General features: G+C 46.6%; 6 protein-coding genes across 16 annotated transcripts in view; 5 read left to right on the top strand and 1 right to left on the bottom strand.

Annotated features, from left to right (window-relative positions):
* Window positions 1–11,766: 11,766 nt before the first annotated feature.
* Window positions 11,767–56,776, top strand: Bean1 (brain expressed associated with NEDD4 1). 3 transcript variants are annotated; one of them, XM_085682075.2, is made up of 6 exons: window positions 11,973–12,093; window positions 22,545–22,651; window positions 48,817–49,080; window positions 51,610–51,759; window positions 52,598–52,748; window positions 54,631–56,776. In XM_085682075.2, exons 2-6 carry the CDS (start codon window positions 22,627–22,629, stop codon window positions 54,962–54,964), a joined length of 924 nt encoding a protein of 307 aa, XP_085538201.2. In that variant the 5' UTR covers window positions 11,973–12,093; window positions 22,545–22,626; the 3' UTR covers window positions 54,965–56,776. The 3 variants fall into 3 exon arrangements, with proteins under 3 accessions (XP_085538203.2, XP_085538201.2, XP_085538202.2); XM_085682077.2 differs by lacking the exon at window positions 22,545–22,651 and having other exon boundaries at window positions 11,767–12,093; XM_085682076.2 differs by lacking the exon at window positions 51,610–51,759.
* A 7,581-nt stretch (window positions 56,777–64,357) lies between these two features.
* Tk2 (thymidine kinase 2) lies at window positions 64,358–79,912 on the bottom strand. 8 transcript variants are annotated; one of them, XM_048431396.3, is made up of 10 exons: window positions 79,761–79,912; window positions 79,043–79,080; window positions 78,258–78,332; window positions 76,030–76,083; window positions 74,363–74,452; window positions 72,529–72,602; window positions 69,122–69,210; window positions 68,510–68,589; window positions 66,899–66,979; window positions 64,358–66,052 (listed from the first exon to the last, which is right to left on the bottom strand). In XM_048431396.3, exons 1-10 carry the CDS (start codon window positions 79,882–79,884, stop codon window positions 65,954–65,956), a joined length of 804 nt encoding a protein of 267 aa, XP_048287353.1. In that variant the 5' UTR covers window positions 79,885–79,912; the 3' UTR covers window positions 64,358–65,953. The 8 variants fall into 8 exon arrangements, 7 of the variants coding, with proteins under 7 accessions (XP_048287353.1, XP_048287378.1, XP_048287387.1 ...); XM_048431421.3 differs by lacking the exon at window positions 79,761–79,912 and adding an exon at window positions 79,345–79,609; XM_048431430.3 differs by lacking the exon at window positions 79,761–79,912 and adding an exon at window positions 79,194–79,313.
* Window positions 79,913–82,118: 2,206 nt separating this feature from the next.
* Window positions 82,119–96,935, top strand: LOC125398524 (chemokine-like factor). Of its 2 annotated transcripts, XM_048431379.3 has the most exons (4): window positions 82,126–82,361; window positions 88,050–88,208; window positions 94,747–94,842; window positions 96,754–96,935. In XM_048431379.3, the coding sequence occupies exons 1-4, from the start codon at window positions 82,287–82,289 to the stop codon at window positions 96,880–96,882; spliced, it is 459 nt and encodes a 152-aa protein (XP_048287336.2). In that variant the 5' UTR covers window positions 82,126–82,286; the 3' UTR covers window positions 96,883–96,935. The 2 variants fall into 2 exon arrangements, with proteins under 2 accessions (XP_085538208.2, XP_048287336.2); XM_085682082.2 differs by lacking the exon at window positions 88,050–88,208 and having other exon boundaries at window positions 82,119–82,361.
* A 680-nt stretch (window positions 96,936–97,615) lies between these two features.
* Window positions 97,616–111,844, top strand: LOC125399185 (chemokine-like factor). The gene is made up of 4 exons (XM_087900187.1): window positions 97,616–98,075; window positions 100,710–100,868; window positions 108,195–108,293; window positions 111,444–111,844. Exons 1-4 carry the CDS (start codon window positions 97,692–97,694, stop codon window positions 111,543–111,545), a joined length of 744 nt encoding a protein of 247 aa, XP_087756313.1. The 5' UTR covers window positions 97,616–97,691; the 3' UTR covers window positions 111,546–111,844.
* Window positions 111,845–111,999: 155 nt separating this feature from the next.
* Window positions 112,000–121,277, top strand: LOC146890306 (CKLF-like MARVEL transmembrane domain-containing protein 2B). The gene is made up of 4 exons (XM_087900188.1): window positions 112,000–112,285; window positions 112,387–112,545; window positions 120,177–120,278; window positions 120,857–121,277. Exons 1-4 carry the CDS (start codon window positions 112,115–112,117, stop codon window positions 121,151–121,153), a joined length of 729 nt encoding a protein of 242 aa, XP_087756314.1. The 5' UTR covers window positions 112,000–112,114; the 3' UTR covers window positions 121,154–121,277.
* A 15,442-nt stretch (window positions 121,278–136,719) lies between these two features.
* LOC125399252 (CKLF-like MARVEL transmembrane domain-containing protein 2A) overlaps window positions 136,720–142,063 on the top strand; it is a 10,476-nt gene continuing 5,132 nt past the window's right edge. The window contains exons 1-2 of the mRNA XM_087900380.1: window positions 136,720–137,048; window positions 137,148–137,306. Coding sequence (XP_087756506.1) covers window positions 136,878–137,048; window positions 137,148–137,306 — 330 coding nt within the window. The 5' untranslated portion in view covers window positions 136,720–136,877. The remainder of the gene's footprint in view (window positions 137,049–137,147; window positions 137,307–142,063) is intronic.

Raw genomic sequence — 142,063 nt, forward strand, 5'->3', positions numbered from 1 at the left:
AACTTGAGAGAGCCTAAACAACAAAGAAGACCCTGAGAGAGATATACATGGATCTGTAAAAAAAAAAAGGGGGGGATAAAAACAATATCTCCTGAGTAAATTGGGAGCTTGGGGGTCACAAGAAAGAGTAGATGAGGGGAAGGGAAGAAGGGAGGAGAGTAGAGAAAATGTATAGCTCAATAAAAACATGTTTTTTTAAAAAAAGAATATGCATTGCAGAGCTGGCTCAACAGGAAAGGCACTTGTGGCCAAGCCTGACCACCTGAGTTGGATCCCTAAAGCCTACAAGGTGGAAGGAGCGAACTGACTCTTACAGCTGTCCTTTGACTGCCACACATGAGCTGTGGCAAAGAGTTCACCCACACCCCAAACACACACAATAAAGAAATAAATGTGGGGGGGGAACTAAAGTTAAAATGATTTGGGAGCCAAAAAAGAAAAGAAGAAGAAGAAGAAGAAGAGGAGGAAGAGGAAGAGGAAGAGGAACAGGAAGAGGAACAGGAAGAGGAACAGGAACAGGAACAGGAACAGGAAGAGGAAGAGGAACAGGAAGAAGAGGGAAACAACACCCTTCACAATAGCCTCAGATAATATAAAATATCTTGACTCATCTCTAAGTAGCAAAAAGACTTACATGATAAAAATTTCAAGTCATTGAAGAAAGAAATTGAAGAAGATATCAGAAGATGGAAAGATTTCAATGCTCATGGATTGGCGGGATTAACATAGTAAAAATGGCTATCCTATCAAAAGCAACCTACAAATTCAATGCAATCCCCATCAAAATTCCAATACAATTCTTCACCGATCTTGAAAGGAAAATTTTCAACTTCATGTGGAAACACACACACACACACACACACACACACACACACACACACACACGCACACACACTAGGATGCTAAAACAATCCTGAATAATAAAAGAATTGCTGGAGGTATCACCATCTCTGATTTTAAGCTAACCTCCAAATTATAGTAATAAAAAATAGTGTGTTATTGGCACAAACCCAGAAACATTAATCAATGGAATAGAAGTAAAGACACAGACATAAATCCTCATACCTATGGACATCTGATTTTTGATAAAGAAGCCAGAAAAATACACTGGAAAAAAGAAATCTTCTTCAACAAATGGTGCTGGTCAAACTGAATGGCAGATAGATCCATACTAATCAATCACCCTGCACAACACTCAGCTCTAAAAGGATCAAAGATTTCAATATAAAACCCAATACACTGAGCCTGATAGAAGAAAAAGTGGACAATAAATAGTTTTGAACTCATTGGCACAGTAAAAGACTTTTTGAAGAGAACACTGCTATCCCAGGTACTAAGATAACAATAAATAGAACCTATTGAAACTGAAAAATTCTGTAAGTCAAAGGACACTGTCATTCAAAGTGACAATCTATATAATAAGAAAAGATGTTTTACCAACTAGACATCCAATTGAGAGCTAATGCCCAAAATATAAAAAGAATTCAAGAAACTAGATATCAAGAAAACAAACAACCCAAATAGAATATGAGGTATAGATCTAAACAGAGAATTCACAATAGAGGAAACTCAAGTGTTGAGAAACACTTAAAGAAATGTTCAACGTTCAGCCTCCTTAGCCATCAGGGAAATGTAAATCAAAACCACTTTGAGATTTTTATCTCATACCTGTTAAAATGGCTAAAATCAACAGAACAAGTGATAGTTTATGCTGGTGAGGATGTAGAGTAAAAAGAATACTTGCCCATTGCTGGTAGGAGTGGAAACTTGTACAGCCACTATGGAAATCAATATGGCGGCTCCTCAAAAAAATTGAGAATTTATCTACCTTAAGATCCAGCTATACCCCTCTTGGGCATATACCTAAAGGATGACTCAACCTACCACAAACACACTTGCTCAACTATGTTTATATAGCAGCTTTATTCAGAATTGGAAACAACCTAGATGTCCCCAACAGAGAATGGATAAACAAAATGTGGCACATTTACACAATGGAGTATTACTCAGCCATTAAAAATAATGAATGAAACTAGAAAAAAATCATCTTGAGTGAGGTGTCCCAGACCCAGAAAGACAAATTAGTATGTGTTTGCTTATATGTGGATATTGGTTGTTAAGTCAATAACAACCAAGCTCCAATCCATAGAACCACAGAGGGTAGGTATAGAGTAAGGGACTGGAGGGAATGCAGATCTTGTTAGGAAAGGGAAATAGTGCCAAAGAAGAAAAAAAATGGCGCAAATTAACATCACCAACAATGAAAATGCGTGCTTTTATTTAGTTACAATTTGGTGTGGTTTTGTTTGTCTTAGCTTTAGGGGTTTTTGCTGTTGTATTGTTTGTTTAAGACAGAATTTAAAGGGAGGGTAGAAGATCTAGAAGAACTTGGAGGAGGGAAAGAATGTGATCAAAATATTCTTAAATTTAAAAATTGTTTTAAATAATAAAAGGGGGAAGAGCTAGCGCATGGAGACTAGAGAGATGGCTCATTAGTCAAGAACATCCCTTCTCCCTGCTCTCACAAATCCTCCACCAGCACCTGTGTCACATGGCATTCGACTCTTTGATGGGCTGCCTCCCTACATGAACACACTAAGGACAAGGCCTTCATCAGATTCATCCCATCACTGAGTTAACAATAAGAACAGCAATAACAAACAGCTAGGGTTTGCTTGGGTCAAATGAATGGGAATATGTTCTAGCATCTTTTCCCATCTTCCCTCAGAAAAACCCAGGTGTATCATGGGAAGGTGAATTTCTGAATTCAATGAGCGAGGCTGTTTTGATTGGCATTTTGTCACCGAGGGTGAACCCCATCCCAGATGACACTGCGAGCCACATGACCCCACCAGGGAGGATCTCAGGGCAATATGACTCAGCATACAGGGCTCCTGCTTTCCAATCCAGCACCCACCTCCACAGCAGGCCTGGCAAGTGTCTTAGTGCAGGACCCCTGGGAAGCGTGTGCCCCTCGCCTGCCAGTCTGGACCCACTCCCTCCAGTCTGTTACCAAGGGGAACAAGGAAAATAATGGAGAAAGATGGGCATGACAAGGGGTGGGAAAGAAGTCATCCAAGTCCATCACAAGGTCATTGTGCGTGGCTAATTGTGTAATAACCGCAGATGTGGCGAGAGTCTGCCGGACCAGGAACAAATGGCCAAGGTGAAGAAATACTAATCACCTCCTTCTGATGTGCTTCTCTCTGACTCTTGTCCTAGAAAATCCCAAGGGAAGCAAGGGGAAGGAGAGGAGAAAAGAAAAAGGAGCTCTTATCCGGAGCTTGCCTTAACGGCAAACTTCCGGAAATTTCAGTCATCTGGAAGCCAACCAGGAACTGGGAAATAAATAGATAAAAAGCCTCTGTAAAAGTGAGTAACACTTACCAGAGGAGTCCAGGCCATGATAGCAAGGGACAAGGGAGCAGCTGTCGGAAAGTGGAGCAGCTGTCGGAAAGTGGAGCAGCCTGAGGGAACCCAACAGCTGTGAGGGACTTGTGACTCTGGAACAGGAAAAGGGCATTCTAGAAAAACTGGCGAGAGTCACACACAAGACCCTGCTAGCTTCCAGGTTTTATATGTTGTTGACATTGGAGGAAGCTGCGTGAAGGGTATGCCTGAACTCTTTGTACTGATCTGGTTGGAGGCTTTTCTCTAAGTCTGAGAATATTAAAATGAGAAAGGTATTCTGGATACAGCCAGCAGCCAAGCCTGGTGAGGAAGATGATGACATTCCACCCAAACCTGGCTTTGCTGGTTGACCATGAACTGTAACTTGTCCATTTAGTTATTAGTTAATTTTAATTAGTTAGTGATTTTGCAAAGGGTCTCACTTTGTAGACCAGGCTGCCCTCAGACTCACAGAGATCCTCCTGCCTCTGCCTCCCAAGGGCTGGGATCAGAGGCACTGTGCATGGTCCTTACTTCCCAATTTTATTTCCCATTCTCTCAAGAAACCCACAGTTCTTTGTGAAAGACCCAATTGAGACCTTGGTCTTGAACTAGACTCAGCTCCTGCCCTGGAGAAGCAAGCCTGGGAGACAGCTGCACCTACAAGCAAACCTCACTTGCTAGACAGAAGATCTACTTGTTCAGCCCAAGGGAAAATGGGCCAGAGAAGTCTCCAAAGGGGCTGTTCGGATGCCTACGGTGGGCAAGACACAGAGTGAAGATGGACAGTGGCTAGGAAAGGACCTGGACAGAGAAGCAGTGTCCTTGTCAGAAGGGACCTGGACCCTGCTGCCAGGGCCCTAAGCAGTGACACTCCCAATGGGCTTTGACAAACGCAAGGCTGGATGGAAGGAAGCTCCTGAGTGTGCGGTTGGGCAAGCATTCCTTCGAGAGTCTGAGTTATGGGAAATTTATGTGGAGACCAGTTTGTACCTTCCTCCAACCCCACTCATAGTTCTGGGGCCCAAACCTAAAGTTGTAGGTAAACATTAGGCAAACATTCTGTCGCTGAACTGCATCCCCAGGACATCTTTTTAAATCTTGTTAAATTTTTGAGATAGGGTCTCACTAATCCACCTAAACTATCCTCGAACTCTTTGGGTAGCCCATGCAGGCCTCAGACTTGTGATCCTCTGGCATCAGCATCCTGGGTAGCTGGACTGCAGGCATGCACTACCAGTCCTAGTTTGTGTCTGACTTTGAAATTGCACACACAGCGCTATAAAGGACCAAGCTGACAGTTCACACAGAGACACAGAAAAACAGCTCCTTAAAGCTTGACTGAACTCATGAGCTTCCTCTGCCCGCCAGATAGCCTTCCACCTCCCCACCCAAAGACAGTCAACTGCTCCAGCCAGGACAGAAACTGTTCCTGCAAAATGTGACATCCAGGGTACATGTTCCAGGAAACAGCTTCTTACAGCAGCGTTTTAAGTTCATCACGGACAGCTTAAAATGACTAGTAATCAAAACAGCCCATAGCATCCCACAAGTACATAGAGTTATCCTATTGTAATTAAAGAAACGGGAATGACTGCCAGGTAGACTGGGACAATTCTTCTAGGGCCTGGCGAATAGGAAGTGCCCCCAACTCCCTTGGTGCTGGGTTCTGACATTCCCTTTTCTGAGTGCCATAGATGAAAACATGTGGCTAAAGACTTTCTGGAATTCCCAGGAATTGCCAGAAGCTCTGGGAGGGAAGGCCAGGGCACAAAAGAGAGGCAGGGCAAGGATTGTCCTTCCCATTGGCCACTCCAGCAGAGGTGTCACAGGCTACAGATGCTGCAGGGGATACCCAAGACCCAAATGATGCTGCACGAGACCCCTGCTGGACCATGATTCTGAAAACACAAGTAATTTGTCCCAAGGTACACAAGCAAATGGACGAGGAGGGGTTTGAACTCAGGTCTCCTGATATCAGCTCTCTAGAGTCAGAGGCTGAGAGAACCCCTCAGTGCTTTCTGTGACATAGATCCTTGCTAGCCAGTGTCACTAGGTCCCTTCTGTGTGTCAGGCCAGCCTTTCCTCCCTCAATATTTTCTCATTCCTCCCTTTCTCATTTTCTTATCAATCCTCTGAGATATCATTGGATATGGCACACACACACACACACACACACAGAGAGAGAGAGAGAGAGAGAGAGAGAGAGAGAGAGAGAGAGAGAGAATAGTTTCTCTATAGAAAAAATAACTTTCTCTGTACACGTACATTTCTCTGTTTATTCATATTCCATCTCCTTCAGAAGCATACACATTGTATGCCTTCAAACCCACTTCAAAGCATACACATTGTGTGTTTTCACTAACAAGTGGGCAGCTTCTGGTCCCAGGAAACATAACACACATCTATCTTCTTATATGAGGGGATAAGTAAGGACAATAGAAAACATTTTATTTTTTTTAAGTGAGCAAATTGGGGGAAAAGGAAAATACAGACAGGAAACAAAAATCCCAGAATGACACAGAAATGCACAATGCCCTTACTTGCCTGAGATTAAATTCTCCACCCCAAGTCTCACCAGGATGAGCTAAGTAGCTGCAGTTGCCCAGGGAAGCATTCTACAGCAAGATCTGCAATATTCAAGAGGTGTCCTCAAATAAATGAGAAGATGAGGGGAATTGCTGTTGAGAAGAAAGGAAACTAAGTTCGTAGTCTGGAAATTCTTGTACAGATGGAATAAATGTTACTTCCTTTCCCTCTGCCTCTTGGGTTTGGAATTCCATGCCAATTCCCCACTCCCCCACTTCCCCTCACCCCCTCTGTCTTCAAGCTGGGAGCCCAACTATCTTGCTGAAGCTGGGCCTGTGCGTGAAGACCAGCTATATTATTATTCAGTATCAGTGTTGGTATTGCTGTTGCTGTTGTTGCTGTTATTATTATGGTTCAGTATTAAATGCCCATTGCCCTGCTGCTCAGAGAATCTGCACAAAGACGAGGACACAGCGGCCCAGCCCCCAGGACAGGGAACAGCACAGCCCGGCTACCTGATTTGCTTGTCCAGTCACATTGCCCAGACAGAAATTCTGCCCGACCCTCAGCCCTGCAGAGCTCCTTCTCGCTTTGGGTTGTTATATAAGAGCCACACAGTGTCTGGCCACTTTCACTAACCACTGTGTGTCCGTTGTCCCTTCTGCAGTCCGTGGCTATCCCACACTCACGCTTGTGGCTGGATGCTGTCATGTGACTTTACTACAAATTAATCTCCCTTGGGTGGGCAGGAAGAGGAAGATGGTCGTGGGTTGCACACTGTACCCTGAGTTAGCCCTTAATAGATCCTTAATGCCTGCGTTCATAAGGGTCAACAGTATTTTTCTAAACTTTTCATCTAGAGCCAAATGCCGTCTCTGAAAACTGTGTCTGGCAGCTGATATTATTTTAAACACTGAAATCTTTTTTTTTTTTGATTTTTCAAGACAGGGTTTCTCTGTGTAGCCCTGGCTGTCTTAGAATTCGCCATGTAGACCAGGCTGTCCACAAACTCACAGAGATCTGCCTCCCTCTGCACCCCGAAGGCTGGAATTAAAAGCATGCGCCACTTCTGTCCAGCTTGAACTCTATTTTTGTAACTGAAGATACTTCAGTCCTATAGACCAGCGAACCAAAAGGACAACAATAAAAACAAACAGAAAAGCTGTAAGAAACATGCTTTCCTTCGCTCTTTTGTGCAAGTAAACACTCAACATTTGAGCACAGAATTTATTGAGGCTTCACTGTGCATCCGGAACTGTCCTCCACATGTCGTGGGTTTTTATCAGCAGGTGTTATGCCCTGGAAAATTACTTTGTTTTCAGTCAGTTTCCACGCATTGTCTGTGTTTGTCCTTCATACTTAGGTTTCATTTATAAACCCTTTGCCGCCATTAATGCCCCCTCTTCCCAAAAGCATGCCAAGGTTAATCCAAACCACACTACTCTCCCTCCCTTCTCTGGACCCAAGACCTAAGTATGTACAATAAATGAGGCATAAGACTGACCAATCTGGATAGAATACCAAGCTCACTACTGCGAATGGATAAAGGATTAAAGGATAAAAGCCACAGATGTCATACAAATATAAAGTGGATACATGTCTAAAATTTCTATTGAACTGACTAGTGAAACAATCATTAAAGATGAATATATTATTCTTTCTTATATGCAGAACTTAGATTGAAATAGATATGAAGCCAGCTAGGGTAGCACACACCTGCAACTTCAGCCCTTGGGAGGTGGAGGTAGGAGGAGCAGAAGTTCAAGGTCGGGGGCTGGAGAGGTGGCTCAGCAGTTGACAGCCTGGATTCAATTCCCAGAACCCACGTGAAGGCGCATGACCATCTCTAACTTCAGTCCTAGAGGATCTAATGCCTACACACACAGACATGCATGCAAGCAAAACATTCACATGCATACATTTTTTAATTGATTAATTTAAGAAAGAAGTTCAAGGTCATCCTTGAATACATACCAAGTTCCAGGCTAGAATAGGCTACATGAAATAGTATCAAAAAGAAAGAAAGAGGGAGTGGACAGACAGCTCAGGGGTTGAGTGCTTGCTGCTCCTCCAGAGACCCCAAGTTTGGTTTTTAGCACCTAGGTCAAGAAGCTCACAACTGCTTGTAACTTCAGGTCCAGGGAAGCCAGTTCCTCGGCTGGCCTCCTATAGCACCGCCACACAGGTGGAATACACAAATAAAAAATTTAAAAATAAAATCATTTCTCTTCAATGGAAGGAAGAAAGGGAGGAAGGGTGAGAGGAAGGGAGGGAGGGGAGGGAGGGAGGGAGGGAGGGAGGGAGGGAGGGAGGGAGGGAGGGAGGGAGGAAGAAAGACTATTTAGGGTTGCTGGGAGAGAAGGGAGCTAGAGAAGGCAAGGAGGGTAGATAAGAACAGTGTATAACGACATGTGTGAAAATGTCACACAGAAACTAATTGTTTCGGATTATTACTCTAACTTTTTTATTTTCAAAAGATGTCATGCCCTAGTCTTATGGAGACTCCAAAGACTGTGTGGTCAGGGACAACTTTAGCCCAGCCCCCACAGACTTCACAGACAACTCATTTGAAAAGTTGACATCATTGCCCATTCCTAGAACTTACCCATAACACAATAGCTCAGAAGCCATGGCAGGAACCAAGCCCTAGAGAAACAACTGACAACGTCCAATTTAGAGGACTCCTGACCTTCCTGTCTATTTGTAAAATTCTCTTATTCTTTCCTGGGGCTGCCTATCCAGCAGCACATCACTGGAGAGTCACTAACTGTGGGGGGACTTGATCTCGCCATCTGTGGAGCTGCCCCAGGTCTCAGCACACAGGGCGCCATCCCCCAAGGAATCTGGATGTTTCTGTATTGCCTGAGCTTACTCATTCTGTGTCAGCTGTCACCTCTGTGCTTGTGATTCTAGGAAAGACTGCCCCCTCTCCCCACCGCTTCCTGCCAGTCATGAGGCAAGGTATGTTGCTTCACCAGCCCCTAATGCCACCAGAACAAGTTCCAGAACACTGACAAAATCATTTATACAGAAAGAGGAAAATTCTTCACCAAACTGGCATACGTTTTCTGGTTTCTCTGCCCCTACCCTCAAAGTCAAGGCCATGGTGAGATTCTGGTCCCTTATATCATTCAAGGCTGGGAAAGCATTGCACCATACATCTGTAAAAGAGATCTTTAGAAGGAACCTGTTCTTTACAAAATGAAATTACTTTGTGGAAGGGGACAGCTCCCTGCTAGTGATTAGGGTAGCATGAATATACTGTCACTCTAGGGTAAGTCTTGACAGCCAGTCTTTGGGGTCTGTCCTGAGAAGTCATTGAACTGAAGTTAGTTCATTGAATAATGGAATACAACAGACTGACAATTTATAATGGCCAGAAATACATTTCACCGATGGCTCTGAAGTTCAAGATCAAGGGCCACACTTCAAGAGGGCCCTTTGTGTTGCATCATAGTATGTCTCAAAAGCATCCCATGGGGAAGAGAATGAGGGAGAACATCTAAGAAATTCACTCTAAAGATGGACCACTCCCTCGATATCAACACGCATCCCTCAACAACAGCTAGATTATCCCTTGTTACCCACTTTCCAATCCGGTTGCACTGGGAGTTCTAACGCATGGACTCTGGGCATATGTTCACACCTTGCCATTACCACATGAATTCCTGAAGGGCTGACTCCCTCTCAGCAACCTCCCTACCTGATTCTTCACGGAGCAGGTGCCAGATATCACTGTTCATCCCTGAGGTCCATGAAGGACATAGACACACCCACTGACATAAAGGATGTTTATTCGCAGGCATGCACGAGCTTACCTGTCAGGATGTCCACTGCAGCGCCGTCTACAGGCAGAAAGGGAGACAAACTAGCTGTCCAGCAATAAAGAAACAAGAAAATACAGTACAACCCTCCCATACAGGGCTAGGCAGCTCTTCAAACTGACACAGGGGAGGAAAGAGGCCACACTCAGCAAGCTCATTCTATTTAAGGATATATGCAGAGTTATACAACTTTTTCTAAAGGAGAAAGAAAATACAGTATTAAAGTGGGTGGTTTTACTTTCTTCTGTCTCTTTTTGGTGTTTCCCTTGTGCCCAACTCTAACATGTATTTGTGGATGCGTACAGAGATTGCAGGCACGCGGTCACAATCCAGCTCCTTTTAGCTAGACCCAGTCTCATCAACCCGACTTGAAACGGCTTTGGGGTTTGAGGCACAAATCTGTCAGACTGGAGATACTCAAATGATAGGCTGGGGAGTATAAAGAAATGAATTCTTTAGGGCTGTGCCCCTTCCCTCAAAGTAAGCCACACCCACATCTCATACCCCTAAAACACATAGGCCTACCCAAGAGTGACCATTCAACAACTAGAATATCCATTGGCTTGTGGACCAACTGATGTCTGCTGAGAGGGCCATGGTCCGTCTTCGGTGCAGTGCACCACAATGTGGCCCAGGAGTCAGCCTCTAGTCCTGGCTCCCTGGTTCGGTTCACCCTCCTCTTCCTGGCCTTTCATTTGTTCTCCCACAAAATAAATAGATGTTTGGATTTGGACAAAGGGCCCACCCAGGGCTTTTCTTAGAATCCTTCATTTTAACCTCATTGTTCATATTTTACAGCTCCCCCTCCACATACCCTGCTTGCCCCCATGATAGCCCCAATGAGCTTAGACGAACCCCTGTAGGTATGGGAAGGGACCGAGGACCCAGGCAAGGAGGCAGAGTCTCAAATGGAATCAGGAGCCATGGTGCCTAATGGAGCTGAGGTACAAAGTCAGCTGTTTTCTTCTGAAGGCCCGCTCTGAACACACCTCCCAGTGGGGCCTGCAGCTGGCTCACTTCTCTTGCACAAGGTCCCCAGGGCTCCTCTGCTTCCCCAAGGTTTTATCATCAACATGTTCAGTTCTTTGTCATCATGTTTTATTTTTGAAAACCGCTTTCCAGCCAGTGGCAGGCGTCCGGGTTTCGGATGTCCTTGCTTCTTTAAACCTCAGCTCCCTCATCAATAAAATGAGCCTTTTGAGAGGGTTGGCAACGGCTCAGGTCATGATTTACCAAGTGTCATCTTATGCAGACCCCTGGAGTCCCACCCAGACACAGCAGCCCTTGCGGGACTCTCCCGGGCGAATAAATATTCAAAATTCCGTAACTGTAGAGCACACCAATATATTTAAGTGTGCAATAAACAGGGATCTTGTGGTAATGATGAAAAAGAAAGGCCTGGGGAGAGGATGGGATGGGGCATGCCTGAGGCCCCCAGTGGTGAATGCAGAGGAGGAGCTGGAACCCAGATTCCTCCCCTGAGCCAGGGATTTTCCAAGGGGCAGGCTTGCATCTGCCAAGACAGAGGACACCGGGTGGGCAAGGGGGTGAAGAAAATAGGCCTGCTGGTAGCTCATATTGGAAGCCTTGACCAAGACTACGTGAAGAGAATTCTAGCAGCTGGGAACTGGCGGCCCTGACAAGCTCCTCTGCCCATCCCAAAGGCCAGCAGGCTGTGTCCCTCCAGCCACCCCCACCCTCTGTTCTTCCCTTTGCTCTTGTCTCTGTCCAACCTGTCTGGCTGTCCTTCTCTGACATGTGGTTGGTTCACCCTTCTCTACACGTGTCTGTCTGTCCACCCTTCACACATCTGCCCGGCTCATCAGCCTCCCTGCATCCCTGGGCCTCCTCGCCGCCCTGCCCCCGCCCCCCACCGCTGTGTGGGTGTCGGGCTGGCTGTGCGCAGAGGGGCGCGGCTCAGCGCTCCCACCTCCCCCGCGTCCCCATCTCAGCATGACCCGGGCCGCGCCGCCGCCGTCGCCGAGCTGAGACCTGGAAGCCGCGCCGCCGCCAAGAAGGACCCAAGAGGGTGACGGTGGCGCGAGCGGCGGCGCGGAGACGGCGACGGGCGGCGAGGCGGGGCTGCGGCAGGGCAGGGCAGGGCAGGGCCCCGGAGACCGCCGCCAGCGGCTCGTTCGGGTAACGCGGGTGCGGGTCCGTTCGACCCGGCCCCGCCGGTGCGCCCCGCCCCTGCACGCACAGCAGGCCCAGGCGGAGCGGCGCGACGCCCCAGCCCATCCCGAGCGCCACGGCATCCGAGCGGGAGCCGGAGCCCGAGCGGGACCGGAGCTGGAGCCGAAGCTGGAGCCGGCACTGCGGCGCACGGAGCGGAGCGCGGCAGCCAAGCCGAGTAAGGGGCTCGGGGCACGGGGAGGGCCTCGGAGGGGGGTCCCGGCGGCTTAGGCACGCGACCGGGGACGCGCTGGGCGGCGGGAGACGTGGTTCCAAGCGGAACCTCAGCGCGCGCGGAACTGAGCGTCTTCCCGGGACTCCTGCGGTTCCTGCTCCCGCATCCCCCTGAGAGGGTCACAGGGACCCGCGTACCCCTTGGGAAATGCAAGGAACCCGAGGTCTCCCGCCTGCCTGAGTATCAAGCGAGTATCCTCCGCTGGTGGAAGCCCAAGACAGGGTCCCCAGCCCCCGCGCCCTCAGCTTGGAGGGTCGCGGACCAGCCCACTCAGCAAAAGATACACTAGGATGCACTCTTTCTTGGGTGGGAGAGGAGATGGACTGAGGTTCTACGGAGTTTGACCCTGAACGCTCTCCCACCACCTTAAACCAGGAAGTTTGACGTTCCAACCGGCTGCTCGCCTGGATCGTACCTCTGGTACTGTAGCATCTAAGACAGAAGGCGCTTTCTCGTTCCCCCTCATCCCCCACCCCCGGTAAGGCAGACTTTCCCAAGTGCGTCTCTTGGGAAGAACCCGAAACTGAATCGGAGGTGGCGGTTCTGCTGACTGCGCAGCGCTGAGTGGCAAGGCCACCCCCCTCTCCAGATTCCTTCCCAAGCCGGGCAATACCCACTCTGTCCCAGCTAACTCCCGCAGCCCTTCCTGGTTGTTCCTCGGGCTCTGCAGTCCAGGAAAAGGCGGGTAGTGTCGACCCTGGGCTACCTTCCTCAGCAACTCCGTTGCCAGCATGGGCAGCCAAACCCGGGCTAGGAAGGGGAGCGCACAAGCGACATGCCAGAGAAGCAGGGGGCTGCCAGACTCCACGTGCACCTGAGTGCCAACCGAGGGCCCCCTAGGTTCTCCTCAATTTTATGGGCTGCTAAGTGGAACTTCATCGCCAAGTGCCTCAGTTTCCCTCTTTGAAAAGTAAGCACGATTCTGTTAGTGGACTGTGCAGAAACTTTGGGGCCATAAAACACCCTTGACTGATTCCCTAGCTGTGTGTGTGATCTTAGGCAAGACCCTTGACTTCTCTGAGCTTCAGTTTCCCTCATCTGAAACGTATGGAAGGAAGATGAATCCAGATCGTGAGATGATTCTTCTGAGACGCCTGACAGTTTATCTAGTACTTGATTGCTTTGGGTCACAGGTGTCATTTTCTGAGGCAATGTGGGTTTCCCTGATGTGAGGGAACATGACGCTGCCCTCCTTCCTGCCCTCTAAGAAAGCCTTTGGCTCCCCGGGGGCCTGCTGAAGTCTTACTTAGCCCTGTTTCTCAGGCGCTTGCTGGCATCCTCTGCCTGCCCAGACCCTCTTTCTATGCCTCTGTCCAGGCTGTAAACGGCTCACTGACTACAACGGGTGTTCTGCCCTTTTTCCTTTGGCTGGTACTTGCTGCCCCAGGCTGAGACACCCCCACATGATTGTTCATACCCTGTATAAAGGAATCTGCACACACCTTGGTCCACTCTGGTTTGGGTGAAGGGAGGATTGTCTTCCATGGGGTGGCTTAGGTGAGTACGGTGATGGTTCCAACAGGTAACAAGAAGCCAAATCAGTGGACAGTGAGGTTACCATGAGTCAGAAGGGTCCCCTCTGTGATGATTTCTCATTGACTATGATGTGCCTATTCCGGCCAGGAGGGCCATGATTGCCCTAAGAAAGGAATTGGAGCTGGTGACCGACATCATGGTTTGATCTTGAGAGCTGTGCTGTTATCTGAATAGGATCTCCCTGAGTCTGGGGAGCTGGGGCCTTCGGCCCAGAGCAGGGCAATCAGATGCCCATGGCTTAGGGAAAATATGAGCATCCATGCCGGGGGACAGGCATGGAGGGTGTAGGTGGGCAGGAGCATTGGTGAAAAGAAAGCAGAGGACACCCAAGTCCCTGCCACCTGGAACTGGAATGAAATCAGGAAATGTGCCCACCTGTTGCTGGACAGAATGGCTGCCGCCTTGGGGTTCCTCTCTCCAGAAGTCCCTCTCTCCTTCCCTTGTAGCCGCCTCCATCCCGCCCCCACTCGCTCACTGGGGTGCCCCATGCCTTGCGTCTTCTATCACCCTCTCCCCTCCTCTTCCCACAGGAGCTCATCAGAAGCTAATTAGGTTTGTTCTGCCGCTCCACTCAGTATTTGGTGCACAGCGGATAGGGAACGTGATGGGGATGTGGGGTGATCGTGGGTCTTTGGCGGTAATCAGCTGGACACCCTCAGAGGACATCACTGTCACTCGAAACCCTAGTCACAAGAGCGTGCCAAGCATGGGCTAGCACACAGGAAGGCCCTAATCAACTCACAACTTCCCCCAAAGAGAAACTGAGGCCAAGGAGCCATGCCCCTTGGCAAGTGAGCACAAGACAGAGTTGTGGCCGTGAGCACCACTCTTGGAGCGAGAGACGGAGTTTACAGCATTTGGTTCTGGGCAGGTGGCCTCCCGTTCACAGCCTCAGTGTTGTGAACATGGAGTGAGTATTGATTGCACACCTGTCTTGCCCGTTGTGAAAACGAAAGAAGTAATGTATGGGAGGCCCATGACTGCATCAGGTGGCCCCGGTCCAGGGACCCTGTCGTGACTGTGTTGGGAACATCCTTCATGCTTGGTTTTGTAAGCACAAGCACATATCCTCTTTGATTTCAGACACCAGCATTCTGGTTGAGTGGAGGCAGAGAGGGCACATCCTGTAATCATCCCGCTGTGTCAGTAGAGAAGCCTGAGGCTCTGGAAGGGTAAGGACCAGAGCTAGGTATAGAATCCTTACCATCACTGTGACTCATCCTAATTTTCCACGAGTTCGTGAAATTGATAATTAGCACATTTTAACTCCGGCGGCATGCAATTAGTTATCAAGATGATCCTTCTATGGAGATCTTCAATCGTTTCGTGTCTGAGAGCTGAAAAGGAAGGTGCTTACACTAAGTCCATGGCTATCACATTTTTAGACACTCCTTTTTTTTCTATTCAAACAGTTATCAAACTCATTTAGTCAAATTGACATAAAAGAGCAGTCTCTCACTCATTATCTCCACCTCTTCAGTTTTCCCTGCAGCGTTTTTCGCCTCCAGCACCCAGAGCCCTTACTTGTCTACTGCCTTCCCCCAGCAATATCACTCCCTGTGATATCTCCTGAGACTAGACCGGCACTCAACGTTGAGTCTGCTTTGCAAAATCATAAGGTGTCTTGCAAAACAGAGGTCTGCTATTTTTATTATTCTTGTCAAGTGTTCAGACTGATTACAAACAAAATGTTACAGTATGGGAGACACCGTTCACTCAAATATTCAGCAAACATGACTTGCTTCGGGAGCTGGAAAGGATGGCTCAGTGGTTAGGGTCGCTTGCTGCTGTTCTGGCAGAAGACCAGAATTTGGTTCCCAGCACCCACACAGAGTGGCCCACAGGCACCCATAACTCCAGGTTGATGAGATCTTATGCCTTCTTCTGACCTCCAAGGCATACACATGTGCACACATGAGCGTACGTGCACACACAGGCACACAGGAAAGAAGAAATCCTTTTAAAAAAGACTTGCTTAAGTATCAGGGATAATTTGATGGCTGTTAAAAGGAATGAAGATCACAGGGCCTGGTGATGTGAACTGAAATCCCGACCTCTCTGGAGGCCAACAGAAGGGAATCATGGGCTCCTGGTAACTCTGGGCTACAGAGTGAGTTCAGTGCCAACCTGGGTGACGTAGTGATAAAAATAAAAAGTGTTTAAATTCTCTGAGGGTTTTGATGATGTAGCTCTGGAGTAGAGTACTTGCGTCACATACACAAGACCCTGAGATCAAGCCCCCATGCCACAAGAAAAGATTATTTTTCAAACATCTTAATGAACCCTCTTACCCATAAATTAGATGGTGAACTGACTTAAAAAAGAAAAATCAGTCATAAAGGAAAAGTTCAAAGGCAAATTAGTTTTAGCCATTTTCAATGGACTGGCATTGACTTTTTCGTCCAGTTATTTTCTACCACAAAAGGTTCTTTGCTGAACCTTCGTTTTGATGATTCTTCAGATTATAAAATCAATATGTTTCACTGTAGAAAATTTCAGATACCATAAAAAATATAAAATACATGAAAAACCCTCCTTAATCCCTCCAGTGTATTCTATTTCCATCCTAATCTTTTGCTGTGTGCGGGCATTTTCACTAGAATTTTCTTCTACAAAATAAGGATCATGCACAGTTCTATAACCTGGTGGGGTTTTCCTAGAATAATCGGGATTCTTTTTACATCTAACATCATACTCAGAATCTATGTTATTAAATTTTTAAACATTATTTTATAGCTACATAATATTCCACTGTAACTGTGTACTATCATTTGCTCAGTCTATCTCTTCTTATTGGTGGCCACGTTGGGATTATGTCATATTCCATTTTTAAAATTAACATCTGCCTGGGTCTCTTCTGATGTCACCAAGCCCTGAATCGGGCTTCAGTAGATTCTTGGGCAGGACGAGACCAGCTCGCAGGTAGCCATGTTCATGAAGCTGCATAGAACATCAGACCTCTATGGTTTGGCCACAAGTGTGGAATTTGACCCTGTAGAGCAGTGGTTCTCAACCTATGGATCATGACTTGGTATAACATGAGGTGTATTAAAGGGTCTCAGCATGAAGTATTTGAGAACCTATTGCTATGGAGGAACAATTCTGGTAAATTAGGGCAAGTAAAGATCAGAAAACCTCCAGACAGATCTTGACCAATCCAGTACAGCCTGTGTGTGACCAGATGTTGTCTGGAGAAGCAGAGGTGCTCCCACACCAGATGTCTAATAACATCGGAACTCAGGCACCTGCCAGCAAGCTTCAAGGCCATTGTTTTCTCCCACTCTTCCTCGCCCCACTCCCGAGTTCATTCTCCTGCCTTTAACCCCAGGATAAATAGTGTGTGACTTCGCGGTACTCACTGAGGCGTGCACGTCCTCATTGAGGAAGTCCCCAACTGGGTCCCTTCCCGTGACAGGACTAAGTTCTGTTGCTGATGTTAGCCCTGCTGGGGTAAGGTGGATAATGCTTTTGCAAGAGCAGTGCATCTAACCAAGTCCAGGAAGATTTCTCACTGCCTTCCTGCTCTGAGCGTTCACACACCCACCCACAGATCCAGGAAACAAAGCCCCGTGAGATGACATCATTCATTCACTCCATAGTCACCATGCACTTCCTGCGGCTCGGGCTGGGTGCTAGGTTATCTATGACACTGACACCTACGGTCTGCAGTTGTCCCCTCTACACCTGAGCAAACGCAGAGCCGTTGAGCACCTCCTCCCCTTTCTCACCATCTTATCTCAGATCCACACGTCTGTCAAACTCACCTGCACATTCCCACTCAGAGTATTTGAATGCTCTGCCCCATGCAACTGGAATCTCCTCCCCGAGGGATCCACCCAGCTGACTGATTTCTCTCTCTGTTCACCTGCCACCCCCTACCGAAGCCCACTATCGCCACTGTATCTGAATGCACAGCGCCCCACCTGACAGCTGTCTGTGCTCTGTCTCCCCATCATCTGGCATACGTGCCCATTGTAACTCCGCCGTTAGCAGGAGAGGTGTGTTATGGACACAGACCGTCAAAGAATGGCTCCATCCGCAACTCCCAAGACCTGGTACACATGGAAGAAGCCTCTCACCCATCACCTGGTGTTCAGGGTCACCGTAAGCCCAGAGAGATCTTCCAGAAACAACAAAAACTGAGCCTGTGGCTGCCCGGCTATGACTCTTCCTAGGAGTCTACTTTGGGCAAGGTGGCTCCCCCCTTACCTGGCCCCTGCCCCTTTCTGCTTCTGTATCTCAGAACTCATCTGTAAAGTTGAGGTTCATATTGAGGACCTGATAGGCCGACAGCATGGGACAGCAGTGGTTAGTGTGTCACATGACCTCTGTAATGTGGCTAGAGCCCCCAGATCATCCCCAAACCCTTCCCTGTCTGCTGTCCTCTTACGTCTGGCAGCTGGCTCCTGGATCCAGCTCCAGCCTTGGTACTGAGTCTCCCCTGGAACTATTTCCCAGTAGATCCTACACCCTCCTTCCTCCAAGTCTGAGTGTCCCACAAGCCCAGAGTGGAGGTATGCCGGGGCAGGAACGTAAAGAGATACACAAATGGCGTGGTCTAGCCACACACCATTCTGCCACGTCAAAGCCTGGAGTGCCGCCTGCCCACCCTCTCTTGCATCCGCAGCCAAACAATCCAGTCAGAGACTGAATCACAGCAGAAAAAAGCTCAGTCTCTGATGCTGGGCCCAGAAAGAGGCAGGCAGGATAACTGTGACCTCGAATGGGCCCACGCTTGCCAGGACAGGTGGGGTGCACTCCGCACAGACCGAAACCCATGGTCTCAGCCCACCCGAGCCTGACTTGGTCAGCTGCCCTCGTCACTGTGTCTGGCTGTGTTCACATGCAGGGACCTGGGTGGGCACTTGTTCACACAGACACCACGCATCCAGCCCTTTTCTTCTGGGGACAACAACAGAGTTTTGCCCAAACAGAGTGTCTGATGTGCCAGGCAGTGGTTTTCCCGTGGGTCACTTGGAGGTCCTCTAGTGGGTAAAGGGAAGAGAAAATAGATTGGGGGGTTGAGCATTCTGCTGCTTCTTTAGAGTCCAAAGAATCCCTCTTGAAAGCCAGGGATCTATAGATCAGGAATACAACGCTTGCCTGTCATGCATGGGGCCGTAGGAGTGGTCGCACACATCCGTAACTCAGTGTTCAAAAGGCTGAAGCAGGAGGGTCTTGAGTTCAAGGCCAGCATGGGCTACGTATGAGACCTGGACTTAAAAAAGAAAAATTGAAAAAAAAGTAAATTTCAAATGATTTGCGGGGGACCCCTTGCGATCCCAGATGGGGTAGATGCTGGGAAAGGGTAGTCAGCGGCTCTGTGTAAAGTGTTGGCTGTGATCCACAGTGCAGGGCATGGTGTCCCGGGCTGTGACAAGCATCAGTGTCAATCCAGGCAACAGGATACGTGGAGATGATCGGCTCTGCACCGCGAAGGCCTGCCTCTTGGCATGTGAAGCATTACTTGAAAACTGTCTCTACATAGTAGCATATGCTAGTGTCAGGCTAAGGCCGGCGTGCCCCAACAGTACAGGTACTTTTGAAAATGTCCTCTCTAAACTGGGCCCCAAGCTAGGGTGCAGAGACCCTGCTGCCCTTCCATGCTCCCCAGATGCTGTGTCTAGGATCATTTAGAACTGGATTCGAGGATGTACGCACGCTGGGGCAGTGCCTCCCATTGTTACTGATCTGTCACCAGCAGTCATAGAAGCTTCAGGAAGAGATCCTGAAAGCTGGCATGGGATGGCACCTTGGGAGTTCTCCTAGTAGGCGGGGCCAGGAATGGTACACTAGCGAGAGAAAACAGTCCCACTATAGCCTGATAGAACCAGAGTACCAAGGCAGCAGATCTGCAGGGGTGCCACAGGCAGTCGCTGAGGGATACCAAGTATGGTAGGGTCCCTGCGTGCACAGCTCTCCTGGATCTCTTTTCTGTGGCCTTGAGCAAGCAACCACCTCAAGCCTCTGTTTTCTCATCTGCAAAACTGAAATGATTTTCCTCATCCCGAAGGTCCTGTCCCAATAGGGCACGGGACTCTAAGTGGCATTTAACAAGTGTTTGACTAATGTGAACTTACTGTCCCCAAAGTCTCCTGCATAGTATTGTCTACTTGAGCCACTGACCACGTGTAATACAGGACTTGTTAGGCCCTGGACTGTAAGACACCCACTCTGCCCACACCCCGAGACTCACCAGTCTGCACCTCAGTCTCCAGGTTCAGTGAGAGGAAATGGTGGCCCCAGAGAATCCTCCCAGAGAGGCAGCACCCTAAGGGGAGCCCCTCAAGAGAAGGTGACTGCACCTCTCCATGGCATCTGGTGTCCCCAAAACCAGCACCACAGGAAGCACCGTCAGTGTGCACTTATGAAACCCCTGCATATGTCAGTGCACTAGAGAGTCAGGAAGACCCCAGGGCTGTGGGTGCTAGAGAGAAGACCTGGACATTTTCCTAAAGGTGTCGGGAAGCTGTGGAAGGGGCTCGGGTGAGGGATTGATGTGTCCATTCCTTCTTTTGAAGAGATTTCTCAAGGACTGGAGAAATGGCCCAGTGGATAAGAGGCTTTCTCTGTAAGCATGAGGAGCTGAATTAGGCTCCCAGCACCCACATTTAATAAGAAAAAAAAAAGCCAGGAGTGGCCATGTATGCCTATGACCCCAAAGCTGGGGGTGGGGATGGAGATAGGATCTCTAGAGCCTGTTGGCTCCAGGTTCAGTAAGAGACCGTGTTTAAAGGGAATGAGGTCGAGGATGTACAGCAGGACACCTGATGTCTTCCTCTGGCTTTCACACATACAGGCATGCACAAGGGTGCATGTGTGCACATGTGTACGTGCATGCACACACAGAGATCTCTCTGAAGCAATAGGATGAGCTGTCAGCTCATTCGCATGCCCTCTTTTACATGCGTGTGTGAGTTGCCAGATCACTTTACATATACATGTGTGAGTTGTCAGGTCACATGTTATTGGCTCATTCACATGCCCTCAACACACACAGACATAGTACCCCCTGCACATTCACAAATATGAATGCAGACATCAGTTCTCACACGTAATCTGCAAACACAAAGGTCACAGGCCTGAAAGTTCTTCTTTAATCTCCTAGTGTGTAACTGGTGCTCTTTGCAGCCTGGGAGCTCAAACTCCTACCCTCCCTCCCCGGGTCAAAACTTTCCCTTGGTTTCTATGGAGACCAAGAGTGGATGTCAGGCCAGCCTAGGGCTCACACTGGGGAAGCTGAACAATGTTGAGGGGTGAGTGGCAAGTCACTGCTTACAGAGGTGTCCCCAGGTCGCCTGCATTCCTCCTGCCCCCACAGAGAACAGAGAGAGCACCGTGAGGCCTGTCACACACACGGCTGCTCCTGAGGCATGGCCAAGCTTGTCCCTGCTTTCCCAGGAAGGATGTGAGGTTCAGGAAGGTGAAGCGCTTTGGCCAGAGTCAATGCCAGGAAGTACTGCATTGACCTTAGTCTTAAGGGATCGGGGAGAAGAACGAGGCAGCGCGGAGGCAGTTCCTTGTTCGCTTACTAAACAGAAAGGCCAGTGTTTCCACACGGTATGCGTAAACGCCTGTGGAAGGGGCTCCTAGCTGAGACAAGACTGAGAACCTCTGGGTCTGACTCTCACAGGTAAATTCTGGTCACATGATGCAACCCCCAGTGTCCCCGAGGAAAGGTTAGGATGTTTCCCCTGAACTCAACACCTATGGCCCTTATCACTCCCAAAAGTGCATTTTGGCTGAGAAGTTAATAGCACTGACTGCTCTTCCAGAGATCCCGGGTTCGGTTCTCAGTATGTGTATGCCGACAGCTGTCTGTAACCCCTAGTTCAGGGGATTCAAAGTTCTCTTCTGGCCTCTAAGAGCGGCAGGCACACAAGTGGGCACAGACGTATGGGCAGGCAAAATGTCCTTCCACAGAAAATAATAATAAAATTCTTAAAGTGCATTTTAGTTTCCGAAATCAAGTGTGCCTCTTGATAAGTAAAACACTATGCCCTTTGGGGACACACAGGGAGGGATTGAATGGGTTCAAACCTTCAGTGGCCTGAGAGGACATTGCTCTGAAAACGGTTCCCCTTGTAAAGGAGTGTTAAAGTGGCCTGGCATGACCGAGCTGCCCTGAAAATCCAGGTGTCACACAGAGTTCACGTGGAGCTAGGTTGGGGTAGGGAAAGGAAATGAATTTTCCTTTCATTTGTTTTTCTAATTGGTGATCTAATGTATTAGGTGCCTTCCAAAAGGATGTGCTGGCTGACTGGGGGGCATGAGCCAAAAACAGACCTGGAGTCTCACCCCAGCCTGTAATTGGCAGCTGTGTGATCTCAGCCAAGCTACAAGACCTCTCTGAGCCTCGATTTTCCTTATGGACAAAATGAGGAGGAAAAGAGCAGTCTGGCTCTTAGGGCAAAATCACAATACAGTTTGAGCTAGGAGGCAGGGAACACCCTCCCAGTGCCAGCCAGGAAGCCTCGAGCAGGCTTCTCTCTCCTCTGCGTTTTCCCCTATGAAATGAGGACTTTGGACCAGTCTTTAAGGATCCTGACAGCCCTAAGGCACTCAGGATGCTATAGTCTATGGAGGATGTGGAAACAGCGTGTCTTCACAGTAGAACTCTATGGCATCACTCTCCCACTCCAGGGCTCCCCAAAAGAGAGATCCAGCCTTTACACATCACCATGACCCCAACACCCACTCATCCTACCCCTGCACCCACACCCCACACCTTGTAGCCCAGGAATCCCAGACTAGGAGCATGTTCATAAGTCCCACCCCACCTAGCGATGTAAGTACACAGCCTGTAGACATGGGGGTGCTATAGGCACCCTATCACCTGCCTGTTTGTGTCTCCACAGGTGAGTGGAGGGGCTGTCCCCTCAAGAAGTCTGAACTGTGCTCGAGGGCAGGCTGGCTCCGCTGTTCTGCTCCAAGGATTACATGTCCTTCAAACGCCCTTGCCCCTGTAAGTCTCTTCCTTGTCTGTCACTGTTGGGGTCTAAGCTGCTGCAGAACTAGAGGGTGGATCTGTAAGGTTGGCATGGGGATGGTTGACCGAGGCGCTGAGGGGAGTCTGACCGGGGCTAGTGTAAGAGTCTTGGCCATCCCAACAGCCACAGTGGGCTCCCTGGAAACTGAAAGTCACACTTTGTCCTGTTCCCAAAATGTGGTTCAGGGTCCGTCTGAAGCATAGTGGCACGTTCTCCCCCATCCACAAGGTCATGGCCAAGTAGCTGTGGGCAGTGTTGGCTGAGACATGCTAGAAACACCCTCTTGGGGCCTTCGTTGTGATGGTGTGATATGGTGATGGTGGTTTCCGGCAAGCAAAGGCCTTAATCTTCCTACACTTAAATACCCACAAACAATGCTTCATGGATTTGGGTCCTACAGAACAGTTCCTTGGGGCTGACTGCCCTAAGGAAATTCACCCCATAGCTCTCACCAGAAAGTTCCCATTGACTGAAGAAAATGCATGACTTTGCCTTTAAGAGTCTTCTTGTAACTCCCCAATGTGAGGAGTCCATTGGTAGACCAGCCAGGTGTCCTCTCGAAACTCAAGACAACAGCCTCCGTAGACTCTCCAGCTTGGCCTTCACCCTCTCAGGCAACCTTCATGGCTCCACAGCAGAACCTGCTTTCTCTAATACACACCTGAGCTCCCCAAACCGGCATCTCTTGTACTTTGGGGAGCACGCCTAACTGCCTATCCCTTGTTGAGAAGTCGTGGCTGTGTGTTGAGGTGACATCAGAAGTTTCTCATCTGACACCTTGGTGTCCACACTCACCCAATGACTCGCACCTCACCTCTCTCTAAGGCCTGCTTAAGTTTCTACCACTAGTCTGGGCTGTCCTGGGCTGAGCGCATCTCTCTCACATAGTCACAGCACCAGAGGCTAACTCCTGAAATATTGAGGGAATGCCAGCGAAGGAGACGGCAAGAGCCTGCCTGTCCCATGCAGGTGGGATCCAGTCTGAATCCGGGTAGGATCCTCACCACTTAGGTTGCAGGGTAGAGGCTGACTGCGGGCACATCTGCCAATATATCTAGATGTGGTGAAGCTCAGCCAGGTGCTGGCCACTGAGGGGAAGAGAAAGGAAGGGTCAGCGTGACTCTTTCTGGTGGACACACAAACAGAATCTCCAGAGCACTGTTGTCATCGCTGCTGGGCACAGAATCAAGAAACGAAAGCTCCTGTCCCAGGCCAGCTGCTGTCCAAGGCCTGGGATACCTGCCCTGGTTGTGTTCTTCCCCACCTCCCTGCTGGTGAGACCAGGGAACTGGGAAAGGAGGAGGCTAGGAACACTAAGTGTAGCAGGCTTTCTGGAACTTGAGAGCCTGGGCTTTTCAGCTAATAGAAGCCATGGCCTCCAAACAGCACTGAGGACTCAAAGTGATAGTCACAGATTCTGCAGGCCATGAGAAAGCAATGTCTACATGTTTCTGGTCCACTCCTCCCACTTCCCACCTGTCTGATGCCAGGCAGACAGTAGGTGCCTGATAAGTACATGCTGTGTGGCTGATTCCGTGATCTCTAGGTGAGGAGGTTATGGGGCGTGGGAGGTCTCAAAGCTCCCCCAGCCTGCTTGGGTCACACAGCCCTGCCTCTGAGATGAAGAGGTGTCTGAGCCCCTAGGTCTCCAAACGCTTGGGATACCATGGGGCTCTGGAAGCCTCTTTGCCTTGCATTATCCAGGCAACTTATTTCTTTTCTTCAAAGTCACCCGAGGCTTGCCCCACACTCAGTTGACTTCACAGCAGCCTCTGTTGACTCACCTAGACCTATACCCACCTGTTTGCATTCTCTGAGTCCTGCCTTTGGTTTCCAAAGCTCACCTGTATCTGATTTTGTTGTAACTTCCACCTTCTTGACTCCTGACCCCTCCTAGGTTGCTCCAGCCACTCTGTTTGCCCAGCCTGTCTGTCATGGCCCCTTTGGAAGTGGAGAAGGGGAAACAGTGCCAGGGTCCAGCCCAGCGCCTCCCCTTGTTCAGCACAGCCAGATTCATCCTTGCTCTGCTGCTGGCTGCAGCCTCTGGGCCAGCATTCTCCAGGCTGGCTGTCTAGCTTCTTCCTGGGTCTTGGGAGGTATGGGGGTCGGGGGAGGAAAAACCAGGAGCCAGGCATGTGGAGCAAGCACACCGGTAACTCTAGTACTTGGGAGGATCATCACTAGCTCAAAGACAGCTTGGGCTACAGAGTGAGTTCGAGGCCAGCCTGGGCTACAGAATGAGACGCTGTCTCAAATTTTTAAAACTTAAAAATAATAAAGAAAATAAATACTTAGAAGGAACCCGGGAAGGACCATATGGGGTCACATGCCCTCTCTTTTTAACACCTCTTCTCCAGTCTGGAACTGCTCTGTGTGGTGAGAAACCTGGCAGATGCCTTTCTTAGCTCACGTAATGATCCTGCCAGGTTGTGCAGAACACCTAGCAAACTCAGAGTTGGAGACAGTGTGTTCCTGTTCACATCTCCACACCCTGACCCCTGTGGTATAGAAACGCAACCCATGGAAGGAAAACGAAGCCCGAAAGTTTCCCGAAGAAAGACCTCCTCCATCAGGGAATCAGAGCTTATGAGGTCTGCAGATGGTGGACAGCTCGTGACTGCCTGGGGCAGAGGGCAAGGTGGCAGCTAAAATGGCCCTAAACCAGCCCTGAAATCAGATCTGCCAGCACCTGTGGACACTGGGGTCGTGGCATGCTTCTCTGGCCTTCTGGGAGTGAGGCAGACATCAGCCATAAAGGGCTGAGCTATAGACCTGTTGCCTCCCAACCCTGTGTCACCTTCGGATACCTGGGCTGGTCTCTGCCCCTTGTGGGCATCCCCAGCAGCTCTCAGCAGTAGCCCCATTGGGAAGCTGAGAAGTCTGAGGCAGAGAGGCGTCAAGAACAAGACAGAAGAGGACAGAACAAGACAGGGGAGACCAGCCAGGGAAGCTCGCAAGCTCTCTGGCCGCATGGCTAGAAGAGGAAAGGGAGTTCCTCTGCTTGGAGTCATGTCTGTGAGCTTTCCCAGCCCCAGAGGCCTTGCCTGGAGCTTTGAATGTGGAGAAGGAAGACTGGGGGTGGGGGAATCGGTTCCATCTGGCCCCTGCTGGGCAGAACAGCCCAGGACTCCCTGGGGACCCAGGCTCTAAGCACAGATGCCACACAGCCTCTTCATTGTCAACTAGCAGATGGCATCGTCGTGGAGCTCCCTGTGTGGTGGGGGCAGCCTGCTTTCCTGTGGCCTCTGGGGACAAATCTGAAAGAGCTGGTTTGGCGGGGGGCGGGGGGAGTCTGGAGAATAAACATGTAGCAAAGCAAAAAGAAGAAGGGGTAGACGTGCCCCACAATCTATGCAGAAGTCATGTAGGCACACCCCTGTCAAGTTCATAATGGCTATCCAACGCCTGGCCAGAATCACAGCCTTGCAAGGCCCCCGCCCTATGCTTAGGGTCACCCTTGGAGTGAGGACAGTATTGGGCTAGAGTATGCGAGCATCCTGGTGCTGTTGTTTGCCAGCTGTGTGAGCCAGGGCAAACGTCTAATCTCCCCAAACCCTCAGTTCGCTCATCTATGAAATGGACACAGTGAAGTCTTACAGTTTGCTGCTCGAATTTGAGGGGCCACAGGGAGGGCTGAACTTGGTATCAGACTCTGAGAAGATACTCAAGAAACCATCCCTCTGCCTGCCTCAATATTATTGGTCCTGTCTTTAACAATGGAGATGGGGAAACAGAAGGTGGGACTCTAGGGGCAAATCTGGGATTCAGACCATGTGTTAGCTGTCTGTTGCTGTTACAAAATACCTGAGATCATTAATTTAGGAGGAGGGCAAGGTTATTTGGCTCATGATTTGGAGGTTTCAGTCCATGGTCAGTTGGAAATGATGCTTTGGGGCCTGTGATGAGGACGAAGGTCATAGCAAAAAAGCATATGAGAGAGGAAGCCTACTTGCCTCACAACAGCAAGGAAACACTGGATTATATCCTCTTCAAGGGCATATCCAGGGTGGCCTAACTTCCTCCTGCAAGGCTCCGCCTCTTAAGGGTTTTACCACTTTGCATCAACACTTGGGCCTTTGGGAGACACTCACAGTGCAGTGGTTCTTTGGTTGTCATAGTTACCTCTGCCACTGTCAAGATAAGGAAGGATTTGAGGGCAAGAAGGGAAAATAATGTAGCACATTCAACAGTCCACCATTGCTGTGTCCAGAGCAGACAGCACTAATCAATCATGGCACTCTTTCCCAGTGAGCCTGAATGCAAACTCAGTCACCCTAAATGCATGTTGGTGCCACCCAAAGATCATTAGTCTTTGTCCATCACTTGATCATGCAAGGAACCAGGGGAAAGGGACTTTAGCCAGTTGTTTTTCTTTGGGCCTCAGTTTTCTCACCTATAAAATGGGAGTTCATAAAAGTATGCCTGTCACCTGGGTGGTGGTGGCATATGCCTTTAATCCCAGCACTTGGGAGGCAGAGGCAGTCAGAGCTCTGTGAGTTTGAGGCCAATCTGATCTACAAAAGCTAGTTCCAGGACAGGCTCCAAAGCTACAGAGAACCCCTGTCTTGAAACACCAAAATAAATAAATAGATAGATAGATGGATGGGTAGATAGATAGATAGATAGATAGATAGATAGATAGATAGATAGATAATAAATAAAGTATGCATGTCAGAGGCTGCCATGAGAGCCCAAAGAAGTAACTTGGAAAACCCTTATAAGGCCTTAGGATCCATATTTCCTGTGGCCTCCTCACTTCCTTGAAGAAGTTGTACAAAGAAGGGTTAATGTGCCCACTCCACACACAAGGAAACTGAGGCTTAATGAGGTAAAATAATTTGTCAAGGTGCTACAGCTAGGTGGGATCAGACCTGAGTGAGCATAGTCAGGTCTCAGTTTTAGCTAAACCATGGTTGGATCGACATACAAGGTTGAACCCGTTTTCCCACATAAAGCTAGGTGTGGTGGCTTGTGCTTGTAATCCTACCACTGGGGAGGTGGAGACAAGAAAACCCCTGGAGTTTGCTGGCCAATCAATGAATGGGCTCCAAATTGAGTGAGACACCTTACCTCAAAAAATTAAGAAGGGACAGAAGAGACACCCAGGGTTCACCTCTGGCATCTGCACGCATGTACACACACTCACGTGGGCATAAGCATTGTGTACATTTACTTATAATGTGTCACAGGTGGTGGGGAGGAAACACAGCCAGATGAGGTGGCGGCTGAAGAATGAGTTAAGAAGACCGTGCTGGGGCTGGAGAGGTGGCTTAGCAGTTTCGAGCACTTATTGCCTTTAGAGAGGGCCGGAGTTCATTTCCCTTCACCCACACGGTGACCACCAACTGAAAGTCCAACTCCAAGGAATGCCATGGCACACTCTGGTCTCCACAGGCATGCAAGCATGTGGTGCGCGTATACATGCAGGCAAACCTCTCATGCACATGAAACTGTCGACAAATATAAACATCGCTAGAGGCGATTCGGGGAGACTGAGGCATGCAGGTGTCTTGCGGAAGAGTGCACTGAGTGGGAGAATTCAGAAGTGGAAGCAGGTATGGTCTGTTCCAGCATAGAAAAGACCGTGGGCCTGAAGAAAAGGCTCATTAGTGGCAGTGCTTGGGGCTGAGCGTGTGGAAGGACGGGTCTGCCATTTACTGAGCTGAGGGAATTCCTGGAACAGATGCTGAACTGGTGGAGGCAGACTCGAAGGCCCCTTGTGTCTGAGATGTTACGTAGACACCAGGGTGAAGGTGTGGGCAGACAGCTGGATATATGAGCCTGGAGTTCAGGGGTGAGGTTGGAGCTGGGGCTGTAAATTGGGGAGCTGTCTGTGTATGGGTGCTGCTCGGTGCTGAGAAGCTGAGTGAGGTCACTGGCAGGACAGGCGTGGGGCGGTGGGGAAGAGAAGGAACTCAAGAGTGAGACTCGCATCGCTGGAGGGCACCGTGGTGTCCACATCTCGCGGTCTTGCCAGGAGAAGTATGATTCCTGGTGTCGTCACCGGGAGCCGTGTTCGTGGAGAGGATGGTATGCTCTCCAGCCAGGGGATGAGTAAGCACACTGCTGTTCCTCTGCCAAGGGCTCCCATGTGTTAGCCACCCTGACGCTCAGCTCTGCCTCCACTGGAACTGTGCCCAGGGCTCGGGAGAGGCTGGTCGTCCTCTGGGAAACCACCACAGAAATGAGCAGCCTGTCTGCTTCAGAAACAAGACAGCCGGTCCTGGTGGGGAAAACCACCTGCCCAGAGACCCTGGGTCCCTTCTGAATCCCCAAACCATCAGCTTCGAGTGGCTGCCCTCTAAACCCAGCCTCTTGAAACTTGAAACTTGAGGGCACCTCTCTCTGCAGGGTTGAAACTTGAGGGCACCTCTCTCTGCAGGGTTCACGAAGCTTATCCTGCTCAGTGCCCTGTACACCTCTCACCCCTCACCTCTCACCCCCTACCTGTCACCCCTCACCCCTCACCCTTCACCTCTTACCCCTCACCCCTCAGCCCTCACCTAGCCTCCTGGACCTGCATCCCTGGATGGCAGGAAAGGGTCTTCATCATGAAAAGGTCAAAGGGTAGAAGTGTGGAAGTAGGTGTGTCCTAACGTCATGGCTACACCAAGGTTTGAAGGAGCCAGGCTCAGCCAACACTAGAGCAAATCTGGTTAACTCATCTGAACTTCTGCTTAGCCCCTTGTGAAATGGGATCATTGGGCCCAGTTTCCAATGTGACCTGAGGGTTTGGTGAACACACAGAGTGTGCTCAATACGATTGATTCTTCCCCTTAATCCCACAGTCATAGCCTGAGTGTAGTGTAGGACCCCTACAGGGTCCTCCTGAGACTGTTCCTCCCTTCCCAGCAGTCCCGGCTTAACACAGTGACTGTCCTTCAGTTTTGACAAATTGTCAGCAGGCACTCCCCCCACCCCCAACACACACACACACACACACACACACACACACACACACACACACACTGCCCCATCAGACGTAAACCAGATCCCCTAGACCTGTATTGTAGGCTGGATAAAAACCCTCCACAGGACCTGTTCCTTCCAGGGCTCTGCCCCAACCCCCTCTCACCCCTGCTGGATCAGGTCACAAGCATGTGAGCAGCTGCCACTTTAATATCCTGCCTGCACTGCCCTAAAGTGCAGCTGCCACACAAAGTGAGAAAGTGCCCCAGGAGAGTCTCCAACTCTGAGTGCAGGATAAGAAGACCAGACTCCTTTGAAAGAGAGACCATGACAGAGCTGCTTCAAGGGACAAAGGTTGTCAGAGCAAGATCCCTGCCCTCACCCCTGTCTCTCTCTCTCTCTCTCTCTCTCTCTCTCTCTCTCTCTCACACACACACACACACACACACACACACACACACACACACACACACACACCATCCTCACTTAAGAGGCTGGGAACAGTCAGAGAAGCCGACCTTCAGCTCCTGGCTGGTGCAGCCCTCATCCCACCTCAAGTTTCAGGTACCGGAGTATCTGGAGGGCACCACCACATCCAGAGGGAGCATTGAGCCTCTCCTACCCTGGTCAGTCTCTAGTGATCTTCCTTCCTTCCTTCCTTTCATTCTTTCTTTCTTCTCTCTCTTTTTCTCTCTCTCTTCCTTCCTTCCTTTCTTCCCTTTTCTTTCTTTTAGCAGAAATGTCAGCCAACAAGAGCCAATAATGAAAAACATTTAAGGATTTCATAAGCAAATGGTTAAACTATTGGTAGCTTAAAAGTCACCATGGTGGAAGCATTTACATCATGAAAATTGGCAAACTACAGCTGTGAGACCCTTCTTTCCTTCCGTCTTCCCTCATCCCTCCTTTTCTCCTTCCTTTCTCTCCCCCTTCCCTTCTTCCTTCCCTTCCCTCCCTCATCCCTCCTTTTCTCCTTCCTTTCTCTCCCCCTTCCCTTCTTCCTTCCCTTCCCTCCCTCTTCTCTCTCACCTTCTCGCTTTCCTTGCTTTTCTTTTATAAAAGCTGGTTTGCCAGCACTCCACTGCCTTGAATGTGCCTACAGAAAGGTGCACCACCACCAGGTTACAGCTCAAAGAATTCCCACGAACTGAGCATGCTCCTGCTGGAGAACACAGTCTTACCTGCACGCAGAACTCCTTTATATCCTTCTCCGCTCAGTCTCCTCGGCCAATGGCGACCACAGATTAGTGTTGGCTAAACGTCAAACTTTATTGGGCTTGTACAGTATGTTCTTTGTTCACGATTGTGTTGTACGCTTTGCCTACCTTACTGGGTATAATTGTAGATCGTGTATTCTCACCACCCTATAGTATTCCGTTGTGTAAATATACCACAAGCAACTTCTCTGTTCTCCTCTACTGGGCATCTGTGTTTTCTTCCATTTGAGGTGAATGCATAGCCATGCTGGGGTGATCCTAGTACAGTTATGTCCAAGAGAACGTGCTTCAGGAGTGGAAATGGTCCCTATCTTCGTTGTCCAGGACAAACGGTCCAAGCCACAGGTAGCTCCTAGCATTCAGAATGTGACCAGTACAGCTAAGAGCTGGATTCTAATCTTAATTGGTTTTTATTTAGTAGCTGCCCATGACCATCACACTATACTGCCCAGTTCCAGTGAACATATAGAAAAGGTCTCCCACATAGGAGTGGGAGCTTGGACACTAAGATATAACTATGTTTAGCTTTCATAGGTAAAAGCCAAACACTTCCAATGTGGCTATTCCAACCTGGCCTGTCACTGGCAAATCTGAGGTTTCTGACCACTGTGCTCCCAATAACAGTGAGTGGAGTCTAAGTTTTTCATCTTAGCCATTCGAGTGGGAAACACATCCAGCGCATGGTGGTTTTAGTTTGAATTTCTAGTGACTTAGTATAGGATCTTGAATACTCTTTTGTTAAATAACCTCTCAAATCTTTAGCCATTTTTCTATGGTGTGCTTTCATTATTGATTTATAGGCACTCTTTATATAGTATGAATGACTCCTCGGCTGGATATAATATTGCAAAAATCTTCCTGCCTAAGGATTGCCTCTGTTTTTCATGATATCTTTGAGTTAATAGCATATGCCTACCTTTTTATTCATAAAATATGGGTTAATTTTTATATACATAATTATTTCGTTTATGCATATTTAACTAAGTATGAGATTGTGAAATACCTTCTTGTACTCCTTAGGAGCAGAGGATTTCATCACTGCCATTCCAAGAATAAAACTGTACAAATTGGAAAACCCATGTTGAACACGTTCAGTCTCGTAGCTGTGTCATGAAAGAGGTTTATCTGGTGTTGCTGACATTTCAGATTTCAGTCAGCACGTGTATAATAACATTTAAGAGAGCCCTCACCAAATAATTTAAGCGTTTTCAGAAATTTCCCACTTTTCAAGGTAAAGAGGGTTCCCCAATACTTTAAAATATCTGCAGCGACGCTGACATTTTAAGGACATTGGAGGACATGTGGCCATTACACATGCATCGTATTTCAGCAGCAATGCTGTCGACCATGGGGACCGTGGTGCTGTGGAGGAGAGAGAAGACCGATTACACCTGCAGTCGTGATGCGCTGGCCTGTCTGCCAAGCGTAAAATCCAATTATCTACAACAACATGACTATCGGGGACCCAGACAGTGCGTAATTTACAACTGAATTCGAAGCTTCGGGAACCTGGCAGGCGTTCTTTAAATATAAATTCGACTGAGTGTTAAGTGAAAACCCCAGACTTCAGTAGAAGGGGAGACTAATGCTCTGGAGCCTGGCACCGGAAATGTTTAGCTGTCATTCCCATGCCAGGTTTTATTCTATCTTTGCTCCTGAACTGGGATTTAAGAAATGAAAGGCCCAGCTGTACACAATGTCTTCTCACAAATGCCACGGGTGCCGCAAGTTGGTAAAGCACATTCAGAACAAAGGGACATACATACAGCGCCTTCCCTTGTTCCTGCTGTGCAAAGACCGAAAAACCAAACAAGGGTCTGTCGGTTCGGTTAAGTTATTAACCGGGAGCGTGCCTTTGCGCTGCAGGTGTCGAGTCTGAAGGCAACGCGGTCAACCCTGGGACAGGTAGTGGGAGGTGCCAGAGGCACCGAGGGTGTGAGCTGTCATCCAGAGACTCTCTGGGTAAACAGCACACACTTCCTGTCAGCAGCGGCTAAGGACTGCATGTTTCCGTCTGAAAGGGATTCCTGTGGGATTTTGTGCTTATCATCTGGAGAAAGGCTGTCTTGGGTTGTCTCCGCGAAAGGGAGGCCTAAGTTTTCAAATTGGTTTTCCCCGTATGCTCGCAGATGTGTTCGCTGTTAGTGCTGTTTGACATTGAGCCGCTGTCACCGGCGGCGTGACTAATCGCTTGTGTATCCAGCGAAGAACAAGCCTGTTAGGGTGGAAGGCTAATCATGGAGGAAGGGCGACTCTGGGAAGAGGAGGAGAAGGATTGTTTCGTGTCCCGAGATCTATTCACCAGTAGATAGACAGCTCTGAGAACTAGTCTCCAGGGTCCTGGGGGCACACTGTGAATGATGGGGTGCATTAGAGAAGTCTTTCTTCAGCATCCCTGTCCATTTTAGATGTGCCCCGGCAATCCTTCAACCCCCTCACCATCCCGCCCCTCCCACTGTGCAGCCCAAACGCCCATCAGAGTTCTTTATCTCAATACAGACCCATTGTTGTGCGTTTTAATGTTTAGAACCTTTTGTGTCCTACTTAAAGGGTCTAGAGCCATGAAGCTGTTCATGGATCTCTCCATCTTCAACTGTTAGGGTTCACATTTATCTTTGTTTGGTTTTGCTGCCGTTGGTGGTGTTGCTTCGAGACAGGGTTTTTCTGTGCAGCCCTGACTGTTCTGGAACTCGCTCTTGCAGACCAGGCAGGCCTCGAACTCAGAGATCCACCTGCCTCTGTCTCCAGAGAGCTGGGATTAAAGGTGTGTGCCACTGTGCCTGACAACCATTCACATTTAGAGCTGCATCTAAGAAATATCTTTAGGGTTTTAAGGTTTAATTCCATATTTGGGGCACCTGTTGTGAGCCAGGCATCCTGTCAGTCAATGTGCTTTGATTAGCTTACATCAGAGGGCACTGCTCCAATTTTACAGATGAGGCAAGAGGTTCAAAGAGCTTAGTGGTCACCATTGGCCAGAAGCAGAGGCAGGATTTGAACTAATGACTTTTGATCCTGCTCTGTTACTTGGGCTGGCCTAGTTCTCTTCCTACTAATGATAAAATACCTTAAGGTGTGTGTGTGTGTGTGTGTGTGTGTGTGTGTGTGTGTATATATATATATATATATATATATATATATATATATATATATATATATATATATATATATATAAAACACTGCTAGCCTGTGTGTAGTTCCTGGGGGAACTTCTATGGATACAGAGACAAAATTCTACCCCCTTTAATGTGTTCCAGACTTGGGACAGCAGGGGCAGCAGCAGTGGGAGCTGTAATCCTCACCCCACCCCAGCCCCGTGTAACGATGTACAGGGGCTGTAAGAGATAGTGGGACATTTTTCATGTATCTTTCTAATGTGGGTGTCCACTTAAATTACACTATTGTCAAATAACACATTTGTACATTTCAAATTTTCTGAATTCATTGCTGCTTGTGCTGTGGATAGTGCCCCCAAAGAGTGCCCCCACATGTGCGTGGCTAGAGCTGCAATCTTCCGTTGATAAAGGTGTTCTTTAAGTATCAGTTATGTCAGGCTGGCTGCTAGATCAGCCTTCCGATCCTTGCTGAGTTTCTAGACGGCTGTTGTATTACTTATTGAGGCTGGGACACTGAATTTCCATGACTTCAGTTCTGATAGTATTGTATTCTCTTTCATGGTTTGGGGGTGCCCATTGTTTGGTACATGCACCCAACAATTATATCTTCCTGATGATCTGATTTGGCACGAGGAAATGTCCTTGACTCCAATAATATTTCTTGCCTTAAGTTAAATTTTGTCTGAAACTGGTATAATCATGCCAACTAAAGCCCCTGAGATGGCTTCGAGAGTGGAAGTTCTTGCCACCATGCCTGACAATCTGAGTCCCATTCCTGGGACCCACGTGGTGGAGTGAGGAAATCTGTTCCCGCAGGTCATCCTCTGACCTCCACATGTGTGCTGTGGCATGTGCATGTGTACCCACACAGAGAGAATAGATTAATTAAATAAGAAAATAAGATTTTTTTTAAAAAAAATCATGCCACCTGGGTGTGGGGTGCACGCCTTCAATCCCAGCACTCAGGAGGCAGAGGCAGGCAAATCTCTTCTGAGTCTAAGGCCATCCTGGTCGACAGAGTGAGTTCCAGGGCAGCCAGGGCTACACAGAGAAACCCTGTCTTGAAAAACAAAACCAAAAAAAAAAAAAGATGCCAACGGCTTGCTTGGTATTTCTTCTCCCATTCTTCTATTTTCTTTCACCTGTTTGCCTTTTAAATCTAACAAAAATGCATTTCTTGTCAGTGTATAGTTGGCCTTGCCCTTTTATTTACTCTGGTGCTCTCTGTCGCTTAAGTAATTGATTCATCCATGTTTTTACAAATACAAACTAATAAAAACACAGATGACGGAGTAGCACAAAGGCCATTTTAACGTGTGCTTTCCTTTTGTCTCGTGTCTCTTTTGTCCTTGTGTTCCTCCGGTACCTCCCTGCCGTGAAGTAAACATATTTAATTTACTGGTTGTAGTCTTCTGGGATTTAAAAAAAAATCTGTTAGCAATTGCTCTGAGGGTTGTACATGCGTCTCTGTCTCACAGTCTATTTCAGAGTAGTAGTAACTCAATCCAGCATAATAGGGAAACTTTGACCTAATGCCTCTTCCCCCATTTTTGTGCTTTTATTAGCATATTTGTTGCATCTGTATGTGATGTGAATATATCAAAATGACATTATAATTTAATAATTGTACAACCTTATGTCTTTTAAAGAAGCTAGAGGGAGGCGTGAGGGGCCTGAAGGGATGGTTCAGCAGTTTAGGGCACTTGCCAAGGTCCGGTTCAGTTCCCAGCACTCACAACAGGTGGTTCACAAGTATCTGTGAGCTGCAGGGGACCCAGTGCCCTCTTCTGGCTTCCATGGGCACCCACATCTGCAGAAACATACATACATATCAATAAATTATTTCAAAAAGAATAAATGAGAAAGAATATACTTCTGAACCCTAACTTTGCATTTCCTGCTTCCTGTGGAATCAAGCTGGCTCTTATTGTCCCCTTTCCTCAGCTTTAGTGTTTCTTGTACACCAAGTCTGCCGGCAGCAAAACCTCTTGCTTTTGCTTGTCTGGAAGTTCTTTTATTTGTTTCAGTTTTGAGGGAGTTTTGCTAATACAGCAGTCTTATTTAGCGGTTAGCTTGACTGTGCCATCCGCTGCCTCGGGTGCTCCATGGTTTCTTAATAGCCGTTAACCACTAACAGGTCTCCCCCGTATGTGCTTTCATGTTTTCTCTGTCCTTGGCCTTCAGTAGTGTGTCTGATGTGTTGAGGTGGGGATCTCTCTTTGTGTTTATTCTACTTGGGATTTGCTGAGTTTCTTGGCTATGTAGAGTAGGTTGCCAAATTGGGGGAAATTTGATATAAGTTTCTGAGGCTCTGTTCATTCATTCTCTCTCTCTCTCTCTCTCTCTCTCTCTCTCTCTCCCTCTCTCCCTCCCTCCCTCCCTCCCTCTCTTCCTCCCTTCCTCTCTCCCTCCCTCCCTCTCTCTCCCTCCCCCTCCCTTCCCCTCCCTCTCTTCCTCCCTCACCCTCACCCTCTATTCACATTGGGTGACATTCTGTGATTTGTTTTCAGGTTTACCAGTTCTTTGGCAATTAAAATCTGCTGTTGAGTTTCTCTAGTGGTTTCTTAGCGTTGTCTTTTCAGCTCTATCTGTTTAAAAAACAAAAAAAAAACAAAACAAAAAGGTTTCATGTATCCCCAGCAGGCGCTGAACTAGCTGAGAGTCCTAGTTAGCTTTCCCTGTCAACTTGACACAACCGCAAACCATCTGAGAAAGGAGTCCTAACTGAGGGAGATACTCCGATCAGATTGGCCTATGGATTTATCTGTGTGTGGGGGGGGGTTGTATTGTTAATTGATGTAGGAGGACCCAGCCCACTGTAGTCCTGGGCTGTATGAGAAAACAAGCCAAGCGTGAGCTTGTAAATAAGCGAAGAGCATTCCTCTGGGCTCTGCTTCAGGTTCTTTCTTGAGTTCCTACCCTGACCTCCCTCAATAAACTGTCACCTTTAACCTGAAGTGAACCACTTCCTCCCTACTGTTTTCCTTTGTAAGAATTGATGTGGTCATGGTGTCTCTTCACAGCAAGAGAAATCCTAAGACATGGGCCATTGAAGCTTACTCCCCGTTCAGTTACCAGCTAGCCCACTAACCCATTTTTGTCGCCCTCAGGGCCACAACTTGAGGCTCGTGTCGCAGCGAACCCTGTCTATTCACCGCTGTGACCACTGCTTAACTAATAGAATATAAGTAAATTATACTCTCTTTTATTCGCAGTAACAGGGAAGCTGCCAGTGTTCACAGCCTGTGCCATTCAGGCTGACAGAGATAGTGAGGAACTGTGGAACGCAATCCCAGGCAAGCACTCCACAGAATCTCACTGTTCTTTGTTCAGATAGGACTGAAATGGTGTCCTTAGAGTTGTGGCCAGCCTTTGCGGCTGCATTTATGGGGTGTTTGTTCAATCTACTTACATGGTCTTGTGCAATTCACAGAAACACCTTCAAACATAATTACCCTATCTGAGAGATGAGGACAGCCAACGTCACTAACCAAGGGTTTTAATGACTGCATTTACTACCTGCAGGACTTCCTCTCCCTAAGGCTTTTGAACAGTTTAATTTTGGGTGGTGGTGGGTATAAGCAATGCCCCCATGCCAAGGTGGTTATTCAACTCTGCAATGGCACACATAGGGTAGTGGTGATCTACACAGACCCTAAGTCTGACTCACAGACATAAACGGGATTTTCTTTCTTACTAATAATGCTAATTAGCCCAAGGAAGACAAGGAAAAGCCAGTTACTACTCATGTTGAGTTCAGTTGCAGGCGTATTTCTCAGTGTCCTGGGGGCTAAAGCAGAAAGAATCAGCCATGCAGTTCCGGTGGTCTTTTGTTCTTGCTGCATTTTGTTTTCCTTTCCTTTGTTTGTACCAATGCGTCACCTAGCCCAGGCTGGCCTCAGACTCACTGTGTAGCGGAGAATGACCTGGAACTGGTTTTCCAGTCTCTGTCTCCTGAATGTTAGCTTCGTAGGCATGTGACGAAAATATGTGAGCCAGGTTTTATTTTTCTGTGTATCAGGTCTTTGGAGAAAACAATGGTGTTTATGATATTCATATCCTGAATATGTTTTCCATTGAGTTTCTGTCCGAGCTAGCTTTAATTATCAGTATCATGGCGCTACAGTCATTTGAATAACTGTCTAGATCAGCCTAGCCTGTGGGCATGTCTGGGGGAGAGGGCCTATATCGGTTAATAGATGGCACAATATAGATGTGCCTATATAGATGGCACAATCCCTAGGCAGGTAGCCCTGTACTCTACCAGAAAGCCAGCTAAGCCTGTCCGTGAGCCAGCAAGCAGTAGTTTTGGCTTCAATCTCTTGCCTCCAGTCACTGCCATGTCTTCCCGCAGTAATGGACTATAACCTGGAAGGATAAGGTGAAATAAACGTCTTCCTCCCTTAGTTTCTCATTGCCAGAGTATTTTGTCGCAGCAATGTGAAGGAAACTAGAACGGATATGACAGGATGGATGGGCAGGACCTGCAGTGACACACTGTTGCTAGAGCTAAGCCTCTTCAGTCTGGGCTCTGAGGCAGAAGGCTGCGTGAAACTCTGAGAAGTCAAGACTTGAGAGAGCCTCAGCCATCCTAGCTCTAGGCTTGTTCCAGGGACTGAGAACCTTGCAGTACAGAAGTCTGTGGATGACATGGTCTCCACACAGTCACCAGTAAGCTTCTCTCTCCCCACGTGGGACAGCTGGTGGCCATCGGCTGCATTTGTGAATTTAACATTGTATGGATCAAATATTCATGAACTCCTGGAACTTCCATGTTAAAGTAAATGGCCATTTTTCTGTCATGATTATAAGTCTCTCAATGCAAGCTGGCAGGTTGGAGCTAAACCCCTGGCTGATAGGCCCAGGCAGTCCCCTCACTCCCACCCCTACAGATGCTTCTCAACCCAGTTCCACACCGCTTGCTTACCCAGCATACACAGGGACTCTACCAGTGTTTACAAAACCTGGCTTTCCAGGGCTGGAGATACAGCTCAGTGGTGGAGTACTTGCCTAGGATGCACAAGTCTCTGAGTTCAATCCTCGGCACTGTGAGAGGCAATGTGGAGCCAGTTCTAGATAGAGATAGCAGAGAAGAGGGAAGCCCTGGAGGCCAGGGATGAGTCCAGCAGGGAACCAGGACCAGGTGTGGGTTTTAGACAACTGTATCCTTCACCACAGCTGGCTCAGAAATAGAGAGAGTGGCCCAATGGACATCCAGCCAGTGAATAAATATTTCTGCAAGCCAGAAATAAAATATTACCAAGTGACAAAGATATGGGCTGAGGTATGTGGAGGGACATCTGAGCTCATTTTAGTGTGTTTATCTGAGAGGCAGGATGTGTCTCTGAGCTCATGTTTAGAGAATCATTAAGGACTTGTGGGTGGTCACGTATATTTTCCCAGTTATATCTGAACGTAGTGGTTGAAACCTTCTGCTTGGCAGTGGAGTGGTCTCTGGTTAACTCTGATTTGTAGGCCAGATGGGAGCAGAATTGTTCTGTGAAGTGGGACCAGGAAAGTCCACAATACACCGAGTCTCCCCCCTCTGCATGCCAGGATATCTGTTTGGGAATCTCATGCTGTCCAGTTTGAGAGGTTCATTTCTGTCTGAGTCATACTTACGATGCAAGCCTAGCATGTGTGTGGAATAAGCATTTGGTGAGTACTGGTAAGGAATGCATGAATGAATGGATAATGGATGGGTAGATGAGTGGGCAGGTAGGTGGGTGGATGGATGGATGTGTAGATGGATGGTTGGATGGATAATTATGGGTAGATGGGTAGGTAAAAGAATGGATGAAGGGATGGGTAAATACATAAATGGATGGCGGACAGATGAATGAATGGGTAGTAGGTGGGTGGGTGGATTGATGGGTAAATGATAGGCAGGTGGGTGAATGATGGATGAGTGGGTGGATAGGTGGAAGATGATTGGTGAATGGTGGGTAGGTGGGTGAAGGAATGTGTTTATGGATGGATAGATTGATGAACAGATGGACGGTAGGTAAGTGGATGGACCGATAAGTGGATTACTAAGTGTATGCTGAGAGGATACCTAGATAATGCCTGAGAGGGTGAATAAGTTGTTAGTTGGGTCAGTTAATGGAGAATTGATGAATAAGTAGACAACTTGATACTTCATTCTACCATAATCTGTCCCCACCCCTGACATCACAAACAGATCCTGATAGGACAATAGTGACTTCCTATAGCAATGCATTCCATTGTCAAAAGAATCCTGGACAGCAATGACCTTACCTCACCCCTGTGGTCTAAGGCAACATTCCCACCCCTCCCGGGAGTGCACCCGTCTCCCGGAACTCCTCTAGGACCTAACTCCGTGATTCTGTCCACGCTCCTCCCACCTCTCGTCTTGTTCCTCATGCCACCCTTTGTGTCCTCTCTGAGATGTCTCTGAACTGCCCAGCCCTCTGACATCCTATGTCGGCCTCTTGAAACACCTGTCCACAGCTGGGAAAGAGTAAGGGAGCTGAGATGACACTCAAGACATGGGGAGGAGATGTAATAGGGTCCAAGTTGACAAGCTCGGTCCTTTACACTCTTCCCCCAGCCCCCGCAGGAAGCTGGAATGGAGAATGATGGTGCGTGTGTCACATTCCCTCCGTCCCTTCCGGCGAGAGCATGGCCACCCTGTCCACTTCTACTGTGAGGGCGGACCTTGCTGAGTCCCAGGGAAGTGCACCTGTGACAAATGCCTTAAGAATGTTTGTGACAGGAGCCATCAGTCAGATCTGTGCCCTTGCTTCCACCCCTTCTTTTTCTCACCAGCATCTCTGGGAGAACGGGCAGGAGGATGCTCAGAAAAGGCTGGCTCAGCACCACGGTGCCTCTGTGCCTTCCCCGCGGCCCCGAGGTTCAGATAGCATCCTCTCTGCTCACTGAGACCCTTGGGCTTCCAAAATGCTGTATTCGGCAAGGATTTAGTAGCAGTGGTCTGCTACAGTGTCCCTGCCAGCCTCAATTCTCCAAACTGGAGCCAATGTTGCCCCAGCAGCCTAAAAGGAGCTTGAATCTCATGACCTTCCTTCATGGTTGTCACCCCTTCTCTGCCCTCTTAACCCCATTCACCTTCCCTTCCGGGAGAGCAGTTCAAAATAGACAGCAGGTCCAGAGACGAACATGTCCAAAGTCACATAGTCAGTGAGTGTTAGAGCCAGATTAGAATATATTCCACTACCCCCCTTTACCTACCCATTGTACTCTCTTTTCCTGATATCTTAGTCTGTTTGTTGCTAAGAAACAGAATACCTGAGGTTGGTTAGTTTATAAATAAAAGACAGTTATTTTGGTTCATGGTTTTGGAGGTGTAGAAGGCACTGGTGTTGGCTTCTACTAAGAGCCTTGAGAGGGACAGAAGGAGGGAGGGAGGGAAACAGGGAGGAAGGAAGGAAGGAAGGAAGGGAGGGAGGGAGGGAGGGAGGAAGGAAGAGAGAGGGCCTTGGGGTCACATTAATTCTTTCATAATAGTCCTACAACCTGCTTCCACAAGACCCAGTTTGCCCTAAGACCAACATTAATCCCTCCCCTAGGGCGGTGTTCCATGACCTGTCTCTCTTCCACTGAGCCCCACCCCTTAAAGATCACTACCTCTCACTACTGTAATTTGGGGGCCCAAACTTCCAGCACATAAAGCTCCCAGGGAAAAGCCACCCAAAACATAGTGCCTGCTCTGTACCTCGCTGCTTCGTGAGCTGCCGGACCATCCAGATAAGCTTGGGATCTGGCACTAGGTATATGATCTTCAGCATGGTACTTCAGCCCCTGTGATAGCGTGACAATGGCATCCATGCAGATCCCTTTCTGATCTTTCTGAGTTAGTGTGACTCCCAGCCCATTCCCAGATGATTAACCCAGACCACAATTGGCTTCCGCTTGACACACTAGTGGCACATGAATCCAGGTGCCACCCCAACCCTGTGGGGCCTTAGAATCCCATCTGCAGACTAGGACCATACTAAGAATGTCTCCAAAGCTCGCTCAAAGGACAGGCATATGGAGTCAAGCAACTCTGAAGTGGTAGACTTTGGCACCAAGTCTGTCTTCCCGAGCCGAGGTCTGGGCTCTGCCCTGCATGGTGTGGGAGACTGTGCTCAGCACCTTGCATCCCTAGATCCGTGCTTATGTTGATACTGCCTCTCCCGAGTACCAGATCCAGCAGGCTCTTCCCAAGTGTCCTGCCTCCCGTCATGCATCTTCCTGTCTACCTCCCATTTAGCAGTCCAGGGACTCTCTGAAAACGCTTTGACCATGCCACTTTTTGCCCTTGGGCAAAGGGAAGTTCTTTATTTGTCTTTTAAGAGCCCTCGTGGTCTGGCCCTGCCAGCCTCTCCAAGGTTACTCTGCACTGATCTCTTCTGCAGCCTATACTCCCCCATGATTCCTCACTTGCATGAACCCTCATCGGGGGCCCCAAGTTCTTCTGCAGTGGAATCTGCCAGACCTGTTCATCATGAACTGATTATCTCCCCTAGATCTGAAATCCTTCCTCAAGACTTGACTACCGCTGGGCATGGCAGTACACACCTGTCACCTCAGTACTTGGGAGGCTGAAGCTAAAAGATTGTGAGTTCTGGGCCAGGCTGGGCCACACAGTACGATGCAACATGATGTCTCGAAGTAAAATAAAACAAACAAACAAAAACCCCATAAGACCTGATGAACTCTCTCTGATGGACATTCATACTCCGCCTGGCTTACACATGTCTGTGAACCTTACAATTAGACTGGAGAGTTGGGTGAGTGATGGACAGGAGGATAGGCCAATGGGTGAGTGAGACTGACCTAGATAGAGCAGCTCCTTCATCCTCCTCCAAGGCACACAGGGCCGTGAATCACTGATTGCTCTCGGTGCCATTCAGGTGGCTCCCAGGCTTCCTTTCTGAGCTAGCTCTCCCTGGGTAGAGGGAGTGACAGACAGAAAGGGTAAGTGCCCACCCTCCAGAGCTCCAAACGAAGGCTTCTTGGATCACAGGTTCCTGAATTGTAAAAAGCAGTTTGATCCCAAGCCCTGGCTCCATCCCTTTGACCAGCCCTGTGCCTCTTAAGTGTACGGAAAGACAACACCCACCTCTAGGGATCACAGCCCAGATTAAATGAGCCAGACCCTTGTACAGAGAATATTTTGCCTGCTTGGTGCATACATAGAAAATGCTCATCCTGGGAAAGCTACAGCGCGGTCAGCAATTGCAAGTCACCCACGGGTCCCACTCTGCAGTCCAGAATGTCTCCAGATGTTCTGGAACCAATCCAGAGGTGACCATCCACAGAGCAGTGACTCATGGCCCAGCCCTGTTCAACTGCTTCTTCCGTGTGTACCTGCCTGCTTGGTATCTCACCAACAATGTTCTGCTAACTCAGCCTGAGTGAGCCTGGGTCATAGCCTGACAATACAGAAAGTAGCCCAGAAGAAGCCAGGCATCATTTCAGGAGAGATTTTCCTTTCATGAGAAACTATGGGCTCCCAGGATACAGCACCCAGTATCCATAGACCTTCATCTGAATGTGCAGCAAGGGAGCTTCGGCTTCCCATCGACTCAGATCCCCTTCTGTGGTGCCCTGCAACCTTGCGGGGAATTCTTTAGCCTCCCCATGGCTGTTTCCTTACCTCTCACCTAGGGACCTCATCACTGAATTAAATGAGATGGTCTGATGGAGCCACACAGTAGGTACTCGGGAAACAGCTGCCTCTCCTGCTGGCCCTGAGGGATGGTGACCCGTCAGGGAATTGTGTCCATGGTGAGGTGGTGTTAATGTGGTCACGAGCACATTGGAGCAGTTGCCTGGAAAAGAAGTCAGGGGCGGAGACAAAGCTGCCTTCTTCCTCTGTTCTTGCCGCAGCTGGTGCAGGGGACAGGGAGGCAGAGGTTTGAAGGTGGGGACTGTCATGGTTTTGCTCTGCAGAGCAAATTTATCTTCTTGATAAAAGGGCCCTGCATTTGGAAATTGCGAGCGTTGCTCCCATAATTTAAAGCAGAACCTCCTCCGTGGGTGATGGTTACTGGGAGGTTAATGTCCCAGCCAGCCACGCGAGAGACACTGGAGCCAACTGGCTTTATCTGCAGGCCTGGGAGATGGTACCCTCTCCCACCCAACCCATGATGAGCCTGGAGTCCGCAGACGAGGCATGGCTCTCATCTCCTGTCGTGGAAGGTGGAGGGAGGGATCTTCAAGGAGCCCCATGAGGCTGACTCCTGTTGGCAGTAGGATCTTCACACTGAGCATAGCAGACAGGGCATATATACACACAGTGCACACACACACACACACACACACACACACACACACACATACACACACACACACACACCTCCATCTACAGCCTAGGCGCCTGCAGCCCTGACAGCGGCAGCTTTCTAGTATCGTGTGCATCTGCTTTAGATCAGGGTGTGACTAATGTGTCCCCAACGCTCCCCACATATGGGTTCAGAATGGGACAGTCTAGAGCCCCACTAGGAGCAAGATTCTTGCCCTCAGCTCTCTGTCCCATCACCTCCCCCCGCCGTAGCTTAAGCCCCAGACACCGCAGTCCCTGCCCTTGACTCTGAAGATGAGAACAAGTGCATCGCTATTGGTTTAGGAGGGACAGCATGGCGTATTGTATCACGCTGAATGATTGATGGCTCAAAGCTAGATTTCATGACTGGCTCTGGGCAGCTCAAGTCATTGCGTGGAGTACCGCGTGGAAAAGGATGCTAAGACTACCAAACGGAGAAGAATCATGATCGATTAGTAGTGCCTGTCACTGGCACAGACACGAAGTGGTGGAAAGCATGCTGCAGATTTGCTCTAAGTTGAGGTCAGACAACACAGTTTTAAAATTATCCCTTTGGAGTGGGGATGGGTGGGTGGAGGGGTGCATCTTTCGTCTGCATCTTGAAGAAAAAGAAAAGAAAAACAATAGCTGACAGTCAAAATGAAAAGTTGGCACTTTGTCTAAAATTCAAGCTGTTAAACAGAAGAGAAACTGAATTCCAGCCTAATAGAGGGCAGAGAGCCAACCAAGTCCGCCACGGTTCATTCCGTCATCCTGCAGATATTTAATGAGCATTTATTATGTGCCTGGCCTTTTGACCAGGTGCAGATTCAGTGAGTCAGGCAAGACAGATGGGAAGGAAGTCTGTCTTCAAGGGGCTAACATACTAGTAAGGGAGCCCAACGACACAGTATCATGATAAATAAGTAAACAAATGAGGAAGTGAGATTTGAGCGATCGCAATAGGTGACGTTTGAAGAACACACATTTTTAATACGCTCTGTGGCTGGGTAAAGTCACTCTGCCCTGGTTATGTGTATGAAGCAGCTAATGTTATAAAATGAGAGGTTCCTTTAGCTTACGGTTTTGAAAGTTCCAAGTGCAAATACCATAGGGAAGCCTCAGCCACTCCTTGACTGCCCTACCTCACGATGTGGGCGACAGTGGTGGGGGACGTGCATGGGTGCACAGATCCCTAATCAGCGCAGAGAGCCCACGAGAAACTCTCAATCTTCCTGGAGGACGTATCCTCAGTGACTAACAGATCGCACATGCGGCCCCACCTCCCAAAGGTCCCACATCTACTGGTAACACCCCTGCATCTCCAAATTTGCTGGTCTCTGAGGGGGTGGGTTTAAGGGAAAATCTAAAGGCAGAGGAAGAAGAAGCTGTGTTCCACTTTGGGGGTTGTTGTGATATTATTTTGAATATTAATTTGCACAGCTGTGTTTTCATTTTCCTGCCATATGCCGAGGAGGAGACAGCTGGGTCATCTGAAATCATGTTTAGTCATTTGGGAAGGACCAGAGTGCTTTTAGAGAACGCCAATAGCGTGTACATGCCCGTGAGCAGTTTATCAGATTCTCATCCGTCTGAAACACTTGGTGTTATCTATCTCACTGGTTAGTCCATCCAAGTGAGTGTGGCTCTGACTTGCACTTCATCATCTTTTCTCCCTTTCTTTCTTTATTTCTCTCGTTTGTCGCACAAATTATAATTGGTCTTAATCATAAAAACCGGGAGTCAGATATTAGTGGGTGAAAGCTGAAAGATCAGAGAAGCAGAGCAGTCAGCCGCTAATTCTTACCTCTTTGAAATCCTCAGAAACAAGGGAACAAGATCCTGTATAAATCCTCAGACTGGATGCTGAGTTCCTGTCTCCTCCTGTCTTATAGTCCTCTCTCCGCCCAGCCATATCACTTCCCATCTCCACCTCCCAAGTGCTGGGATTAAAGATGTGAGCCACCACCACTTGGCTCTGTTTCTCTTCTAGGCTGATTCAGATGCAAGTAGTCCAGGGTGGCCTTGAACTCACAGAGATCCACCTGCCTCTGTCTCCCAAGTGCTGGGATTAAAGGCGTGTGCCACAACTGCATGGCCTCTATGGCTAACTAGTGTGGCTAGCTCCGCACTCTGATCTTCAGGCAAGCACAAACAAAATATTACTACACCATTCATCCATTTGTTTGTTTGTTTTCAAGGGTCTCTGTCTTAGCCAATGTTCTGTTTCTGTGAAGAGATACTGTGATCACGGCATCTCTCTTTCTGTGTCTCTCCCTTACTGATTTTTTGAGACAGGGTTTCTCTGTGTAACAGTCATATCTGTTCTGGAACTAGCTCTGTAGACTCACAGAGATCTGCCTGCCTCTGCCTCCCAGGTGCTGGAATTAAAGGCATGTGCCACCACCACCCGGCCATGGTAACTCTTATAACGAAAACATTTAATTGAGGCTGGTTTACAGTTCAGAGGTTTAGTACATTAACCTTGTGGTGGGAAGCATGGTGGTGTGCAGGCGGACATAGTGCTGAGAGGGAGCGAGAGGTTTATATCCAGATCAGCAGGCAGCAAGAAGAGAGAGGAAGAGACACTAAACCTGACTTGAGCATTGGAAACCCTAAAGCCCACCCTCAGTGACACACCTCCTCAAAGACCACTCCTACTCCAACAAGGCCACACCTCCTAATCCCTACCAAGTAGTGTGACTCCCTAATGACCATGCACTCAAATACATGAGCCTATGGGGACCATATAAGCAAGCTCTGGGTTTGATTGAGAGACCTTGCTTCAATAAATAAGGTGGAAGAGTGATAGAAGATGATTATGGGCAATGCCCTCGGGTTTCCACATGCTCACATGTGTGCGCGCGCACACACACACATACACACACAAGAAATGGGGGCCAAGGAGAGGCATGCATGCCCAGCTAGGACCATGAGGTGTCCATCCCACCAGGGGAGATTTTAATACTGAACCTCAGCAATCACAGTGCATCAGGCATGGATAACAGTGACACACACCCCTACTGGTGATGAACAGTACACTGCAAAAGCTCCCGGTGTGAGCCAAAACTGCTGCCCAGTTCGGACCCAATTAAGCTCCCCTGTTCTTCCCTTACCCACCTGTCCTTGCTGGGGACTGAGTGTGGTGGGGCTTCAGGGTACGTGCTGGGAAGGAATTTGAAGAGAAAAGCAGTCGCCGTTGAATGGAGGATGTAGAGACCCTCACATGAATTCAAAGATCTTTCTGCAGCTTCTCAGGCAGGTCACCTTTCAAACTCCACTCGTTTGCCACCCGAGACAGAAGCCTCGTGCCTCCAAAGCAACTAAAACCCTCTCTGGATCCACTCACACCATACACATATTAGGCACCTTTGACATACCTGGCCTGGTTGCTGGATGTGAGGACACAAAGGGTTATCAAATGCAAGGCCTGGAAACCTCCTACAGTTCTAGTCAACAGGTGCACCTAACATGGGCCGTGGGCAGACAAGTGGAAAGCCCTCTCAGAACAGGGTGCAGGAACAAACTGACTCCTCATCATGCTTGCCATGCCCCCGAGGTCCAATAAGTCTGAGAATCCATGCCTCACTGTTATCCAGGGGTTGGGGATACACCTCAGGAAAGGTCCCCACCAAGGGCCAGGGATGCTAGAGAGGGACCTCTGGATGTGGGGGCCACATTTCCAGATCTGCTCTGCCACATGGTAACTAGTCAGCTATGGGATGGACTCTTTCAGCATTGAGCCCCATCTGCCTTGATGAGGGATACCTGCACCCCACCCTCAGTGAGCTGGAGGAATTCAGTGGTACTCACTAAGATGATGGTTCTCCCTGTACCATGTGGCAGGTACCTGTGGCTGCTCTGGCTGATTTATACCCCTCCCTGAGACCCTTGCCCCAAGTCCTTATACTCTGCCTTATTAATGTAGTTATTAAAAACTCAGAGAAGGATGTTGGGGTGCAACCTGAAGACCAGAAAAGCAAAGATGTCAGCCATTGGCTCTTACCCTGACATCAGTCTGAAAATGGCGATCCTGCCTCCAGGAATCTCAGAATAAGACTGAGACTGAGAGCTGCCTCCTCCCATTTTATAATCCTCTCTAGTTCTGGGATTAAGGGTATAAACCACTGGTTTCTGTGGCAAACTAGTGTGGCTACTGGGATTATTGCTACTTGGTCTGCAAGGCTGTTTTACTTTTCTGATCCTCAGGCAAGCTTTATTTATTAAAATGCAAATGAATGCCACTACACTTACCCCTTCTCAAGACTTCAGTAAAGATGTTTCGACCTGACATCTTTTGGGAAAGAGTCCTGGTCTACTACTAAGATTCTTGGGATTGAGCCTCAGCTCTGCCTTGAGCAGGTCCATTGTCCTATCTGGGTTTTCCTATCTGTGGGCTGGTGGGGCTCCTGGAGCAAAAAGAAATGAAAGGGGGTAACCTGCACACACCAGAAGCCCCTATAGTGCTCCCCTCCCCCACAGCAGGAGCAACCAAGATGAAAAGCCTGATCCTGACTGTCCTCCATTTATTTAGGGATAAATGACTCCCAGGGTGGCAGGGTTGAAGGAGGAAGGTGTGTGGCAGGCCTGGGACCCAGCTCAGTGTCCCTTCTCTCTGCCCGCAGTAGCACGATACAATCGCACCAGCTACTTCTACCCCACCACATTCTCCGAGAGCTCTGAGCACAACCGCCTGCTGGTCTCTCCAGTGCTGGTGGCAAGCGCGGTCATAGGTGTGGTCATCACCCTCTCCTGCATCACCATCATCGTGGGAAGCATCAGAAGGGACCGACAGGCCCGGATCCAGCGACACCACCATCGCCACCGCCGCCACCATCACCATCACCGCCACCGCCGGCGCCGACACCGAGAATACGAGCAGGGCCAAGGTGAGCTCTGATCACTGTGACTGACTTAAGGAGGTGTCCGGGGGTGGGGGTGGTTCTGCCATGGGGTCACAAAAGTATCCTGGTCCACCCAGAAGAGTTCACAGATTTCCACTATCATGTCCTCCACATCATGAAGGGCCTGTAGTCTACCAAGAGAAGGACTTAGGGAGAGGCTGAAGGCCAGATGGAGAGTGTGTCATACTCCTCAGCCACTGTCATTGGTGGTTCATGCTGTGCTGATGGAGGTTCAGCTGGCATCTGGGTGGATGGATGGATGGATGGATAGATGGAGAGATGGAGAGATGGATGGATAGATGGATGATGGAGAGATGGATGGAGAGATAGATGGATGGATGGATGGATGGAGAGAGGGATGGATGGAGAGATGGATGGATAGATGGATGGATGGATGGATAGATGAATGGATGGATGGATGGATGGATGGAGAGATGGATGGATGAAGGGAGGGATGGATGGATGGAGAGATGGATGAATGGATGGATGGATGATGGATGGAGAGATGGATGGATGGATGCACGGAAAGATGGATTTGTTAGTAAGCAGAGATAGGTGGGTAGATGGAGGATAGGATGGATGGAGAGATGGTTGGCGGGTGGGTGGGTAGAGAGATAGATAGTGGATAGACAAATAGATGGGTGAGTAGAGATGAGTAAGGAGAGATGAGTAGAGAGATGAAAGGCTGGGTGAGTGGATGGGTGAATGGATACAGGGAGAGATAGGTGGATGGGTGGATAAATATAGGGAGAAGTAATGTAGATGAGTAGTGGATAAGAAAGGGGTGGGTGGGTTGGTGAGTGGAGAAGTGGAGACATGGATGAGAGGAAAAATGAATGAATAGAAAGATGGGCAGATGAATAAATGAATGAACAGAGAGAGGGATTTGTGGGTGGAGTAGGCCAGCAGAGGACTGGGTGCATAAGGGATTAAATGCATAGACCTGTGGATAAATGGATGGAAAAATAAGTATGATGGATAGACCAATGAGAAAATAGATGAATGGGGAGCAGGAGGGTGGATATATAGGTGGATTGAGTGGCAATATTTGTGTGAGAGAGATGGACCGGGTGAGTAAGGGTAGAAAGATGGATAAATGAGAACTGAAGGCCCAGGCGGAGGGTGATAGGATGAGCGGGTATATGCATAGATGGGTGGGTGGGTGTTGGAATGAACGATCAGTGAAAATGTATCACTGAGAGCCCACAAAGAAAAAAGAACACATTATTTCAGGGTATCTTGTCACACAGCGGAGACTATGGGGCAGAGAGACCAGTCCCCAGAGTGTCCATCATGTCAGAATGCATGGACTTTTATAGAACATGGCCACCTGACTGTCTCATTCCTGACAGAGACCACCAATGATCTAAATGAAGCAGAAAGGTCCATTTCTGAGACAGTGTTCCATGTCTCAGGAACAAGGCCCACAGGAGTCTGCGCAGGGGCAGCCAGGGCCACTACCCAGCGTAAAGCCCGCCTGCCCCCAGTTGTGAAGAAAAAAGGCAGGCTTGATTCATAGGGTGTGGGGCTGAGGGGTTTCTCACTGTAGCTGAAGTTTTGTGTGAGACCTGAAAGGCCTTCACCATCCAAGGCAGGAGGAACCTGGGAGCAAGGAAGAGTCAGCTGGGGTGGGCCACCTGTTAGCAGTTAAGGGACACCTGAAGCTGACACAGGACCGGTGGATAAGATCACCTACGGGTGCCTGGAGCTTCCTTTGCATTATCTGATACAAAGTTCTCCTCCATCTTGAGTCACTAGCTCTGTTCCCCATCCCTGATTTGCTGATCCAAAATTGAGATTGGAGCAGTTGAGCAATGGACCTGGGACCGTCCTCTTGCAAGAGGCAGATTAGAGATGTGAGCCCTGGCCATTGACCTGGGTGCACTCGGACCGACCTCCACACAGTCCTAAAGGGGTACTGTGGACTTAGGGCTAGGTCCAACAGACACTTAGACACCAAGGGCCCTCAGACCTAGATGTTGCTCCTCTGGGCAAGTCTAGACAGAAGCAAGAAGCCAGACCTTAGACAGTGCTGGGAGGGGTGCCATCTGTCACAATGGAAGAAAGATGGCCAGTTAGTGACATGCTTCGAACTAGCTAGGATTAAGAAGAAAAGTCAGCAGGACAGGCAAGGCCCCGAGTCTCCCCAGGGGCTAAGTTCTCCCTAGCAGACAAGAGTAGAGCCTAGACCAGGCAGACATGACCTATACACCTATGTGGAGTCCAGGTATCACTCTAACTATCCTTCACCCCAGGATGGTGCTAGGTAGACCCAGTACATCCCTCATGCCCTCCTGCTCCTCCCACTCAGCGCCTCCTGCCCCCTCCATGCACCTGACACTGCTCCCTCAGCACCCACCCTTTCGATCATGCTTTCCCTGTTACCCAACCGCAGTTCTGAAGCTGCCCAGGCCTGGCTCCAAGGCTGCTCACTTCCCTCGGGAAACATCTCCAGCCCTCCTTATCCCCACCAGGAAAATGACATGGGAAACCCCTTCTTCCTTGCCCTCATAGCTACGCCTCCAGCCTCAGTCACAGGGCGGCATCCACGAGAGCAGGGCCTGCATGTGGTTCGCCCTACCTGCACCCAGAACAAAGAAGGTTTTCCAGAGGCCGTGGAAGAAGTGATCTTCATGAGTCTTTGTGGCAAGGCTTGGAGCCAGAGTGAGAACTACAGTTCCAAAGTCGGGGTACTGGGAGTGGGGAGGCGTTGCAGAAGGAGGTGCAGCAACCTCCAACTCTGCAAGTGGCTCCACCCTACCAGAGCCCAGAGATTCCTCTGGACAACTCTGGCAGTGCAGGACCCCAGCTCCAGCGCCCAGTGGCCCTCGCCTAGCTTCCGTTCCGCTGTTTGTCTCGTCTCTCCTGGCTTTCTCCTACATGGCTCCAAAGGTCTCATATTTCAGCCAACACCCTGAAGGGGAATAAATCTCGGCTCAGCTCCTTTGCACAGCCTGTTATTGGGGGTTTTTCCTAGTAGAAAAAGTAATATGCACTTATTGTAGAAAACCTTAAAAATATAGGCAATGTGGAGGATGGAATAAGGGTCATGACCTGCCAGATGGGCAGAGCCGCCAATAATGAATGGATGTGTCTGCAATATATTCCTCTGAGTGTTTTCTCGGTCCCCATGAATAATCCCAGAATTGGACCTGTGGCTGTGGTTCCTGATCTAGATTCTTCCATTGCTGTTGGACTGAGAATAAGAAGTCTGTATGGGGAGTGGGAACTAGTCTCTGGAGTCATGTGTGCGCTGAGCACATGTCTCTTCTCCCACTCTCCCACTGTCCGGTTCTAACTCATCAAAGCTTAGCCCATACCACCCCGTGAGTGCCAAGGCTGCCCTGGGCTAAGCTGTCATCCATCCTGGAAGCTCATCAGGATAGGTCCAGCCTGTCTCCCCTGGTAAGGGGGTGGGGGTCATGTAGGAACTTCCGAGCCTCAGACAGACTGCTACCGTGAGGGAAGTCCCTAGCGCTACCTATGCTTCTGTTCTCTGCAGCTTCTGGCAGTTACATGCACAGCCATTCCAGCCGCAGGATGCCCTACGCCTGTAGCCCTGCTGAGGACTGGCACCCACCCTTGGACATCAGCTCTGATGGCGATGTGGATGTCACAGTGCTCAGGGAGTTGTACCCAGATTCCCCACCAGGGTAAGGAGGCCTCATCGTGGAGGGCGGGGAGAAGTGGGCTTTCTGAATCAAAAGGTCTCCCACCCATGTAAAGAACCTCAGTTCCCCATGTGTAAATACAAATGGATCCCAGGGGACATGGTTACAGCCTCTGCTCTCTGACCAAGCAAGTCCTCTTGAGAATGGACATGACTCAGGAAATGTCACCAGGAGGGACTACAGAGACCAGCTGGGATTCTTCAGGCTGACAGGTGGTGGGGAGGAGAGTCTTATAGTTTTGGGGAGCCCCTATAAGTCCCTCCAGGGATCTCCCTGGAGGTGAGAATGGTGGGGTGTTCAAGAACATGACTATAGAATCAGTGTCATTTAGGGGGGAAATCTGTGGTGCTTCTATTTGTGACCCCAGGAATCCATGCCTACCCCGAGATCAGTCTTTCTCAGACATTGCAGGGGCAGCCACAGAGTCCTCAGGCTTGGCTAGCCCCTATCATCTGCTGGGTGTCAATGGTGTGCATGCAGCCCTGCCTTTCCAATCCTGTCCCTGCCTTCTGCACCCTTTTACTTTAGACCGTCTGGGTCCCCATCTCAGTTAGCCCGGGCAGGTAGGCTTTCATCAGCCTACCCCTGTCTAATATGAACCTAGACAGCTCTGACTCACAGAGATCCCCCTCATAGACTCCGTCCCTGTGCAGCTTCTACGTCAATCAAAGTAGCCCCTGTTGGCCCTGTATTTTATATGGGTCACAAGGACAGAGGGGCACCCTATAGAGCCCAGTTCCTTCCCCATACAGTCTAAAGCAGCTGAACTCCTTGCAGGACATGGAGGTGGGCTTGTCCCCAGAGCACACCCTCAGAAGCTATAGGGTTCTGGTCCCACTCTGAACCATGCCCCTCAACTACACACAGTGAATTCTCCCCACCAAGAGAAACCCAGTAAATTGGGTGGCCCATCCTTCTCTGCACAAGGAAATAGACTGTGGAGCCTGAAGGAGTTAAGTCTACTGCTCCAGGAGACTCAGGGGCAGTGTAAGGGCAAGGGAGGAGCATAGAAGGAAGCTGGTGGGGGGCTGAAGAGATGGCTGAGAGGTTAAGAGCACTGACTGCTCTTCCAGAGGTCCTGAGTTTAATTCTCAGCAACCATATGGTGGTTCACAGCCATTCACAATGATATATGGTGCCCTCTTCTGGCCGCAGGTGTACATGCATGCATACAAAACACTATACATAATAAATAAATCTTTAGAAGGAAGCTGGCTGGACACTAGGTCTTTGCTCTTCGAGTGAGGCTCTAGAGCCCCAGATTCCAAGTCCCATCCACGGGGACAGGAATTATCATGGCCAGCCTCCACTAGGGCATCACTGTGAAGTGATGAAGCGGTCACCATCATTAGAGCAGAGGGTCAGAGTCCTGTCACTTCCCACTGCAGACCCTGTGTCTGGCAGACATGTCATTTCCCTCCCACCAGGGGAGCTAGGAGAAGCAGCAGATGCTCTTAGCCTTACAGCCATGGTTTCAGGGGTCCCAGGGGCTCCTACCTAAACCTCAAAGACAGCAGTGGACACATTTCAGGGGGTCCTTCCTGGCCCGTTCACAGTGCCCAGCCTGGTTCTATCCAGTGGCTGCTCTTGCTCCAGGGAATCTAAAACCCCCAGAGAGAGAGAGAGAGATGTAGGGACTCGCTTGGGTTCACACGGGATGTGAGGTAAAGTCGACCCAGGACCCGGGTCTCAAGGGTGTCAGATCGTCCTCCCTAGGGACAGGTGTAGTCTCATAGGAGCCAGCATGTGTGAGGCCAGCCATCTTCCACAATGAGGGCAGCGCCTCACCACACAGAACAGACTCTTCCACTTGCCCTAAAGTCTTGGGATCCATAACCCCTGAGTGAAAACTCCTCTCTCACAGCTATGAGGAGTGCGTGGGACCAGGGGCCACTCAGCTGTACATCCCCACGGATGCACCGCCACCTTACTCGTTGACCGGCTCCTGCCCCGTGCTGAATGGCGTCCTGGACTCAGGCAGCAGGCACAGCCAACATCAGCAGGAGCAGAGGACCCAGGGCCAGAGTGGCCTCCACACTGTCTCCATGGACACGCTGCCACCTTACGAAGCTGTGTGTGGAGCAGGCTCCCCATCTGACCTGCTGCCGCTGCCAGGACCAGAACCACAGCCAGCTAACTCCCAGGGCTCAACCACCCCAACCCAGGCTCCAACTGCCAGTCCTGAGAGGATTGTGTGAGTGACCCAGCCCATAAGTCCCACTGGTCCTTCAAGGCTACCTTGTCTCCTCCGGGCACACAGGTGCACATACAACTCGCGCACATGCATATATGACTACACACATACACTGGCATACCCTAAGTGCACACACGAACACATACCACACACATAGAGACACCTGTATAGACACAGGTCTCACTACTACAAAACTTACCTGGGAAGATTTTCTTTAGAGGAAGTGTCCCCTATCTGGTGTCTCTCCCCCAACCCCAGCCTTGCACCTGGTGGTAGTGCCTCTCTGAACAGCGCTGGGCAGAGGTGAGGTAGGAAGCCCTACTTTCTTCTCTCTCCCCAGCTTCCTCTAGGCTGTGGCCACAATCTGATTCTCCTGCAGAAACTGCTTGGTCCACTTGCTGCCACAAGCCCTACACACCCTGGGGCGTGTCCCACTGGGAGCTCAGACAGGTCCCAGTGAGGCCCCTCTACGCACTGTGCCTATCTTTCAACTCCAGGGCAGAAGAGCCACAATGTCACCATCCCGCCACTTACAGGGTGGAGAAACAGGTCTGGTGGCTTAGGCATGACCTGGAGGTCCTCACAGCCCATTGAGCCCCTTGCTGTTTCAATGTCCTCAGCTTGGCGGTGCTAGTGGGTTAGCTCAGACACCCACCCCAAAGTACAGGGGGAGGACAGGCCCATGGGCATATGTCATGGAGGAGGGTCACGGTTCCTCCCATGCCCATACCAGGACTGGGAGTCCAAGGAAAACAAGGTATGAGTAGTCTCAACACAGTGCTACCCGGACACTACTCTGGGGCACAGAATGCCCATTGCTCAGACAATGCCCAGCCAGCCCTGGCAGCCTGAGCCTGAGAGCTTTTAAGCTGATCTAAGAGTCAGTGCTGTCATCCAGGGTGGCAACTCACTGCTGGGGACTGAGTTGACGAATCCTGGCCTTATCTCTCTGGGACATATGCAGAGACAAAAATAAAAGGAATATGGACCCCAACCGGGGGGGGGGGGACCACCATGCCACTCTGAGAAGGCTAGTGTCTGCTGCCAGCATCCTGTCGCAGAAGGAGGTACGTGGAGACAGCTGGCTGGAGACAATTTCAGATCCTGGCCTGCGAACTCCAGCAAACTCCATCAAAGACTATAGAAGGTGACAGAGGTGATCTTTGAAGACCCAGATTGCCCAAGGTGATGGCAAAGCATCTTTGAGGAGTGTCCTGCTGCACTGCCGCTGGCAGGGAGCAAGACACCCTGCCTCCCCCACTCCCCACCTTTTGTCTGTCATTCATCCCGAAGCAGCAGACCCACCCCCATTGACCCTCCTCCCACATTTCAACTTCTCCAAAGAAGGGCTAAGAAAATTCAGCAATCCCTTTCTTAAGCAGAGGGTGACAAGGACGGCTATCTTGAATTCTATTTTCTATAGAAATAGCATTTATTCTGATGCAGAGCCGAAAGGGACCCACCCACCGTTTCTGTAGCATCCTGTGAGCAGCCTGCTAGAGTCACAGTCTCCACCTGGGAGAGGGAACCGTGTTTACAAGCAGTTCTGCCCACCTTGCTGGTGTTCTGCTTTCTAGGCAGAAATATGTCTGTTGTGCTGTATCGCCTTTCAGATGCACCCCAGGGACGAGACGCTTTTTAGGAAATGCTGTCTGTTTCTGTGGTTCTGGAAAGTGCTGGGGAGGGGAGAAAAACATCCCTGCCTACTCATCATGTTGGAGGGATCTACAGAACAGCTTTTCTCCTTCCTGGATTAGACTGAATAAGCAGCAATGTATCTTTCCTGTGTTCAAAATAAATACATCATATCAACAAAGATGCAGAGAGAAGTAACTTTCAAGGCGTGCACTGGGGCTCCCAATGGCTGCAAATTGAGAGGAAAGGAACCCCTAAATGGAAGCAATCTTTTTTATGATTTATTTAACTTTATTGTATGTGCATTAGTGTGACGGCATCAGATCCCCTGGAACTGGATTTTCAGATAGTTATGAGCTGCCATGTGGGTGCTGGGAATTGAACCTGGGTCCTCAGGAAGAGCAGTCAGTGCTCTTAACCACTGAGCCTTCTCTCCAGCCCCAGTGGACACAATCTTAAATCTGCCTCTGAGTATTGACATGCCCAGCTGGCTACTCCTCAGGTTTGAGCCAGTGAGGCCAGGTTGTGCCCGGGTAGCCAGGGGTGTTTGCCAAGTCAGTTTTATAGGAGTTCCTTTTTCGTTCCTCTGCTTTTGTTAGTTTTGCTTTGTTTTTTGAAACAAGATTTTGCTTCGTAACCCTCTGCTTCTCTAGTTCCTGGAGACACCTATTAGTCTAGCTAGCCATGTCCCCAAAACCTCCTGTCTCCACTTCCCAGCCTATGCTATTGCATATGGCATTTTCTGGGGTACTGGAGACCTGAACTCACGCTTGCTCAGCCGGCGCTTTGCCTACTGAGCCATCTCCCCAGCCCCCTTCTTACATTTTTTGTGAAACCTGGTGTGATTTCTCTGAGGCCTCTCTGATGTTACTGTGCATACAACGAGCCACCGATTTCAGGACTTGATTTCAAGCACACCAGGTACCACCCTTTGGCCTTCTGTACTTCAAACGCTTATCTTGCCAAGAAAAATAGGAAATGGTGTGCAGATAGAAATATGCTTTCTGCTTCCCTCTGCAGAAAAGCTCCCCTTTCCTATCGCCCTTCAGATGGAGGCTTTGCCCAGTGACCTCTTTACAGTGGCAACCTGCCTTCCTTTCTTGGACATGTTTCCCTTTCACTAGAATTTCAGTGCACTAGCATAGGCTGAGCCCCCAAGATCACGCCCTGAAATTGGGGTGTCATCCTACACAAGCGGGAGGGGGGGAAGTTGTGAGATGGACCCACGGGCTCCTTCTGGAAATTCCATGTCCCTGCTGGAGAAATGTAGGTCTGCCGGCCAGCACTGTCCACACTCAAGCCCACACTGCCACCTGCTGGCTCCCTGCCGCCACTGTTCCTTGTCACAGAGTCCACCCAAGAATGGGAAACTACTGCCATGGGACACTCAGAGCTGTATGCTGAACTTGACACTTGGATCCTGGGCTTGTCTTCTGCCACTGAGACGTTCCGTGAGATTGAACCTGTTCACTCCCTTTCTAGAGGAGACCCCCTCAGTCCCCGTTTCTGGGAATTCCTGTTGGCTATATTCTCCTCTCTATATGCAAAACCCTTCCTCCTCTGTTCTATATGTTACAATGCTCCACTCTGGGGCTCCTCCTCCTTCATGGTAATGGTTCCAGCCATGTGTGGACTCCCACCCAGAGTACACTGACACTCATTCTAAACACAGCCACACACTCCATGGGCTGTGGGCACCATGCTTGAGACTGCAGGATCCTACAAGGAGTCTGACTCTTCTCTTTCCAGAGAACAGTGATGCGTCTGGAATCCCCAGGAGATGGGATGCGATGGTTCAGCATCCAGATGGTATGATGGGAGGAAGCAGGACCAGATCCTGGAGCACAGCCATACTGTCCAAATGACTGGTTAGGGACGTAGCCTCGGCACAGTGAAAAGAGGGGAAGGAAGTCTGGGAGGACTGGGGCACCAAATTCTATCCCACTGGCACTCCAAGAGACACGGCACACCATGCCTTGAAGTCAGGTTTCCTCAGGTGACAGACCTGTGTCACTCATACCTGACTCTCAGCAGCACCGTTTGGAGGCATCCCTTCACAGAGTTGGTTCCTGCCAAACAGGATCTGTGGGCAGAGGAGGACTTTACACGGGGAACCCATGACTGTTGGCAGGCAAGCAAAGCCACGCAGCGACTGAGTCATTACGGATGGACACAGAAAGGGGGAGAACAAGACACTAGTAAGGCTACAGCTCTCCATGGCCACCTCGTGCCACATCCACCGTCTCCGGGTTAAGCCTGCATCCACACAAACCAAGTCTGTGTAGCTAGGGTATCACACACACACTCACACACTCGTACGGCACCATCGGTCAACTCTCACCTCCTGTAGCTTCATACACATTTACTCAAATAGCCATACTAGTATCCCTTGCACGCAGGGCTCCCATCTGCACGCCCATGTGCTGCACACACTCACATAGCCCACAGGCGTGCCCAGGTGTTCCCATCTGCATCCTCTGACACTGGTATGGTTGACCAGGGACATGAGCAGGAAGTCCTCAGCCTTATCATCAGAGGGAGGCGAGCCAGTGTCCTTGGCTCTGTTCTGCTGAGCTGCATATTTCCCAAGCCCAAGTTAACTCTCTGGAGCCTGGGAGCCCTTTTCTAGGCAAGGCTAGTGGACCTGAACTTGAAGGCTAGGCACACCTTTGCCCACATAGCTGTGTCTATAGCATAGCTGTGTCTGCTCAGGATATCGCCAAGAAATCCCAGGGTGACCACCCTGTTCTCACAGCCTCAGCCACAAAACTGCCACACCCAGCCTGACACCCCAGGGCCTGAGGAGTGACTGCAGGGTAGCATAGGTGGGTATCTATTGAAGGGGAGAGCTTGACCCCCCGGCAGGCTCCGAACGCCAACTATCACACACACACACACCCGCTTTACTCAATTGCAAGAGGCAAGAAAGGATAGAATACTAAGTGGTTCGTGTAACTAAATTGTCAATTGATAAATCAGACTTCAGGCATGGCTGGATCCAGAAACGCCAAGGACATGGGTTGGTATACTGTCTCTCTGGACTCTGACTACCACACTGTCTCCATTCTTCCATTGGGAAAATGGCGGGTGTCCTATGTCTGAACTGGTGGTTCCAGACCCAAAATGAAGAGATTACCTCCCCCACACGCCACCACCACAAAGCAAATATAAGCATCTCACAGAAATCTGAATGGCCCGAACAGGACTCTCCTGGAGCTTCTAAGTGGCTGTGGCTGTAGGCAAGGCAAGGGGGTCTCTGGTTATCTCTGGCCAGAGGACATGTGCCACTCTAGGGAAGGTGAACCAGATAGCCTGTCCTGGGATGGGCTTTCTAAAAGAGAGGATGAGGTAGAGGACTATACACACTCATAGAACACCAGGCTTTAGCCTCTATCCTCTACCCTACCCGTCATCCTATGCACCAGGTTCAACCTTCCACTCTACCCATTGGCCCTCTCCGCCAAGCCCTACCCATCATGGCTCTACCCACCAACCATCCGTCTCAGTGATCGCCAACCACAGGCAGATGGTAACCACATGGTGATGAGGACAAATGCCCAGGAAGGCAAGGCGGGGGATGATTGTTGACCATAGTCCATAGCAGATGAAGTCAGAATCAGCCTCTAGCTAGACTGGAATCACTAGGCAACATTTTGAATTCATCCTGACTCTCACCCCCAAGGTTTCTCTTTTCAGGGGGTGGAGAGGAGGCACTGTGCCCAGAGAGGCTCAGTTCCAATGTCCATCATGCAAGGAAATAACCAGACTGCGCACTAAAGCCATTCTATGACTTGTGAATGTGCAAGACCCACACAAGAAATATAGCCACCCACAGTTATTATACAGCTTTGCTTCTGAAGAGGAACAGACCTTTTGGGCAAAGGCTAAGGCATGGATCTGTGACGTCACACAGGGCCTGAGGCTACAGTCCAGGGAGCATCTTCTCCCTCAGGACTATTTCACTGGGACTCTTATCTCTTCTCCTTCCAGCCCCTCCCTTTCTGGATTGTTCCTGAGTGTCTTGAGTTATTTTATTTACCTGAGACTAGGGGTCCAGCGTCAGGGCTGGTCACTCTCCAGAGGGAGATCCAGCACAGAGCCCAACAGGGGTGGTGAGACTTTGGAATAGAAAACCTGTTACAGTATGCAGTTCTATTTTTAAAGAAAACTGTCCTTCCCCTGGTGTAATGCATGAGGCTGATGGCAAGCAAGTGCCCGGTCTCAGACCTGGAACCCTCTGCCCGGGCAACACCTTTAACTAACTCTCCCTCCCTTGAAGGTCAAGGTCATAGGTTATACATGGACCTTAGGAGCTGTTGAAAGTGAAGGTTCCCCAGTCTCCGGAGACCAAAGCCGTCCTGACTATCCCATGTCCCACCTCCCTGCTAATCCCCATTTGTTCCCCCAAAGCTAAGCAGATGGGTAGCTAGTAAAAGCAGTTTCTCTCGGGGGCCCAGAAAACATAACTGGTTCTCTGAACAAGAAATACACCAGGCTGCAGCGGACCAATGTGGAGCCTGGTGTCAGACCAGAAAGCCGCCATGAGGAGCAGGACAGGTTCAAGCAGAGAAGGCCAGAGAGGAAACTTCGGGAGCTATGCCTGGTGTTTTAACCCCTGCCCCCCTTCCAGTCCAGCCTACCCTGAGAACTAGAAGAGATGAGCAACGGGATGGGGTCCCAAGTGCTGAGGACTAAAATGTCTTCCTAGGTTGGGGGAAACAGTTAACTCCGTAAGAAAAGTAAAAATAAGAAACGCCTGGGAGGGAGGAAACTGAGTCTGCCGTCTGTGAGGTCTGGGTTAGTGACAGGCCGCTCCAGCCTCCTCAAGAGCAAATAAATCTGCCTGGAGCCAAGGAAGGAAAGAGAAAGATAGGAAGCCAAATGTGGTGGTGCATGTCTGTAAGACACCTAAGTACATTCAGCACTCACGTGGAGGTCAGAGAGTCAGCACCAGACTGAGTTTGAGGCCAGTCTAGCCTGAGTGATATGAAACCCGAACTCAAAAACAAGGGAGCCGAGACTCATTTTACACGTCTCTCCCACGTATGCACTCCTTGGCCTGGGGACAGGGACTAGAGCCCTGCGGGTCCCCATCTAGAAGCCTCCCCTTCTCAACTACAAAGTTTCACGGTGTTGGACAGGTAGGACTTTAAAAAACAGCTAGACTCAGGATGACAGACCACGGAGGGGCTCCCCTCCCATCCAGATGGTTTGCATCCTAATCCCAGAACCCGTGAGTGCTCTACCTTTCTTACCGGTGGTCAGAGCTGACAGGGTTGGGTCGGGTATTTCTAGGTTCTTGGCCTCTTATCCAAAGAACTGAAAATAAGGGCTCATGCCAGTTTGCGAAAAGTTAAAAACAGCAAGTAACTTTAATCAGACCGAAGAGATAGTAATAGATTAGGAAGGGACACACTGTCATGAGTGAGGAGACTCAAGGTTCCGACTATGGTTCAGGGCTTTCTTTTATGGTACCCAAGAGAATGAAGCGTTTGTTTCTAAGAGGCGGAGTGAGGATGGTTGTTTTAATTCATAGGTTTGGCCATCTAATCATAATCAGTTTTCTGCTGCGCATACCCCTTCCCATGATGCATCTGACTTTCACCATGCACATACTGTGATGCAAAGGCATAAGATGGTAAAAATAGTAAGCTCCCAAAAAGCTTACTCCAGGACACAGTTTTGCCTTATCCTGCATGTACACCCAAAACCAGTTGAGACCAGATCAGCCTTTCTATTCTTCATACCAAGACACATTGGAAATATATTTGAATAGAAACTGTCTAGCTGTTGTTAGGGGAGGAGGAGCTTATCCCATTGTTTCAAGAAGAGTGTGAGCAACCTGCCCCAGGTGGTGGGTGGGCCAAGGTTGCTAGCTACCTGGTTACAGAGGGATGTGCATTGTATGTGCATGTAAAGGAGCTAGGTCTCCCATTATTAGAAGAGGGAGGTGTATAGGCCTAGCCTAATCCAGAAGAGCCCCACATTACTGAACTCCCCCTAGATTGCCTGCTTCACCTTACCTGACCAAGGAGCTTTGAAAACACAATTGATTTGAGGACCTTAGGAAAAAGCAGGATTATCCAGTGAATCCACATTTGATTTCCAGCACCCACACCCAGCGGTTCACAACCACATGTAACTCCAGCTCCGGGGCATCCAAGACCCTCTCTGGGCTCCATGGGTACTCTATACACATGTCCATACGTGGGGTACCGCACAGATGCGCTGCCATATACATAACTCAAAATCAAAATAATTTCTCTTTATCTAGGAAGTCCAGGTGGTTGGAAGTACCTTCCATTTCTGTCCCTCCAAGAAGGCCATACACCACTTGACTACCACTCAGTCTGAAAGCTCCTGGAGGCAAGAAGCAAAGGGACCTTGCTTGGCAGAGTGTGTCCCAAATGTATTTGGCCACGGGTCATTTTTCACAAAGAACTGTTTAAGAAGTGACCCCTCCAAAGTGCCATTTGTGAATGTGACCCAGCTGGAAGGAATGAGGGGCTGAAAGAATAACTTCAAAAGTCCTGGGTGTGAGGAGAGCAGCAAGGGAGGGAGGGGTGGAAGGAGGGAAGGAGAAGGGAAGGGATTCTGTTTGGATCCCCATCCCCCCCCCCCCAAAGCAGTACTCGGCACTGGATTTGAATGTAAATGGTTGATTTGAGAGGTGACCCCAGGAAGCAGCGAAGGAACTGGGATGAGGAAGCGAGGAGACTCAGCAAAGGGCACACATCTGTGAACAGGACCACCCTGAGCCAGTCCCACGGAGGATTCTGAGACAGTGCATAACGTAGCTCAACAGTCTCCCAGCTGTTGCCCCTGCTAATCCTTGGTCAGTCGGAGTGTGGCCTGGCCTGGCAGCTACCTGGCTCTCCCAACCTGCCCATGCTGCCTGCTTCTGCAGCTGACAGATCTCAAGCATGAGGCGTGAAGAGCCTTAGCAGGTGACATCATAGCAGGCTGGGGACAGGGTAGAGACGCAGGTGCTCATGTGCCTTGCTTTCACATCTGTCTTGGGGTTAAAGCAAGTACACGCTGGCTCTTCAGGGATGCCAGCCTCTACCAAGCTCTCCCAGCCACTCGGATAGCTCTAGGGAGTGACATCTGTGTCTAAGAGCTAAGCCTTACAGCCTACCATGTGCTGCCTGCCCTTTTCTGGCCATGAGATGTTAGTGCTGGTAACTGCTCCATGACCCCGACCCCTACCAGATCTGCCTGATAGACGGCAGTGATCTCTGAGCTAGAAAGTTTCTGCAAACAACCTTAGCCACTGCCGTAGATGGTTTCCTATCTGAGGTGTCAGGGTACAAGGGCAGCAGGCTCTTTCTGCGCACTGTTAGAAAACATGGTATTTTAAAAATGAACACATGGGGCTAGAGATGGCTCAGTGGTTAAGCGCACTGGCTGCTCTTCTAGGGACCTAGGTTCAATTCCTAGCACCCACATGGCAACTCACAACTGCCTATAACTCCAGTCCCAAGGGATTCAATGCCCTCTTTGGTCCTCAATGGTCACCAGGCACACATGTATGTACAGGAAAAACAAATACATAAAAAATAGAATTTCATTAAATTAAAAATGAACATACAAGGCAGACAAAGTGGCTCATGCTATAATCTCAGCACTCATAAGGCTGAGGCAAAAAGACTACTAAAAAGTCAAGGCCAGCCTGGGCTATGTAGGAAATGTGAAGCCAATCTGGGCTATACAGTAAGACTCTGATTCAAAAAAGAAAAGAAAATGAAAGAGAAAACTAACATCAGGGTTTAGATATAGAATTTATTGGCTACACAGAAAAAAAAAAATCACGTTTCTCTCCTAAACAAGTATTCTGATTGAGCAGAGGGGCAGGTGCTGAACTGTTCATTTGCAAACTCTAAAGATGCCCCCACGTCGGGACTGTTGGCAGAAAGATTCCTGCCTCTCTCGGATTTTTGCTTTATCCCTGTTGGACTGCAAGTACCGACGGATGGTCCTCTTAGCTGCTCTCCCTCGTACTACAGAAAGGGCCCAAGAATTGGCCCAAACAGAAGGATCTCTTCTGGACTCTTGGCCCTCTCTGTAGCCAACAGGCATTCCAGGCACTACAGAGAGGCAAGGCAGAGCGGGTCATCTGCCAGTCACTCATCGGCAGCCCACCATGCTGGATTTCTCCAGAGTACATGGTATCCGTTCCAAGTCTGCATCCAGTCTTCTCCAGATGCACTCCACCAACTCCAGAACATCAAGAGCAGCAAGACTTCAAATGCCGTCATTCTGCAAACCCTAACTCTGCAGTCCCACTCCCCCCAGAGAAATGGTCTTTCTTTCTCTTCAAGCAACAGCTGAACCGGTCTTTTGTGTGCAGTGATGGCCCAGCAAAGCTAAGGTATTTTCTGATCCACAGAGATGTCTTCATGCTCTGTGGTCCAAGACATCCGCTCAGATGGAAACACACTTTAAGAGCTAAGGCCACTATGTCTCTCTCCCTGGGGTACAAACACTCAGTAATTCCAAAGGCCCTGTTCTTCACACAAAGGATGAAGAGTGATGGGGACTTGGGAGCCCAGCTCGCGCCCCTGGCCTCACTCAGCACAGGGCAAGTTGTCCAAGTCCCAAAAGTCTTTTTTCTGACACAGAACGGCATGAAACTGGCAGCAGTCTGGGAAGGGCCTTCATCCTCAATGACACTGGCACTGTTCAAGGCCAATGCAGGATTCCCCTACGGACACTGAGGTGCAGATGACAAAGGGACAGAGGCTTCAGCTCCTTTGTGCCAGGAAACTCTGGGCTCTGGCCAAATAACAGAGGTGGCCAAAGACTAGTCTTGTTGGTTCTCCTTGAAACTTGCCCAGGAGTTAAATGGAATGGAATCCATACTGCCAGCTCTTCTTGCAAAGATAGGGGGTGTGGGGGCTGGGGCTCAGAGCAGCAGGGCTGAGGGGAACAGCTCAGGAGGTGGCAGCCTAAGCCAGGTGTCTGAATGGTGCCAGCTCCACTAGGCACTGGCACGTGACCTTGAAGAGTGCCCACACCTCTCTGAGCTTTAAACCCTTGCCTGGGAGGGAGGGGGCTCCCTTGCCCCACTGCTGGCTTGACGCATAGCAACTAAAACAACACCAGGAATGTATCAAGTGTTTTCCCAGAGGAAAACAGTCTCAGGAAGCCACCAGGAGGGGCACCAGGGGGAATGTGTGCTGCAAGGATCTGACGACAAAAGTCATTTGTCCCATAATGAAAAAAACCATAAAGAAAATAGAGCTGACCATGTAACCGCCCCTCCTGAGAGTAGATGCTTCCAAATGCTCCTAACAGCTAGCCTGGCCCTGCTGGGCTATTCCTGGCTCCGTCTTCTACACTGCGGCCATGTCCGCTCCTACGGGCCATGCTTCCAATTCTCTGGAGTTAATATCCGGGACCGGTTTTGTTCAAAGAGTTCTAACATTTTCTCCAAGTCGTGGTCTGCCTCAATCACCTGGAAATAAAGCAAACAGGTCACAGGCTACACTGAGTGACTCCTTCCTCCCTGGGGAAGCGCAAGAGGCTAAAAGGCCTCGAAGGTCAAAACCGCATAGCTCCAAGCTCCAGGACTCTACACTCTCAGCTGAATTTTCACCAAGGAATCCACCCCGGCACCAGTGCCTTTTCTTTTCATTGGAACTGGGTGTCGGGACTGTGCTGGGAATTAAGCCAGGGAATCAAACATCTAGGAAAGCCTTCTGACCACTTGCTAGTTCCCTAACCCCCTCAGGTTTTCTTTTCACAGGGAAGGAAAACAAACCCTGACGGTGCAGATGTCCCCTGCTGCAGCTTTGCCACCTGCTTCTCAGGGCCCACAGCCTAAGGCCATAAACAAAAGCTCAGGATCCCCTACTGGACATGTGACTGCTTCAAGTAGTAGCTGCCTGCCTAAGGAAACAGGAAGAGCAAACTGGAACACAGGGCACAAGCAGTGATCGGGAGGACACTGTGTCGCTCCACTGTGCAGTCACAGAGTTCAGGCACTTCCACACCGTCAGCCCCTCCTGAGCAGTCACTGTCAGGCCTTCTGAAGACGAGTCACCTAACCATCAGGAATGGGCTCTGTGTCACCCAGCAAACCAGGTCCAGAGGCAGCTGAGGTACTCCTGTGTAGCCATGCTGGCTATGTGGGTGACATGTTACTAAAGTAACCAGTCTTTCCTCAAGTCTCGCAAGTCCCTCTGAGATCTGTCCAGAAACGGGGCAGAGAGAGAAAGAACTCTTCCCCGTGATATGGGTGGCATTGTCTGGGCTTTCTCCCCATAGAAAAGTCTCCATTCCTGGAGGGGCACTGACTTACCAGCACAGGGGCTGCAGCTGGGAAAAGGCTACCAGTGACCAGCCACTCCTCATAGAGGCGGTGAATAGCTCTGAGGTATTCCTGCCACAGAAACACAAGGCTGTGGGGAGTGGGAAGCGAGAAAAGCCCACCCACCAAGGGTCTCACAGGCCTACAAGGCAGGTCAGAATTCTCAAGGACTATTAGGAAGTGAATGAACAAAGGACCCTGTAACAATCAACATGGCTGTATAATTTAAGTGGCCAGTGCATCCCCAACCACCCATTGGCCTTCCCTAGTCAAGTGTTCAGGCACACCTCCCCACCTGGCATCTCCCGTTTCTTGCCATTTCTCTAGTGGGAGACCTAGGTCCACCATGAAGAAGTGTAGAGCTGTCAATGATAGGTGTCCCAGCACTGAGCAGCAACTATACCTTATCACCAAGAGGACTGAATCAAACCTCTCCCCTTACTCAGCTCTCCCTGTCGACCACTCTTTACAGAGACTGTCCAGTCCGTAAGGACCACTCCTGTGGGCAGCACAAGGGAGAGGAGATAGAGGCCTCCAAGCCATTGTTACCTCCATTCTGGGAAGCCCTGCCCACCTGTACTCTCAAGCGTTCAGCCTGAGTATGCTAGCTGCCCAGGCACCTCCTCCAGCAACTTCTGCCCTCCATCCCAGAAGCCGACCTACAAACCATGCTGTGCCACCTTCTCATACACCACTGGTCTCCCCCTGGGCACTAGGAGGCAAGCTTGTCCTAAAGACCTTGTCAAAACCATTAGTTCAACCCCTTCGACAATGGCTTGGAAGGACTCCAGACATGACATTTCTTGGGAACATCTGAGTTGTTGAGAGCGCAGAAATGCCAAGTCCATTCCAGGACAGCCTAGGCTGTGGCTGTGGCTGTGGCTGTGGCTGGGCCAAGGCAAACGCAGCTGGGCTTTAGAGATTAGACAGGCCTTTCAGGACCCCCAGCCCAGCCGATCTTGAGCCCAGAGCACCATGGTGTTCCAGAAGAGCTTCAAGGACAGCTGTACACATGAGGTGTGCAGTCAACATTATCCAAGCAACTCCCAGGTGCCAGGCCAGGAAACATGTTGAAGGACAGAGGAAGTAAGACCAATCTAAAAGTGTTCACAATGGAAAGGAAATTGGGAACAAACACTGTCGTATGCTGTCCTGCAGGCTGTCACTGTAAGAGGCCTAGGGGCAAGAGAAGGGCAGTGGAAGGAAGGTCAGGAAGTGAAGTGACTTCACAGCTCAAGACAAACTCCTGTACAAAGGCAAATATATGCATATCCATGGTGGGTGGGTGTGTGTGCACGCGCATGTGCACAGAGACAAACTCCTGTACAAAGGCAAATGTGCATATCCACGGTGTGTGTGTGTGCGTGTGCGTGCATGTGTGCACATGCATGTGTTCCTCTAATCATGGGTGTGCTGAAGCCTGAGTCAGGAACCACAGGAAATAGAGCAGCCATGGTACCCACAAGGACTCCGAGCCGCAGAGGAAACTAGAGTTTGCCCTCAGCTCTACTTCCTACTTTTTGCTATAGATAACCTTGATGATGTTATGGTGGGCAAGGAGGGAGGGCTAGCAGAAGAGGGGAAGTGCTTCTAGCCTCTTACCAGCGGAATGACTTTCTCCTCTTCCCTGCACCTCATCTTTAATCTCTGGTAGCAGATTTCAGGAGTGGTTCGAAGATAAACTGAGATTTAAAAACACAAGTGGCTCTGACTGCTGTGCTCCTGGTGTGAGAGCAAAGACAAGGACAACACAGGGGCTGGGGTGGAGAGGCTATTAGTAATAGCAGGAGCCTTGGCCCAAGCCTGCTCAGTCTCCACGAGCCCCTGTGTAACTAACTGGAGTCTTGACCCTCAGCCCCCAATCCCTTTCCATTGCTATGTCCTCAACCCCACAGAATCATCATGAAGCTTAAAGGAATCCATTCCTAGACAGGGTCCAGCAGGCCATTGGCATCAGTCACTCTCCAGTTTCTGTCCCTCCCACACAACACAGAAAAGCCATCAGATCAGAACATATCAGGGGCCTGGACATAGCTGTCCCAGGGGAAGAAAGTTTAAGGAACCATGACCAGAGTTCCTTCACAGGGAGAAGAAATTCTGCTTGCCTTTGGGAAACAATGAGGGAGAAAGAATCATGATGGTGGAACCTCACAAATATACCCCAGCTGTACCCAGGGGATCCCCCAAGGAAGGGACAGGGAGAGCCTGTCTTACCTATCAGATCAATGGAGACATCAATGTTTCTGATGATCCAATCAAACCACTCAGACAGAATCACATAGTCAACCTCAGGCATCTTCCCACTGCAAGGAGAATTCAGAGGTTTTTATTTAGCCATGTGCTGTGTCATTTCCCCAGAGGACCCAGGGGTGACTTCTGTTTGCAAGGGCACCTCCAAGAGCACACTGCACAAATGATGACCACGTAGTACTGGCAAGACGCTGAGCATTGTGTCTGATCTTCTACCACCATGCGGTACTGGCCATAGTACTGACTGATGGAGAATACTTTTGGAATTGACTCCAAGCAGTTTAGAGCACTTTAGTCTGTCCTCTGAGCATGGAGAAATCATTCAAGTTGGAAGTGGATCAGCGAGTCATTTTCACTCCCAGAATTGTTTTTCTATGAAAATACTCAAGGATGTTCACCATACGCTGTTCAGTATAATGAGAAAGGAAGTCATGGTCTATCTCTACAGCAGGAAAGCACACGGCAGTGAGGATGATGAAGCACAACACAGATGAATCTTCCTCTTCCACAATTTACAGTAAGCTCTCAGGTTGCTGTTAGCATCATTGCACTCACTCTGCCTCCCACCCTCACCGGAAGAGGTGGGCTTCTCCTTTGGGGTGCTCTTCACTTCTTCAAGGCCTCGAAGGCAAGAACACTTAGAAATTTTGCTTTGAGGAGATGTAGAACCCCAATGCATTCTGTGGACTTTTCCAGAAATGCAAACCTTCAATTACAGGCTGCAAAGCCAGGTCCCTACCCCCAGGTTCTCAGGAAAGGTTCCAAGGATTCCCAGGGAAACAATCAACCCAGTACTGCCACGTCAGTCATGAGTAGACCCCACCTGTTGGAGGGCTTCCCACCACCACCATTAGCAAGCTTCTCCCTCGGGCATCTCAGGAAGTGGGGAAACACAAACTTCTGGCCTACAGTTGGTCCCCATACATGTCAGTACCCAGCTGAGCTTCCACAGGTAAGAACCTAGTTCTACATTACATGTGGTGTAGGTCAGAAAAAACAGGTTGACAATTTATAGACATCTTAGTTATAACTACATTATTCACCATGTGAAACTGGCATATATTCTTAAAGAGCAAATAAAGACATTCAGATAGTCATATAGAGTGATGTACAAGCTGGTCACTGACGCCCAAACTGTTTCTTAACTGACACAGGACACATCGACAGTTTTTTGTTTGCCTGTTTGATTGGTTGGTTGCTTTTTTCTGAGACAGGGTTTCTCTGTGTAGCTCTGACTGTCCTAGAACTCACTCTGTAGACCAAGCTGGCCCCAAACTTGGAGATACACCTGTCTCTGCCTCCCAAGTGCTAGGATTAAAAGTGTACCACTTTGCACAAATCTGGATCTATCTGCCTCTTTGTTTGGTTTTTCAGCACCTTCTGCCTTCAGTGACTACTTCTCATACAGCAGGATGAGATGGGGCGAAGGGCAGAAAGCCCTAAACAATCTCCTCTCTCAATAGCACCCCACTATGATAACCCAGTGCACTGGGCATGTTGGAGTTGCAAGAAGAGTGATCTTACAGGAACCTCAAATTCCCTTCTTCCTCCCATTGGTTCTCTGTAGTCCTGGTCCAAAAATCATTGGTGTGGGAGGTTCTTCTGTCTGTGTGTTGCTTTTATTGGTTATGAATAAAGAAGCTGCTTTGGGCCTGTCGATAGAGCAGAGCTTGGGTAGGCAGGGAAGACTAAGCTGAATGCTGGGCAGAGTCAGGGAGAAGCCATGAAGCTTCTGGAAACAGACGTGCTGGAACTTTGCTGGTAGGCCATGACCTTGTGGTGATGCACAGATTAATAGAAATGAGTTAAATTAAGATGTAAGAATTAGCCAATAAGAAGTTAGAACTAATGGGCCAAGCAGTGTTTTAATTAATATAGTTTTTGTGCGGTTATTTTGGAGCTGGGCAGCTGGGACGAATAAGCAGCCTCCTTGCAACAAAACTTTTCTCCATCAAAACAGAAAGCCTTTGGCTGACAGCTGCCCCACTTTCTGCCTGGGAATAATCCTAGGAACCTTTACAACAAAGATAGTGCAAAACCCCAACCAGCAAACCAGAGGCAGCATGTGTGAAGGAAAGCACAGGCTGGGTGCAGGAAAGAGAAAATCTTGCACCATAAACCCTTAGTCCTAAGGACAACTCTCAGAACTCAATCTTTTTTCCATAACAGAAGGTCTACTCCCCAGGGAAAGGCCAAGGCATAGGAATGGTGAACTCCTTCAATACGTAGTGGCTGGCATTTGCTGGACCTCATTCCTTACATCATGCTCCTCGACCAGAAGGTGGCTGACAAATCCAGAGATTCCCAGGCCCAGCCCAGCAGGACTAAGCAGACTTGTGTGTCAGTAGGATGCCCAGGAAGAGATGGAGAGGCAATGCAGACTCAACCACACAATACATGGCAGCTCAGGACCAGCAGGAGCACTGCCCCCTGAAAAATATGTGTATGAAAGAGGGCAGGCACTAAGGAACAAGTTAGCTAGAGACCAAAACCACCTGGTGAGTCACCATTTGGGTGCTGGGAACCAACCCAGGCCTTTTGCAGTAGCAATAGATGTTCTCAATCATTGAGCCATCTCTCTAGTCCTCTGCCTTGCTTTTTGAGATAGGGTCGCTCACTGACTTGGTTATTACTGAGTAGGCTAGGCTGGCCAGCATACCCCGGGGATCTGCCTGTTTCTACTGCCCAGTGCTGGGTTTGCGAGCAGATACCATCATGCCTGCGCTTTTTACATGGGATCTGGGAGTTGAACTTGGGTCCTCATGCTTACACAGACACTTTACCAACAGAGCTGTCTCCCCAGCCTTATACCACTGATGTTGGAGCGTGCCTATTCACCTGATAGATGTGGAGTACTACCAGTATTGATGAGTTTCTGTTGCTTTATAATGTTATATAACAAATAGCCAGAAAACTCAGTAGTGATAGCCACATTCCTTTATTGCCAGATCACTTTGGAGGTCCTCCAGGTGGCTCCTTTACCTTGGCTGGGCTTAGCAAAATGTCTGGGAATGGGCGAGACTAGAAGGGGCTTGGCTAGGGTAACCAGGGCAGCGCATTTCTCTTCCTCTTGTCTGTCATCCCCTTGGGGACCAGCAGCAAGCATGGGCCTTTTCATCTGTAACCGCACGCTTTCCTGACCTCTGTGAATACTAGGCACACACAAGGTTCACATACATACATGTAAGCAAAAAACCACTCATACACTCACAGAATTAAATAAATCTAAAAAAATTTAAAGCAATATAGATAGCTCCTGAGAACCAACACCCACGCCTCCACACCTCCACACACACACACACACACACACACACACACACACACACACAATCAGAGGTTTCATAAATGATGGACTATACAAACTACAGTACCTTCTATACAGGTTTTCTACAAAAATGTATCTTGCGCTGTAAATTGACCTTTCCATCAACCGTACAGGCGACATCTAAAGGAATGGAAAAAGTGATTTACTCTCAGGTGAAGCAGAGGAGGCTACAGGGAGCCCTGAAACCGTGCCCCACCCCTCTCACCCTCGCCTGTGTCCCTCCCATCTTTGCTGACCATCAGGCTGTGAGGCGAGGACAACAGGATGGCAGAAGACAAATGTGCCATGAGGCTGTATCTCCCTCCACTCTGACCTGACCCATGCTGAGGTTTAGAGGACAAAGGACAGCAAAGGCGGCAGTGTGTGTGTGTGTGTGTGTGTGTGTGTGTGTGTGTGTGTGTGTGTGTTTGGGTGGTGGAGGGGGCCCTGCCAACAGCACTGCTGCACCTCAGTCACAGGAGGCGGGGACTCAGCTAGGATATGGAACGTGCTAGCAAAGCTACCAAGTATGTCCAGTTGACGCTGTCTGGTGAGTGGAGCCCTGAGACGGGGAACTTGTTTACTTGAGGACCAGAGTGTCTGAGGCAACCTCAGAAGGCTACGGTGGGGGAGGCATTCTGGAGACTCTGCCTGCTGAAACCGGGAAGTTCTCTGCCCAGCAGGGAAAAGGATGAGCGAACATCACCTTTCTGCAAGTTGCTCACACCCTTCATGGATCACTCTTCCCTTCAGCTACAACACCCTTTGGGAAGCAGGGCGGACTTCTACCCTGACACCTGTGGACAGACAGTGTGGCCCACAGCAGCACAGGTACATTCAAGCCTACAGCCCCTCTCTGCCTACCTGTCTGCTGCCCAGGATCTGTGTGTCCGTCGTTCCTTCTGTCCTGTCACTACATGCTGCTCCTACTGTTCTTTGCCTGTTTTTTTTCTGGCTCCCTCTTCAGCCACCCTCTCTCCTGCTCAGTCCAATCAGCTGTCTCTGCCTCCTTAGCAGGTGTCAGCTGTATCCCATAATATTCACATCATTAGCTATAACTCGGAGTGCCCACTTAGGTAAGGCAGAGCAAACCAGGGGGAATGATGCTAACTGTAGGTGCTCTGCTCACTATCACTGAAGGAAATGTTTGGGGAAGGAGAAACTCATATTCATCCAAAGATTCTATTTACATCTGTCAATTTGAAAAGACTGATATCAACAGAAGAATGGTAACTACAGTTATAGGTAACCAGACTTGGCTCAAACTGCTCAGCCTATGACTATGCCAATGTCTTGCATCTTACATGGAAAGGCTCTGGCTATGTATAAAGCTTTGCCCAGAGGTGTCTGTCACTCATGGACCCCCTTGCCACCTTATCTCCTAAGACACTCTGCTCCTGCTGACACAAGGGCCTTAGCAGCCCTGTCCTGCCTCAACACCTGGTTGAACAGCGCTAGCCATCTGTGACCCAAGGTGAATCAGATTCTTTCAAGAATGTGAAAGTCAGATCCCACGAAGGTCTGATCAACAGTTCTCAAACAAGTAGACAAAACATGCATTCAGGAGTCCTGGACAGCTGGATAAAGCACAAACTGCTAGACCTCAGCCCTAGATTTTCTGACTCGGCCTGGAAATGTGCCATCCTAACAAGTCCCCAGGTGACAGTGCTGCTGCACCCTGGCTAAATGATGCTAAGTCTATCGGTGGTCAGATTACAAAAGCACGGGCTCAGGAGGCATCAGGACAGCTACCTGTGAGGACAGGAGACCGGCTGTAGTCAGAGCAGACTGTAGAGCATGAAATCCCAATGAATTTTGTCGGGAGACTTCCCACTCTGACAATGTCCTGAACTTGAAGGACGCTTTGTTTGACAAGGTTGGAAGTTAGGTCTGGTCTGTACCTGAGGACGAGTGTGCTGGTCCAGCATGGTGAGCTGCACGTAGGTCTGCAGTGTGAGGCCCCACCGACTGGCGTTGTGGTACATTAGACTCTGCAGGACAAAAGACAAGGCACTTTGCATCCAAGTGGCAAATGCAGGCTCCAGGTCTACCAGTAACTGAAAGTCATTTCAAGAAATCTACATGGGCAAGGCTAGGGCCAGAGGTAGAATCAGGACAGATGAAAGGCTCTAAGAACAGGGTGATGGAGACACACTTATGAATACAGTTACAGGAGAGCCTCCCCACCGCAACAGCCAGGCAAGGAGGTGCTGTGCTCCCCGAGGAAGAAACACTCAGCCACTCATAGAGTTGGCTGAGTTCCCCTGTGGTCTGCTCTCCATTCAGCAGTCAAAGTGAGCTCAACAGAGAAGCATTCTCTTCCTCCCCTACATAAAGCAGAGGCCGCCGCAATCCTTCTCTCACCTACAGACAAATACTTTTCTTCAGTCGGTTCACTAAGAACCCTTTGCTCTCTCTCTCTCTGCAGTGTGTTATATATATTCATCAAAAAAGATGTTTCCCTTGGACTCCCATCTTAAGCTTTCTGTGGCACATAAGGAAAATTAAATCAGCCTTTGATCACTCAATAGTCACCAAATCTCTCAGGACAAAATTGGAGGAAATCTGCCCGAGCTCTGTCTATACTATACACGCCCTCCTGGGCTGAAGAGCGCTGTGCGAGGCATGAAATGAAGAAGGCCCAGGTTAGTTCATTCTGAGGGGTTCTCTTTGAAAAGTTTTTGCAATCTCATACTGTCTAGATCCCTCTGGCTCTTGCCATCCTTCCTCCCCCTCTGCCTCAGGATTCTCAGAGCTTCACGTAAGATTTGGCTGTAGGTCTCTGCGTCTGTTTCCATCCATTGCTGGGTGAAGCCTCTCGGATGACAATTCACCCACATTCAGCCATCCCATTCTTCTGTCTCCTCCGTCCCCAGGAGACCAGAGGCTTCACGTTGCTCAGTGCCCTCATATGCAGAGCAGTGTCTGCCACGTAGAAGTATGTGATGAGTGCTCGCTGACGGAATGAGCAAGCAGACACGAAAGGCTAGGCAATGTGGCTACGTCCTAGCAAACAGCAGCTAGCGCAGTAGACACAGGTGCTGCTGCCGTGGAACTGAGTCTAATGAACTCCAGGAGGTACTGTCAGAGTACTGCAAGGCACTTCTAAAACTACAGCTGTCTTAGCTGGGAGACACTAAGCACCCCTAGAACATGACCCCTTTCTTCATCCCCTCTGCTAGTGTCTGCTTTCTGCCCATCGTTTTCAAGCAGGCTGCACAGGGCTTTCTGGGTGGAGGAGAGAGAAGAGGCACATGCACATCCCTGGGTCCAGGCTCTCCTTGGGAAGGATTTCGGTGGCTTCAGAGGCTCATCTAGAAACATGATGACCTAGAACTAGGTTCAAGGAAAGCTGAGCCACTCGGAATTGTTAAAGACAGCTGACAGGCTTCCTGGTTTTGTGCACACCCACCCAGGCCTTAGAAATCTCTGACTTGCTATTCTCCTTTCTTCCGAATCTGCTAACAGTGGAGACAAAGAGCGGGTGTGCTGGGACTCGGGTTCCAGCACCGCCATTCCTAGTACTCACAGGGAAGCTGGCAGTTTGCGCAAGCACCAAAGCACTCACCAGGGGATTGTGGCCTCGGACATTCCTCCACTTGAGCACAGGCTCCATTAACACCTGCGAGGAAAGAAAACACACTAATAGCACGCCAAGTTTAGAAGACAGACAGACGGGCAGGCACTACTGTCCGGGTGCCAAGGTGGGCCACATGAGCTAAGCCTCTGACAAGCCACAGCTCCTTCTAGGTGGGGTCTTCCTATGACTTCCGGAAGTGACCTGTAAATACTGAACATCAGCTCGGTCTGCAGTGGGGCAGGCCTACCAAGGTCAGCCGAGCTCTTCAGGGCTTGGAGACAAACAAGGGTGACATCCCTGGAGTTCACAGCCTGAGCTGGGACCTGGCCCCCGTATGCACTACTGTATGGGTCAGGGCTTTCTATGGGCACAGATCCAATTACATAAATGCAGAAATTGACATACAAGAAGAAATTCATTAGCAAAATTGGCTCTTGTAATTATGGAGGCTAAGAACTCTGCCTTGTGACAAGTTGTCGAAAGCTGGGATCCCAGGGATGCAAGTACCACAGCTCAGGGTCTAGATCCAAAGCCTGAAAACCAGGGAAGTTATTGGTGTAATGTTAAGTATGAGGCTGAAACCCTGGGACCTGGGGCTAAGTCCCGAAGTCCTAAGGCTGGGAAGCCTGAAGTTTTGATGTCCCACAACAGGAAGAAGAGGAAGGATATTCTTTTCTTTCCTTTTTTGTTCTATCCAGGCCCTGTGGCCAATTATAAGTCCTCATGCATATTCCCTACTTAATAAATCCACCAATTGACGTATCAGTCTCCCCTGAAAACACCCTCTAAACACGTGCAGAAATCATGCTTCAGTAATCCTCCAGCCTCCTCATTCACGGGAGTGTGCGCAAGATCACCAGCGGATGCCTGAAGCATCACATACAGCAAGCCTGGTACATGCCATCTTTTTATGCTAGACAGAGGGACGATTCACACGGGACAGAGCAAGATGGCATGAGGTTTCACTGGGCACATCAAACTACAACACGCAATTTAAATTTTATGAATTGTTTAAATCTAGAATGTTCTATTTAATATTTTTAGATCCTAGTTGACCTCGGGTAACTGAAGCCACATCTGAGTGTGGGAGGCTGCTGTAGTCTTTAATTCAGTCAAGCTGCTACCTAAAATTAACTATCACCCCATATAAATTTTATACGCCAATTATCCTCTGCTTTCCTCCTCTCAACAGAGGTAATAATGCTGACCTCAGAGAGGTTATGCATATAAGCATGGAATCAATTAAGCAATACCATAAACACTTAACATGGTGCATTGGATGGATATTAGCTTTTGCTGCTGCTTCTGTTGTTAATTGGCCCCAAGGTCGATAGTGAGAACATAAGCACTCTGCAAGTTCTACTGAGCGGGTCACTACTCAAGACAAGGGCTGTGACCCTCAGTGCTAGTCTGATGATTGATGAGACACATCATCCAACACTGACAGCTACTATTAACTGTGAGAGGACACAGCACCAAACCTGCAAAGAGGAAATATACCCGAGGAAACTAGCAAGCCTCCCAAGTATCCTGGCCCAATGGAGTCACACAACATACAGTTAATTTTCCCAGCAATAAGTTCTAACATATTAATATTAATATTAATATTAATAGCTTATTAATAATAAGCTCATGCAAAATGCTCTCTACCAGGGAAGCTGGCCTAGACGTGGGAGTTCAGGAACGTCACAGGTGCACATTAGGACCTTGACATTCGGCCACAGATGTTCCTCTAGTTACAATGGGGCTATGTCCTCACCTGAAAACAGAGCAGGCTGAAAATTCATTAACTATACTAATCTACTGGGTATCACGATACAGTGTCTACTGAATGTATTCTGCTTTAGCACTACTGTATAGCAAAATAAATAAATAAATAAAATCCGAGGTTGACAAATCATGACTTGAGAACTATCTGAGGTCCAAACTGAGAATGCCGTGATAAATAAATGCTCCAATCCCAAGGACTTAGTATGAAACATACAATATAAGCAGTTCACTTATCAGGCTGACTTCCTATTGACACACTAATATCTGGGGTGTCTCAGAGTGCTCTTTTTGCTCCACTCCATGAGGCTTTTTAAACACTAGCTCACATGTGTGGACTGCACTGGCGGCTGGCAGCATTCTTCTGTTTGACGGGGCTATCTGTGCCCTGCATAACTTATCCCACTGAGGCATTTCATGTTTCTTCAAGTCCAGTTTGAGTGCCATACCTCGACGTCTGCTGTATTGGAGAAGAACTCCAGGCATGTCGTCTTCCCACTCGCAATATTGCCCTCCACACAAACCTGGCAGAAGACGGATGTGCATTAGGGATGGCCTCAAACTCACAGAGATCCGCCTGCCTCTGCCTTCCGAGTACTGGGATTAAAGGCCTGCGCCACCACCGCCTGCGCCTGGATCCTTCTTAAAGTGATGTCTAAAAACATTTTATTAGGGGTGTAGGCCCACAGAAAAAAAATTTAAGTCATCACATAGAAAATATCACCCATAATTTCAATGCAAAGATACAAACACCATTTCCTCTTGGCCTGTGTCCCACATGAGTCTTTCACCTGCTTGCTGAAGGTCTACTATGTGTCTAGCAATTCATAAGCCAAACCTAGTCCCAAGCTCACAAAGGAGGGTAGGAAAGAAAGGAACGGGATTACAAAAACAGGAGGGCGGGCTGACAAAGTACACAAGCAGCAAAGTCTGTGCCCGTACCACAACTCCACTGCCCTTCAGAGGCCGGGTCTAGTCTCCGGCCATCATACCTGACAAGGATGCGCACCTACCCCACGTCTTAGTCTGGTGCTGAGAACGGAATTGACCTCCTGCTCGCTAAGCACACGCTAACTGAAATCTGCCCCTACTCTCATCCTCACTTTTTAGTTATTTAGAGATGGATAGCGTCTTCTACTTGTTTCTTCACTGTGTGCACATAATGCTTCCCTCTCCGGTTCAAAAGAGGAAGACATTCTTCTACAGTGGAGAAGGCATGCAAAGAGGAACTTACCACTGCTCTTCTCTCTTTATCATTTTCTCTATCTTTATCTAAAAAAGAAAGGAAATCCATGTTTCAATTATTCACTCTTCTCTGTGCTAAGCTGATAAATAACCACAGTCATTTTTAGATTTGCTGCTTCTCGACTTAACAAAATGTTTACCATTCTCGGGATCCTCTATGGTTGGGTCTTGTATGTGATACCGTGCACTATTTGGGCTTGCTTACTTTCCTTGGCTTGGTATATTCTACTTTCCGTTTTCCCCTGTATCGCGTGCCTAGGATCTCCACACTGAACACAAGGAATGACCTACACTCAAGAGATCCGAAGGGCGGCCGGTGGGCTTAGGCTCAGGGCTGGGACCCAGGCTGTCTGTTCTCTAGGCCAAGGTTGACGACACTGCCAATCCCCGGGCAGCAGCCTGAGGCCAATGCTCCATTTCGGAAGAGGAGGAGCCCCACTGTCAGTAAGAGTGGGATAATGTCTGAAGCCTGAATCCGCCCTCTAGGTCGGCAGGCACCTGCATCCACAGAGAGCAGGTTAAAGGCAGCTCCGCCCCATCCCCTCGCAAGGCCTAAAGAATCTGACCAGGAAACCGGACGGAAGAGAAGCCGGAACCGCAAGTGCGGGTCCTCACACTTCCTTAGGGAACCCGGGAAGTCCGGGGACTTACAGGGGAGGGGGAGGGGACAACGTGGCCCCTAAAGGTGGCACAAAACTACTAGTTACCCGGAGGCCAGGCGCGGTGAGGTGCCCACAGCCGCCCGGTGCCCGAAACGAGGTTCCCGGGGCTTCCGCGGCTTGCGCTACGCAGCGACCGGGCAGCCCAGGCACGTAGGGGCGGCAGCAGCATGGCCCCTTGTTTAAGTGCTAGCCCGACTTCCTTCCGGTGCGTATTAGAGCCCCGCCCCACCCCTCTCCCGGACCGGCCCCGCCCCTTAAAGGGTCCTCGCGTATTTCTCCTACTAGGTTAGACAGGAGATATTCAAAGTGAAGATTACACAGTTTGCAGTCGGTAGAATGCACCCCTTACCTAACTAGAATTAGAGAATGGATGGATAATAATGCCAGGAGCTGACATTAGCATGTCAGATTATTTCATTGATTGCCTGCTCCATCCACACCTGGCAAGCGCCTACTAGTGTTGTCCTGTATTTTCCTTCTAAGAATTCTGCAAGGAAGACGTTGTCATTCCCATTTCCCAAGCGCGTCCTCGAAGAATTGGGCTTGCTTCAAAGGACCCTAGGTTTAATCCCCTTCATCACAAGAAGCAGAGTGAAGAACGTAAGGAGAGCTGGGATATAAGCCATTGTTTCCCAAGCTCACAGTTGTTGACCTTTTCAACATTTGGACTATAATGTTGACTCCTTGGGAAGACACAATCAGTATCTCCACTGAATGGACACAAAAGGATAAGAAGAAAGCATGAAACAACCCTCACTTGCAAACAGGTAGCAAAAATAAGCCTAAATCAGGTGCACCTTGCATCTGTCCCAGACCAATAAGCCCAGCTGTTACCACCTTGTATGTGACAGTTACAATGTGTGGGCAAAGAAGCTTTCCACTTTCCAGGTTGCAAGATGTTGGCATCTTGAACAGAAAGGCTAAGGACAGTTTCAATTTTTGCCTTACTCTTTACCCTAACTGGACTTCCTGCTTACTTGCTAGGCACCTAGCAAAGGCAACTAGAATCTTGAAGATCAAAGTCAGTGTTTTTTGTGAGCATGTTGGGGTGAGGTTGTTGGTAACTGCTGATCAGATTCAGCGGAATGAGCTGGTCTTAGTTGGACAGGGTCCAGTGAGGGAAAATGGACTGGGGTGGCATGCTAGTTCATTCTTATCAACTCAACACAAACTAGAAAATCCTGGAAAGAGGGAGCCTTGATTGAGAAACTGCATCAGATTGGCCTATGGGCACATCTGTAGGGCATCTTCCTGTTGCTGATTGATGAAGGAGGGATTGCCCACTGTCCCTGGGCAGCTGGGCCTGAGGTGTTTATGAAAGAGGAAGCCAGAGAAAGGAAGCCTGTAAACATCTTTAGTTCCTGTGTGGTGGCTGCTTCAGTTTCTGCCTCCAGATATCAGCCTTGCATTTCTGCTTTGTCTTCCCTTGGTGATAGGCTGTAGGGTGTAAGTCCAATAATCCTTTCTTCCCCGAGTTGCTTTTTGGTCAGTGTTTGTTTTATCCCAGTAAGAGAGGCAAATAGGACAAGCAATGACCCAATTATACAAGACAGACCACATAAGCGACACATACTTCCTGCGACACATGGTGTCGTCCTGGCTGCGCTGGAGCTCCGTACAAACCGAAGGCTCTTCTACTATAGGACAACTAACAGCAACGAGAGGCAAAAGTACTCCAGAGACACACTTGCATCTCTAGAGCAAGGCCAGACTAGGAGAACCAGGCCTTACAATTAGGATACGTAATAGTCTATAGCTATTGATGCGGGGGGGGGGGGGAAGGGGGTTGACCGAAAACTCTGCAGGGAAAAAAGCAGACAGATCCTTGTTTTGTAGAATTTATATTTTTATTTTAACTGATACATATTTACAAGGTACCATGTGATGTTTCGTTACTTGTGTTCATTGTGTAATGTTCATATCAAGGTAACTCCATGTCTTTTTGGAATAATTTGTGCTGAAAAAATTCAAATTTCTTTCTCGTAGCTTTTAATTTTAAATAAAGTAATACATTCTGGTTACCCATAGTCAATCAGGCTGTCTAACAGAACACCGGAACCTCTTTCTCCTAAATCTAACTTATTAACAGTGAATCGACGTTTTCCGGCGGGATATGCTTGTAATCTAGCCAAGCTACCAAAAAAAAAAAAAAAAAAAAAATCAGAGGAATGACTGGCCGCTCTAGACAAGGTGGCCAAGGGAAATCCTAAAGAGGTCGCATTTGAAATGTTCAAAGGACAAGTAGACGGGGCTGCCATTCTTGGGTCTTCCTCCCTCTACTCCAACAGTGCTTCTCCACGAAAGAAGCTCCTGGACAGAGAGCAGTGGTGGCGCTGGCCCGGGTGAGAAGGTGAACACCTGCACGCTCCACGTCTGTGCTCCGGAGTTTAGGAGCGGGCGGAGCAAGAGCTGGCGGCCTGCACTAGTGCGCAAGCGCGGCGCTGGGGCTTGCTTCAGAGAGAGGTACTGCTGGCTCCGCGGCGGCAGTTAAGAATGTGGCGCGAGTCCTGGAGAGAGCAATTAACTGAGAAGGCTTGAAAGGGAAGCGTGACTGTTGGATCTGTGGGAGAGATGGAGTCTAAAGAGCAGGGCGTGGAACGGTCCTACTGCTTGACCGTGAAGGGCCTTGTGAAGATGCTGCGGATGGTGAGGACCAGGGTGGGAACGCAGGGCGGTGGTTAGGTTACTCCGGGGTGGCGAAGACTGGGTTAGGAAATCTGGGGCAGCATTTGCGCGGTCACCTTGTTTCCAGCCACGCGTTTCCAGCTGCAAAGCATTGCTCTGTTGCTCTACACGCTGGGAGAAGAACCATGGGGTAGAGTGACTTCCTCTTCAGATGGTATAGGAACACACCCTTGGATCTACCTGAATACCCCGCATTTGGACTCACAAACTTGGTGGTAGCCCATCAGACAAAGGCAGCTTCAGTCTCACCACTCAGAACCCAACAAGATTAAAATAATAATAAAAATAAAATAAAAGGTTGATGATCTTTAACTGTAAGTCGGACTTAAGGTGTTGCCCAGCTCAGAACTGGTTCAACCCAGAGCAAGGGCAAAGATTCCTCTGCCCTTATTAGGGCTCCAGACGTAATGGGGAGTTGCAGTCAGTTCTGGACAGAGCTTTGTAGAAAGATGAGAGAGGTACAAACTGTCAGATCCCAAACCCGGGACAAGGTTCACTCGGTACTTCCTCCCAGCACTTCTCCACGGGTTCTCTACCTTAAACCTCTTCAGCCCAGGGGCGGGACTCCCCTTTCATCCCACCCCCTACCTTCTCCCTTCTATATAAACAAGCCATTCCAGCCCGCTCTCTTGGACCATTGGACCGTTTGTTCGTTCTCTCTCTCTCTCTCTCTCTCTCTCTCTCTCTCTCTCTCTCTCTCTCTCTCTCTCTCTTCCTCTCTCGCTCCCCACCCCCGCTCCTCATGATTCAGTTCAGTCTAGACTCTTCCGGATGCCTCTGGCTGTACTTGCCCTCAGATCTACAATAAAATCCTCCTCCTGAATCATACCTAGGAGGGGTCGTGTCCTCATTTCCATTCACAAGCTACCGTAGTTGAAGAAAAGTGAGAGGGAAGGGGAAAAGAAGCCGTTTAAAATTTGAAGAGTGGACATGACATAGTTAAAAAGATTACAACGGGAACATTTCCACATAACAGGAAAAAGTTTTATATTTAAAAAAGCATGCCAAAACTAAATGACCACCAGAGAAGGCAGTATTTCCCAGGCAACAGACCGCACAGATGGGCACTGGTAAGGCTTGTGCAAAGGAGATTTAAACTTGAGGTGAACGAGTAAACTAATTTCCATTTGAAATCTTCCCCATGCCAGAAATCTGGGATTCTGAGAAATAGCTATGATTCACAAGAGACATGTAGAACAGTGCTCGGGTGCCAAGGGAGAGACTACATCTGGTTTCTTTAACTAAGAAAGTGGCTGACGACCTGGAGTTTGACATTAGGTTCCATAAGTTCTAGAACACTGGAAGAGAAAGGGGTGTGTGTGTGTGTGTGTGTGTGTGTGTGTGTGTGTGTGTGTGTGTGTGCTTTGCCTGCATGTATTTATGTGCACCACGTGAGTGCATGGGGCCTTCGGAAGTCAGAAGAGGGTATCCGATCTCCTGGCTCTGGAGCTATGGGTGACTGTGAACCTGCACATAGGTGCTGGAAAGCAAATCCAAGTCCTCTGCCAGAACAGGATGTGCTCTTAACCACTGAGCCATCTCTCCAGCCCCTTCTTCTTCTTTTAGGTATTTTGTTTTGTTTTTGTTTTTGTTTTGAGACAGGGTTTCTCTATATACCTCTGGCTATCCTGGAACTCATTCTGTTGACCAGACTGACCTTGAACTCAGAGATCTGCCTGCCCCTGCCTCCCAAAGGCTGGAACTAAAGGCATGCATCTCTACACCAGGCTCAGAACAAAAGTTCCTGACTGTGAGTCAGAGTTCCATTTAGCCCAAGACACAGACAGGAGTAAATGGTTCTAATATGTGATAGGGTGAAGGTAGGGAGCTATAGTAGTCAGGGTTCACTGGAGTCTCAGAACTTTTATGGAGTGTGTGTGTGTGTGTGTGTGTGTGTGTGTGTGTATGTGTGTGTGAATTTATTGGAATTACTTACAGGCTGCACTCTAGCAGTGGCTAATTATGAATGGAAAGCCTAGGAATCTAGTAGCTGCTCAGTCCCGCAAGGCTGGGTGCCCCCGCAAGACTGGGTGTCCCAGCTGGTCTTCTGGCCGTGCTAACAAGGCAAGGACAAGGGGGAAAGAACAAGCCCTGCCTGCTTCCATTGTCCTTATCTAGGCTTCTAGCAGAAGGTGTGGCCAGATTAAAAGTGCACTTTCCAGCCTCAAGGTCCGAATCAAAAGCCTGTTGTCTTCTTGCCTCAAAACCCAGATCACAAGTGTGCCCTCCATTTCTGGATCATAGTTTATTCCAGATATGGTTAAACTGACAACCAAGAATAGCCGTCACAGGCACAGAGGTGAAACATCTAACCAGAAGGCAGCTACTAGAAAACTCTCAAGTAGAACCTAGAGTTAGGACTAAGGCACCTGGATGAAGAAATGGCAACAAAATCTTCAGGATCTTTGTAGTGGACAATCAGAAGCTCAATAACTATTTTCTGAACACCAGCCTATCTGTATTGTGGAATTTACATATTGGGGTGGGAGGGAGGCAGAGTTAAGCCCAACAAGAGACGTAGCATCCCAAGAGTAAGTGCTATGGGACATATCAGGGTTGCGCATTACAATCCTAGGGTGATCAAGTTGGGCTGTTGCTAGGATGGTATTTGTTAGAGTTTGGTGGGATAAAGTCCTTAGTAATGGGAATGTGTCGTGGAGAGGAAAGTCCAGTAACGGTTCCATGGCAGGATCGAGACAGCAAGGACTTGGTAAGCACGGGGGCTTGCCGTGGATAGGAGGGTGGGGGTAGCAGAGGTGGTAGCAGATTTATATTCAGGGCATACAGATCCCTTAACCCAAGGGCTTAAGGCCAGAAGTTACTGTTTTGTTGTCAGTACAGCAGTCGCACCTGAATCTACTGCTGTTTCAGCTACTGACTGCAGCCGGCTCTACAGTTGCTACCCCACTGCTCAGGCCCAGGCCTGGCTGGACTCCTGCATCCCACTGGGGCCTCTGCATCTGTGGCCGGATGTGGCTTCTAAGTTTCTATCATTCTATTTTACCGCTAAAGACTCAGGAGTCAGATACTGGGTTGAAAGCCTGCTAGCTCAGAGAGGCCAAGAAGCAGCCAGCAGACCTTCCTCCTTAGCCAGCAACCCAGCAAGAGAGCTTCCCTTCCACCCAAAAGGCTGCCAGACTCAAAAGTCCCTCCTCACTACTTCTTGTCTGCTTCTCTATCCTTTTTCTGACTCTCTCTAGCTTCCTATGGCTATTTCCTGTCAACTAATTGCTGGTTCCTCTTCTTGACCCAAGGTTGATTTTATTTAATTAGCACAGTCTCAGGGTTCACAGTGTGATCAACTGTCCTGTAACAAGAACTGTCTTGGATTTTGTAATATCTATGTATATGTAATGAGATATCTTAGAGATGGAACCCAAATCTAAAGGCAGAATTCATTTATGTTTTATGTATACCTTTTATACACACCTTTAATAGTATTTTGGAGGCAGAAGCAGGCAGATCCTTGTGAGTTCGAGGCCAGCCTGGTCTACAGAGTGAATTCTAGGCGAGTCAGGGTGATATAATCAAACCCTATTGTCACCACCCACCCAACCAAAAAAAAAAATGGATTTGGGAGTCTTTGGGACTTTCAGGTTAGAAGTGCTCAAGATTTGCTACTGGTCCAGATATGGGATTCAGAGAAAGGGAGGGGTCCAGTGTAGCACCACTGTGTTACTCGATCTTGGACTCCCAGATCTTGAATACATGGTGAAAGGGAAACTCAACTGTGGAGACTGTAGACTTGAAGGATTTTTAAATAAATGAGGAAGTGCATGAACAAATTTACATTTTAGATGTTTGTCTGTGTTATAATAGTTGGTGGAAAAGACACGTGCATTTGCATGGGACATGTCATTTGATCAGTTTTGACACGGGCCTATGAAACTGTCCCCATCGTCAGGATATTTAGTGCAGTCACACGTGGCACACATTCGTAGCTGGGTTGATTGCTTGTACAGCAGTGGTCCTGTGGGGTTGTGTCACCCGATGCTGGCAGAGCCATCATAGGATCTGTGTTTCTATGGCAATTTGCTCAAGGAAATGACTCAATAGTGCACTTCTCAGAGTGTGTCTGGTTAGGCGGCACATATTAACACCTAAACCACTGAAATGTTCCTCATGGCCCTGGTAGTCCCTCCTTCCTGCCTGCTCTCGTCCTGGGGTTGACTCATCTGCTTTCTGTAACTGCAACTTTTGCTGTAATTACAGATAAGCTTTCGTTTCCTAGAATTTTATATAAATGACATATAGAGTGTACTCGTTTTATCTGTCTTTCATTCATCTTAATTATTTTGAGATTCTTCCGTATCATATGTCAATAGTATATCCATATCAATACTTCCTTCTTTTTACTGCTGATACTCCATTATGTGAACAGGTAGACTTGTCTCTCCCCCTACACCCCGTGTGTGTGTGTGTCTGTGTGTCTGTGTGTCTGTGTGTGTGTGTGATTCTGGAGATTAACAGAGGCCTTCATATATGCTAGGTTAGTGACCTCATACCTCTCACTGAGCTGTATCCCAGCTCTGATCACGTGTTCTTTATCCATTCACTAATTGGCATCAATGAGGTTGTTTCCGGTCTTTAGCTGTCCCTTAATTCTAATGGCTTTGTATTTAGTAAGAGGAATTATATAAAAATGTACATTGTACATTAAGTAGTAACTCTTAAACATCAGATTTTGTTTCCTCTGACAGTATGTCATCTCCTCCACCTCCTGCATTCACCTCCCCTTCACCTTTACCCTCATGGCAACGTTCAGCTCATGTTTAATAGCAGATTGCAAATTACTAATAGTTACGGAATGATGAGGGAATGAGTGATGAAGAATTCTAAGCAGCCAGATGTAGATTATAGCAAGGAGTGAGGGGTAGAACAGGGTTTTTCTGGAAAAGATGAAAGGAAAGGACTGTGGGGGAGGGGTGTCTTAAGAGAAGACAACTTAGGTGTCCTTATAGGAAAGAGCTGGCAGAGGAGATATTTGGAGGAAAAAGATCCTGAGAAGATGTGTGGGAAGTGACTGGAGAAGCACTTACTCCTCTAAAACACAAACTGAAGTCAATGCCCACACGTGTAGTCCTATCTCTTATGCCCACGGTGTCTTACAGAAATCTTACATGGTTGTCTTTAGACATCATTTTGGGGCTATGGGTGTATGTAACTCAATGGTTCAACACTCACATCCATGAGACCCTGGAGTCAATCACCAGTATGTACACGTGCACACATGCACCCCACAATAAGTCTATCACCAGTATGTACACGTGCACTCATGCACCCCACAATAAGTAAGTCGATCACTAGTATGTACATGTGCACTCATGCACCCCACAATAAGTAAGTCGATCACTAGTATGTACACGTGCACACATGCACCCCATAATAAGTCGATCACCAGTATGTACACGTGCACACATGTACCCCACAGTAAGTAAGTAAGTCAATCACCAGTATGTACACATGCACACATGCACCCCACAATAAGTCGATCACCAGTATGTACACGGGCACACATGCACCCCACAGTAAGAAAGTCGATCACCAGTATGTACACGTGCACACATGCACCCCACAATAAGTAAACCCATTGTTGCTATAGCTTAAGCTCATATGGTCAGTGACTAAATCACTCTTTTCTTCTTCTAGGTAGTAACTGTGGCATCTATGACCTTTTTCATCATCGCACAAGCTCCTGAACCATACATCGTTATCACTGGATTTGAATTCTCCATTATTTTATTTTTCATAGCTTTGTATATGTGCAGACTTGACAAACTGATGAGATGGCTGTTTTGGCCTTTGCTTGTAAGTGATCTGTTTCAACCCTAGACTCTTTCTTGCCATAGGAAGACACTGTAATTAATCACTTGGTTCTCTTAAATCCTTAAAGTGATCTCTGCTCACTGCTAAGGGCTCCATGTGGTCCTTGGGGAAGGCTCTCAGGGATCCAGGGCAACCACAGTACACAAATTTTCTTTACTGCACCTACCAGTAGATGTGGCTGCTGACCTATTTGTTTGGAGAATTCTCTTAAGTATAAATGTCCTAAAGAAATTTAAATTTAGAACTATGTTAATAAATTAGGGCATATTCTTAAGTTTTGCCTCCTTTCTATTTTCCCTTTTATTGAAAATAGATTCTTTTTTCATACAGTATATCCTGAAAATAGTTTCTCCTCCTTCTACTATTCCAAGTTCCTCCTCACTTCCTCTTCCCTCCCAAACCACTCTTTCTGTCTCTCATTAGAAAAGAACAGGTTTCTAAGAGAAAACAACCAAACATGACATAATAAAATATATTAAGATGAAGCAAAAAGTATCATATCAAAGTTGGACACAGCAACCCAACAGGAAGAAAAGAGTTCCAAGAGCAGGCACAAGAGTCAGAAACCCACTCATTCTCACAGTCAGGAATCCCATAAAAAAAAAATACTAAGATAATAGATATAATATATACACAGAGGAGCTGGTATAGCCCCGTGTAGGCCCTGTGCTTGCAGCTTCAGTCTGTGAGCTCATATGCGCCTGGCTTAGTTGTTTGAGGGCCTTGTTCTCCTGGTGTCCTCCATTCCCTCTGACTCCTACAGTCTGCTGCTTCATCCTTGGGATTGTCTGAGGAGAAGATGGAAACTTCCAATTTAGATTCTCTCTTTGTGTAATGTCTGGCCGTGGATCTCTGCATCTGTTTCCATCTGCCCCTGGAGGAAGCCACCTCTCTGACGATGACTGGATAAGACATGGGTTTTTGTTGTTGTTGTTTTTTAAGGCAAGTAGTGTTTATTAGAGACCATAGGTCTCTGGGCTATCTAGTCTCAGGTTCTTGGTTACCCAAGCAGTGTCGGGTATGGGTTCCTTCTCATGGAGTGGGCCTTAAGTCCAATCAGACATTGGCTGGCTACTCCCACACAGTCTGTGCCACCATTGCCCTAGCATATTTTGCAGGCAGGACAGATTGCAGGTCAAAGGTTTTGTGGATGGGTTAGTGTTACATTCCTCTTTCAGTAGCCTGCAGAGGACCTTCCCACACCAAAGAGACTATGACATAAGGGGCGAAGGCATTAGCTGTACTTATCCATATTCAGTGAGTGTGTGGATGTTGTTCTCAGCAGTGGGGCCTTGCTGTCGGTTTGGAGAGAGCAGCCTTCCATCTTACCAACACCCTGAGTTGTTTAGGGATTTCCATGGGACCCCCACCTTGGCCAACAACTCAATTGAATGCACCTTAGTCCCACCACTGGAAGCCTCTCCTGGCTACAAGAGATGTCCAGTAAGACTCAGTGTCCCCCATTACTAAGAGGGAATCCCCATTAGGATCACCTTCATAGATTCCAGGAAGTTTCCACTGTGTTAGGTTTCCATACCACCCCACATGTTCCAGTCATCTCCTTCCAACCCATCTCCCCACCAGCTGACACTCTTCCCTTTCCTGTCTCCCCTAGACCCCTTCCCTTTACTCAACCTCTCTGGGTCTACAGATTGTGGCTTGGTTATTATTTACTTAATGGCTAATATCCATTTATAAATAAATACATATATTTATCTTCCTGGGTTATCTCACTCAGAATGATTTTTTTTTCAAGTCCCATCCATTGCTTATAAAGAAGTTGAGTTGGTAAAATTATTTTCCAGTTCTGTAGGCTCTCACTTTGTTCAATGGATGGTCCTTTGCCTTACAGAAGCTTGTCAGTTTCATGAGGTCCCATTTGTTAATTGTTGATCTTAGTGCCTGTGCTATCAGTGTTCTGTTCTGAAATTCGTGTGCTGTGCCAATTAGTTCAAGGTTGTTCCTCACTTTCTCCTCTGTCAGGTTCAGTGTATCTGGTTTTATGTCGAGGTCTTTGATCCACTCGGACGTGAGTTTTGTGCAGGGTGTACACATGAGTCTATTGCATTCTCCCACATGCCGACGTCCAGTGTGACCAGCTCCACTGGTTACAGATGCTGTCTTTTCTCCAGTATGCATTTCCAGCTTCTTTATGGAAAGATCAGATGTCCATAGTCTGGGTCTCCACTTCAATCCATTGATCAATATGTCTATTTTTATGCCAATACCATGTGATTTTTATTACTATAGCTCTGTAGTACAACTTGATATCAGGGATGGTGGTCCCTCCAGCAGTTTTTATTGTTTTTATTGTTCATGGTTGTTTTAGCTGTTCTAAGTATTTGGTTTTTCCATGTGAAGTTGAGCATTGTCCTTTCAGGATCTGTAAAGAACTGTGTTGGAATTTTGATGGGGATTGTATTGACAATCTCTAAATTGTTTTGGGTAGGATGACCACTCTTACTATGTTAATCCCACTGATCCATGGGTATAGTAGATCTTTCCATCTTCTAATATCTTCTTCAATCGCTGTCTTTAAAGACTTGAAGATTCTATCAACAGTTCTTTCACTTGCTTGGTTAAAGTTGCCGCCAAGATATTTTATGTTGTTTGAGGCTATGGTGAAAGGTGTTGTTTCCTTGATTTCTCTCTCCATCCCATTTGTTATTTGTAATTGGTCAGTCTTTCATCCAGTCACTTTGCTAAAAGTGTCTATCAGCTATAGGAGTTCCCCAGTAGAAGTTTTAGGGTCACTTATGTATACTGTCATATCATCTGCAAATAACTATACTCTGATCTCTTCCTTTTCTATTTGTATCCCTTGGTCTTTCAGTTGTCTTATTGCTCTAGCTGAAACACTGAGTACTATGGTGAATAGATATGCAGCAAACAAGCTTGTCTTGTTCCTGGTTTTGGTGGAATTGCTTTGCATTTTCTCCATTTATGATGTCTTGCCTCATTTTTAAATGCATGTGACTATAGTTTCAGACTTACAGGCAGGTACAACAAGAAACTATCTTTGCTCATCCCTCATCACAAGCTGGAAAGTCAAACTATTTAAGAACATTTAATAAAATACGATTTGATCATACTTGGAAATTCTGTAGTCGTGTGTGATCATTTTAACTGATCTTACTGAGCCATGTTTTGTAACGTTAGACTTCAACTGCCAGACTCTTCTCTCCCAAGTTACAACCCAACATCCTATCTCCATGGGTAGTCCCTGTATCCCCCTTCACTTCTTTTGCTAGGCAGGTGGCTGCCACCAGCTCCTCTGCCTCACTTGTCATGTCTTCTTGTGTTTTGAAATGCCTATATCCAAGCTGCTAACTACTACTTAGGGAAGAGGACTTCAGAGCTGTTCTCAAACCAGAAGCATGCTTTTAAGTGGTATCTACTGGAACCTTTGGAGGCCAGTGATGAGCATTTCAGGCTGGAGATGTAGATGGTAGAGTGCTTGCCACGCATGAACAAAATCCTGGATTCGATCCCCTATATAGCATAACCCAGGTGTGTTAGCACACACCTATAACCAACATCTCAGGAGGTGGAGTTGGGATTTTCAGAAGTTTAAGGTCATTCTTGGCTACATAGGAAGCTGGGGGCCAGGCCTATCTCAAAATAATAAAATAATAAAAATAAATGAAAATAAACCCCAAACTAGAAGTAGTTCTCTGAGACCATTTAATCTGTTATCACCAGTCATAAAAATGATAGAGACATGGAGTAAGGTTATGGAGACAGGAGAAAAGAAAGGAGTTCTCGAATGGGGTTTCTAGTACGAGTGGTTGAATGCAACATCTTCTTTCTACACAAGTATCACCGTTGATGCCCTACTGAGGACGGTTTTCATGGACTCCTACATGCTAGGCAAGTCCTGTACTGCTGAGCTATGTCTCCTCTGACTTTATTTTGAGACAAGGTCTCACTACCGTTGCCCAAACTGTCCTTGAACTCACCCTGTAGCCAGGCTGGCCTTCAGCTTTCCCCCTTCCTGGCTCAGTCCCCCAAGTATGAATACCCACCTTGGAAGACTACAGAGGTAGGAGAATAGGCTAAGGAAGGGAGAGTAAAGAGCTAAGCGGCCAGATTGTAGGCTCTTGAGGTGGAACCGCTGATGACATCTACAGACTAGGAGAAGCTCAAGCTGAGGTAACTGAGCACGGAGAAAAGGTAGAGAGTGGAGAGACGTGGCCAGGAAAAGACAGGAGAGGACCCAAGGGGGCCCAGTGTCACAGACACCAGACAGGAGACCATTTCCTGAAGAAAGAAACGGCGAATGATGTCACATAGAAAGAGAAGTACTCATACATAACCCCACTTGCCAGCAGCTGTGCTCATGGACGGTCCCGGTGGGCTTACTCCAGAGGGGCTTGCCGTCAGGGGCAGATACTAGGAAGGTCATGAGACCAAGCACAGAAGGAGAAGTTGCTTAAACGGGGAAGCCACCACTGGCCTAATCTATTTCCTAAGGAAATCCGAGGGACAAGGGTAGTAATAATGGGGCTCCCACAGCGGGGAGAAAGAGCTGCCAGAGGCTTTTACCTCAGTTAAAGTGAAGGAGACAGCGGCTGAGAACCACAGCTACTCTGTAAGGGGCAGAAGGGAATGATAGGCACTGATAGCCTCCAGCCAGTGCCCCCTGACTAGAAGACACTAGTCACTGTCTGCCCTCAGATCTGCCATCCGTATCCAGGTCCGTAGAGCAGGCCTCTGTTCCTCTCTAGCACTCCTTGACAGATTATAAAGGAAGGAACTAACCCAGGGCCCCAGGCTCAACATTACTATGAAATCTCCAGTTTGTTGTAATTAAATTTGCATTCCGCTTATCAGCATATTGAGGGTTTGGGGTTTCATGTTTTTGCTCTGCGACAGGGTCTCTCTCAGTAGCCCTGGATATGCTAGAACTCACTTTGTAGACCAGGCTGCTTCAAACTCACAGAAATCCGCCAGCCTCTGCCTCCGGAGCGCCGCAATTATAAGGCCTGTGCCATCGTGGCTGGCTGCATATTGAGCTTTCTATACAGACGGTGTTTTAGGTTGGGTGTCGTGGCTCACTCCTGTGATCTTGCATGCAGAAGGCTGAAACAGGTCTTTGAATTAGAGATCAGTATGGGCTACATGTTGCGCACAGGACCAGCTTGGGCTAGAGCCTGAAAATAAACAAGCACAATGGTCTAAATTTCCACTAGGGAGCGTAAATGTTCTGAGATAAGCATGCCGTCCCCCAGCACATCCTGATCCCTCGCTGTTCTCAGTGCCACTTCTGTACAAAGCCATTTATAGCCTAATTCACAGCTATTTACAGCTGCCTGACTAAGGTAGTGGGGCCTGCTGCCTGGAAGCAGAGCAAAGTATCCAGCCAAAGGGGAGTTAACCCGAGACAACCATCTCATTGCCTGCTGCAACTCTGTTTTCCTTCTGCAAAGTCAAATCTCTTTTTCTTTTATCAAATGCTTTTCTTCCTAAGTCTGGTATTTCTTCATTAATCTCGTCCTGCCTGCTAACTGCAAGTCTGCCAAGACCATTCCATGATAAGGACAATTTATTTTCCCACAATACACATGCATTTAAAAATATATTTAAATTGCTCTTGTTAAAATGCTTCACTTGTGGGAGATTATTATGAAGTAACATAATTTGGCAAGCCACTGCATTACAAATGGGGATGGGGTTCATCCTGGAGATTACCACTCTAAATATGTGCTGTTTTCAGTTTGGGGGTGGGTCTCTTATAGGGTCTCACTGTGTGGCCCTGGCAGTCCTGGAACAAGCTGACCTCAAACTCTTGAATACTGGAATTAAAGGCATGACCCGCCATGCCTGACAGGTTTCTTCACTGCATTTTAGTAACAGATATTTAATAGCTGATTGTTCCACATTTCCTATTTAAAAACAAGTATTCCAACTTCCTAGGGGACCCTTTGTACTCTAAAACTTCGGCATAATTATCTACTTTTCCAAACCAGATGAGTTCTCCTTCTAGCTATATCTATGTTTATATATATGTGTGTATGTGTGTGTATATGTGTGTGTGTGTGTATATATATGCTTAACTAATGCTTAACTAATAAATCTATATTTATATATATATGTATATATGTGTGTGTATATATACATGCTTAACTAATAAATCTATGTTTATATATATGTATATATATGTGTGTGTATATATATACATGCTTAACTAATAAATCTATGTTTATATATATATATAAATGCTTAACTAATTAAATGATTGCTGTGTTAGAAGAAACTCACTGGTAGTTGTAGAGCATTATTTTACTATAGCATTTTAGTTTCTCAAGAGACATTGATGCATGCTAAATTGAATAAAACATGGCTTTAAAAATTTTTAGGGAGCTGCCTTCACCTTTTTCTAACACTACTTGTTGGTCTTGTCTCCCCCCCCCCCCCCCACACACACACACATGCTCCAACCCCACAATGCTAGGGATAGAACCCAGGACCTAGTGCTGGTCTTTGATAGCAAGCTGACTTTTCTGTTCTGTGTTTTTAGGATATCATCAACTCAATGGTAACAGTACTGTTCATGCTTACCGTGTCTGTGTTGGCACTGATACCAGAAACTTCAACAATGACAATCCTTGGAGGGGTAAGCAGAAAGGGGGGGGGGTGTCTTTGAGGTTTCTTCAGGTTTGACTAAAATGCAAATTCATTTAGAAATATGCTACAGGTACAGCAAGCTCCACTGTATTCATGCCAGGGGCTTCTGAACTGGCTGGCATAGAGTGCCCACCAGCTTTATAGTTTGTGTGAGCAGATACATTCCCTAATTTGCATAAGTAGACAAGGTTTCATATTGGAGTTAGCCAAATAAAGAGCTTCTCACTGGGCTGTACCAGACTGAGAGAAGCTGCTAGAATCAGTTACAATTCTTAGCTCCCAGAAACCTGATGTTAAACGAAAAGAAAGAAACATGGTGGGTGGGTTTCTGACTTTTTCTTTTAAAGGATTCATATCACCATAGGTGAGATCATATATTCTCATAAGGCTTCAGATACAATAGAGTACAGTTCCTTCCTGCAAGGGATGTAGGAGGAAGCCTTACAACTAAAGGGTTATTCTGAGTACTGCTTACAGAGATACAAGTCAGTTCAGTCAGACTTGATCCTGAGAAGCAAGCCAAAATGGAAGAGTTCAATAATTTCATTATCCCTTCCCCTGGTATTTTTCTGGGATTTGGTCACTTGACTTTCCTAGGCTCTACTCTAGAGAACTGATTTAGAAAGTTTTTCCTTCATTCTTGCTCTTTCTTAGCAAGGGTTCTAAGAACTGACCATGCTCGGCCATGTCTGTCAAAACCCTAGATTTTAACTCCTTTAGGCACTAAGCAACTTCACAAGAGATTATATAATTTTTCTAGAAATGAGGTATGCCGAGATATCAATCTCCCCCAATTGTTATAAAGATAATATTTTATCTGTCTCGTATGAAAAAAGATGAAGCAGTCATAGGACTCAAATTCAGTTACTGGTTTCTTTCATTTTCTCATTGCTTAAATGCTGAAAACATAGAGCTGTGAGCCAGCACAGCAGCCGCAGCCGTGTGGCTACTGAACACAGGAAATGGGGCTAGTATGACTTGAGATAAGCTATAAATATAAAATATGCATTGAATGTCAGAAATTGTATTGTCTCTGCAAAAGAACATAGAATATGTCATTAATCGCTTTTATTATAGCAGTAGTCTGTAAAGGGACAATATTTTGGATATGTTGAGCTAAATAAATGTATTTTTAAAAATTCAGGGTTTTTTTTTTTCTTTTTAAATGAAACTCTTGGAAATCTTAATTATGTGGCTCACAATGGAGACTATGTATTCCTTCAGGGTGGTACTGGGCTGGCGCATGAGGGGCAATTAGCCTCGAGTTGCTTAGACCCTAGCCCAAGAGAGGCAGTGCAGCCAGCAGTAGATAAGCCACTACCGGAGTGCTACTGCCCAGCCCAAAAGAGAAGAACTAGCTCTGGCTGGCTGGCAGTGGAATTGCAGTTTGCTCCATTTCCCTTTAACTCAGTTTTATTTTCCTCGGGCCTCTCTGGGCTCCTATGCCTTGTGTGGACTTTGCCCGGACTCCGAGAGCTCACTGTGGAGCATCTTATCACAACTATGGTCCCCGGGACTTAATCTGCTGCCAGCACCAACTCTTCCCCCAGCCAACTGCGCCGATAGAAAAATCAAACAGCTCACCACCGGAGAGAGAAATGTTGGTTGGTAGCTAAATACAGTCAGGGGGGCTTTAAAGAATGCGTGGCAGAGCAAATCAAGAAGGAGAGGCCACTTTCATTCCACCTCAGGGGGAGTTCTATGTACTACAGTGATCCTTTTCTTTACTGTGGGTAGGCATGGGGAAAGCTTAGCAATGATCTCTAAAGTCCCTTCCACTTCAGGGTGGTACAGTAGGTTGCACAGAGCAAGCTCCATCCCTTGGCAAGAAAGGAATCTAGCGGGCAGCCCCCTGAGGGTTCGTGTGGACAGAAGCTGATGACCATGTCTCCGTTTGCAGGTGTTCGGTCTGCTGACAACCGTGTGTGCTATTGCTGATTGTGCCCTTATATACCGGAAACTTCTCTTCAATCCAAGCGGACCTTACCGGAAAAATTCTCCGAATCATAGCAGAGATGACGAGAGTTAATGATTTGTGTTCATTTGTACTAATTATTAAACTTATTTCTTTATTCTGTATAATTTCTGCAGTTTTCATTTTTAATTTCAATGTGTGCGCCGGCTAATTTTATGTCAACCTGACCCATGCTAGAGTCCTTTGGAAAGAAAGAACGTCAATTGAGAAAATGTTCCGGATTTGGCCGGCCTCTGGTGCGTTTTCTCGATGGATGATTAATGTGGGAGGACCTAGCTCTCTGTCCTGGGTGCCTTAAGAAAGCGGGCTGAGCAAGCCATGGGGACCAACCCAGTAATCATCACTCCTCCAGGGCCTCTGCATCAGCTCCAGCCTCCAGGTTCCCGCCTTGAGTTCCCACCCTGACTTCCCTGCATAATGGACCTCAAGCGGTAAGATGAAATAAACCCTTTCCTCCCCACGTTGCTTTTGGCCATGCTGTTTTATCACAAACCCTTAGCTGGGTGATGTGGGAGCTTGACAGATTTTTGGACCCTGCTTTCTGCGAGTAGCCTTTCTGTTTATAGCTCAGAACTGGGGCCTGGCCAGACATACCCCCAAATGACTCCAGAACCCCTTTTCTCTGGGTTTGCTGGCAGCAGCTCCTGCAGGTGTGGTTGCTGGAGTCTGAGTTTCCAGGCTAGGCAAAGTACCTTTCCCCCAGATCACCACAAAGATACCAGACTGTGAGGTTGGGTGGCCGCCATCCAGTGCGGGTGCACGCGGATAGGCTGCCCGCAGCCGTTGACGCTGGTTCCCCAAGGGGACAGGCGCCAAGAGGCGCCCCACGGCCAGCCTGACATAGTCAGGCTTGGGATGCCCCCATGAAGCCTGCAAATTCCAGGCGTGAGTCCAGCCACTCTCCCAGTGGCACAACATCTCAATCTCAGCTCTTGCATGCTCCCTCAAGCTTCGAGTCATGGGAGTTTCTCCCTCCTGCTGCTTCTCACAGGGTATTTCCACTGAGCGCCACGCCATCCAGTAAATCTCTACATACTGTTCAGAGAGAACAGGGTGCCAGCAGGTTACCACCAAAGAAGCCCGCACAGAGTCACAAGAAGTCATCTCACCAGCTGTCTAAGAAGATCAAGTTACATGTATCGGTCAAAAAACGCGCTGAGAGCCGGACCAAGGTCCCAGAAAGAATCAGAGACAGCTTCCAGTCCTTTTTCTTCTCAACTACTGGAATGTTGAAAGTCTTGAGGATGGTGAGCAGAAGCTGCCTAGTTGCCTGGGTGGGTGGAGGGAGGGAGGGTGGTGGCCTCCAGAGTTGAGTGCAGACACTGCAGGAGCAAAAGCTCCACTGTTTTTTATTTGTTTTTGTTTTGTTTTGTTCTGTTCTTTGAGTTCACTATGCCTGGGCGGCCTTGAACTCACACAGATCCGCCTGCCTCTATCTCCAGAGTGCTGGGAGTAAGTGCTGGGAGCCACCACAGACCCAACATCACACAATTCTCAGGACTAAATTAGTGGGGTTTCCCCTTCTCCCCTCCTTCTTGAGGGCTCCCCCTCACAAATGAAAGTAGAAAATTAGTGGGTAAACAGCAAAAAGTTGTAAACTAGCAAGCACAACTGGTAAGAACCGCCATCTAAAAGACCTACTCAAGCAATACACAACAGGCAATAATCTGGGAAAAACGGAAGAGGACACTAGTAAGAATGGGGGAAAAGCATCTAAATGTCTGCAGCCGGGGCCACACAACTTCTGGGAGGGAAAGTTTAATGACCCGAACTGATCCCAAAATAGAGAAATTCAAACAGAACAACATCTAAAAGCAGAGGGAAAGCAAGGGGCCTGCAAGGGAACTCCTGGGTAAATGCTGCTATGGTCAGGCCTGAAGACGAGACTTTGGTCTGCCAAACTCACAGGGTGGAAGGAGAGGAACATCGCCTGTGAAGCGCCCTGTGTCCCTTGCACTCGCTCCCCCATGACGTGCAAACATAAGCAACGGGATTTTTAATTATAGAAGTGAATCAGACCAGACATGGTTAGGGTCAGCTCTTTCAGATCATGAAATATCATTTGGATGATGCTCAATCTTTTGGGAGAAACTAAAATTTCGGGATGACTTATGTTCTCTGATGACCGAATCCAGGGCCCTGCGACTTGCCAGACACTCCACCAGGGAGCTGGATCCCTGTCCTTTTATGAGTGATTATTTTACAAAGTCTAACACTGACATCAAAACTTGATCAGGTTTAGCAAAAGCAAACAAAATAGAAATCTCACAGCACCAATGTGAAGATTCATTAATGTTCGGGCTCCCAGTGCTTAGCATGTGTAAGGTCCTGGGATGGATCCCCAGAACAGGGGGGGGGGGAGAAAGTGTTAATATATTAACAAAAAAAAAACCCATTTGTATTTTTAAAACATATACCACAAAGAGGAAACACAAGGATGATTTGCTATTGGAACTCTTAAAATAACCTATCCTATTAAAAGGGAAAGATTATAAGATTCAATCAAATTGTGTTGGAGAACATATGACAATTATGGGTATCATAAACGATCTGAAAACAGAGAACTGAATCAAATAGTAATATGATACAAGTGAGCCACCCTACCATTTGAAAAGCATTCTGGAGGCCAGAGATAAGGCCCAGCAGTTGCTGCTCTAACCGAGTTGTTTCCAGCAATCAGGTCAGTTGGATCACAATCCCCTCCAACTCCAGCTCCAGGGATCCGACACCCTCTTCTGGCTTCTATGGGGACACACAGACACAGTTTTAAAAAGAAAAGCATTTAAAATTGACAACTCAATGAGAGAATAGACTCGAAAGAGACACAAATACATCTGAGAATTTACTATCCGACAAAGATTGTGTGCTCTTGGTCACTGGGAGAAATCCCAGCATCTCCCAGGGAATGGCTGGTGTAATCAAATGGATAGAAAGAAAACTCAGTTAGTCAGGTTTTCTAACTCACAATTTCTGCCCAAATCAACATCAATTTACTTAACCAGTGTATACTTGGATTTCCTTCTAGAAATACAAACCAGTAGTAGTGATTTCTTTGCAGAAGACAGACTAGCTAGAGTGGTGGCGCACGCCTTTAATCCCAGCACTCAGGAGGCAAGGCAGGTGGTTCTCTGTGAGTTGGAGGCCAGTTTGTAGTACATAGTGGATTTCAGGCCAGCGAGAGCTTCATAGAGAGATCCTATCTGAAAAACAAAACAGAGAGACTAGGTTTGGATAGAGAAGAAGAAAGAAATTTAAAAACATTTCTGTGTTCAATCTTTATTTACGTATATTAATTAACTTTTAAAAATAATACGTTTAAGTAGGGCTGGGAATGTAGCTCAGTAGTAGATTGCGTGCCTAGCATAATGGAGGCCCTGGGTTTGATCCCTAGCGCTAAAAAATTAACTAGTTAATTAAAAATTGAAAAATGAAAGCTAGGAACGTAATTCAGTAGTATCGTACTTCTTCCCAGTACTACAAAAAAAAAAAAAAAAAGAAGAAGAAGAAGAAGAAGAAGAAGAAGAAAGAAAAAGAGTTAGTTCATTTAAAACAATGTTAAAAAGAAAATATCCATGGAAAACAATACAGGCAGGGCCTGGAAAGATGACTCGGAACTAAAGAGCTTGCCACACAGGCCTGACCGCCTGAGTTAAGATCTGAAGCTGGATGAGGTTGGATGCGGCCTGTTATCCCAGCATCCCTGAGTACACGCCACGGCAAAAACTTGTGTACACACACACACACACACACACACACACACACACTTTTTAAAGTAGAGACTACCTCAGTATAATCAAATTAAATGTAACAGACGTTGTCAGTTAATATGTGCTACAGATAAACAGCTATATGCATTGAACAAACCTGTTCTTTTCTTGCAGTGTATTGTTGCAGCATCGGTGTTTTGTTTCGTCATTGGTGGCGGCCATGAGATGTTTATAGCAATCACGATTCAGGAAACCTGCATCGTCCTATTTTTTGTCATAGTATATTTGGTAAACCTTCATCACTTGCTGGTCTGTATCCACTGGCCTTTGCTTGTAAGTGTTCATTTGCATAATTTCCATGTAAGCTTTGCCCCTGTCCCCAAGAGTTAGCCTGTCCTCACTTTCCTCCAGGGAAGACAAAAGAGCTCTCTAGACAAGTGCATGGCAGAGCTTTGGCGGAGCATTGTCCTGTCCCAGGGGAGAAACAACTTAACTCCTGAGTACTGGGGTTACAAGCATTTGTCATCAGACCTTGTAGTTTCAGTTTCCCTGTCTAGGAAATGCAGAAAGGGGGAAGTGTGAGGAGGAGCCCCTCCTCATAGGGTTTCTGTAACATTAGAATGTGTATAGAGATGGCATAGCACGTACCAGCACACACACTCTCTACACAGCATCCAAAAAGAAAATCAAGCTGCCATATCCCATAAGGTATTTGGATTGCTTTGGCCATTCTCTCTTGTTCGGTGAACAACCCTGACATGGCTCCTGTCTCATCCACATCTCACTTCCTTTATGTGGTGGTGGGATTGAACCTGAGGTCTGTGTGGGCCAGGCACGCACTCCACTGCTGAGCTGTATTTCTCTCTTTTCAAACGCACGTCTCTGAGAAATTTTGCTTGCCTGTGTAAATGTGCACTACAAGCATGCCTGGTGCCTGTAGAATCCAGAAGAGGGTGTCAGATCCCATGGAACTGGAATTATAGTCACCACATGGAGGCTCTGAACCCAACCCAGTTCCTCTGCAAAGAGCAGAAGTGCTGTTTACTGCTGAACCAACTCTCCAGCACCATATATATATATATTCTTCATTTTGAAGATAAGGTCTCAGTTTTTTTTCCCCAAACTAGCTTTTGAAGCACGAATCTAAATCTTAATCAATAAAATCCAGGAGTCGGATATTGGGATACAGATCTGGAAGATGAGAGAACTGGAGCCGTTGCCAGTTGCTTCCTACCTGTCTCCTTCCTCCATCTCAAAGCACGGAGATCCTGTCTCCACCTCCTGAATGCTGTGATTAGAGGCATGTGCCACCACTGCCCAGCTTCTATGGTTAACTAGTGGCTAGCTCCACCCTCCAATCTCAAGGCAGGCTTTATTTGTCAGAACACAACAAATTATCATACATTTTCCCCCTTTTCATCTAAATGAAAAGTGAAAGTTTTAACTAACATAAAAAAAAACTATATACAATAAGTGCAATTGTAGTAGGAGGCCACTTGTTCATTTCCTAGCCACCCAGACTCCCATAATAACCACATAGAAACTATATTATTTAAATCACTGCTTGGCCAATTGCTTAAGTGTATTGCTAGCTAGCTCTTATAGCTTTGGTTAACCCATTTCTATTAATTATCACCATGTGGCTGTGGCTTACTGACAAGGTTCAAACAAGTCTGAGTCTAGTAGGGCTACATGGCCTCTCCCTGACTCTGCCTTCTCCCTCCCAGAATTCAGTTCAGCCTTCTCCACCTAACTCTATTCTGCCCTATCACAGGCCAAAACTGATTTTTTTATTCATTAACCAATAAAAGCAACACATATATAGAAGGACTTCCCACACCATTTCCCCTTTTGTTTAAATTTAAAAAAAAAAAGGTTTTAACTTTAACATAGTAAAATTACATACAGCAAAACAGGTATCAAGCCAGAATTAAAGTTACAATATTTATATCTACTTTATCTTTTATCATAACTAAGAAAAACTATAATTATATCTCTTTATTCTTTAACTGCATCAAAGACTCCAGAAGGATATACTATTATCCAAGTGAACAGGAAGTGCATTATAAGCAACTTCCAAAACTCTAGAATTGATGGAGACGTCTCGCCGCTTGGACGGTCCCCCAAAGTTCTTCTGTACCATTGCAGCATTTGTCTTCAGCCTCCAGGCCCATATCTGTCAGACTTTTCCATGAAGCAGGAAATTCCAAAGACAGTTCTGCCTATATAGGCAGTTTGTCAGCCACTTTCTTCGGTGTCCTGCAGAGTGTCTGGCAGACTCTTAGGAAGTAGGAACCCCTACTTCATAGGACGGACTATTCGACCTTCACTAGGCAGCTTCAGCAGTCGTTTCTCTGTGGGTCCTGCAAGTCCAGTCAAGCAGTCCAGGCATGAGCAGTTTCTTGCCCGAATGGCTAACCAACTCCTTACGGATGCCCATCATCCTGTTGAAGTAGGTTGATGTTGCCAGGAGCAGATGTGTCTCATTGTCATGAAAAGTCCTAATTTCTTAAAACATTTCAAATGCCATATTCTGTAGTCTTTCGAAGATCTGAAGAATACCTATCTAATTGAAATATATCTCTATATATCTAGAAAACCTAACTAACATGACTACAAGTTTGACTATGATAGATGACTATCTATTAACCTGTATTTCTTAATTATACATTACATTTTATATGAGCTGCACAAACACAATACCTTAATCAAGAGCAGAAATATGCATATAACAAAACTGACCTTACATTTGTAGCAATAAAACAAGATCCATATCAATGCAAAGTATCCATCTCTATAGCATATCCCCCTTTTAAAGTAAACAAAATTTGTAGACAATATTTGGAAATATGGGCATAGTTCTCTAAACTGCTTCCTGCTGATTGGGGTGCTGTTAATCAGGTCTTTCATGGAGTATCCTGTGTGGCAGGTCCATCTCAGCCGGCTTTACTGTAGCTGTCATGGATGCTGGGCCATCTGGACCATTGCTTCAAGGGGTCTTGTTTGATTAAACCATATTAGTCATAAGGAATCCACAGCTTTCTATCCTCTTTGGAAATAAAAGCAGAACTTCTTTTCCAAAACAACAAATCCTTAGACCCAAATTTGGGAATCGAGATACCTTTAAAATACATAGGCTGGTTTATCTTAGCAGCCCATACAACGAAATATCTCTCTGTACTTAGCTCCTTCACAGTCAAATACGTTAAAGAAAACACAATAGTATACACATAATCCAGTCTCTCTGTGTATATTCCATCTTTATATGACTTATTTTTCTTTATTCCTTTAATCTGACTGTTTGTACTGTTCCTTTAAAGACTTTGTTTTATTTTTTAAAAAAATATTTGCTTCTTTTTATAACTCTTTATACTCTTTTTCTTCCCTCTCCCAAGCCTGCATACATTTATCCAACACTGTAACTCATTTAGAGATCTTTTTTTATCTGAATATGTCTTTATTGTGTATCTGTAATTATTTTCTGATCAGAAACATTTTTTAAAAAATGCTAAGCAGTCTTGGCTACAACCAAGGCTGCTTTCCCTTTTGGCTCCACCCATTTCAACATGGCAGAGGTCTGTTCACCGCCTCTGCTAGCCATGCACACAGCTCCAGTTCCAGGAATACAGTGGGTCTATGTCGTGCCATTAAGCAGTTGGTAACATGCTACTCACAAATCCCATTCAAATACTCAGCCTCCTGAAAGAGTCAGAGTTCATGCTGGCAGCATGGCCTAAGATGCTGTCATTTTGAAACCATGTGGGTTTTTGTTTGTTTGTCTGTTTGTTGTTGTTTTGGGTTTTTTTGCTACTGCTGAATCAGGAAGACCTCTCTTAAAGGAGCTGCAGCATGCCGCCAGCAAGCAGAGGCCATCCAAACAAAAATGTGGCTAAACTTTGGTTTTTTAGTGTCTAGAATCCTTTCCAAGCCCTCTCAGGTTTTATGTGGATTTAGCAAGCACACATTGGAGCGCCAGTTTGTAGTAGGAGGCCTCTTGTTCGTTCCCAGCCTCCCAGACTCCCAAAATAATCACACAGAAACTAGATTATTTAAGCCAGTGCTTGGCCAATTACTTACTACCAATTACTTAAGTGTATTGCTAGCTAGCTCTTATATCTTTGGTTAACACATTTATATTAATATATGTATTGCCATGCTGTGATTTACCAGCATGATGCTAGCGTATCTGTGTCTGGCGGGGCTCCATGGCTTCTCCATGACTCCACCTTCTTCCTCCATGCATTCAGTTCAGTCTTATCTGCCTAGCTCTACTCTGCCCTATCACAGGCCAAAACTGCTTCTTTAATCATTAACCAATAAAAGCAACGCATATAGAGAAGGACTTCCCACACCATACAATAACTATATATAATTATATATCAGCAATAATTACATTAACAATTAGTCCATTAACATTTGACAAATTCAGAGAAAATACTTCATTATCCATCCTATCTTGGTGAGTCCAAAGTGTTGAACTAATTTATCCTAACTTGCATTACCAACCCAAAACTATCATTTTATGTCTCTTGACCTTATATACTTTGTACCTCTTTTGTGAGTTTCTTTTCTGAATTTGGTAACAAGGAAAACTATAACTACAATTATCTAGTCTTCAACTCCATCAGAGACCCAAGAAGGAAGTAATATTACCTAGTAAGCAGGAAGTGCAAGTAAGTGGCTTCCAAAAAATGTGAGAAATGACAGGAACAGCTATTTTCTGTCACCCAAGGTGGATAGTCACCCAAGGTTCTTCGGTAATGTTGGGGCATCCATCTTTAGTCTACAGGCCTAGAATATCTGCTACAATTTTCTGTGAAACAGTATATTCTAAAGTGCTGTCCTACCTTGGCTTGTCAAAGTTTGACAGTTATTTTCTTTTATATACTGCTTGAACAATTTGGACAGCATACTGTCAGGAGTTGAGGCAATGGTAATTTCTGACCCTGTGGCTAATCTTTGTCACAAAGAAAGTAAACACCATACGGAGTTTCTTTGATGCCAAATCATCTTCTCTGAAGTAGATTAGCACTGCCAGGAGCAGAAATGTCTTATTGTCGTAAAAAAAAAAAGACATACATTATTAAAACATCTTAAATGACATATTCTATAGATCTCTGTAGTGTTTGAAGACCACCCATCTATCTAAAATACATGATATCTAAAATCATTTACCTTGAAAATACCTAACATGACTGTAAGTTTGATTGTAATAGATGACTCACTTCTAACCTGCATTTCTTTATTATCCTAAATAGTTTGGAATGATAACTTTCAAGGGCTAGAAATTTAAATTACATTGTTAAATGAACTGTATAGATACAATACCTTGAACAAGAGTAGTTCTAACAAAAATAACCTTAAATTTGTATCAATATATAAAAGTATCTTAAACAAGAGTAGAAACATATTTACAGTATAACAAAGATAACCTCAACACTATATCAATACACAAAAAAGCCATGCCAATCTAAAATATTTAAGACTAGTAATTGTTTTATTTTGGTTTAAAAGTAGATTCAATAAATTACCCTTTTATCCTATTACACACACACACACACACACACACACACACACACACTCCTTTTTTTTCCTTTCAGAACAAGAGCCTTCCCCAGAAAAGGGTAAAAATGGATTGGATGCTGTGCTTGCAGTCTAAGGGGACAGGTAGCTCATAACCTTTTCCTGGGCGTGCTCCTGATGGGAGTCAACAACGAGCAGCTGAGTTCTGACTCCTCTCCTTAGCAGTTGTCCACTCTGAAACAAAGTTCAGTGAACTTTTCAGAGACGGCTATTGCCGTCTCTGTGGAAACACCCAGCATAGCGGCAATTCTATTGAGGCTGCTTTGTTATAGTTAAACAAGGCAGTCTAGGAACTGCTTTTCATATTGAAGGGAGCCATTAAGGTCGCCATGGTTTCTTACACTGAATGGCCAGACTTCTTTCTACCTTTCGGTTCATACCCCAGACAGGTTGTTGCCACCAGTTAAGCCATCAAGAATGTAGCGAGGAGATGGTTCATTTGGTAAAGTGAAAGCCTTGCACGCATGAGGACCTGAGTTCAATCCCCAGAACCCATGTTTAAAAAAAAAAAAAAAAACAGACAAGCTCGTAATCTCAGCACTGGGGAGAGACACGGGAAGATTCCTGGGAGCTCTATGCTCAGATGGCCTAGCCTACTTGAAATGGAGGGGGCTAGTCAGATGACTCAGAGGGTACCTGGCAACAACCTTGGTAACCTGAGTTCAATCCCTGGGACTGAAACCTGGTGGAAAGAGAAAAACAGCTCCCAAAAGTTGTCCTCTGACCTCAATATACACGGGTCTCATATGCATCCCTCCCCCACCACACACACATACACACAATAAATGAAATATAATTAAAGATAAAATTTATAAGATGGACAGCTCCTGAGGAATAGCAGCCAAGGGTGTCCTCTAGTACATGTATGTAGGTCACACGCTCGCGCACGCACACACACACACACACACACACACACACACACACACACACGAGACATAGAGTGTTCCAGTTCTATACCTGGATCAAATCTGGTTTTTGACTCGAGGCTTTGGCCCTGTCCACAAACTGGCACTACTGACACCATCACTGCCCTATCATCTAAGCACAGTGTCCCACTCTAAGGGAAACCCCTTCCATCCATGCTCACCCTTCCAGCACACAAAGGAGGCTGTAGTTGAAGAGCGCTTACAACCAAAACCCCAAACGAAGGACGCAAGAACTTAATGATATTGGGCTGACTCTATTCTGGCCTTGTCTCAGACAAAAGAAAACAGCACAGCCATCCATTCCAGAAAATCGAGTCCTCTCTTCAGATGGGTTTGTGTGTTCTCAGGACACATGAGCTCACAAAATAACAGAACCCAACTTTCAGAGCATTAATTTTTGGATGTAGGGGATAAAGTAAATGAATGAAGTATTAATATAAAATTTACCCCCCAAACCCTTATATTTATATATATTAAAATAAATAAGTTATGGAAAAAATGAAGAATTCACATTAAAATATAAAACTTCAAAAAACGTCACGTTATTAATGGCCACTTTTGGCCAGTCCTAGACCACAGAATATAGAATTGCTGTCCCCTTTAAGAAAAGGTGGAAGAGGATGGAGAGATGGCTCAGTGGTTAAGAGTGGGTACTGTTCCCACAGAGAACCCAAGCCCAGATACTAGCACACACATAGGACAGCTCACAACCACCTGGAAATTTAGCTCCAAGAGACCTAACACCTGCTTCTGGGCTCTGCTGGCACCTGCACCCACTTGTGCACACACCCATTCTCTCTCTCTCTCTCTCTCTCTCTCTCTCTCTCTCTCTCTCTATCTATCTATCTCTATCTCTATTTCTCTCTCTCCTCTCTCTCTCTCTCTCTCTCATATATGTGTATGTGTGTGTGCTAACATTCTTATTGGTATTTTAATGAAAACAAACCTGTTTTGACAAAGTCCTATCCAAGACCTTAAAAATCACATGAACTCAAATCTGTGAAAAATAAAATTATGCCCCTGAAGGTCCCTGTCAATCAAAGAGAAAGCGTTCCAAAGGTATCCACCCTTAGATGGGTAATGGACCACTTTAAATATTTTGAAATTGCATTCTCATTTAGAGTTGACCCATTTCAACTCTGCATTGCAGGATCTTATCAACAGTTTAATCTCAGCTGCATTCCTTGGAGTAGTTGCCCTGATAACAATTCAAGAAAAACGAAGAAGGCATTTGTGTTTTATTGGAGGGGTAAGTAGAGGCATTCATGATTCTATTTAAGATCAGTGGTCTGGGGCCAGTGAAATGGCTAGGTGGGTAAAGACACCTACCACCAAGTCTAGCAACCTATGTTCATTCCCAAGGCCCACATGATAGGAGAGACTGACTCACAATTTGTACTCCAGCCTCCAAAAGTGCACTAGGGCACATGTGTGCTTATACATACACACACAAATAAATAATACAAACATTTTTAATGAAAAATAATATAAGCTGGACAGTGGTGGTGTACGGTTTTAATACCAGCACCAGCAGGCAGAGGCAGGCCGATCTCTGTGAGTTCAAGGACAGCCTGGTTAGTCTACAAAGTGAGTTCTAGGACAGCCAATGCTACACAGAAAAACCCTGTCTTGACACCCCCTGAAAAAAAGAGTATATGAGGACCCTGAAAAAGAAAGGCCATCATGATGTTATTAACAGAACAGAGAAGACTTACTTATTTTTAAGTATGTCTGCCTGTCTGTCTGTCTGTCTGTATGTATGTATGTATGTATATATGTCGGCATGTATACATGCAAGCAAGTTCCAGTGGAGGTCAGAAGGGGACACTGGATCTCCTGGAACTCGAGTTAAAGACAGTAGTGAGCCTCCACATGGGTCCTGGGAACCAAACCTGGCTCCTCTACAAGGAAAGCAAGGGCTTTTAACCACTGAGCCATCTCTCAAAACCCCCTTCTCTTTCATGTAGTGACATCTTCAAATAATGTCAAGTGACCCAAACCTGAAACTCATGAAACTCACAAAATGTATTCTCCAAATAAGTTTATTAGTCTATGGAACAACTTTTACAAATGATACATGATACATATAAAACACTGCAAGGAAAAAATGCCTTATAATTAAGTGTCTTAGTTACCATTCTATTACTGTAAAGAGACTATGAAACAAAGTATTCCAATGGGGTCTGGCTTACATTTACAGAGGATGAGTCTGTGACTACCATGGTTGGGAGCAGGACAGTGGGTAGACGGGCATAGCCCTGGAGCAGTAGCTGAGAGCTCACATCTGACCCACAGGCAGCAGGCAGAGAGTGAGACTAGGCATGGCTTGGACCACAAAACCCACCCCCAATGCCACACCTCTTACACCAAAGTCATGCCTCCTAGTCCTTACTAAACAGCTCACCAACTGGAAACAAAACCTTACAGAGTCGCTTCTTATTCAAAGCACCACACTGCAACTTTGTTTCTTCCTGGACTAGAGAACTATATTAAACAAAGATATAAGGGGCACTGTCAGAACGGAGTAGCTTGGCTTGACCAAGGCGGAAGGGATCCTGCCTGTGTTGAAGTACCTAGTGTGTGTCCAGCACGGCCTAGGCACCTCCTTAATCTTGTTGTTTTATAAATAAGGTCTCTAATCCAAGACAGTCTCTAACTTGCTCTGGGATTGAGGATAAACTTGAACTTCTGATTGTCCTGCTTCTACACATTCCCCATCCCATACTGGTTTACAGCTATGCACCACCATGCGTGGTTTCTGCAGTGCTGGGGATCAAACCCAGACCTTGTGCACACCAGGCCAACACTATGCCAACAGCACCACTTCCGTGGTCCTGGACTTAGGCTTTAAATTTTCAGGTTTACAGACACATGGGTGCATCTTTAGACTGAGGTTAAAGACATTGCCCTGGGTCACAAAACTTAGATAAACTGAAATTTTATGAAAATTTTTTATGATCATTTTTTCATATTATGAAAAATGAACCTAAATTCATACTGAATGGAAGAATGCAAGAAATAGCCAATCAAATTTTTGGAGAATAGGAGGAGTAAGGAAATGGAACTTGGTTTAATTATGTGGACAGAAAATAACCAAGAAGAGAAAGAAAGTTAAGACAGGTATGATGTCCCAGTGGTACTTGCCACTAAGCAGTATAGCCCAAATTCAAGCCCCAAAATCCACACAGTGGAAGGAGAGAGCTGACTCCTTCACTAACCTAGAGTAAAGAGGTTATCTCTAACCTCTACACAGTTGAACTTTTGAATGCCGTCTCTTTGATAGACAGGGACCTGCAGGGGCATAATTTTATTTTTCACAGATTTGAGTTTATGTGATTTTAAGATCTTGAATAGGACTTACACAATGCAAATGCACACACACAAATGCATGCATGCACACAAATACACACATGCACACACACACATACACACACACACACACACACACACACACTTAAATAGAAATGCAGAAACTTTTGAAAAGGGTTTGAATTCCATAAGTCCATCCCATAATTGGTGAGTATTTGCCAACGGGACTGCGTTGTGCAGAGCTGAAGCTGAGCACTGGGAGCAGAACCCTTTCTACTAAGAAATTCACACAGGGGCTGAAACAAGGCCTCCTAAGAAGCTGTCACCACGTAGCCCACAAAGAGAACTCTCCATGGCTGGAATACCAGCTGCTATCAACCCTGGTCCCAGTCTGACCACTCATCAACGGGAGATTTCTCTTTCATGACCCCCCCCCCGACACCTCCAACCTTCCTCTCTTCTTGCCTGGACTGGCATCAGCTCACCTCCATACCTTCCTGCCTTATCCAGGTTCACCCTCCCTTCATCTCATAGCCACTGCAGGAGGGTTTTCTGAATCTCAAACCTGTCCCCTCCTCAGAGAGCTCCAGACCATCCACCACCCAGGTTCAACTCTGCCAGGCACTTGAGCTACAAAGGACATCGACTAAATGCAGTAGTTTTCAACCTAATTAATGCTGGGGTTGTTTTAACACAGTTCCTCATGTTTTGGTGACACCCGACAATAAAATCATTTTCATTGGTTCTTCATAACTGTAATTTCACCATAATTAGGAATTGAAGTGTAAATATCTGTGTTTCCCTTGGTGTTCGGGGGAGCCCTGTGAAAGGATCATTAGGTCCAAGGGGTCGCAACCCACATGCTGAGAACCACTGGTCTAGTAGCTAGTGGGTCATAAGATCAGGCCATTGTGGGCAGCAAACCGCCCTGTTTCCCTTTTCTTGGGAAAACAAACCTGGCCGACAGCAGCCAGGAGGGACCAATTGTAGCTCTTCACATCGTCAGAGAGGAACAGTAATGAGAGATGGACGCTGAGTTTGTTATTAAAGTAGTCTGGCCTTTCCTTCTCAACTGTGTTGTGTCTGACAGGTCCTGTGCCTCTCGGCAACAATCCTGTGTCTCATCGATGCGTTGTTGGTCTCCAATGAGATGAGAAAAAACAGAAAAAAACGCCCTGAGAAAGGAAACTAAGCCCTCCACCGCCCATTGAGACAGAAGCTATGATGAAGTCACCCAGCCCTTCCAGCATTTGACAGAGACTCGTGTCCGCATATAATCACTCCTTCCAGGTTATCACAGAGCTCCAAAGCACACGTGTGTGTGGCCATAAAGACAGGACTGCCAAATCGTCAACACTTCTTCTTCCTCATGTAGCTTTGTGTAAAAGTCACATTACACTATCCACTCCTCCACAAGGCTGTCCCAGGAGGACAGAAGGGACAGAAACCCAGGGTGCAACAGCCACAAACCTGGGACTCCTTTTCAAGGAAGGCCTCGCTAGGACCAGTGGGGCTCCGCGCATTCTGCCGCGTGGAGGGTGGGATGTTCGACATCCGCTGGGGTGGGGGCGATCCTGCTGGTCCACGAGATGAGGCGGGCTCGCGCTGACCAAACATAGGCGTTGGAATTCTGCAGTCCCAGCTGTCAGTTGGGCACCATCCTTGAACGGGTCTGAAGACACCAGGCTCTCTCTTGAGCTGGGCCTGTTCAGGGACTGCAGGCAGGGCAGGGCAGTGAGAAATTGAGAGCTACTGCCAACCATGGACGCGCCTCCGCCTGAAACTGCGCCTGCGCCTGCAGGTGGGCCACCAAACCAGCCCAAGGATGATGTAGGCACAAGAAAAGGGTTTCGACGCTACAAGTGGGAATTCAAAGACAGCAATAAAGAGTTCTGGACAATGGGACACGCTGAGGTCAAGATCGTGAGTTTGGTAAGCTGGATGGGAATTCTAGGGGTGTCTATGGACAGGAGGGCCTTAGAAGTCGGGGAGAACCCTTGCAACAGCTCAAAAGTATGTATTTTTCCACCCAGGGTTGCATAATCGCTGGACTACACCTCTTCGAAACAGTGGCCACACACCCCATCCTGATCCTGCTCCTCACGATGGAAGTATCCTTCTTTGCTTTCTTCATATTCCTCTACAGCTTCGCCCTTAACAGATACCTACTCTTTATCTACTGGCCTATGACTGTAAGTAAAGAATGTAAGAAAGCTGTTGCCAATCACGTTCTAAAAGCACCTGGAAAATACACAATCTCACCTCCTCTACTGGTGCTCAGGGTGGGAAGCTGGGTTAGAGAACTGAAGACAGGCAGAAAATGCTCCCCCAAAACCTAACTGTGTTGGGTCAAAGAAGAGTAATTGAGGCTTTGCCGTCCTCAGAAATAGGCAGGGTTTCAACAATCAGCCAATTTTGCTAATGCTTTTTGCTGGCATCCGTCTCATTGGGATATCAGTCCAGGATTCGACACAGAAAATCAGACTCTGCATAAACCAGTAAGGGAGGGTGAAAGAAATGCCAAACATGGCTAAAACCATGTCAGGTCTCTAGTGAACAGGAAGAATGCTTCAGGAGCAAGGTCAGCCTGAAACAGTCATCCAATGGGGTGAGGCTGAGCTTGGGAAGTCCCTCAAGCATCCATTCCTCTGGTCCCTTTTCTATGCCTCAGGGACTGCAACAATCCGTAGTGAGATTGACCACACGTAAACTTCTTGCCATTGTCTTAGGTCTCAGGACTAGAATTCCCTTACCTCACTTACAGAATCACCAAACGTAGCCAGCTACCTCCCTCCTAGCCAACGAGCACCTCAACTTCCAGTTCCCTTTGTTCACTTCCCACCTCTAAAGTCCTTGGTTCCCCAATTTCTTTCACTTCACAAACCAGAAAATGAGCCCCCCGAAGGCAAATAACCTGCCCTTCAACTAAACTCAACTAGTAAACCACACAAAAGAAAAAGAAGAAAGATCCAAACTTAATGGAATATTCTTCTGTTAGCTGTGACCACCTATCTATCTGCCCTTTTGTTAAAAGCTGTTAGTGGCCAAGTTGTGGTGGTGCACGCCTTTAATCCCAGCACTCAGACGGCAGAGGCAGAAGGATCTCTGAGTTTGAGGCTAACCTGGTCTGCAAAGCAAGTTTCAGGGTAGCCAGACCTGTTATACAAAGAAACAGTGTCTCAAAAAGCAAACTTAATTAATTAATTAATTAGATTTTAAAGAAAAGTTGTTGGTGTCCAGGGATCTATCAGTTGTCATGAAGACCCCCAGGTCAGAAAGGAAGAAGACAAGAACTAAACTGAAAACTTTTGGAAGCAGAATGCAGAGAAAAGAATGTAAAAAGACAGAGACCACATGGCCAGTGAAGGAACTGAAAAGGATCAGTAAAATTAAGTCTGCCAAACCATGAAAGTCAATCCTCCTATTCTTAACCTAAAATAGTAATTGAAATGTCATCAATATTGCTCTCATTAAATAACTTAGCTAAAAAGAAGGAAGGAAGAGAAATTAGAAAAAAAAGGAGGGGGGAGAGGAGAAGAGAAGGAGGAAGAGAGGGGAGGAATAGAAGGGGGGATATAAGAATTCTGAGATGGAAGACAGGAGTAGTGACAATACAAGCTGTGGATTGTTGGGAGTGACTCACGAGACGCCATCTCAGGAACTTGAGATATGGATTTTCAAATACTCTCAAGAAATGAGGCCTGTCTTAGTTTGCGTCTCTATTGCTGAGATGAAACATCACGACCAATGCAAGTTGGACAGGAAAAGGTTTATTTAGTTCATACTTCTGCATCATAGTTCAGCATCAAGGGAAGTCAGGACAGGAACCCAAGCAGGGCAGGGACCTGGAGGGAGGCAGGAGCTGATGCGCAGGCCATGGAGGATGCTGCTTCTGTCTTGCTCCCCATGCTTTGCTCATCCTGCTTCCTGTAGAACCAAGGACCACCAGCCCAGGGATGGCACAACCCATAATGGTCTGGGCCTTTCACCATCAAACACTAATTAGGAAAACGCCATCAGGGAAAAAAAACCCTTTCTGAGGAGTAGATGAGGGGATGGGTTCGGTGAGAGGAGGAACTCTGGTTGGTATTTAAAATAAATTTAAAAAAATTTAAAAATAAGAAAAGGAAAATGTCCTACAGCCAGGTCTTATGGAGATATTTTCTCAACTGAGGTGCCCTCCTCTCTGATGACTCTAGTTCATAACATCAAACTAGCCTGCACAAGGCCTTAAGCCAAAGCCAAGGAGAGGCTTAGGAAATCAAACCAGCAACTTGAGAATACTGAATCCATAGGGGAAAGATGGAGGGAAAAAAAAGACATATACACTTTGCCAACACAGAGAAGCAACACAGAGAAGTAAGACCTGTGGGAGTGAGGAGGGGAGGGGTGGGTTTTCGTTGAGAATGAGGAAGCTAAAATCTTTCCCTTACATATGTTTGGAACCTGAGTTTTTGCTGCCCAGAGCCTAAAAAAATGCATGCCTTATGCTGCTGATGTTCTAATTACAACCTCTGAACTCATAACAGCAATAAATGCAGAACCACAGCCAAGGCATGAAGAGATTTGTGATACACTTGGTCTTTTCAATTTTCTCCAAACTAAGAATCAGATATTGGCAAACATGGTGAATGTTTTAATAGCATATGCCTATAATCCTAAAACTCAAAAGCCAAAACAGGAAGACTGAGCTCAATGCCATTCTGCTCTCATGGCAGGCAGTTCACAGCCATCCGTAACTCCACTTCCAGGGGTCTGACACCTTCTTCTGAACCCCACAGGCACCTGACACACATGTACACAGACATACACATAGCCAAAACAAGCACATAAAATGCAATAATAAATTTTTTTAAAAAAAGAAAGAATAGGACTGTATACTTAGCCCAAATCAAGTGGTGTCCTAGGTTGCTAAACTATCCCAGCATGATACCTTTCTTCACAAGGAAAAAAATCTAGCACATATAGGAAGAAAATACCAAAAGCAAAAGAATTAAGAAAATTCCTGAGGCACATGACACTGGATCTGAGAATGCAGCTGTTAGTGATGTTGCTTGCCTAGCAGGTGCAAAGTTCTGGGTCTGAGTCTCATCGCTGCAAAAACTGAATGCAGTGGTGTGTTTATGGAATCCTAAAACTCATAAGGAGAAGCAGGAAGAACAAAAATTCAAGATCATCCTTGTCAACACAATGATTTTGAGGCTCTCCAGGCATACATGAAACCCTATCTCAAACAAAAAAATAAGTAAAACAAAACAACAAGTAACCATAAAATTGATGAAAGAAGAAACAAAGATCAATAGTGAGAATTCAGAAAATAAAAAGTTTCCACGTGTGGTAGCCCACATTTTTAATTCCAGAACTCAGGAGGTGAAGGCAGATGGATCAGCCTCGTCTCCATAGTGAGTCCCAAGACAACCAGGTTACATAGAAAGACACTGTCAGAAAGGAAGGAGACGAGGAGGAACAGAACAAAAATTAATCTCATTGTGAAAAAAAGGAATAAAATAGACAACCCATAAAAAGGATAAAAAACAAAAATAATGCAAATATGAAAACTAGATCTTTAGAAGGTCATGAGGAAAACATGAACTTTAATGCTAAAATTTGGGAAAGTTAGAAAGAAACAATTTACTAAGAAAATATAAAACACCAGTTCAAATAAAGAAGAAGGTGAATAAGTCTACATAGATGGATGTCTTCTTTGCTCACATCACCTGGTAGCTTTATTATTTGTTGCATTTAAGTAATTTTACCCATGCGTTAGGGTGCCCCGGGAAGCAAGGCTTCTACCTCACTATCCTGGCCATTGGTTAAATAATTTGTCAACACCATAACTCTGTTTATTATTTTATTGGTTAGTTAATCTTTTTTAGACTTATCTGAAATATCATTTTTGTCAATTTTTTTTTAAAAAAAGTGTGAAATTCAATTCTAGTTTTTACATTCTATTCCATTGGCCTTTTCCCCTTTTCTCTCTTTTGAAAGGTTTGTGATATATCTTCTGATATCTATTTCCATTTTGATTAAGAATAATCTATTAGATTAAGAATAAACAAGGGTAGGAGTGGCCTTTAATCCCTGCACTCCAGAGACAGGTGAATCATTATGACCACACACCGGCTTTATTTATTGACAGAGCGAGTTCCAGGACAACCAGGGCGATATGAAGAAATCCTGTCCTGAAAAACAAAAATAACAACAACAACAGCAAAGAATAAACATGGGCCTTCCTTAGCGTGAAAGAAGAGACTAGACCCGGCTGTGCTGGCACAGGCCTTTAATCCCAGCACTCGGGAAAAAGGGGCAGGACGACTTCTGTGACTTTGAGGTCAGCCTCATCTACAGAGTGAGTTCCAGGACAACCAGAACTACACACAAAGAAACCCTGTCTGAAAAAAAAAACAAAAAATTAAATAAAATATTAGCCCACCAATATAACAGTGTATTAGAATGCAACGTATCACAGTGAAGCAGCAACCATATCAGGACCGCAAATATGTTTTTGGTCTTCAAATTTTAAGAATACACTTTTACTCTGTTGTATTTATAACAAAAAATATTTTAAGTTGTAAATAAAACCATTTGGTAATAATGAATAGTAATTTTCAACAGCTCTTACGAAATGAGAAATAAAGGACAATTTTATTAAATATCTACCCAAATCTTCAACAAACATTGCATTTCACGGTGAAGCCTTTGTTTAGAAATCCTCCTAATTCTTACATCTTTTAAATTGTAACCTGCGTAAAATGTGACAAGAAAATCCATGTACATACAGACTGGGATGGAGACACAAGGGTTGCTGCTATGTAACATGAGCCTCCTTACAGAAAACACCGAAGAATCTGCAGCCTCGGTAGAACTAAGTGGGTGATGAAGGTTCCCAGAGCCCATCAGCAGAAGCAGTGAGAACGTGTGACCTTCGAACAATGTAGAGATGCCCAGGTGTCTAGGAATAAACCTACTGGAAGACAAGTTAAACTGGTGAATGGACACCAAAAGAAAAGCCAAAATTACTGTATGATGAATTCCCTGGTATGAAATTATTACCACAGAGATAGCAGTTCCATTCAGAATTGAGTTCTGAATCTGCAAAAGGCATTGCAAGTAAACAGGGCTTTTTTTTATTTTATCTATTACTTTTTATTGTAAAATAAAATGCCACTACAGAAAACAAATGAAGATCTTAGCAAATCTTATGAGGCAAACAGTTTGGTAGCCACTGTTCATTTTTTTATTTGTTTTTTTTCACTTTTTTATTTAAAATAACTATCTTTTCTCATTTTACATACCAAACCCAGTTCCCACTCCCTCCCCACCCCCTTTCCCCACCACCTTCTATCCCACCTTGACCTCCATCCACTTTCCATGGGGAGTCAACAAAGTCTAGCACATTGCTTTGAGGAAGGTCCAAGGCCTGCCTACTAGATCTAGGCTGAGCAAGGTATCCATCCAAAGAGAATGAGCAAATAGGACATTCTACAGAACATTAAAGATGATATAAAAGTCTTTGGTCAGCAGTGACTGCAGAGACTTTGTAACCAATCAAAGTACTGGAAATAAATGACTGTTGAACACTCAGACACAAATGGTGCATCCTATGTCACCCTCATCCAACATCTTCCAAAGGGTGATCTCTGGCTTCTAGACATGGTCCATGTGGCTGTTATCTCTTGAACTCTCAACGGCTGTGATTACATAAACACAATTTGGTTCATTAATGCCCTTCGTGGAAGCGACAGATGCTCATGTCCCATGACCTAAAGATTTATATGTAGTCAAAGACGGATGCAGAAAGGAGAGACATTTTTCTTCAGTAGGGTAGCCACTGGTAGGGTTCCTGTGCTTCTGAATACAAATTTTCACCCATGCACATCAAAACAACCACAGTGAATCTCAATGGGACACACACGCGCACACACACACACACACACACACACACACACACACACACGCACACACACACACGGGCAGGGAGGCAGGGAAAAGATGGGAATAGTTGGGAAGAAGTAGAATAGCCAAAGTGGGAAGAAAGACAAAGAGAAGGTGACAGTGTGTGTGTGTGTGTGTGTGTGTGTGTGTGTGTGTGTGTGTGATCAATTCCTTTCTATTCATGTTCAAAATATAATGAGGGGGCTGGAGAGATGGCTCAGTGGTTAAGAGCACTGACTGTTCTTTCAGAGTTCCCACATTCAATTCCCAGAACATACATGGTATCTAACAACTGTAGCTCCAAGATCTAATACCTTCAAACAGACATTCATGCAGGCAAAACACCAATGCAAATAAAATAAAAACAAATAAATTATTAAATAAAATATAAGGGCCCATTGCTAAGTATAACTAATATGAGCTAATAAAAACATTACAAATAAAATTCTTTGGAAAAATGAAAAGAATAACCAAAATAGATTTGCCCAACCAAATGCAAGAGTTACCCTAAGTTTTGGTGCTAGATCATGGATTAACTAATGGAATTGTTACAAATGGAATGTTTGTGTCCTCCCTAGATGTTTGTGTCCCTCTCCCTGAGATGGGACCTTTGAGGAAGCAACTTAAGAATAAACAGAAAACGTAAAGAAGTTGGGGCCCTGATCCAACACCATTAGTATCATTACAGGAAGAGACAGGTCATAGGAAGATAGAGAGGGAAGGGCAGCTGCCTCCAGCCAGGGAGAGGGCTCTGGTGCCTTGCTCCTGGTCTTCTAGTCTCCAGAAGGCCAGAGGATAAACATCTGTAGTTTAAGCCACCCAGTCTACTGTGTTTTATAATGGTGTGCTAACATAGACGTAGATCAGAGGATTCAGACTTACACTCTTCCTGTGACTTACATATGACAGAGGCAGCATTGAAAACACGGGGACAGCAGCCAGACAGTAGGCTAAGCAGTTAAGAGCACTGGCTGTTTCTGCAGAGGACCCAGCTGGGTTCCCAGCACCCAAACACCCCACAAGCTGCTATAGCTAGATCCAGGGAATCCAGTGCCCTCTCTGGCCTTCTCAGGCACTACACACATTTGGCAGATTACATACATGCAGGCAACGCACTCATAGACACAAAATGAAAATAAGCAAAACTTTTTTTAAAAAAACAGTTGGACAGAATATTCAATGAGAGTTACTAGGAATATTGCCAGGAGTGATTATACATTCCACTAAAATTAAAAACAACTTAAAATTTAGATATTCTATGAAAAAAATAACTAACAGAAAATGGGGAAAGGGGACATAACTACTTAGAATTTTGGTTGGTTTTATTCTGTGTTGGGAGAAGAGAGCTTGTACGTGGTAAAGGAGGACCAGATCGCCAAGGAATGAAAGAAAAAAAAATTGATGAAAGAGGAAGCAATCAGGGAGTGTGGTCCAGGGGGTAAGGCAGGGTTAGGTGAAGAGGGAACTTCAAGGCTCCCAGAGAGCAAGGACATCCTCCCAGCAACACTGCTCGTGGAAACTCTGGAGGGGACAGTACAGAAATGAAGAGGGGAAGAACCTAACAGATCCCGTGAAGTCGTCTGTTTATGCATTTACTCACATGGTTATTGATTGGCACCACACACCTGTTTTGGTAGACAAGATGGGATCTTGTGTCTCACCTGGGCTGACGGCAGTTAAGTCTAGACTCTGTCCTCTACTCACAGAGGCCAGCAGGGAGCCATGGTTGATCTGCTTGGCCAGAAGCATATTTACCTTTGTATCTTTTGTTTTAAATTATCGGGGTTGTGCAGGGGCATTTGATCATGGTTACATGGAGTAAACTGTGCTGTGTCTGGGGTGGGTGGGGCACAGCTATCTAAGACCAGCTTACCTCTCCCGTTTTCAGGACCTCTTCAACGATCTCTTCGCCTGCGGGTTCCTCATAGGCGGCGTGGTCTTTGCTTGGAACGCAAGAAGAACGATGCCTATGGCCTACGTGGCAGCTATGGTGAGGTGCTTCTGTTGAGCAGTTGGCTTTCCTCAAATCAGCCTCACAAAAATCCTGGGATCAGGGCTGGGTGGCAGTGCTGAATCTGTAGAGTGCTGGTCTAACCTGATCTACAGCATTGCAAGAAGCTACTGTAGTGCCTCATGCCTATCTATAATTGCTAATAGTCAGGTGGTAGAGGACCCAAAGTTCAAAGCCATCCTTGGCTCGATAGTGAGTTCAAGGCAAGTCTGCGGGACATGAGGCACTGCCTCAAACAAACAAAACTTGGGGGTGAAAGCAAATTTAAGATGTTGGTCAAAGTTTCTAATGGAGAAGACACGTTTTTTAAAGGTCGTGTCTAGGGAAGCAGACAAGTTACCTGTCATCCTCCCTCATATTTGTCCAAAGGGGGGAAAAAAATAAACCAGATGAGGGGCACTGGGCATGGAACCAGGGAGAGCAGACCGAGGGTGAGTCTGGGAGGGAGAAATTTAGGGGTACACTGTGCATCACCTCCGATGATAGACTGGGACGGGAATCTGTGCCTTCCTTCTAGGTGCGTGATGAAAATCATGATGATCCGTTTGTTTCCCTAGATCCTTATGACAATTGCCGCGTTTTTTGCTGTTGTTGACCTATGTCTTCAAAGGAGACACCTCAAAGGCAAGAAGATCCGAAAGTACACTCTGCTTGCTCCAGACAAGAATGGCAAAATGCCGGACCCAAAACTACAAGCAATGCTGGAGGCCAAAGAGGAAGAGGAGGCAAAGCAAAAGGAGAAAGAGGAGAAGGAGAAACAGGAAAGAGAAAAAGCACAGAAGGAGAAAGAAAAGAAGGAGAAGAAGAAGAAGGAGAAGAAGGAGAAGAAGGAGAAGAAAAAGCAGAAGAAATGACTGGACATCGACACTTGTGGTCAGGAATGGCAGCAAGTTTTGTGGTCAGCCCTTCCTACATGCTCCCCTGTTGGCTTCCTAGCCTACTTTTCTTTCCATCAATAAACACCTCTTGGAAAGTAAATTTCCTTTTTAAGCGAATTTTATACTAAAAGTTGGACAATATTTGTCCAGTGCATTTCACCCCACAGAAACTCCTGGAGATTTGGGTGCTGAGAGAAGGCCCCCAATAGTCGTGATCCACGGGTTGAGAACCACTGCCCTAGCTGATCTAGCCACCCTGAGGGAATCTTCCTCCAGAGGGGAAAGGGAAGACAGACAAGGAAGGGAGGAGATCAGTAGGGAGGAGCCTGGAGTCCTGAGTCTGAAATGGAGAATTAACAAATGGTGCTGCTCTGTGCGCATGGCAGACTTTCTCATCTCAGCTGTGCCCGACACAGGCGTTGGCTCCACTCCCTTGTCTTGGGAATTAAAGAATGGAACCCACAGACAAGGCTGAGTCCCGAAGAGGTTTTTTACTAGTACAGACAGAAAGCTTGGGAACTAGGGAGACGGATTTTTGGTTAAAGCATCCTGCACTTAGAGAGGACCCCGGGAAGGGTGGCTGACACCTACCTGTAACCCCAACTCCACAATCCAACTGCCCCTTCGGGCCTCCACATGCCAGCTACCCTCACATGCGCATACCCCACATAGAAAAGCATAGAGACATAGAATAAGCCTTTAACAAAACATGAAAGGGAATGCTTAAAGATGAAAACTTAAAGATTTGGGGCAGTGGATCTAGAGAGATGGTTCATCGGTTAAGAGCACTGGCTGCTTTTCCAGGCACCCAGGTTAAGTTCCCAGCACCCAATGATGGCTCACAAGCATATGTGGCTCCATTTCCAGGGACCTGACACCCTTTTCTCATCTCCATGGGCACCACACACACATGTGGCATAGATACATACATGAAGGTAGCATGCCCATACATATAAAAATAATCTAAAAACCTAAATATCTTTTAATATTTATGGCAGAAAGTAGTATTCCAGAAATAAGATAAAACTCCCGAGAAAGACCCAAAATATGGCAAAAACAGCAGCCTTTTTTTTTTTTTTTTTTGCATCTCTTTGTAGGACTTCTGGAAGAAAGGAGCCAAAGACAGAAGTAGTTTCTATTGAGACTGGACAGCATATTGAGCATCTCTCAAGAGGGCACTCACTATGTAAGTCTCTGTGGATCAGCCATGCAGGTGACCACATGCCACGTATGCACTGCTTGCCAGCTAGGGAAGTAGCACCACATGAAACCTGTGTGTTGTTTGCTATTTTAATCTCATTCTGACAATAAAGCTTGCATTACGAAAGTGAAGAGGAGCGGCCCAAGGTTATTAGAAACCAACCTTAATTTTTTCAGTTACCACTCAAGAATGACCACCAGATGCTAGGCTATTCAGGAGTTAACTGGGATCCTATAGAAATGTTAGATTTGAAGAAATTTACGGTAGCAATTGTTTTATATGGTATGCATTCCTCTTTTGAGAAGCAGATTTTAAATTCTTGGGCCACTTGGAACAGGATCATTCCATGAGACTAAAAATGTTTTAGTGACAGCAGCATTGAAAGCCTCGTCCACAGTTACAGCGGAGAACCTGGTCGAGAGATGCAGCTAGGGTCATCAAACAATGGGGTAGTTCTAGAGGTTATGAGATTTCCCAAGATCAAATCCCTGGTGAGGACAGTAAGCAAGTAGGAGTGTCACGGCTCTGGAGCTGCAAAGATATCCTGGCTTATCCAGAAGCCAGGACATACCTAGAGCGGCAGCAGGACAGCTCTGGGGGTGGAGCCACAATAGGACAGCTCAGTCCTGGAGGGAAAGATATCCAGACTTGTGGGAAAGCCAGGCTACCTGAAGCTGAGGTGCAGTGCGTGAGGGTCTCCTCCCAGGATATAACAATCGTGTTCCTCTCTTGGAGTGCCGCTACTGTTGAGCTCTGCTCTGCTCCTCCTCTGAGGGATCATCCTGGCAGAGTTATCTGCTTCTTCTGCGGCCCAAGATGTTACTTCTGCTACACTCTGCTAAAGGGAAGCTGATACAGAGGTGCAGCAATAGCCTCCCGTCCCAGCCAAAAGGTGTTGCTTTTTCTGCTCAGCCTTGCTCAGGTCTGCTAAGGGAGTGTCTCAGAAAGGTTTTTCTGCTCAGTCGCCTAAGGAACATCCCAGCCAGGTTTTTCTATTCAGAGCCAGTGAATGAAGATCTTCATCCAAGACTCTTTTGAGAAAAGAGATTTATTTGGGAAAGAGGAGTCCAGGAGAGTGTCTGTTCCTACCAGGGTGGTGAAGAACAGCCCACAACTGAACAAGCGGAAGGGCTTATCTAGGGCTTCTTAAGGGCTGAGTTTTCACAGGGTGAAGTTTTTTTCTGCTCAGGGATTGGTTATTTAATTGGTCAGGGGCAGCAATCAATGGCTCTGATTTCAGAGCCAAACTGTGTTTCTTTCACTGGTCTCTTTTATCCTTTTGACTCTAATCTTAGGGCCAGGGCGTATTTCTTTCACTGGCTCTGATTCAAAGGACAAAAGTGTGTTTCTTTGGCACTGGTTTCAGAGTCAGGGTGTGTCTCTTAGGTTCTGGGTTCAGGGATAAAGTGATTCTTTCCCTGGTTAAGGTATCAGATCGGGGGTATGTTTCTTTCACTGGCTCTGGGTTCAGGGTCAGGATGCTCAGGAATTGGTTGGTTCCCTGCATAAGAATTGGTTGATGTTGTGTTTCAGTTGTACAGGGGCAGAAACAGTGCTGATTCAGGGTCGAGCTGCGCTCCTCTCACGGGTCCTTTTTAGTCTTTTGGCTCTAAATTTAGGTCCAGGTTATATGTGTTTCACTAGCTCTGATTCTAGGGACAAAGTGTGATACTTCAGCACTGCTCTCAGACTCAAGGTGTGTTTCTTTAGTTCTGGGTTCAGGACTAAAGGAGTTTCTTTCACTGGCTAAGGTCTCAGTGCCAGGTGTGTATTTCTTTCACTCTAATCTCAGAAACACACCATAAACTAACATAGTTTTCTGAAAAAAAATATTAGAAGGTGTTATAAAGAGCAGCCTCTGACCATTCCGGTTGTACACAAACAGGGTGCAACAGCTGCTGATCTTTTAAAGGTACAAATAGCCATACACGGAAAATGGTTGACCTGTATGGATGGAACAATGATCTTTGACATCAGAAAAATTGCAGGCACTCGAACGGCTGGTACAGGAGCAGCGAAATGCTCAACATATTGAAGAATCAACCAGTCCTTGGAATTCTCCTATATTTGTCATTAAAAAGAAATCTGGAAAATAGGGAATGATAACAGATAGAAGAGCTGTTAATGAAAGCTTTACAGGTCTGGAATTCCCTAGTCGTCTTCATTACCTAAGAGATGGTCTATTATGGTGATTGATTCAGAAGACTACTTTTTTATTATACCTTTACAAGAAAAGGATAGAGAAAAAAATTCCTTCATAGTGCCTACTTATAACAAATCTGAGCCTGTTAAAAGATATCAGTGGAAAATCTGTACACAAGGAAGGTTAAATAATCCTATAGGGCAAATGGTTTATAGAAAAATCTAATCATACTGTAAGAGATATGCTTAATAAACACAAGGGGGCAATAAAGATCCCCAGAGATAGATTATGCAATGCTTTATCAACTTCAAGTGCTTAAATGCTAATAATAAAGGAAAGACAGCTGTAGAGAGACTTTGGGTTGATGTGCGATGTCTTTCTGTATATCTGTTGCGTTTATGGGTTAATGAGTAAAGCTGCTTTGGCCTCTGGCAGGATAGAATATAACCAGGCTGGAAGGGATCTATAAAGAGAGAACAGGTGGAGTCAAAGAGATGCCATGTAACTGCTGAAGGAGACAGACACTGGAACCTTACCCAGTAAGCCACAGCCTCATGGTGATACACAGAATGATAGAAATGGGTCAATTTGAGATATAAGAGTTATCCAGGAATATGCCTAAGCTATTCGCCAAGCAGCATTGTAATTAATATAGTGTCTGTGTGATTATTTGGGTCTGGGTGACCGGGAAACATAAGAATAGTCTCCATTTACATTGGATAATAGAAAATAACTGCTGAATTAAATCATCCTGTATACTTTAAAGATGTGTTTACCTCAGAATGGAAACCAGGATATGTGTTATTTGGGGAAGAGGTTTTGTTTCCACTGAAGAAGAAAAGCTGTAGATACCATCAAGACTGATGAAGATTAGGTTTGAATAGGAGATACCTCTTGATTAGAAGAGATAATAGCTTATCAAACAGTGTGGCCATTCAATCCAAACTAACTTAAACAACTAACAAATCCTTTGCATTTGATCAGATATAACCTGCCAAAAAAGAACCTCCCCAAAGTTAAGGTTGGGGCAGGGGTTTGCTTTTGTCTTTCCAGGAGAATTGAAGGTATTGAACTAAGAAATCTGAAGACCACTGGACAAATGAGTCACCTGAAGAAAAAAGATAAATCATCCAGAAATAAAAAAGTCTTATAAAAAAGAATAAATTGGCCTAATGGTATAGCACATTTCCAACAGATAAAATTTCATAAATCTTCCCAAATGTTTGTTTCTGCTGTTCTCTACAGACATATAAGGCAAATGGTCTTTTTGTAGTCCCTGTTCATTTAAAAATTAAATCTGTCTTTGGAATTCGAAGGTGGTTCTCTCTTTCTCTAAACCCAATCATGCTTGTCAAAGGAAAATCCAAAATCTTTCTCTCATGTCAGAAGAGCCACTTGACATGAAACAAAAGAGAAACCCAAATTCAGGGATCATTCGATTGTCACTAATCTTATAATTCTTTGGTTTTACTTTGACTCCTTAAAATTTTCTTAAGCTATAAAGATTATCTCAAAAGTTATCAGGTTAATATATTGTAACATGAGGGGCCGGCTTGTTGGGGTTTCTGTCCCACCCGGTACCCCACAACCGGCATACCCCAAGGAAAAATCACACACAGGACTCCATAAGGTCATAAACTGATTGGCCCATTAGGTCAGGCTTCTTATTAGTCCTTGTAACTTATATTAATCCATTATCATTATCTATGTTAGCCACAGGGCTCAGTGCCTTTCTCAGTGTGACAGCTCACATGTTGCCTCTTCGGTGGTCTGCGCAGGAGTGGCAGAAGCTTCCTGCTTCCTAGGGAGTACCTTCCACTCCTTCAGCCAATAGTCGCTGAAGTACGAGCCCACAATGCTGCAGGAGCGCCTTCCACTCCTTCAGCCAATAGCCGCTGAAAATACCAGCCCACTGGGGCGTGGTATATTTCTCTTTTAAAAAGAGTCGCAAGTCTCAGCTCGGCCTCTCTTGGTTCCGGCGCTTGTTTCCAACTCCTGCTCCAGTGACTAGGCTCCTTTACTGACTGTTTGTGTGCATGTAAGTTTTAATCCCCAAAATAAATACCCCTTTAAAACCTAACTGGTGTGGGATTGATTCGCCATTATCTGGCACCCTTACGTGTGGGTTTTCCCCCCATCGTGGCGTGGGCCAACCAACCAGAGTGGCACACCACTACTGGCTCCCGACTGGCCCCAACCTCGGGCAGATCGAGGAGGGAACTTTTTGGCTTCTGCTACCCCTATCGGGCACTGTCTTCCCCGCCACCCGGCTGAGTCCAGCGCTCGACCTGTGCCGGAGCACACAATCTGTGAATTTAACCTCTGGATTTGAGAGTATATATTTTAGAGTTTACTTCCTGGATTGACGTCATTGCCACATGGATAACTGCATCCACAGAAAGCCTGAGAAAGCTTGGGAAAGAATAGAGTAAAGCATGTTTTCTTGGTATGGTAGCAGCAATTTCTCAGGTCTGTTCTGCTTACTAGAGGCAAGCAAGCGCTCTCATCTCAGAGAGGCTTCCTGACTCAACTTTAGCTGCAAAATCCTGCAGCTCATTAAAAGGTCCTGCCACGAAACACTTAAACGGTGTTGATGAAAACCTGAACACATGCTTTTCGGTTTTCAGCTGTAGCAGGAAAAAAAGCTGTGCTGTTTTAAAATGCTGGCTTTCTGGGCTGTCCTGCCAGGACAATCTCTGACTCTTTCAGGCAGGCAGTCCAACTGAGTGTGGTCTATGAGCAGAATACTACAGCTTTCTTGCTGGCAGGGACCTTGAAGCGCCACAGAGCTGTGGCAAGAAAAATGGCTCCAGTGGTACCTCCGCCATGAGACTGGAAAGCAAAGGAATGGGCTGGAGCTAGCCGTCAAAGCCATGGCTCTCCATATTGCTTAGTAAATTAAAGGCTCATGTGGTCAGAAAAAAAGAGATATACAGTAAAGAGAGATTCAAAGAGGAAGAAAACCTCTAAATGGTTTACAATGTGTTAAAAATATATGTAGGATAAAAGTTGAAGTTCTTAAAGTAAAAAAAGAAAGAGAGAAGTTGGGTGTGGTGGCATACACCTTTAATCCCAACACTTGGGAGGCAGAAGTAAATTGACCTCTGAGACTTCAAGCGGCAGAGGTAGATTGACCTCTGTGAGTTTAAGGTGTGGTAGTACACACCTTTAATCCCAAAGCCTGGGAGGCAGAGACAGACAGATCTCTGTGAGTTCAAGGTATGGTAGCATGTGCCTTTAATCCCAGCACTGGGGAGGCAGAGACAGAGGGATCTCTGTGAGTTCAAGGACAGCCTGGTCTACAGAGTTATTCCAGGACAAAGATATATACAAAGAGCCTGTCTCAAAAAGCCAAAAGTTAAAAGTAAAAATAAAAGAAATAAAGGTTGAAATAAAGCTGCATAAAGATGGAAAATAAACAGAGAATCTTGATACTGTATGCTATTATTCTCTCTTTGAATTGTTTGATTGTTGAGGAAGGAACAACAGCTGCTAAAAGACTTTTGTTTATAAATGCTGCTGAACTAACCCAAGATAGATATTTTGAAAATACCTTTGCTTCAAAATCGAAGTCAAAAGGTATGCTACTTTGGAGAAGAAATTTTGCTTTTGTATCCACAGAAAATGAGAGGCTCTGGATTTATTCAGAGTTAAGAAAAATCATCTTTGGCCAAGGGAGACCACCTGAGCAATCTCCGGTAGGAACAGATGGCCCAGATGTCTGAGTTCTACATCCAGAATGGATTTAAGGCGCTGCCTGAGATGATCAGGTCTCACAGGATACTCCAATCAGGACTTGATTATAACTCTAAATTTTCTTTAGGTTCCCATAAGATTATCAGTGCCCCCAACCAGCCAGAAGTAGCCTGAAATACTACGTCCACATTCCCAATAAATGGACTATGGGTATTTTCCTTTGTTTTAAAAGAGAGAGAGAGAGAGAGAGAGAAATGGTGCGGGAGAATTGTCTGTATTCTGTCAATCATATTTTAATAAAACGCTGATTGGCCAGGCAGGAAGTATAGGTGGGTCAACTAGACAGGAAGTAGAGGTGGGGCGATGAGTACAGGAGTCTTCTAGGAAGCAGGAAGCTTCCGCCACTCCTGCCTAGATCACCAAAGAAGCAACATGTGAGCAGTTACACTGAGAAAGGTACTACTGAGCCGTGTGGATAACATAGATAATGATAATGGATTAATATAAGTTACAAGAGTTAACAAGAAACCTGAGCTAATGGGCCAATCCGCTTTATAACTTATAGAGATCTCTGTGTGATTGATTTTCTCTGGGACTTGCCGGTTGTGGGGTACCAGGCGGGACAGAAACCCCAACAAGCCAGCCCCTCATGTTACAGATGGTGCCCACAATTTGTGTGTTGTTATTTCCGGGGCTAAGCTAGCCATGCGGGAGCCGTGCAGGATGAAAAGCAGGCCTGCCCGCAGCTCCCCTTCTACAATATGTGTATATTTAAACTTTCTGTTGTGATATTAATGGTCATATGGAGTACTAACTAGTTTTAGAAAAAGGCTTCATTTAGCTTTCTGTACATGATTTCAGGTTTAAGTCTCTTAGGTAACTAGGAATTAAACTTGTGTACTCACTCTGTGTCCCAGGCTAAGAGCAAACTCCTATTTCAACTTTCCAATTGGTAGGATTCCAGGTGGGAACCACCACAGCCAGCTTTGTTTCCCTTTGCTTGGGTGTAATGTCTTCTTTTTGTGCAAGAAACTTCCTGCACTGTGATTTAACCTCACTGATTTCAGAGCATTGATCCATTGACTTTCATACATACGACAGGTGAGCCTGAGGGAAAGGCAGTAGCTGTCCTCCGCCCCTCTTGCACACAGTAGTGTCCAGAGAAGAACACGTGCACGGCCTTCACTCCTTCCTTCCTCCTCTAGTGTGTGTGGCCCTAGCTGTCTGCTCCAGTCTCCTCATTTTTCAAATGACTTTCTTTCCTACAGGGCTGCTGCCTGGAGAATGAGGATCCAGGCAGAGGCATTGACACTGGGGATGGGGCTCCAAAGTTTGGAAGCAGGGGAAGCTTGCTGGGGTTTCTTGCAGGAGTTGACCCTCTGCCTAAAGACAGACAGGACAGGAAGTGAAGTAGCATGACTGTCCTCAGAGAAGACCTTCAACTAAATCTTGTGCAGCTCTTTAGTGTTGCTCCAAGGCCAAAGTAGCTACAAAGCTATGGCTCACACATTTCTAAGTTTTATACCTGGATAAGACAGAAAGCTGCCTTCAGTCCCCAATGGTAAACATTTAAACATTACCCTGCAGGTATAGACAAGCTTTCTTATGAGTGGTCCTCCAGGTACAATTCCCTAGGAATCTTAGGCCCTTCAGTTGAGAAATGTGGAGTGTGCCAACATGTAGGCTGGAAAGGCCATCCACATGAAGAATGAAGGTGTAGCCGGGCAGTGTTGGCACATGCCTTTAATCCCAGCACACCCGAAGGCAGAGGCAGGTAGATCTCTGTGAGTTCAAGGCTAGCCTGGTCTACAATAGCTAGTTCCTGATGGAGGAGGGTCATCTGTCTATGTGTTACTTTCATTGGTTAATAAAGAAACTGCCTTGGGCCTTTGATGGGACAGAAAGTTAGGCGGAGTAGACAGAACAGAATGCTGGGAAGAAGGGAAGTGGGCAGACACCATAGCTCTCCTCTCTGAGATGGACGCAGGTTAGAATCTTCCCGGTAAGTCACCACCTCGTGGTGCTACACACATTAATAGAAATGGGTTAATCAAGATGTGAGAATTAGCTAATAAGAGGCTGAAACTAATGGGCCAAGCAGTGTTTAAAAGAATACAATCTGTGTGTAATTATTTCGGGTGTAAAGCTAGCCGATGGCTGGAATTCGGGTGGCGGGACGCAGCCCACCGCTCCATTCTACATTTGGTGCCCAACGTGATAACGAACTCCACGTAAAATCTGAAAAAGCTTAATTTTAAACACAGAAAAAAGAGTTTAACACAGCTTTTTGCTGTTCGCTAGGGCATGCTGTGGAGAAATTTCCCTGACTCAGCAGCGCAACAGGGAAAAAAGCTGCGGTTTTAAAACGCAGCTTACTGGGCTGTGCCGCCAGCGCAAACTCCAGCTTTAAAGCATTTCAATGGCTTTTCTGGGACTGTATGTTTGTGTTCCCGCTCAGGATCGGAAAGAAAGTACTCTTGAGACTATGCCAATGGCTCAGCGCTCCCCGCCTGGGCAGACTGTGGGATCAGGCTTAGGCAGAAGGGAGAGCATGGTGGATTCCGGCCGCCATACAGAGAGATGTTTCCAGGTCACGCAGTGCTCTGCTTGGCAGATTTGACTGTAACTCAGATGAAAACTGTTTATGTGTTTCACGCTCATTCTCGGGTTGGACTGCTGAGCGCAGCTCCTGCCTGGAACTGCGTGCGGCTCAGAGGCACCAAATGGCTCTGAGGCAGGAGCAGCTCCGCCATGCTGAACTGTGCTGATCTCAGGCAGGAACTATCGTAATTACCACAATAACAGCTCAGTTAAGGTTTAGACTGGGTAGGACTCAGATGGTTCCATATTACTTCTACATGGTGCAACTTAATTATTTAAGAAGTGCTTAGCATTTTAAGAACTGCTCCTGGATAGTAAAGAATTGCAGATTCACAATAGAACAGATTCAGACATAAAAGACCTCTAAATGGGTCACAGTGTTGGATGAGTGTACGTAGGCTTGGGAGAGAGAAGAAAAAGAATAAAGAAAATAAAGTTAATGCCTTAAAAAAAAGGGGGTAAAGTCTTTAAAGAGACAGAATACAGATAGTTATAGATTAAAAGAAATAAAGAAAAATAAGCCATGTAAAAATGGAAAATTCTCAGAGAGCCTGGATTCTGTGTATTATTGTGTTTTCTTTAAAGTTTTTGACTGTAAAGGAGCTAAGTACAGAGAGATATTTCATTATATGGGCTGCCAAGCTAAACCAAGCTAAAGGGTAGTATGACTGCAGAATTTGGGTCTAAGGACATGATGCTTTGGAAAGGAGTTTCTTCTTTTGTTTTCACAGAGGATGAGACCCTGTGGATTCCTTCTATCCCAATATGGTATGATAGACCACACTCTTCTGAAAGGTTGCTGTGAACATCCTCAAAAAAATTACTTCATTTAACTGCCAACTGAGATGAACCTAGCACACAGGTTTTAGTGTGAAAGACTTCACTCAACTGCCAACTGAGATGAACCCAGAAGACAGGTTATATCATGAAAGACCTGATTAACAGTGCCCCCATACAACAGGAAGCAGTTTGGAGAGAAAACAACTGCGCCCATATTCCCAGATATTGTTTATAAATGTTCTTTTACATTTAAAGGGGAAATGATATAGATATGAATAATTTACATTGGTATAAATTTTACTCCATTGATATAAATTTAAGGTCAATTTTGTTATATGTATACGTGTTTCTGCTCTTGATTGAGATACTGTGATTGTGTAGTTCATTTAAAAATATAATATATAATTAAGAAATATAGGTTGTTAATGGATAATCATCAATAATAGTCAAGCTTGTAGTCATGTTAGTTGGATTTTCTGGATAAATGGAGATATATTTCAGTTAGATAGGCATTCTTCATATCTTTCAAAGACTACAGAATATGGCATTTAATGTTTTAATAAGTTAGGGCTTTTCATGACAATGAGACACATCTGCTCCTGGCAGCACCAGCTACTTCAAGAGGAAGATGGGCATTGAAGAGCCTCCTTATGGAGTTTGATAGCCATTTGGGCAAGAAACTGCTCTTGCCTGGACTGTTGCATAAACTGGACACAGAGAACCCGTAGAGAGAGGACTGTTGAACTTGCCTAAAGGTGAGGTGATCTTTCGGGGTTTCTGATTCATGAAAGAGTCTGTGAGACATTCTGCAGGACACAGCAGAAAGTGATTGAACTGTCTTTGGAATTTCCTGCTTCATGAAAATGTCTACTGGATACTATGGGCCTGTAGGCCAAAGATGGATGCCCCAACAGTACAGAGGAACTTTGGGTGACTGTCCAGGCAGCGAGATGTCTCTGTCATTTCTAGAATTTTGGAAGTTGCTTATTTCTTATTTACTTTGGTAATATTATATCCTTCTGGAGTCTTTGATGGAGTTGAAGAATGGCTATAGTTTTCCTTAGTTATGATAAAAGATAAAATAGATATAAATATTGTAATTGTAATTCTTGCTTGATAACTGTTTTGTTATATGTAATTTTACTATGTTAAAGTTAGAGCCTTTTTTGTTTAAACAGAAAAAGGGGAAAATAATTACACACAAATTGTATTCTTTGAAACACTGCTTGGCCCATTAGTTTCAGCCTCTTATTGGCTAATTCTCACATCTTGCTTTAACCCATATTTAGTAATTTGTGTAGCACCACGAGGTGGTGGCTTACCAGGAGAGATCTTAACCTGTGTCCGTTTTGGAGAGGAGAGTCATGGTGACTGCCTCACTGCCTTCTTCCTCCCAGCATTCTGTTCTGTTTACTCTGCCTACCTAACTTTCTGTCCTATCAAAGGGCCAAGGAAGTCTCTTTATTAATCAACGAAAGTAACACATAGACAGATGACCCTCCTCCATCATACCTGGGATGAAGAGACATGTGTTCACATCTCCCCAGAAAAGGCTGGGACAACTTCTGGTATTAAGACCCATATCCTCTCCAAAGCTACAGAGAAACCCTGTCTCGAAAAAACCAAAAACAAAACAAGAAAAAAAAACCCCTACATCCTGAGGATTCCTATCCCTGCTCCTCAGTCCAGACAATGAGAGCGGGTCAACAGAGTTAGCCACACTGTTCTTAATTGTGTGTGTGGGGGAGGGGGTAGGTAGGTATGTGTACGTGCATGCAGGTACCTGTGGAGGTCAGAAAAGTTCCCCTGGAACTGGTTACAAAGACAGCAGTGAGCCTCCACACAGGTGCTGGAAACCAAACCTGGCGCCTCTACACAGGCAGCAAGGGCTCTTAACCACTGAGTCATCTATCAAGAGTCCCTTCTTTTTCTTGTAGTGACATCTTCAAATGACATCAAATTGCCCAAACCTGAAACTCATGAAACTCACAAAATGTATTCTCCAAATAAGTTTATTAGTCTATGGAACAACTTTTACAAATGATATACGATACATATAAAACACTGCAAGGAAAAAATGCCTTATACTTAAGTGTCTTAGTTACCATTCTAGTACTGTAAAGAGACTATGAAACAAAGTATTCCATTAGGGTCTAGCTTACATTTACAGAGGATGAGTCTGTGACTACCATGGTTGGGAGCAGGACAGTGGGTAGAAGGGCATAGCCCTGGAGCAGCAGCTGAGAGCTCACATCTGACCCACAAGGGTCAAATAGAGAGTAGGATTGGGTCTGGCTTGGATTTTTGAAACCTCAAAGCCCACACTCAATAACAAAGCTCTTCCAACAAGGCCACACCTTCTAATCCTTTTTAAACCGTTCACCACCTAGGAACCAAACACTCAAATACAAGCCCTTACAGGTTCCTTCTTATTCAAACTACCACACTATGACTTTGTTCTTTTCTGAGCTAGAAAACTATATTAAACACAGATGGGGGTGCTGTCAGAATTGAGTAACTTGGCTCGTCCAAGGAGGAAGGGGTGTGGTTATATGTTTTTTATTATGTCCAGAGGCTGCTGCTCCAGCCACAGCTTCTGCTACAAGGGCCACAACCTGAGAAGATTCTGTTCCCTCAGGCAGACTCTTTCAAAGCTAAGGGAAATTTTATCTAAATCTAAGGAACTCACAGTTCAAGGCAAGAGGTGAAATTCTGCTCACTCGGAGAGGCTGAATATCAAGTACCTAGCCTTGGCTTCTGCTGGCATCATCCAAAAAAATGGAGCATACTTTTTTCCGCCCCCACATAAAAGCCCTTGCTACACTTGCTTCCTCCTTATCATTTCTTGTTAGCTACTTGCTGACTCAGCCTTTTGCACAACAGGTTCCTTTTCTCAATCAAACACATCTTTGAATTGTTAAAAAAAAAAAAACAGTAGAAAAAAAGCAACACACTTTAAAACAACAAGTACCGCATGTATGCCCGGCACAGCCTAGGCATCTCCTTAATCTTGTTGTTTGTTGTTTTTTTTTTTTTTTTCAATAAGGTCTCTAATCCAAGACAGTCTCTAACTTGCTCTGGGATTGAGGATAAACTTGAACTTCTGATTGTCCTGCTTCTACACATTCCCCATCCCATACTGGTTTACAGCTATGCACCACCATGCGTGGTTTCTGCAGTGCTGGGGATCAAACCCAGACCTTGTGCACACCAGGCCAACACTATGCCAACAGCACCACTTCCGTGGTCCTGGACTTAGGCTTTAAATTTTCAGGTTTACAGACACACGGGTGTATCTTTAGCCTGAGGTTAAAAAGACATTGCCCTGGGTCACAAGATTTAGATAAACTGAGCCTAAATTCATACTGAATGGAAGAATGCAAGAAATAGCCAATCAAATTTTTGGAGAATAGGAGGAGTAAGGAAATGGAACTTGGTTTAATTATGTGGACAGAAAATAACCAAGAAGAGAAAAAAGTTAAAATGACAAGTGGTGCTTGTCACTAAGCATGATGGTCCGTCCAAATTCAAGCCCCAAAATCTACACAGTGGAAGGAGAGAGCTGACTCCTGTATGTTATCTCTAACCTCTACATAGGATAGATATGCACAGGCCTACACACACAAATGCACACATGCACACACATATTAAATAGAAATGCAGAAACTTTTGAAAAGGGTTTGAATTCCATAAGTCCATTCCATAATTGGTGAGTATTTGCCAACGGCACTGCGTTGTGCAGAGCTGAAGCTGAGCACTGGGAGCAGAAACCTTTCTACTAAGAAATTCACACAGGGGCTGAAACAAGGCCTCCTAAGAAGCTGTCACCACGTAGCCCATAAAGACAAATATCCATAGCTGGAATACCAGCTGCTATCAACCCTGGTCCCAGTCTGGCCACGCATCAACGGGAAATTACTCTTTCATGACCATCCTCCCCCCCCTCCCCGGCCCCGACAGCTCCAGCCTTCCTCTCTTCCTGCCTGGACTGGCATCAGCTCACCTCCATACCTTCCTGCCTTATCCAGGTTCACCCTCCCTTCATCTCATAGCCACTGCAGGAGGGTTTTCTGAATCTCAAACCTGTCCCCTCCTCAGAGAGCTCCAGACCATCCACCACCCAGGTTCAACTCTGCCAGGCACTCGAGCTACAAAGGACATTGACTAAATGCAGTAGTTTTCAACCTAATTAATGCTGGGGTTGTTTTAACACAGTTCCTCATGTTTTGGTGACACCCAACAATAAAATCATTTTCATTGGTTCTTCATAACTGTAATTTCACCATAATTAGGAATTGAAGTGTAAATATCTGTGTTTCCCTTGGTGTTCCGGGGAGCCCTGTGAAAGGATCATTAGGTCCAAGGGGTCGCAACCCACATGTTGAGAACCACTGGTCTAGTAGCTAGTGGGTCATAAGATCAGGCCATTGTGGGCAGCAAACCGCACTGTTTCCCTTTTCTTGGGAAAACAAACCTGGCCGACAGCAGCCAGGAGGGACCAATTGTAGCTCTTCACATCGTCAGAGAGGAACAGTAAGGAGAGATGAACGCTGAGTTTGTTATTAAAGTAGTCTGGCCTTTCCTTCTCAACTGTGTTGTGTCTGACAGGTCCTGTGCCTCTCGGCAACAATCCTGTGTCTCATCGATGCGTTGTTGGTCTCCAATGAGATGAGGAAAAACAGAAAAAAAAGCCCTGAGAAAGGAAACTAAGTCCTCCACCGCCCATTGAGACAGTAGCTATGATGAAGTCACCCAGCCCTTCCAGCATTTGACAGAGACTCGTGTCCGCATATAATCACTCCTTCCAGGTTATCACAGAGCTCCAAAGCACACGTGTGTGTGGCCATAAAGACAGGACTGCCAAATCGTCAACACTTCTTCTTCCTCATGTAGCTTTGTGTAAAAGTCACATTACACTATCCACTCCTCCACAAGGCTGTCCCAGGAGGACAGAAGGGACAGAAACCCAGGGTGCAACAGCCACAAACCTGGGACTCCTTTTCAAGGAAGGCCTCGCTAGGACCAGTGGGGCTCCGCGCATTCTGCCGCGTGGAGGGTGGAATGTTCGACATCCGCTGGGGTGGGGGCGATCCTGCTGGTCCACGAGATGAGGCGGGCTCGCGCTGACCAAGCATAGGCGTTGGAATTCTGCAGTCCCAGCTGTCAGTTGAGCACCATCCTTGAACGGGTCTGAAGACACCAGGCTCTCTCTTGAGCTGGGCCTGTTCAGGGACTGCAGGCAGGGCAGGGCAGTGAGAAATTGAGAGCTACTGCCAACCATGAACGCGCCTCCGCCTGGAACTGCGCCTGCAAGTGGGCAAAGAGGAGCAAACCAGCCCAAGGATGATGTAGGCACAAGAAAAGGGTTTCGACGCTACAGGTGGGAATTCAAAGACAGCAATAGAGAGTTCTGGACGATGGGACATGCCGAAGTCAAGATCCTGAGTTTGGTAAGCTGGATTGGAATTCCAGGGGTGTCTGTGGAGGGGAAGGTCCCAGAAGCCAAGGAGAACTTTTGCGGGAGCAAAAGTATGTATTTTTCCACCCAGGGTTGTATGATGGCTGGACTATACCTCTTCGACACAGTGGCCACAAATCCCATCCTGATCCTGCTCCTCACGATGGAAGTGTCCATCTTCACTTTCTTCATATTCCTCTACAGCTTCGCCCTTAACAGATACATGCCCTTCATCTTCTGGCCTATCGCTGTAAGTAAAAAAATGATGCTGCCAGGCACCTTCTGAAAGCACCTGGAAAAAGACAACCTCACCTCCTCTACTGCTGCTCAGGGTGGGAAGCTGGGTTAGAGAACTGGAGCCAGGCAGAAAATGCTCCCCCAAAACCTAACTGTGTTGGGTCAAAGAAGAGTAACCGGAACTTTGCCGTCCTCCGAAATAGGCAGGGTTTCAACAATCAGCCAATTTTGCTAATGCTTTTTGCTGGCATCCATCTCATTGGGATATCAGTCCAGGATTTGACACAGAAAATCAGACTCTGCATAAACCAGTAAGGGAGGGTGAAAGAAATGTCAAACATGGCTAAAACCGTGTCAGGTCTCTAGTGAACAGGAAGAATGCTTCAGGAGCAAGGTCAGCCTGAAACAGTCATCCAATGGGGTGAGGCTGAGCTTGGGAAGTCCCTCAAGCATCCATTCCTCTGGTCCCTTTTCTATGCCTCAGGGACTGCAACAATCCGTAGTGAGATTGACCACACGTAAACTTCTTGCCATTGTCTTAGGTCTCAGGACTAGAATTCCCTTACCTCACTTACAGAATCACCAAACGTACCCAGCTACCTCCCTCCTAGCCAACGAGCACCTCAACTTCCAGTTCCCTTTGTTCACTTCCTACCTCTAGAGCCCTTGGTTCCCCAATTTCTTTCACTTCACAAACTAGAGAATGAGCCCCCCGAAGGCAAATAACCTGCCCTTCAACTAAACTCAACAAGTAAACCACACAAAAGAAAAAGAAGAAAGATCCAAACTTAATGGAATATTCTTCTGTTAGCTGTGACCACCTATCTATCTGCCCTTTTGTTAAAAGCTGTTAGTGGCCAAGTTGTGGTGGCGCATGCCTTTAATCCCAGCACTCAGGGGACAGAGGCGTTAGGATCTGTGAGTTCAAGACCAACATTGTCTTCAGATTGAGTTCAAAGAAAGTGAAGTGTTACACATAGAAATCCTGTCTTAACAAAACAAAATTAATTAATTAACTTTTAAAGAAAAGTTGTTAGTGTCCAGGGATCTATCATTTGTCATGAAGACCCCCAGGACAGGAAGGAAGAAGAGGAAAACTAAACTGAAAACTCTTGGAAACCGAATGCACAGAAAACAAAGTAAAAAGATGGAGACCACATGCCCAGTGAAGGAATTAAAAAGATTAAGTCTGAAAGAACTGAAAAAATTAAGTCTGCCAAACCATGAAAGTCAATCCTCCTATTCTTAACCTAAAAATAGTGATTGAAATATAACCAATATTACTTTCACTAAATAGCTTAGGTGGAAAGAAGGAAGGATGAGGAATGATGGAAGAAAGGAGCCGGGGAGAGCAGAAGGAATGGAGGGAGGAGAGGAGCGAAGAGGAGAGGAGAGGAGGAAGAGAGGGGATGGGAGGGGAGGAATAGAAGGGGGATGTAAGGATTCTGAGATGGAAGACAGGAGTAATGACAAAGCTGTGGATTGTTGGGAGTGACTCACGAGGCGCCATCTCAGGAACTTGAGATATGGATTTTCAAATACTCTCACGAGATGAGGCCTGTCTTAGTTTGCGTCTCTATTGCTGAGATGAAACATCACGACCAACGCAAGTTGGACAGGAAAAGGTTTATTTAGTTCATACTTCTGCATCATAGTTCAGCATCAAAGGAAGTCAGGATAGGAACCCAAGCAGGGCAGGGACCTGGAGGGAGGCAGGAGCTGATGCGCAGGCCGTGGAGGATGCTGCTTCTGTCTTGCTCCCCATGCTTTGCTCATCCTGCTTCCTGTAGAACTAAGGACCACCAACCCAGGGATGGCACAACCCATAATGGTCTGGGCCTTTCACCATCAAACACTAATTAATAAAATGCCCTCGGGGTGGGGGGGATCCCTTTCAAGGAGTAGATGGGGAATGGGTTGGGAAAGTGGGAGGGTGGTGAGAGGAGGAACTCTGGCTGGCATTTAAAATAAATTTTAAAAAATATTAAAAGAAAAAAAGGAAAATATCCTACAGCCAGATCTTATAGAGACATTTTCTCAACTGAGGCGCCCTCTTCTCTGATGACTCTAGTTCATGTCAAATTGACATCAAACTAGCCAGCACAAGGTCTTAAGCCAAAGCCAAGGAGAGGCTTAGAAAATCAAACCAGCACCCTGAAAATAGGTGCTCATCCATAGGGGAAAGATGGAGAAAAAGACATATATATTTTGCCAACACAGAGAAGCAAGAAACGTTGATTCATACTTGACCTGTGGGAGTGAGGAGGGGAAGGGTGGGTTTTCTTTTAGAATGACAAAGCTAAAATCTTTCCCTTACATAGGTTTGGAACCTGAGTTTTTGTTGCCCAGAGCCTAAAAAATGCATGCCTTATGCTGCTGATGTTCTATTTACATCCTCTGAACTCATAACAGAAATAAATGCAGAACCACAGCCAAAGCATGAAGAGATTTGTGATATATTTGGTATTTTAAAAATTCTCCAAACTAAGAATCAGAAATTGGCAAACATGGTCAATGTTTCAATAGCATATGTCTATAACTCTGAAACTAAAAGCCAAAACATTGCTCAGAAGACTAAGCTCAATGCCATTCTGGTCTTATAGCAAAAATTCTGTATTAAAAAATAAATAAATGAAATAAGTTGTGAGATTAGAATCCTGAGACTCGGAGATTATAGATGAGCTAAGATGTGAGAAAATAATCAATGCTGTTTAAATGACTGATGACAAAAATAAAACAATAGCTCAGGTCAATGGTGGCACACACCTTTAATCCCAGCCACTGGTAGGCAGAGGCAGGAAGATCTCTATTTAGAGGCCAGCCTAGACTACAGAGGGAGTTCTAGGAGAGCCATGGCTACACAGAGAAACTCTAAGTCAAAAATCCAGTGGTGACCAACAGCAACAACAGTGTTGTAAGGAGGTCATTTGTTTGTTCCTGGCTGCCCAGACTCCCAAAATAACTACACAGAAACTGTATTAATTAAAGCATTGCTTGGCCCATTAGCTATAGCTTCTTATTGGCTAACTCTTACATCTTAATTTAACCCATTATTATTAGTTTATATTTACCAGAAGGCCTCATGACCTACAGGCAGAGTTCCAGCTTGTATCCAACAGGGACACATGACTTCTCCTGACTCTACCTTCTTTCTCCCAGCATTCAGTTTAGTTTTCCCCACCTACCTCTATTCTGCTCTGTATAGGCCCAAGACAGTTTATTAACTAATAAAAGCATCACATATACAGAAGGATCTCCTACATCATCTCCCCTTTTCTGTTTAAATAAAAAGGAAGGTTTTAACTTTAACGTAGTAAAATTACATATGCAAGACAGGCATCAAGCAAGAATTACAGTTGTGCTGGGCAGTGGTGGCACATGCTTTTAATCCCAGCACTTTGGAGGCAGAGGCTGGTTGATCTCTGTGAGTTCAAGGCCAGCCTGGTCTACAAGAGCTAGTTCCCATGACAGGCTCCAAAGCTATAGAGAAACCCTGTCTCAAAAAAAAAGCCCAAAGAATTACAGTTACAATATTTATATCTACTTTATCGTTTTTCATAACTAAGGAAAACTATAATTATAACTATCTATTCTTCAACTCCATCAAAAACTCCAGAAGGATATAATATTACTTAACTAAATAGGAAATGCATTGTAAGCAACTTCCAAAACTCAAGAACTGACAGAGACATCTTGCTGCCTGGTCACCCAAAGTTCTTCTGTAACATTGGAGGTGTCCATCTTTACCCTACAGGTCCATAGTATCCAGCAGACTTTCTCATGAAGCAGGAAATTTGAAAGACAGTTCCACCTATATTGGCAGTTTGTCAGTCACTTTCCTTTGTGTCCTACAGAATGTCTGGCAGACTCTTTCATGAAGCAGGAACCTCAAAGGACCATCTCACCTTTAGGCAAGTTCAGCAGTCATCTCTCCATGGGTCCCGCATGTTCAGTTCACACAGCATAGCATCAAGCAGTCCAGGCAAAAGCAGTTTCTTGCCCAATGGCTAACCAATGCCATAAGGAGTCTCTTCGGTGCCCATCATTTTCTTGAAGTAGATTGCCAGGAGCAGATGTTTCTCATTGTCATGAAAAGTCTCAACTTCTTAACAACATTTTAAATGCCATATTCTGAAAGTCTCTGAAAGATCTGAAGCATCCATATCTAACTGAAATATACCTGTGTATATCTAAAAAGCCTAACATGACAATAAGCTTGACTATTATAGATGATTATCTATTAATCTATATCTCTTAATTATACATTACATTTTTTAAATGAGCTGAAGAAACACAATATCTTAATCAAGATCAGAAATACATATACACAGTATAACAAAATCAACCTTAAATTTATATCAATAAACCAAGATCCATACCAATGTAAATTTCTATAGCCAAATGAAGTCAGAATGTGAACAGATGAGTTAAAGGCAGATCAGAGCCCATTGTGGTGGCACACATCTGTCATTCCAGCACTCAGGAGGCTGAGGAAAGAGGCTCAGGAGTTCAAGGCCAACCTGCACTACAGTGTGAGTTTGAGGGCAACCTGAGGCAAAACAAGACCTTGTCTAAACAAAAACTTTTGGGGGGAGTTAGAATATGTCTATAGAAGTGATTCAATAGTTAAGAATACCTGGTGCTCTTACAGAGGACCTGGGTACACTTCCAGCCCCTATACCAGGTGGCTTTTGGTCTTCTGTGACTTGGCCTTCAAAGGATCTTCTGGCCTCCAACTAGACACACATGTGATACACATATACATATGCA

The sequence above is a fragment of the Myodes glareolus genome, chromosome 22 (assembly GCF_982192425.1).
Source record: "Myodes glareolus chromosome 22, mMyoGla1.1, whole genome shotgun sequence".
Taxonomy (NCBI): Eukaryota; Metazoa; Chordata; class Mammalia; order Rodentia; family Cricetidae; genus Myodes; species Myodes glareolus.

What these genes read in the sequence shown, in the direction of transcription:
- LOC125399185 (XM_087900187.1), top strand. Translation starts at nt 97,692, where the DNA reads ATGAAGCCTGCAAATTCCAGGCGTGAGTCCAGCCACTCTCCCAGTGGC. An exon ending in TGTTGAAAGTCTTGAGGATG is followed by an intron (nt 98,076 to 100,709) that starts GTGAGCAGAAGC and finishes CTTTTCTTGCAG; the next exon opens with TGTATTGTTGCAGCATCGGT. An exon ending in GTATCCACTGGCCTTTGCTT is followed by an intron (nt 100,869 to 108,194) that starts GTAAGTGTTCAT and finishes TCTGCATTGCAG; the next exon opens with GATCTTATCAACAGTTTAAT.
- Tk2 (XM_048431396.3), bottom strand. Translation starts at nt 79,884, where the DNA reads ATGCTGCTGCCGCCCCTACGTGCCTGGGCTGCCCGGTCGCTGCGTAGC. An exon ending in GTAGAAAACCTGTATAGAAG is followed by an intron (nt 69,211 to 72,528) that starts GTACTGTAGTTT and finishes TTCTCCTTGCAG; the next exon opens with TGGGAAGATGCCTGAGGTTG. An exon ending in TGTCTCCATTGATCTGATAG is followed by an intron (nt 68,590 to 69,121) that starts GTAAGACAGGCT and finishes TTTAAATCTCAG; the next exon opens with TTTATCTTCGAACCACTCCT.
- Bean1 (XM_085682075.2), top strand. Translation starts at nt 22,627, where the DNA reads ATGTCCTTCAAACGCCCTTGCCCCT. An exon ending in AGAATACGAGCAGGGCCAAG is followed by an intron (nt 49,081 to 51,609) that starts GTGAGCTCTGAT and finishes TTGCCCTCATAG; the next exon opens with CTACGCCTCCAGCCTCAGTC. An exon ending in TGGCAAGGCTTGGAGCCAGA is followed by an intron (nt 51,760 to 52,597) that starts GTGAGAACTACA and finishes TGTTCTCTGCAG; the next exon opens with CTTCTGGCAGTTACATGCAC.
- LOC146890306 (XM_087900188.1), top strand. Translation starts at nt 112,115, where the DNA reads ATGGACGCGCCTCCGCCTGAAACTGCGCCTGCGCCTGCAGGTGGGCCA. An exon ending in AGGTCAAGATCGTGAGTTTG is followed by an intron (nt 112,286 to 112,386) that starts GTAAGCTGGATG and finishes TTTTCCACCCAG; the next exon opens with GGTTGCATAATCGCTGGACT. An exon ending in TTATCTACTGGCCTATGACT is followed by an intron (nt 112,546 to 120,176) that starts GTAAGTAAAGAA and finishes TCCCGTTTTCAG; the next exon opens with GACCTCTTCAACGATCTCTT.
- LOC125398524 (XM_048431379.3), top strand. Translation starts at nt 82,287, where the DNA reads ATGGAGTCTAAAGAGCAGGGCGTGGAACGGTCCTACTGCTTGACCGTG. An exon ending in GGCTGTTTTGGCCTTTGCTT is followed by an intron (nt 88,209 to 94,746) that starts GTAAGTGATCTG and finishes CTGTGTTTTTAG; the next exon opens with GATATCATCAACTCAATGGT. An exon ending in CAATGACAATCCTTGGAGGG is followed by an intron (nt 94,843 to 96,753) that starts GTAAGCAGAAAG and finishes CTCCGTTTGCAG; the next exon opens with GTGTTCGGTCTGCTGACAAC.